The 144,179-nt window shown below is 37.1% G+C and overlaps 15 protein-coding genes and 5 pseudogenes across 19 annotated transcripts in view; 12 read left to right on the top strand and 8 right to left on the bottom strand.

Moving 5' to 3' along the window:
* The first annotated feature begins 5,306 nt into the window (after positions 1-5,306).
* Positions 5,307-21,713, top strand: LOC109084108 (olfactory receptor 52E8-like). Its single transcript, XM_042771360.1, has 2 exons — positions 5,307-6,061; positions 20,681-21,713. The coding sequence occupies exons 1-2, from the start codon at positions 5,801-5,803 to the stop codon at positions 21,686-21,688; spliced, it is 1,269 nt and encodes a 422-aa protein (XP_042627294.1). The 5' UTR covers positions 5,307-5,800; the 3' UTR covers positions 21,689-21,713.
* A 7,456-nt stretch (positions 21,714-29,169) lies between these two features.
* Positions 29,170-30,511, top strand: LOC109084109 (olfactory receptor 2A12-like). Its single transcript, XM_019098810.2, has one exon. The coding sequence runs from the start codon at positions 29,194-29,196 to the stop codon at positions 30,172-30,174; it is 981 nt and encodes a 326-aa protein (XP_018954355.2). The 5' UTR covers positions 29,170-29,193; the 3' UTR covers positions 30,175-30,511.
* A 1,650-nt stretch (positions 30,512-32,161) lies between these two features.
* Positions 32,162-33,130, bottom strand: LOC109084110 (olfactory receptor 142-like). Its single transcript, XM_042771704.1, has one exon. The coding sequence runs from the start codon at positions 33,122-33,124 to the stop codon at positions 32,162-32,164; it is 963 nt and encodes a 320-aa protein (XP_042627638.1). The 5' UTR covers positions 33,125-33,130.
* Positions 33,131-38,993: 5,863 nt separating this feature from the next.
* On the top strand, positions 38,994-41,969 carry LOC109084111 (olfactory receptor 1M1-like). Its single transcript, XM_019098812.2, has one exon. The coding sequence runs from the start codon at positions 40,367-40,369 to the stop codon at positions 41,342-41,344; it is 978 nt and encodes a 325-aa protein (XP_018954357.1). The 5' UTR covers positions 38,994-40,366; the 3' UTR covers positions 41,345-41,969.
* A 128-nt stretch (positions 41,970-42,097) lies between these two features.
* LOC109084112 lies at positions 42,098-44,938 on the top strand (annotated as a pseudogene).
* Positions 44,939-46,684: 1,746 nt separating this feature from the next.
* Positions 46,685-47,407, bottom strand: LOC109084113 (annotated as a pseudogene).
* A 3,803-nt stretch (positions 47,408-51,210) lies between these two features.
* LOC122147792 lies at positions 51,211-51,866 on the bottom strand (annotated as a pseudogene). Its single transcript, XR_006161841.1, has one exon. The product of XR_006161841.1 is annotated as an olfactory receptor 52K1-like (transcript).
* A 3,304-nt stretch (positions 51,867-55,170) lies between these two features.
* LOC109084114 lies at positions 55,171-55,821 on the bottom strand (annotated as a pseudogene).
* A 3,575-nt stretch (positions 55,822-59,396) lies between these two features.
* On the bottom strand, positions 59,397-60,945 carry LOC109084115 (olfactory receptor 52B4-like). Its single transcript, XM_042771861.1, has 2 exons — positions 60,835-60,945; positions 59,397-60,750 (listed from the first exon to the last, which is right to left on the bottom strand). The coding sequence occupies exon 2, from the start codon at positions 60,739-60,741 to the stop codon at positions 59,797-59,799; it is 945 nt and encodes a 314-aa protein (XP_042627795.1). The 5' UTR covers positions 60,742-60,750; positions 60,835-60,945; the 3' UTR covers positions 59,397-59,796.
* A 1,512-nt stretch (positions 60,946-62,457) lies between these two features.
* LOC122147791 lies at positions 62,458-63,339 on the top strand (annotated as a pseudogene).
* A 1,831-nt stretch (positions 63,340-65,170) lies between these two features.
* On the top strand, positions 65,171-66,112 carry LOC109084116 (olfactory receptor 52J3-like). The gene has a single exon (XM_019098816.1). The coding sequence runs from the start codon at positions 65,171-65,173 to the stop codon at positions 66,110-66,112; it is 942 nt and encodes a 313-aa protein (XP_018954361.1).
* Positions 66,113-75,440: 9,328 nt separating this feature from the next.
* LOC109102742 (olfactory receptor 52E8-like) lies at positions 75,441-76,566 on the bottom strand. The gene has a single exon (XM_042771860.1). The coding sequence runs from the start codon at positions 76,383-76,385 to the stop codon at positions 75,441-75,443; it is 945 nt and encodes a 314-aa protein (XP_042627794.1). The 5' UTR covers positions 76,386-76,566.
* A 2,833-nt stretch (positions 76,567-79,399) lies between these two features.
* Positions 79,400-80,358, top strand: LOC109102745 (olfactory receptor 52B2-like). The gene has a single exon (XM_019116108.2). It carries the CDS (start codon positions 79,417-79,419, stop codon positions 80,356-80,358), a length of 942 nt encoding a protein of 313 aa, XP_018971653.1. The 5' UTR covers positions 79,400-79,416.
* Positions 80,359-82,816: 2,458 nt separating this feature from the next.
* On the top strand, positions 82,817-83,755 carry LOC109102292 (olfactory receptor 52J3-like). The gene has a single exon (XM_019115631.1). The coding sequence runs from the start codon at positions 82,817-82,819 to the stop codon at positions 83,753-83,755; it is 939 nt and encodes a 312-aa protein (XP_018971176.1).
* A 2,828-nt stretch (positions 83,756-86,583) lies between these two features.
* Positions 86,584-88,004, bottom strand: LOC109102746 (putative gustatory receptor clone PTE01). The gene is made up of 2 exons (XM_019116109.1): positions 87,059-88,004; positions 86,584-86,594 (listed from the first exon to the last, which is right to left on the bottom strand). The coding sequence occupies exons 1-2, from the start codon at positions 88,002-88,004 to the stop codon at positions 86,584-86,586; spliced, it is 957 nt and encodes a 318-aa protein (XP_018971654.1).
* Positions 88,005-97,134: 9,130 nt separating this feature from the next.
* On the top strand, positions 97,135-99,423 carry LOC109050740 (ras-related protein ORAB-1-like). Its single transcript, XM_019068314.2, has 6 exons — positions 97,135-97,235; positions 97,443-97,515; positions 97,755-97,850; positions 98,733-98,828; positions 98,907-99,038; positions 99,135-99,423. The coding sequence occupies exons 1-6, from the start codon at positions 97,222-97,224 to the stop codon at positions 99,354-99,356; spliced, it is 633 nt and encodes a 210-aa protein (XP_018923859.1). The 5' UTR covers positions 97,135-97,221; the 3' UTR covers positions 99,357-99,423.
* A 697-nt stretch (positions 99,424-100,120) lies between these two features.
* On the bottom strand, positions 100,121-101,775 carry LOC109050738 (gap junction delta-2 protein-like). Its single transcript, XM_019068312.2, has one exon. The coding sequence runs from the start codon at positions 101,566-101,568 to the stop codon at positions 100,489-100,491; it is 1,080 nt and encodes a 359-aa protein (XP_018923857.1). The 5' UTR covers positions 101,569-101,775; the 3' UTR covers positions 100,121-100,488.
* Positions 101,776-103,847: 2,072 nt separating this feature from the next.
* Positions 103,848-115,469, top strand: LOC109103497 (vascular endothelial zinc finger 1-like). Of its 2 annotated transcripts, none has more exons than XM_042771358.1 (5): positions 103,848-104,044; positions 109,672-110,414; positions 111,241-111,310; positions 111,422-111,587; positions 112,555-115,469. In XM_042771358.1, the coding sequence occupies exons 1-5, from the start codon at positions 104,012-104,014 to the stop codon at positions 112,917-112,919; spliced, it is 1,377 nt and encodes a 458-aa protein (XP_042627292.1). In that variant the 5' UTR covers positions 103,848-104,011; the 3' UTR covers positions 112,920-115,469. The 2 variants fall into 2 exon arrangements, with proteins under 2 accessions (XP_042627292.1, XP_042627291.1); XM_042771357.1 differs by having other exon boundaries at positions 103,849-104,044; positions 109,669-110,414.
* A 1,227-nt stretch (positions 115,470-116,696) lies between these two features.
* LOC109103097 (CUE domain-containing protein 1-like) lies at positions 116,697-138,816 on the top strand. 3 transcript variants are annotated; one of them, XM_019116432.2, is made up of 11 exons: positions 116,697-116,949; positions 128,049-128,671; positions 130,199-130,326; positions 130,754-130,880; positions 132,930-133,140; positions 133,475-133,543; positions 135,030-135,119; positions 135,219-135,312; positions 135,651-135,709; positions 136,177-136,246; positions 136,793-138,816. In XM_019116432.2, coding segments are annotated over exons 2-11 (1,146 nt in total). In that variant the 5' UTR covers positions 116,697-116,949; positions 128,049-128,374; the 3' UTR covers positions 136,794-138,816. The 3 variants fall into 3 exon arrangements, with proteins under 3 accessions (XP_018971977.1, XP_018971975.1, XP_042627290.1); XM_019116430.2 differs by having other exon boundaries at positions 135,219-135,339; XM_042771356.1 differs by lacking the exon at positions 116,697-116,949 and adding an exon at positions 125,729-126,312 and having other exon boundaries at positions 135,219-135,339.
* A 2,326-nt stretch (positions 138,817-141,142) lies between these two features.
* wsb1 (WD repeat and SOCS box containing 1) overlaps positions 141,143-144,179 on the top strand; it is a 14,116-nt gene continuing 11,079 nt past the window's right edge. The window contains exons 1-2 of the mRNA XM_042771355.1: positions 141,143-141,531; positions 142,722-142,890. Of these exons, the coding sequence (XP_042627289.1) occupies positions 141,492-141,531; positions 142,722-142,890 (209 nt within the window). The 5' untranslated portion in view covers positions 141,143-141,491. The remainder of the gene's footprint in view (positions 141,532-142,721; positions 142,891-144,179) is intronic.

Raw genomic sequence — 144,179 nt, 5'->3', positions numbered from 1 at the left:
CAATACTAGATCGAACGGATAAGCCTCGCCGGCTGTAGAAAGGAAAAGTAAAGTTGTCTAGACGGGAGGCTCTCGCCGACGTCTGATGGGAGGAAAATACTCGCGCCATCAAACAGGTAAGCCTCTCCGAACGTAAGACAGAAAGATAAAGTTGACTGGGCCGGTATTTGGCCAGACGGTGAAGAGGTGTAGATTTTTTTTTTTTTTTTTTTACTTTAGCGTTGACCGATGAGGGTTTGGTGCGCTTGTTTAATGTGAAATTGGTTGGTTCTGATGTAGCTTTGGTATGCTTCTGATGGCCATCTTCCTAGCGTTTGGATCTGCTGTTTTGAGACCTTTTTGGGCTGCTGATGTTGCTGCCCCAATGCGAAAAGAGTGGCTAGAGAAATTCCCTGCTGGGATACCTGATAATTGCAGGACGGATTTTTGATGCTTTTGGAACCAGAAACGAGTGACAGGTTTTATGGAGTCGTCTAAAAATAGTGGTTCGTGGGGGAATTGAGTCTGAGAATTTCTAAGGCGGAGGTACTCGAAGATGGACTGGTATGGTTGGATTGGAGAAGAAAGCTTAAAGATGTAGATAAAATGACCTTTCTTGGCTTGGTCTGTTTTGCTTTGTTTGATTAGGAATGAGATTGTTTCCCTATCAAGTATGGTTAGGTCTGAGATGGTGGGGTTGATTTTTGGATCAAATTTAGAAGAGATGGTTAGTTCTGAGCATCTAAGAAAACCGAAAAAAGCTAGAATAAACATGGCGTCGAGAGTACGGGCTGTACTGAGCGGTTGGTAACGAGTGCGGAGCGTGTGAATACATTTTGTGAGGATGTCTAGTGTTATGGGTTGCCTGGAGTCAGGATGGGTGGGCTGGGATCGCTGGATTCCCTTAATCAGAAGGGAGGTTTGAGAATTATTAATTTCGGGTGAGGGAGCACCGAACATCAGTTTGTGAAAAAACTGGACACCGCTCAGATAACCTTTGATGGACCCGATCTGGAGACCTTTAACGCTGTTGAGATAGGATATGAATGAGGTGATGGTAAGTAGGGAAAAATCGGGGAACAGTATGTTGTATGATAGGTGGAATGCTCTAAAGCATCTCCACGCCGTCACGTATGACTGGAGGGTTCTAGGAGCAACTGCTTGGAGGATAGTGTCTAGTGATGCCTCGAGGAGGGGTTTAAATGGGTGGGTTACGGGAATATTAATTCTGAATAGTGAGGTACTGGAGTGGGGAACTGGTCCGCCTCTGGAACCAGCATCCTGAATTTCTGGAACAGAAAGCGAGACAGAGTCAGCAATTTGATTTTCTGAACCTGGAATATGTTTAGCAATCATTATGAATTGGTCGCATGCTGCTATCCACGTTAAGCATCTAAGGAGAGGCATGAGGTCAGGAGAATGAGTGCGGCCTTTGTTAATACACTGGACGGCTGCTTCGTTGTCGCAGTGTACTAAGATACTTTTAGAAGCCCATTCGTTTCCCCACAGAGAGGCTGCTACCACCAGGGGGTAGAGCTCAAAGAAGGCTGAGGACAGAGGGGAGCCCTGCAGCTGGGGGGGGCCATGGAGCCGCAAACCAACGACCTTGGTAAACCCTCCATAGCCAATTGAGGGGGCTGCGTCAGTAAATAATTGGATGTCGACGGGAGACGAAATTTGGTTGCTGTAAAAAATGGAAAGGCCATTCCACTGTTTAAGGAACATTATCCATAATTTAAGTTCGTTGCGGCATGCGTCAGATAGGGAAATGCGTTCCTCGAGCCTGTGTACGGATGACGTGAGTGAGAAAAGATGCTAGATGAAAGGGCGGCCCCGGGGAATGATGCGCATGGCGAAATTTAAGTGCCCGAGCTGAGAAAGGAGTTCGCGTTTAGAACAACTTGGGCTGTCGAGGAGGGTAGACGCGACAAGGATTATTCTATCGATCTTTTCCTTAGGCAGAGAAAGTTGAAATTTGACTGAGTCTAAGATGATACCTAGGAATTCGATGGATGTAGCGGGGCCCATTGTTTTTTCCTGAGCGATAGGGGTGCCAAGCTCGGAAAAACTTTTTGGACTGTGAGAATGTGGGCGGCTGGGATTGCGTTGGGAGGTGAGATGACCAGGAAGTCGTCTAAGAGGTGAATAAGGTGGGGAATTGCATAATTATTTGACAAAATCCAGCAAACAGCTTCTGACAGCGTGTCGAAGATTTTTGAGCTGCTTTTGCATCCGAAGGTTAACCGAACGGCGAAATAGAATTTCCCGAGCCATCGTATCCCAAATAAATGCTATGAATCTGGATGCATAGGCATAACTCTGAAATCTGAGGTGATGTCGACTTTTGCCAGCCAAGTGCTAAGAATTTCTGAAATCATCAAGAGTAATCGAGGTGATTAGGTTTCAAACAGCAAGTTATACGGAGCTGATGGAACGATTAGGAGTTTCTTACCCCCAATTTTTTTTTTTTTTAATGCAAAACTGAGAAGGCGGGGCATCGAAAGGGCTGATCGTTAATGGGTATGGACCGGTATGATAGCCTTAAACCAAAAATATCGCTGTTTTACAGTATATATACAGTTTTTTTTTTTTTCTCTCTCTTCTTTGATTTGTTTCCTAAAAAGGAGAAGGAAAAATAAATAAATGAAGACTGACATCTTTATTTAACCTAAATATGTAATTACAGTTAATTTTAGTTATATAATTCATGTACATATCATTTCATATCATTTAGTTATATAACAATAATCATACACATAATCTGATTTAATAACCCAATTTGAAGCAAAACCAGAATGTTCTCACAAGCTTTGTGAAATTATACCACGTAAACTTTTTATTAGACAATCAGCTCCCCTCAAAACACGTTCATATAAACACCCAAATCAGTATTGGGGATTTTCCTCCAATAGTTCGTGCATCATGAACAGTGAGTGATCTGCCTGCTACGGCAAGTCAAATTATTAATAATTTTTTTTTTATACATCAAGAGGGCTCAGATGAAAAATGGCAACTTTTCATGTCAACATTCAAGGATTTATGATTGCCGTAGCACCTCTGTTGTAAAGAATTGTTTAAAAATTCAAGATTAAGTGTATTTGAATTAGACATGGGAGCGGACACTGCAGCGGCAGTGGAGAAATATAGCTAAGAGGCTTCTGCGGGAGCAGACACTGCAGCGGCAGTGGAGAAATATAGATAGAGGCTTCTGCGGGAGCGGACAATGCAGCGGCAGTGGAGAAATATAGATAGAGGCTTCTGCGGGAGCGGACACTGCAGCGGCAGTGGGAGAAAAGAAAAATAGGGAAAAACTCCTGAGGGAGCGAGAACTGCAGCAGGTTTTTTTTTTTTTTAAGAACGTGCAACTTTAAGGTTATTAGGTTAAAAAAACACGTGCATTTCCTCTTAATCACGCGAAAAAAAAAAAAAGTATTGAAAAACTAGCCGATGCGCACGTTGGCTAGACTTGGAGAGAGGTGCCTAGTAATAGAGATCGCTAAGACATGTGACCAACTGGGCGGCAACGTCATCAGAACGCAAAGAATTATGGGTATGTTTGGCCAGTTTACCTGGGCTGGCATAGCAGGCTAGTGTTCTGGCATGAAAATAATGAAAAATTAGCGTGAAAAACAATATAATCGTACAAAATGCAGCAGACTAAAGAAAACATTGTCGGACCATACCGCCTAAAACTAAATCCTGATGCAAAGACGAGATATGACGAGAAAAAAAAAAAGGGAATCAAAGGACTTGATCCTTACGAGCAGAGCGACTGGTCAAGGGACGTCAAACTGTTGCCCAACTTCCAGCACCCATATATTTACAACTACATGATACTAAGTGTTAGTGCATACATATTTTTATAATGTAAATGTATTCATTTAAATGTATTAACATGTTAAATATGTAAAGAAACTGAAATTAAGTTGGATTGTTACTACTATTTAAGTTATGTACTTGTGTTTGCAACCAAAGAACACTGATTTTGCACAATTATTCCTTAATACAGATAAAGGAGGCAGAATTCCATTTAGTCTTTGTGTATTTTATTTACAGACATGGCTAAAAATCATTACATGTGAGAAGACACATTACAAAATCTTTTGGAAAACAATAAACATTTACATATTAGATGTGAGCATGGTATATAATTCTCCAAAAGGGCTTGAACCGGTCTGTGTTCGTAGCTTTGACCTCCGTATGGCCGAGGTACAGAGAAGGGGTCCAGTCAGGATCACACTCCAACATTTCATAGGCAGGTTTGCCTGCAAACACAGTCACCAAATAAATTGCTATGTAGCCTAGATGTACAACATTTAAAACTGATTAACGTTACGCTTTAGTACGTTGGTAACTTAAGCTCATCTTCTAGCCATTTCATGCTACTTAGCAGTTAACATTGGCCTAACGTCAAATCTAATGGTCTGGTTGAGTCAAACAAAACACACTGGTTATTTGCCCACAACATAACCTTTACAGAGTGTAATTGTAACTTACCGTTGTGAAAATGTTTTGAACACCATCGTGTGGAGTGTTATCGAAGGTAATCTTGGGCTCCTTACTGCTGCTAACGTTATCCATGCCATTCGTCAACTTTGTCACCTCTGAAACATGGCTTGTACTATTATTTTTCCACGCTGGAAAACGATAAAAGGATATTACGTTCTTAAGCTTTACGCCACTTCTATCGTGAGAACGACTATTCCAGTTTATAACAGCGTTCTTCCCTCCATGCATAGAAGTCTGGCGCGTTATGTTTGTGCCGCGGTTTCCCAAAATGCTTTGCGTTCACCACTGGGAATACGTCATGATGACGACACATTAGCAATCTCTATACTCGCGTCACATGTGAATTAGGTTGCGCTTGGTGATTGTTTCTTAGTGGTAAACCTTATTTTTAGCTGTACAAAACAGCTGGTTTAGCTGCTTGATATTGACGATTGATGTGTCCTATCATATTATTTTAATCTGTTATCTTAAGAACACTCTAGTTTGTACTGCAAACAGTTTTACTGTACGGTGTTAATCTCCTCGTTATTTTTAGCGGCTAATGAAATGGAAGTCTCACCCAGGCTCAGGCGTTGAGGAAAAAAGTGGATAATCGATAGTCGTTTAAGTACATAGCTGAAATCATTTTCTCGCAAATCAATCTTTTTCATCCGTTTATCTGAGTGAAGTGTAATTTAAAAAAACAGGAAAAAATACTCGCGAAATTAAGAAAATCTTAGAAATTTCTTTGTATTCTGCGCCGTTTGCGACGAGGCTGAAAATAATATAAAGATCCTTGTGTCACAACGTCTTTAGCAACCAACGAATGACACCTTTTAGCGACTTACCTAAAAATGTATTTGCAACACTTACTGTGCCGCTAGCGCGAGAGCTTGAGGCCCGGCTGCACGATGACGCTGCGGCCGGATGAGCCACGGTAAAAGGTTGAGTGGAAGCGGGAAGCCAGTGGGGCTTTGCTGCGGTAAGATCGGGGGCGCTGCCCAGGCTCGTTGGCAGCCAGCCGCTGCGAGCCCGCGCTTAAGGACACCCGTTTTTTATGTGCCGCGGGGCAATGGAGGTGTCGAGCGAGGCGAGTTCGGGGCCTTGCGAGTTTTGCCCGATATATTGGTCGCCCTGTTGTTGTGGATTTAGGAGTGAGGTTTGGCGGATTGCTGGGAGACTAATAACTTAAATCGTACGGATCCGCTTTGTTTACCTTCGCGAGGACGGAGCGTCGGAATTAATCGCCGTTTGCCTCGGGATTACGTGCGGTCCACTTCCGATTGGAGGAATTGTAGGCACAGCCTAAAGATAAAAGGACACCGGGGGGGAAATGGACGTGACGCCGGTAGATGCGAGGTTAAGCCTCGGCGTCGTGGGCAGCGTGTGCTGGTCGAGCAGAGCAGCGGCTGCAATAGAGCTCGGAGCTCGCGGCGGTGTCTGGCGGAGAAGAAGTGATTCTGGGCCCGGCAGATTGGCCAGAGAACTGAAACATCCCCAATATAGACCTCGTCTTCTAAATGAGAAACGCCGAGTCTGCCATATAATGGCAAAAGGTGCAAACCGAATGCTGATAAACCGTCAATGGACAGGGGTAAGTCAGCTGTATTTATACCCTAGTGTTGATTATCTTAAGTGAGCTCCACCTGTGCTAATTAGGCTAAGTATCTGACGTGCTACTCCCGAACCTTGTTAATGAAACATCATTTCTGTGGAAATTTGTAGAATGCTGGACAAAATTATTGTCGACTTTGTTTGGAATTTTAAAACTCACTTAATTAAAAAAAGTGTTATGTTAGCTGATCGGGCTATGGGGGGTTTGAGTTAGTGGATTTTTCTACTCTTAATAATTTGTTTAAAGTTAAATGGATAAAAACATTTTTAAACAACCCCACATCCTACTGGAATTTTATTCCAAATCATATATTTAATTCTGCTGGAGGTTTATATTTTCTATTACATTGCAACTTTGACATCTCTAAAATACCTTTATCTTGTTTTCATAAACAGGCTTTAATAAGTTGGTCACTTATATATAATTATATTTTTGTCTCCACATAGCTACTTTATTTGGAATAATAAAAATATTAGATATAAAAATAAATCTCTTTTTTTTTCACAATTGGTTTGATAAAAATATATTTTTAGTCAGTCAACTTTTAGATGATCGTGGTGTTCTTTTTACTTATGAACAATTTATGCAAGAATTCTCTTTTCCAGTCCCTCCAAGAGAATATGCTATTGTGTTTGGTGCAATTCCTGATTGTATTATACCTTTAGTAAAGTCTGGCCCTAAAGGTTCGTTAGACTCTCCTCTTTTTGACAACACTAACTTATTTGTTGACCAAAGTCTTCTCAATACCATGTCAAACAAAGACATTCGTTCAATTATTAATAGATCTCAGATTTCTTTACCTGCTTGAGTGAGTTTTTGAAATAACATATTTAGTGATATAGAATGGGAAGAGTTTTGGCTTCTTTGACAAAAACTCTTATCTAATAAAGTTGTTGAAGTCTCTATTAAAATTATCGATAATTGTTATCCAATAAATTATAAGCTTGCTAATTTTAACAACAGTATTTCACCCAATTGCTCCTTTTGCCTTCAGTATGAAGAAACGATCAATCACTTGTTTTGGGACTGTACTTACTGTAAAGTCTTCTGGATAGATTTTTTTCAACTTTGTTAAAAAATATTTATATCCAAACTTTTGTATAACCCCAAAAATTGGTTATTCTTTGAATTTAGACCCTTCTCACTGTAAATTTATTATTAATTTATTGCTTTATCGTGCTAAATTTTACATTCGTAAGTGTAAATTTTCAAAGAAAACTCCCTACTTTTTTATTTTCAGGAAAGATTTTGATGTTTATGTAAACTATTTAAGAAACTCTAATAATTCTATTGCATGTAAGACTCTTTCATGGTGTAAGTCTTATAAGCTAACAAAGTTTGCTTTTGGAGTATTGTTTGTACTCTTACTTTGTATCTCTTACTTTGTATCTTTTGTTCTTACTTTGTCTTTGTAATTTTATTTGTTGTTCTTCTATTGCATAATAATAATAAAAAAAATAAATAAAATAAAAATAAAAAACAGGTACTGTACCCAGTGGAAAACCCTCCAAAAGTGAACTGTACCAAAGTGTACCTTGCTGTACAATGCAGTGGGAAACCGCCATTAGAAAGGTTACCCCTAAATAAATGAGATAATAACAAAAATTAAGATTTAATATGTGACCTTCTTTCTCAGTAAACAGGATTACCTTAAGCATCGATAAATTCATACCTTAGTCCATGTTTAGATTTTATTCTTTATTATACAGCAAATACAGAAATAACAATAAGTTGAGACATCGCAACAGAGAGAAAATAAAAAGAACCTTATGAGCAGATCTCAAGCATACTTTTGTGAAAATGGATCCTTGGTTTGCATTATTTGAATTATATGAACATGATATGAACAAACATGACAGTTAACAGCATTTGGGTGTATGAAACCTTAGGGTAACATGAAATATGTCAGCATAATACTGACTGCTCACAAAAAAATAATTCAAATATCTTGTACAATTGTCTGTCTATTTTATTGCTTTATCTTCGGGTCAGTAATTAAGAACACAGTACATACACACTCTCAAAATCAGATAGATTCAATCATAAATAAATAAACTTCAAATCACTGCTGTTCACCAACATACATTATGTCTCAAACGCTAGTTCATGTTAATTGTGTATCAGAGTAAATTTAACTATTTTCTGCTCATACACTTTTATTTTCCACATAATGAATTTAAAAATATTTATGGGAAAAAAAATATATATTTAATTTTTTTATTGTTGGTTTTTTTGTTGATAATGGTGGAAGAAATTATTTAATTGTTGTAGTTTTTTTGAAATGTTCTTTCTAATTGGCACAATTCTGTTTTTAAGCACTTTTCGAATTAAGACTCTGATTTCAGCTGTGTTTAAAACATAAATAATGGGATTTAACATTGGCGGAAGAGTAAATGAAAGAGATACACTGATGATTCTGGCATTGGGAGTGAGAGAAGTAATTGCTGAAGCAATAAAAAGGCATATTACAGGAAGAAAGAATATTCCGACCAACAAAAGGTGGGAAACACAGGTCTTCAGTGCTTTTAAACGTGCTTCCCAAGTTGTAATTTTACTTAAGGCAAAAAAAATGCCCATATATGACATGACTATAATGCAGAATGGTGCTATAAGGAGCAAAGCAGCAGTGAGGTTTGCTAAAAATACATTAATGCTATTGTTGTTGCATGCCAACCTCATCACTGGTCCATAGTCACAAAAAAAATTATGTACCACATTAGATTTACAGATTGAAAGTCTGGTCATCAAAGATACTGTCAGGGCCACAAGAGAAGTGTTAAATGCCCATACTACTAAAAACACTAAAGACATGACAGTATTATTTAGTATTGCATGATATCTCAATGGCAGGCAAATTGCAATGAAGCGATCAAGTGCAAGAACAACAAGAGTGACACTTTGCAAAGTAATAAAGAAGTTCACAAAAAACATGTTTGCCAAACAAGCATTGTAGGAGATGTACTGTGAGTCAGAAAAAAAAAGTTTTCATCATGTTAGGAATCACTGCATTAGTTTCACCAATATCAGCCAAGGCCAAATTAAATACACCAATGTACTTTGGACTGTGCAGGCTTTATTTCAAGAGCAATAATGAGAAGCACTATAGAGTTCCCAATCACAGCAATAAAATATGTGATAAATAAAAAGATATAGTAATAACTGCTGTACGGTATACCTGAAAGTCCAATAATAAAAAAGTATTCAGGGCGAACAATGGACATATTCTGAACAAAACTTGCATTTAAAGTACTCATGGCAGATTTGTGTTTGATGTTTTAAAAAAATCTGAAAATAGACCATGAAGACTTAAAGTTTAGGCAAGTCACAAAAATGTCATCTTACTCTTCTAACAACTATTTTCAAATGCTGAAATGATACCTTTATGTAAAGTTTCTGCATAATATTTTAATCACAAACCTGTATACATAAAGTTTTAGAGCCAGAGCAAACGATGACTGTCAGTGTCTGAACACTTGTGAGCTGCTTCGAATATTACACCACTGAAAATGCTTATCCTTATTCTCTTATGTTGCAAAGATCATTGGGCATTTGCGTCATTGAATCCAAATATATCTTCTGATTCATCTCTTGAGAGCCTTCAGACAAATGATGTAATACTACTTTGCTTATGTAAATGTTCTGGCCACTGCTTTAGCTTTAAAGGTAGACTTAATTGTGTCCTTTTCTCCCCAAAATTATGCCTCTTTGTGAATGTCAAGGTATATTTAGATGATTACTTCATATTTAGAAGTTAAGACAAAATCATAAATTCTACTAATTATCCACTAAATAATATCATCTGATGGGCATTATTAGTTTTCAGCACTATCTCCCTGTGATTTCACATCTGATATTGCTGTTATGACAAAGATTGGCTTCAGATACTTCACTCATATTACTTGATCATTATTCCCTCCCTATTTAGATGATGACCATCTTATGATATTCTGCATTCTGTCTCAGTGCATAACTAACACGATAGTTGTGTCCCAGTTCAGGATCTGCATCCTTTGATCCTTCCGAGGCCGAATGCATCACAGGAGTACAACCCCTTCAGAGAATGCAGAGCCTGAATTGGGACACAGCTACTGAAGCATTTCTACATCAAAAATGAAGCTAATAGTGATCAGTCTATTCAAGATCAGCATGAGTCTATTAATAATTTGATTTCTACATTTTCGCAAAAACTCACATTATAATCAATGACACAGTTCCTGTTGCATGCACACTCTCTTAAGTAGCCAAGATCGCTAGTGTGGGTATTTGAACAGGCCCACTCCATTCTCATTAGATTGCATTAAAAATGCAAAAAGAATATACATAACGGTTTTATGTAAAGAAATACAAAGTAATTGTGTAGATACAATAATATTGTACACACTTGGATTGAAAGTTATAATGTACATTGTTTAGTCAAGCCCCCGGACCACATAAACTGGAGCAAACGCAATTGAATATGTTCAGGTATGCGTCTCATTATTCTATTCAAAATATCGATAACCACTCATTGATTTTGCACTCCAGAGAAAATTTTAGAAATTACTGTCATTGTAACAGAATTTTATTATAATCATAAACAGTGGTCAAATATCAAAGCTGTCCAGTCCAATGATACACAGTTCCCTATCTGTCGGTCACTACGAGTTATGTCGAACGACATATGGGGTCTCATTTGGGAGGCCAATCATCTCTGAGTTTAAGAGAAAATGCCATTGAAAATTGGCTAGTGGATTTTACATACCTGAGCCACTCCCCGTGCCTACGGGTATAAATAGGTGACAGGTGCATCCACTCATTCAGATTTTTGCTTGGGAGCCGAGTAGTTGATGAGATATAGTCACTACAAAGCCATTCATCTTTGTGTTTCTGGAGAGCTGTTCCTGGTCAGCGTGACGGCACAGTACAGCGGTATCCCAGCAGCGGTGAGTCCCCTGGGCGCTTCGGCTAAAAGAGCAGTTTCTAAAAGAGCAAATCACGGACGATTCGCGTCTTTTTCAAGATGCCGTTTCGTCCGTGTCCTTCTGGATGCGGTCGTTTCCTGTCTGCGGTTGATGGTCACGAGTGCTGTCTGCAGTGTCTGGGCATCCAACATGCTGAGGCAGCGCTCGTGGATGACTCATGCGTCTATTGTGGACGTATGAGCATGGCATCGCTGTGATCGGTACTCTCACTCCTCAAGGGGAGTGCAGCAGACCCCTCTGTCGCCACCCGTCCTGGTTTCTCTGGCTCGAGCAGGGGACCGCCGGCTGGCACTCTGGGAGATCTGAGGGTGACAGTGAGAGCTTCTCCACCGGGCCACGCCCCACGGACCTCCCACTCCTCCCGCAGTGCATGTCCCGTGCAGCTGCCAATTCATTCTGCTGGGCCGTTTCACGGCGGCCCCAGCGTGTCTTTCGATGTGCCGCCCGAGGATCAGATGTCGATTGCTGCATCGGGGGATGGGCTATCAGCCTCTGAGGATGAGGATTCGGTGGGGCTGCCCCCCTCGGGTGTTGTCGCTGCTGCCGAATCTGACTTTGAGTTGTCGGCCATGCTTGCCCGGGCAGCCGTGAGCATCAGGCTGGAGGTGACCACACAGCGCTCGCGGCTGGATGATTGGTTTCTCGGCGCGGAGCGCAGCTCACAACCTTCTTTTTGTTCTGCCGCTGGTCCAACGAGCAATTTCCCTTTTCTCCGAGTTGCAAGGCTCGTGGGTCGACAATGAGCAGCGCACTGCCTCCTCATTCTCACCCACGATGCCCCCTTTCGCCAGTGGTCAAGAGGTCGCGGTTCGGAGAGTCAATGCCTCTCCACGCGTCTCTGGCCAGTTTCTCTGGGAACACGGGGAGTTTTGCTGTGATGACTCAGAACGCGACGCCTTCTGGGCCATCTGACACAACTCCCCATTGCTGCACCACAGCTGGTATGTCGGCTGTCCCTTTGGTGCCACTTGTATAGAGTTTAGGAGCGTGGCTTGCGCTGCCCAACCCATCACGCTGGCTTATTTGGATGGTCCAACTCAGTTACGCGATTCAGTTCGCCCGGTGACCTCCCAAGTTCAATGGCGTTCTTGAGACTTTGGTGGCAGTCCAGGACGCCTCTGTCTTGTGCGAGGAGATTGCTGTCCTGCTGGCGAAGAATGCAGTCAAGCCGGTCCCTCCAGCCGAGATGAGGAGTGGGTTTTTCAACCCTTACTTCATCGTACCCAAGAAAAGCGGTGGCCTTCAACCTATCCTGGATCTGTAAGTCTTGAATCGGGCCCAAGCTCCCGTTCAAGACGTTGACGTAAAGCGTATTATCAAATGCGTCCAAGCCCAGGATTGGTTTTCAGCGATCAACCTGAAGGACGCGTACTTTCATATCTCGATCCTCCCTCGCAACAAACCGTTTCTGCGGTTTGCGTTCGAGAGTCGGGCATGGCAGTACAAAGTTCTCCCCTTTGGGCTCTCCCTGTCCCCCCGTGTCTTCACGAAGGTTGCGGAGGGCGCCCTTGCCCCACTCTGGGAAGTGGGCATCAGGATCCTCAACTCAATCTCGATGACTGGCTCATCATGGCCCGGTCCCGAGAGGAGTTGTGCAATCACAGGGACCTAGTGCTTCAGCACCTCAGTCAGTTGGGGCTTCAGGTCAACTGAGAGAAGAGCAAGCTCTCCCCTGTGCAGAGAATCTCTTATCTCGGTATGGAGTTAGACTCGGTGAGACACTGACACTGTGCAAGGTCAGGGAGGATGAGAAACAGGTCCTGTTGGTTGCGCCTTACTGGCCCACCCGGACCTGGTTTTCGGAACTCCTGCTCCTTGTGACAGCCCCTCCCTGGCGCATCCAACCTGAGGAGGGACCTCCTCTCTCAGGGGCTGGACACCATATGGCACCCGCGTCAAGATCTTTGGAACCTCCACGTGTGGCTTCTGGACGGGACGCGGCAGACCTAAGTGATCTGCCACTGGCGGTGATAGACACTATCACTCAGGCTAGAGCCCCCTCCACGAGGCAGGCCTATGCTTTGAAGTGGAGTCTGTTCACGAATTGGTGTTCTTCTCATCGAGAAGACCCTCGGAGATGCTCGGTTGGAGTCGTGCTTTCTTTCCTGCAAGAAAGGTTGGAGTGTAGGCTGTTGCCCTCCACCTTGAAAGTGTATGTGGCTGCCATTGCAGCCAATCACGATGCAGTGGACGGCCAGTCCCTGGGGAAGCATGATTTGATCGTCTTGTTTCTGAGGGGTGCCAGAAGGTTAAATCCTCCTAGGACACCCCTGATACCCTCCTGGGACCTCTCTATTGTTCTGGCTGGACATCAAAGGGGTCCCTTTGAGCCGCTGGATTCAGTCGAGCTCAAGTTCCTGTCTTTCAAGACAGCGCTCCTGGTCGCGCTCACTTCCATCAAGAGGGGCGGGGACCTCCGAGCATTTTCAGTAAGTGAAGAGTGCCTTGTGTTTGGGCTGGCCTACTCTCACGTTGTCTTGAGACCCCGGCCTGGATACGTGCCCAAGGTTCCTATCACTCCCTTCTGAGACCAGGTGGTGAACCTGCAAGCACTGCCCCTGGAGGAGGCAGATCCAGCCTTGACGTTGATGTGTCCCGTAAGAGCACTTTGCATAAACGTGGACCGCACCCAGAGTTTCAGAAGCTCTGAGCAGCTTCTGGTCTGCTTTGGAGGTCAGCAGAAAAGGAAGGCTGTCTCCAAGCAGAGGTTGGCCCACTGGGTAGTGGATGCCATCGCCTTGGCGTACCATTCCCAAGGCGAGCCGTGCCCCCTGGGGGTGAGGGCTCACTCACCATGGAGTGTGGCCTCCTCCCATGCGCTGGTGCACGGCGCCTCTCTGGCAGACATCTGTTGAGCTGCGGGCTGGGCAACACCTAACACCTTCGCGAGGTTTTACAACCTTTGTGTAGAGCCAGTTTCTTCACGTGTGTTGAGTAACATGTAATTGGTGGGAAGGACTGGCTCGGTGTCATGCTTGCTGCGCCATTCCCCCTAACACAGGGATGCGAGCGCCTTTCTTCTCCCAGTAGAGTTCCCGGTCAGCCCTTGTACTGGGCTAGGTGTCCATATGGCTTGATTCCCTACAGGTAATCCCATATGTGTATTCTTCCATGGTAAGGTTTCCCTCTTGGTAAACTCTAGGTAGGACCTGCCTCAGAGACCCATTCCATATCTAGTACTGCCCCCTGGGTCAGTCCATATCAATATCTCCACATGTCACCTCCCTATGGGTAGGATGTGGTCTCCGTAGCGACCTTTTCCTAAGGCTTGTTTCCCCATTGTTCTGCCAAGCACAAATAGGAAAGATTTGAAGCAATCTTTCACTGAAGGTTGAAATCCCTTCCAAAAACTTTTTGTGGATGGAACAGCAGCATGGCCTTCTCCAGCAGCGATGTAATCACCCTTTTGGCCCCCTTTTGGTACCAAGGTCAGTGGATTTGCGCTGGGGCTTAGGTTACGACCTTAAGCATAGCTTTTGTGACACGCCGCAGCTTGTCGACAATTGCAGCGACACAGGGTTGTGACGGTGTTCAGGTTGTGGCGTTTTCCATGGGACCCCATATGTCGTTCGACATAACTCGTAGTGACCGACAGATAGGGAACATCTCGGTTACGTACATAACCCTCATTCCCTGATGGAGGGAACGGAGACGTTATGTCCCCATGCCACAACCTTGATCCATTCGCTGTTGCTGGGACACATTCTCGGCTCCTCTGCGTAAAACCTGAATGAGTGGATGCACATGTTGCCTATTTATACCCGTAGGCACGGGGAGTGGCTCAGGTATGTAAAATCCACTAGCCAATTTTCATTGGCGTTTTCTCTTAAACTCAGAGATTTGGCATCCCAAGTGAGACCCCATATGTCGTTCGACATAACATCTCCATTCCCTCCATCAGGGAATGAGGGTTACGTACGTAACCAAGACGTTTCTCAAAATCAAATAAGAATTCATAATTATTTATAAATCTTATATTAAAGTGGTCATATGATGCGATTTCAAGTTTTCCTTTGTCTTTGGAGTGTTACTAAAGACTAAAGTCTCAAACCCAAAAAGATATTCTTTATAAAAGTTAAAGGGGTCCTATTATGCTCTTTTACAAGGTCTTGATTTAGTTTTGGGGGTGTACTAGAACAGGCTCTCATACTAGGTTTTTCGAAAAACACATTATTTTTCACTTATTTTATATTATTACAACACCTCTCTCCCCTGTCTGGCATGAATGGCTAGAATAGTTCCTGTATCAAACGAAGGCCCGCCTTCTGAAATATGAAATGCGCTGTGATTGGTTAGCTGGGCCAGTCTGTGTTGTGATTGACAGCACTTCGGTGCCTGGTCGGGAAATGTAATGCCCCTTACCATAGGGCCTGCTGTGAGCTTCAGTGTAAATATTGCATCAAAATCTAAAGAATTTGAGCACAATTTAAACCCAGATGATTGTAACCACTCTAAGCTCGTCTGCCTTGGGAAGGCTAGCATGTCTCTGACACAGTGATAACACTGTGAAAAAAAGTTTTTGAAAAGTGATTTCTGTTAAATAAAATATCTCCTTTTGAACTGGACTTTGAGCTTTGTAACTTTGCAGATCTTTTTTCATGCTCAAACAGCTACATTACAGACTAACTAAAGCTGAAAAAGCATAATAGCACCTCTTTAAGACTCGTCCATGCCCTCCTAAAATGCCTCGTTTAACCCTCTGGAGTCTAAGGGTATTTTTGGGGCCTGGAGAAGTTTTGTCATGCCCTGACATTTGTGCTTTTTTCAGTTTCTTATAAATATCTAAATGGCTAAAGTCTAATGTCACTGTAATCAGCACAAACTAGGCTATAATAATATGTGAGCAGCATGTATGTACATGATTGTGTTTTTGAGAAAAAAAAAAATGTTATGCGTGGTTAGTTAAAAACTAAAAATGTTAAATTACTTGAATAAGGCAATAAAACACATACAGAAAATTGGTTCCCAGGAATTTTGAGAACTGGAGCTTGTAGCCTAGAATTTTTTTTCCTAAATGATGTGAAAATCATCTTGTTTACTCACTTACAGAAAACAAAATATTGATTTAAATTTTCTAAGAGACTTTTTGTTGGTAAAAGTCATATGCGAGTAGGCGTCAACTATCATGAATTCACACCTGAGAAGACAAAGACCTGCATAATGAGCTGCATAATGAGCCATTCAGTCAGCTGTGTCACTGAGAGGGGGATGGGTTACAAGAAAGAATGTGAGGACAAAATAAATGTATATAATTTTATGTTTGTAGTTTATTTAGAATATATTTAATTATCCCACAACATAATTTAATAGTCACTTGTGAGTGCAGTTAAACAGTTTATTAGGAAAAATCAAAGCTGACTTTCAAACTGAATTTTTTGGATCATTACTCCAGTCACACAATCCTTCAGAAATCCTTTTAACAATCTTATTTTCTACAAAAAAACATTTATTGTTATTATTATCATCATCATTATTATTATTATTATTATTATTATTATTATTATTAATGTTGAAAAGAGCTGAGAATTTTTTTTTTAGGTTTTTTAGGGGGGATAAATTGAAAGAACAGCAATGATTGTTACATTTGTTACAGTTACATTTATTGTTACATTTATATTATTTACATCAAGCTTTTGAATGGTATAGTAGTGTATATTGTTATTGAAACTTCATAATATTTCACTTGATTATACATTTAGTCAGGAATTATAGTTTGGAAAAAGTCTTTGGAAAAAGTCTAACTAGTAAAATGTTTACACGTTATGTGAAAACTAGTACAAGTATATAAATAAATACAAACAGACTTACTCATGTTTATGATCTCTGCTGAAAAAAGTGCTTCATTCTTTTTTATGAGGAAATCCAAATCTCAAATCCTCAACCACATCACATCTTTTTGGGGTGAATTATGTCTTATTCCTCTCATCGCGAAGCAAACAGTAAAATAAAAAAAAAACTTGAAGAACAATCTCGCTGCGTTGTCTTCTGTTGTGTGGGCGTATTCAAAAGTCGCGCGCTTCAGTGAAACATTTGAATCTCAAAAGCGCGCTCGGCGCGGGGGCGGGGTCGCATTAGAAGATAATGAAGGGAGACGTGAAAAACGGACATCGCGTTGTTTTCATATGGATTACTTTATCACAGAATATTTGTTTTCAGCAGCACTTGTTTAGTTTAAAAGTAGACATGTCAGGCTTTTTATAGATATCTCTCTCATGTCTCTTCGTTGAGTATTCACTGAGTTACAGTTCATTTTAATGACGCATTTGTAACTGAAGATCAGCGCAGACAAAGGCTGCAGAAGCACTCCTTGTTTGTTATATTTATTTTATAAGTGCACAAAGTTTTGTTGTTATTATGTCTGTATACAAAAAAAGTAGACCCTTTACAGATTCGATTGATGTATTGCTCTTATCTGTACGATCAAAACTGAAAGTGTAATTTAAGTTCTTTTCGGGGCTATCAGGAGAAAATACCCCAAAACGCGTATACACGTTAATCGACTCCAGAGGGTTAAAAATGCCCCCACATGTTTACGTCACGATGTGGGAAGATTTGCATTACACCGTCCAAATGTTCTCGTAAAGAAGGCGTAACTTTATTGTAGCTGCCACCGCCGCAGTCATGTTGTGAAGACAAAAATACTTTGTTTGGCCTTCCAAAAGAGGACACGACTAGAAATCAGTGGTTAAGTTGTATTTACAACACTGTTCCAGAACCGTTCAACCCAAATATTCAGATGTGTGCAGCACGTTTTTTGGAGGACTGTTTCCTGATCCTGGGAGAGTAGACTACAATGCTGTCTGTTCTGACTCACAGTCTGTAAGTATGTTTACATATTTAAAGAATTTGCCACTGATAATTCAAACACGAGTTTTGAGCAGTGTAGGGTAGCGCTTGTTGTTTGTCATTTCTCCGATCACAAATCCAGATAGGATTTTATGTTTGGCGCAATGCGATGCGATGCAAAGCAACGTGTAAAAAGACAGTATAAGTCATTATAATCAGTAATTATGTCCCCACTGGATGCAACAAATGCCTCATTTGTAATGGGTTTTATTGGTTTTGTCTTGGTGCTCCCGGGAGACAGCATCATGTATGGTAAGGGGCGTATCATTTCCGTCACACACTTGAGGTATTTGGCCAATCACAACACACTGGATAGCTGGCCAACCAGAGCACCTCGCTTTTCAAAACGATATGCTTTGTAAAAATCGACGCGTTTCAGAAATGAGGGGCATAGAGGAGAAACAATAATGTACATTATGTGGAAAATAATGTGTTTTTTGAAACTTAAATCGCATAAAAACATTTCATTACCCCAAGTGCACAAAATAATGTTCTTTTTAGCAACATCATATGACCCCTTTAACAGCTGCTAGAAATAGCTTTACAGGTTTCATAGCCTATATAGGCCCACTGTGTTTCACCAAAACATTTGTTACAAAAAACTAAAAATGACTGTAGATGTGTATTATAATTTTTATTAAAGTATGTTACAAAAATGACATTTTGATGATCTATTTATAAAGAAAAAATAATTCCAGGACAGCTTTAAGAGATTAAATCTTTCAGGCCAAATTGAATGAAATGAGAATAAGTGGTGATAAAACCAGAGGAATTCAACACCAATGCATGTGCACACCCTCACATCTTTGTATGCATTAGTGCTGACTTCCTCTAGTTTTATTGTGCAACTATTACACCAAAAGACATAACAAGTGAAGAAAATACAAAGTGTTAATAAAGTAGTTTTTAATGACACAGAGCAATTGCCCTTCTAAACAAAACTTTTTAATGATGTTTTGATCTACACTACTCAAGGTGATGGGAGACAGGATTTTCCCAGGTGTCAGAGCTGTTTGTACATGGTCTTTTGTGCATCAACACATACAGTAATTAGTCATCTGTTATGAGTGCTGCTCATCAACAGCTTAAGTTTGACAAAACAGAGTTATTCTGAGACATAAACACTCTTAATCTTTCAATCAAAGATTATGCACACTTGCTGAAAGTTTCACAACAAAAACAGAAACTTTTTTGTACAGTAGTGGAGAATGTATCATTCATTAATGATTTAATCCTTTTTGATAGTAAAGGTCAGCACCAACATACTGCAATACATATGAATATGCGTTATGTAATTATATTTTACTACAAAAAATGCCTTTCCTTGGTCAATTAATTAAAATCAAATGAATGTTTCATTATATTACATATCTCAGGAAACAATTATTACAGTCTAGAGGGAATAATTAAGAACTATTATGTTGTGTTGTGTTGTAGCAGTGTGCAAACGATTAGATGTATTAATTCCATTATTAAGAACTATTATGCCATTAAAATCAGAACTTTATATAATACATTAAAGTTTAAGCAGAAAGAGTTTAAATTTTATCCACTGATACATGAGCTTTATATGTCACACAGTGCAGACTGAGAAACACACAACGACATGATGAATGCGGTCTGAGAAAAACACAAACAGTGCGGTCTGAGAAACACACAACGAAGATGAATGCAAACAGTCTTTAGTATAAACCACACAGAAGGTAGGCAATAACACACACAAATTATATTTGAGCTTGATGAGGGACAGACAGGTGAGGAGGATATACTAATAATGACATAACGAAGACAGGAACATAACCAAATATGGGCAGAAGGAACTAACTAATAAAAGAGAGACAGAAACATGAGGGATGAAAACACAACAAAACATCCAAAGGGTTGTGACAATGAGATGGTGTAAGAGTATTTCATTCTAAATTATTTCAAAGGTTTGTTATAATTATAATCTGTTAGTAGGATTGGATTCTAAATTATTTTAATAATATTATTTAAGGATGGGATATGTATGATATACTTTTTGTTTAAGCATCAGAATTTAAATTTACTGTATATCCATTGATTATTGAGATGTTTTTTGTATTTGTTTGTGTGAATTATCTGTGTGTTTGCATTTGTGTGAATAACTGCATTAATTCATTCAGTTAATGTCCCCTGGATTGTAACAGTATCCTCAGATACTATTAGAACAGTACAGTAATTAATATTAATTGTTTTTAAGTGCCTCCTAAAAGGCTGAGTATTATTTGGTCATATCTAATAATATTTTGGATTTGAACAAGACTAGTTCATTTAGATTGTACTACATGAAGAACATTGTTTTTATTTTTATCTTTTACCTGACAAAACATGTTTTACGGTGGTCCCTTAATGTTCAAGGTTTAATGTTCCTTTCTACTAAAGTGGATATATTAAAATTTTTGACTAATCAAATTGAAATAAGGCAGATGTCCAGAGGAAGACTCAGTACCAGCTGGCCCTCTGAGCTAATTGTCCAGATAATTGTTTATAACATGCAAGTGTTACATCATTGTTTTGTCAGATTGATCTCAGGAGATTTCTGAGAAAATATATATTTGAATTGAATGACATGGATAGCAGTAGGATAATAGGTCTTTATATTTACAGAGTAATTCAAATTTGGTAACAGACAAAAAAGTCAAAGTCATTATTTACTCTGGCTTTGTAGGTTTATTAAATGTTATGAATTTTCATTAATAGACAATGCTGTGTATTCCTTGAATTTATACAAATGCATTTATTATGTCTTTGTGGTAATTTCTGTTTTCAGCTTGGAGAAAACACCAATCACAAAGCTGCGATGAGTTCTGTAAGCGAAAGTTTTTCTGAGAATAACTCCATTGTTCATCCTGAATATTTTTTCATCACTGGACTTTCAGGTATACCATACAGCACTTATTACTATATTTTCTTATTTTTCCTTTATATTATTGCTGTAATTGGGAACTCTGTAGTGCTCTTTATTATAGCTGTTGACCAAAACCTGCACAGTCCAAAGTACTTTGGTATGTTTTACTTGGCCCTGGCTGACTTTGGTGAAACTAATGCACTGATTCCAAACATCATGAAAATTTTTGTTTTTGATTCACAGTACATCTCCTTCAATGCTTGTTTGGCCAACATGTTTTTTGTTCACTTCTTTAGTACTATGCAGAGCGTCACTCTTGTTGTTCTGGCATATGATCGCTTCATTGCAATTTGTTTCCCATTAAGATATCATGCCATAGTAAATAATACTGTTATGTCTTTAGTGTTTTTAGTATTATGGACATTTAACGGTTGTCTGGTTGCCCTTGTGGTGTCTTTGATCAAACGACTTTCATTCTGTAAAACCAATATGATACCAAGTTATTATTGTGATCATGGACCAGTGTTTAGGTTGGCATGTAATGATGTTAGCATTAATGTTTTCATGGCAAAACTCTGCACAGCTTTATACTTTGTAGCACCATTTCTCATTATAGTCCTGTCATATCTGGGTATTTTTCTTTCCTTAAGTAAAATAACAACTTGGGAAGGACGTTTTAAAGCTCTGAAGACCTGTGTTTATCACCTGTTGTTAGTGGGATCCTTTTTTCTACCCATAATCTGCATATACATGGTTGCATTTGTGATTTATCTCACACCCAATGCCAGAATCATCAGCACATCACTGGCATATTCTGTTCCACCAATGCTAAATCCTATTATTTATGTTTTAAATACAGCTGAAATCAAAGAGTTAATTCGAAAATACCTTAAAAAGAGATCAACACAAATTGAGAGTGTTTCAAACTAACTACATTGATTCTATCTGTTTTCTTAATTATTTAATTAAATTATGTAAAATAAATTTGTAGTAAAATACATTCTCAAAAATCCTTTTAAGAGATTTAGGAATAGATTAATTAAATATACTGGGTTATATACAGTAAGTTTTCTGTTCAGCTGTGCATAAGCATAAGGAGAGACAAGCAGTGATATGCTTTTTTTATTATTGAATATATTTTTTGTTTAGATGTAGACCCACCCAAGTTAGACCTATCTATGTTATGTAACCGACTTATGACCAGTCTTACAGAATAAAATAAATAAATGACTAATTTGGAAGACTAGTCTAAGCCTTTTATGCAACCAGCCACAAACAAATCACCAAGATAAAACTGTTTAACGACCCAAAGGAATTTCCCTTGCATTTTATTCACTAGTGAACAAAATGGATGTAATGCCCATAAAAAGGACTTTGCTCTATCAATTCATAGATAAATGTTTCTATGAATGAACTTATTGTTGATATTGTATTATTACTGTTTTGTAAATTAACTTTTGTATTACGATAGAATTATTAGATAATATAGACTTATTGTTATCATGTTTCAAGTCCAAATAATCCTTGTTTGAGTCCATAAACAGTGGTGTATATCAGTTCCTCATAACATGCATTGTGAGATTTTATGTTTTATTAATTTAAGGATAAAAGGCCACAAAACTGGCAGTTTTGATCATGATCATGCAACTCTGATCATGCAAATTAATCAGCTTCCAAATTAAGAAACCTTTTCCCGTTTGAAATTACATCTTTGGCATTGATCAGAACTTGAGAGGAGACCAGGGCCGGAGTGGGACTCATTTTCAGCCCAAGAGTTTCATGCATTAGACTGGCCCTCTTTAGTTCATGGCTGACTATATAAAAATAATGTAATTAAAACCTCATACGTCTGTGATAGTGCACTGTATTCTACAGGCCTTGTAATTCATTGTATTAAAAATATAATGGGTCACTAGTAACACTTGGGCATAGAAAGTTGTTATATTGTAACTAATGTGATGATGTTTGCTTATTCACACACTGTGGTACAACAGCTTAACAGTCACTGTTGTGCACATTGATCATAAACACAGCTAAAAGCTTCCCTACCAGTGGCCATCCTTAATTAAAATTAACATAGGGCACAGTTTTATCATATGCATAATGTTTCAATACAAGCATATCATTCAAATGGAATTTATGCAATTTTTCAAACTTAACCCACAAGGGAAAATCAATCCATGGCAACAGTTTTAAAGTAAACCGATTCCAATGGGGAAAAAAGCAGACTTGACCCTGCATCCAACGCGAGCTGCAGGAGTCAGATTTGATGAAAAAGATGACATGTACAGGGAAAAAGAGGACGTATTGTCACCCTAGCTCACATGTCTCTTACAACTGTTTTTGTTTGTTTGTTTTTTTTGAGCATGTTACTATTGTTGGGGGAGTTATGTCATCATTAGCCTTGTGGGGATGCAAGAAAATAATAAATAAAAAGAGTGGTGCTGCTGTGAGTGCAGGCAGCCTAGGGACAGGATCCATATTTCAACCCAGTGGCATGACACAGACAAAAAAAAACAGACCGGCCCACCAGTAATGCTCCCGGTGCTCCCAATTAGCCAATCCGGGCCTGCTCCAAACCCCGAGCGGAGAAATGTGTTAGCAAGAAGTGGAGACATCCGGTCAGACCACAACACCGCAATCTTGCACCTTCAACTGGCTGTAGCAAACACTATTCACAAGCTATGTATTTCAGTGTTCTGATAAGTAGATGATTGAAGAAAATGCCTATTATTAAGTTAAAGCATATTTTATTAAAAAAGCTTACCTGTTCAACATTAAATATAAAATAACAGGTAATGTTTAGATTTATATTAAGCAAACGGCAAACTTGTTTAAAATCAAAATACCATTTCACAATACCATTTTTTTAATGCAAACGAGAAACAAGAAGGTTGTACACAACCTTACTAAAAAAGAAAGCATGCAAATATTGCGGTTGCTGCAGTTCCTCTGCAGTTGGCTCGTCAATATGAAAGTATCTTTGAGGGGAACTGACTGTCTTCAGAAAGTTCAGAAGGCATTTTCTTTTCATCTTGCATCTGTATAATCAAAGACTATAGAATACCCAAACCGTGTCACTCGTATAGACCAATGTTTTTTGTGGGCAGAGCCTATCTAATGGCAGAAAATTACATGTTTAAAATAGCGGCCTATGGAATATGTCACGATTGCTACAGAGAGGAGCAAGGAACGTGGAGATGAGGGATAATCATAAATAACATGTGGAGCTATGTGGAGACACACATAGCACATCAAGACTTTTAACACTGGAAAAAGGAACATAGGAACACTTTAAATACAGGACTAAACTACAGTAGATAATTAACGAGACACATCTGAACCAAATGAGACAATCACACATGGGAGAAACTGGGTCACAGGGAGCACGTGGGGAGAAAAACACACACAGGCAGTCCATGGGCGTGACAGAAGCCATGGAATAAAAAAGGTAATTCTGAGTTTTTATTTCAAAATTCTGACTTTTTTTCAGGCAATTTCGAGATTATATTTCACAATTCTGATTTATAAAAATATATATAAAAAATAAAAATCAGCTCATCATTCTTTCTTTTCTCCTTGGCTCAGAATCATAAGTTTATAATCCCACACTTCTGGCTTTTTTTCCCTCAGAATGGACAAACTCGCAATTGTTGAGTTAAATCGAGTTATAAAGTTTGAACTAGGAGATATAAACAGCATGTGTGAGAAAAAAGTCAGAATTGTGAGATAAAATAGGTAAATGTTATGTAAAATGTTATAGGTATCTCATGCTATAACTGTAGGGTTAAATTGGTCTATAGTTTTGAATGGGGAAAAATGCAACACTCAGTATGGCTGCTCTATTGAAGAAAGCACCACCTTCAGAGTAAAAGTGCCAATCGCTATAGAGTGGTGGAACTATGATGTCACTATGTAGGCAAAAACCTGGAAGCGAGTTAGCATTTAAGCACTTCCGGTTCCATTGTCCCAGACTCAATGGGTTTTTTGAATGGGAGTTTGGTTAAATCCCCTAAAATAAGGTCCGTGGGTCACACAAGCTCAAGATACTTTCAAGTTTTATTCTGCGACATAAAACATACCAGTTCCATCCAACTCTTAATTTTTTAAAACAGTTAAGTTTTTTAAAAAGACGGTTGCTAACCAGTTGCTAAATTGAACTACAGTGCTGTCAGAGACATTAAACACACCGAACAGTTTATCAATTTACTGTATTTTTCAGTTGTAGTATAATTTATAGTACAATTAATAGTTTCCCACATTTTATATTGTTGTTTGACAATGTTTTTTTGCTTTGTGCCGAAATGCAACACAAGTCTTCAGATGGATGCTCGTTTTATCGCTTTCCTACTGAGGCAGATCTGAATGTGCACCATATACAGGTCCTTCTCAAAAAATTAGCATAGTTCATTATTTTCCATAATGTAATGATAAAAATTAAACTTTCATATATTTTAGATTCATTGCACACCAACTGAAATATTTCAGGTCTTTTATTGTTTTAATACTGATGATTTTGGCATACAGCTCATGAAAACCCAAAATTCCTATCTAAAAAAATTAGCATATCATGAAAAGGTTCTCTAAACCGAGCTATTAACCTAATCATCTGAATCAACTAATTAACTCTAAACACCTGCAAAAGATTCCTGAGGCTTTTTAAAAACTCCCAGCCTGGTTCATTACTCAAAACCGCAATCATGGGTAAGACTGCCGACCTGACTGCTGCCCAGAAGGCCATCATTGACACCCTCAAGCGAGAGGGTAAGACACAGAAAGAAATTTCTGAACGAATAGGCTGTTCCCAGAGTGCTGTATCAAGGCACCTCAGTGGGAAGTCTGTGGGAATGAAAAAAGTGTGGCAAAAAAACGCTGCACAACGAGAAGAGGTGACCTGACCCTGAGGAAGATTGTGGAGAAGGACCGATTCCAGACCTTGGGGGACCTGCGGAAGCAGTGGACTGAGTCTGGAGTAGAAACATCCAGAGCCACCGTGCACAGGCGTGTGCTTTTGAACCAGAAACAGCGGCAGAAGCGCCTGACCTGGGCTACAGAGAAGCAGCACTGGACTGTTGCTCAGTGGTCCAAAGTACTTTTTTCGGATGAAAGCAAATTTTGCATGTCATTCGGAAATCAAGGTGCCAGAGTCTGGAGGAAGACTGGGGAGAAGGAAATGCCAAAATGCCTGAAGTCCAGTGTCAAGTACCCACAGTCAGTGATGGTCTGGGGTGCCATGTCAGCTGCTGGTGTTGGTCCACTGTGTTTTATCAAGGGCAGGGTCAATGCAGCTAGCTATCAGGAGATTTTGGAGCACTTCATGCTTCCATCTGCTGAAAAGCTTTATGGAGATGAAGATTTCGTTTTTTCAGCACGACCTGGCACCTGCTCACAGTGCCAAAACCACTGGTAAATGGTTTACTGACCATGGTATTACTGTGCTCAATTGGCCTGCCAACTCTCCTGACCTGAACCCCATAGAGAATCTGTGGGATATTGTGAAGAGAAAGTTGAGAGACGCAAAACCCAACGCTTAAGGCTGCTATCGAAGCATCCTGGGCCTCCATAACACCTCAGCAGTGCCACAGGCTGATTGCCTCCATGCCACGCCGCGTTGAAGCAGTCATTTCTGCAAAAGGATTCCCGACCAAGTATTGAGTGCATAACTGAACATAATTATTTGAAGGTTGACTTTTTTTTGTATTAAAAACACTTTTCTTTTATTGGTCCGGATGAAATATGCTAATTTTTTGAGATAGGAATTTTGGGTTTTCATGAGCTGTATGCCAAAATCATCAGTATTACAACAATAACAGACCTGAAATATTTCAGTTGGTGTGCAATGAATCTAAAATATATGAAAGTTTAATTTTTATCATTACATTATGGAAAATAATGAACTTTTTCACAATATGCCAATTTTTTGAGAAGGACCTGTAAGGTAAACTTAGTCACAGTGAAAGTGAAACTTTAACGATGCATAGTGCTTAAAGTCATGTTAAAATTAAATGTTTACGGCCACATGAAGATGTTAAAAAGCAGAAAGACTAATTTTTTAGAAGCTGAATAGCTGAAATGTGGTACTTTATTCACTAAAATAAGTGTAATCATACCATATCCAAAATCTCGCTCACTCTGCTGTTATTTAATAGAATAAATGCACTAGAATTTTATTGAATAGTACATGGAGATACGTTTTTAATTAAAATATTCATATTAATCAAGGATTTATTGAATTGTAATGCACCTTGTTTCGAAATACGTGTTTTCATATGTCCTTTAGTTCTGATTATTTAATTTATTAACTATACGATTTTTTTACAAGGTCTCATTTCCATTTTGGTTTGGCTCTAGTTTTGTATTTATTCCAGTTTATATGAAAAGGTTCATGTAGCGTGGGTTAAAATTTATCCACAGGAGTAAATCCTTTACATTAAACATGTTAAAAATAAGTTAAAAAAAGTAGTGGGAAGCATGGTAGTGAGCCAAGGCAAAACAAACTGAAAAGGCAGAATATTTTATCAAGCAATTTGTGAAAAATTATTACTGTGTTTACTTATTTCATGATACTATATAAAGTTTCATCTTTCAATGTTAGTAGTGGGTAAATTCAAATATATATTTTGTTGTTGTTTTGATGCAAAACCATCTGAAGAAACAGTTGACATTCTAAATAAAATAAGGTTATTTCAATATTTTCATGTTTGAACTTGTAATCAAGGTGTCCATTTTTACATGTGCGATTTTATCCTCCTTCTCTCTCGTCTTGTTGTCTGGACTCTGTTTGTAGCTCGCCTGGATTATCGTCTTTCTGTTGGAATACCTGTTTGCCTTGCCCTGTTGGATATTGTTCGCTGGAGACTTATCACATCTGTCCTTGGATTACTCTTTTGTCTCGCCTGTGCCATACCTGTTTGCTGGTGTTTTGACCCTGGCAGTTTCTGAACATTTCTGTTAACAAAGCTTTGGAAATGGATCCGCACATTTACTCTGTTGACTCCGTAATTCTTTTCTATACCCACTGTATGCTAGTTATTTTTTCATTCTTGAAATTCAAAGGCCTATAGCTTTAACTCCAGTGTAATAATAAAAAGTACTTAGTTGTTTAGAATTAAAACAATAACAATGAAATGTACTTAAATGTTTAAAATTAAGACAAAGTGAGAAAATAGAGTTTATTTCCAAAGTCAATTAATTTACATTTCACATTTTCACCTCAACCTCTCATATGCATAAATGCTGTTCACTCTTGACAGCTAGACAATGTTGCATTACAGTTATTAGTATCACATAATAGACTAAAATAATGTTCATCTTTGAATTACTGTAACACAAAGAGCAGTTGTTGTGGAGATTGTTTGCTGACCAATAAAAAATAAAAAAAGATAAGACAACTCAATAAAATGGTGTGTGAATGCTCTACATTGTGTGGCAAAATGGTAGAGTATATCAATTATACCGTATGAACAGCATATAGCTTGTTTGTCCACAGCTGTAAAGCAGAATCACTAAATTAATATAGATCATAATGTAGATCATAAGAAAAAGCACAACCTAAGTGTCAACAAATCAGAACATCAGAATATAACAATACGCTTGGTAGAATTAACACATATTCCAATGTACATTGTAAAGTTTAGCTCCAACAGACATGCCTGTTTTATAGTGATCCTAATGAGCTTGATTAGCTGCTTCAGGTATACTTAATGAGGACGAGAGCTAAGCTTTTATGGAGGGCCCTTCAGGAGCAGGATTGGACATTTTTGGTTGTCTTTTTTGGGGATGGTTTTTAAGCTTTTGTGGATATCTATTAAGGAGTTGTATATTTTTTTTTATAACAAAAATATTTTATGATCTTCCATTTTATTTATTTAATGCTTCCTGTGGGAAGTTCCTAAGAGTCGGAACCATAATGAGTTGAGTTCGCCGGCAGGAATTATTTTGTTGTGCACAAATGAGCATCGAACCCCCAACACAGTTGTTGAGAGAATTGCTTGCAGCACCAGTAAATGCAGAGCACGAATTCTGAGTAAACACGACGTCAAAAACATTAATCCAAACTATTGTGGCAAAAACATTTGCAGCATATATTACATGACTGTCATCTGAAGGCTCTCAAGAGATCAATCAGAAGATATATTTGGATTCAGTGACGCAAATATCCAGTGATCTTTGCGGCATGAATGGATAAGGATAATGCATTTGTAGTGGAGAAATTTTATTCAAAGCAGCTCATAAGCGTTCAGACAGTCACTGTCCTTGCTTTCTCAGACTCTAAAGCTTTATATATTATGCTAAGTTACGTGAAGGTATATTTTCAGAATTTTAAATTGTAGTGATATTTAAAATGACAGTTTTGTAAATTTCCTAGATTTTGCTTATGTTTTTGTGGTCATTTCTATTTTCAGCTTGCTCAAAACACCAAATGCAATGCTGCCATGAGTTCTTTAAATGCAAGCTTTTCCCAGAATATCTCCATTATTCATCCTAAATACTTTTTCATTGTTGGACTTTCAGGAATACCGTACAGCAGTTATTACTATATATTCTTATTTATGATTTATTTTATTACTGTAATTGGGAACTCTATAGTGCTTCTCATAATTGCTCTTGAACGAAGCCTGCACAGTCCAAAGTACATTGGTGTGTTTAATTTGGCCTTGGCTGATATTGGAGAAACTAATGCACTGATTCCTAACATGATGAAGAATTTTCTGTTTGACTCACAGTATATCTCCTACAATGCTTGTTTGGCAAACATGTTTTTTGTGTTCCTCTTCAGTTCTATACAAAGTGTCACTCTTGTTGTTCTGGCATATGATCGCTTCATTGCTATTTGCCTGCCATTAAGATATCATGCTCTTGTAAACAATACCAGTATTGTTTTAGTTTTCTCAGCAGTTTGGGCATTTAATTCTTCTGTTGTGGGCTTGATGGTGTCTTTGATTACCCGACTTTCATTATGTGAATCTAATGTGATACAGAGTTATTTTTGTGATCACGGACCAGTGTTTAGGTTGGCATGTAATGACAACAGCATTAATAAGATCATTGCATTTCTTGTCTCAGCTTTATACCTTGTAGGACCATTGATCATTATATTCCTTTCATATATGGGAATTTTTCTTGCTTTAATCAAAATTACAACTTGGCAAGGACGTTTAAAAGCTCTAAAGACCTGTTTCTCTCACCTGTTTTTAGTAGGGATATATTTCCTGCCAATGTGCTGCTCATACGTTGCTGCATTATTGGATTCTCTCACACCCAATGCAAGGATCATCAGCACCTCTCTGGCTTATGCTATTCCACCGATGCTAAATCCTATCATTTATGTTTTAAAGACGGCTGAAATCAAAGACATCATTCAAAAAGTGCTTCAAAACAAATCTGCACCAATTAGAGAGAACATTTCTAAATGACTGAAATGTCTATTTATTTATATTTAATGATTGGGAATTATATTACTGGTCACACTTTATTTTAAGGTCCAATGCTTGCTATTAACAAACCATTAACTGTGACTTTTGCCTCAATAAACTCTGTTTATAGTGAGAATTGGTCTTACCAAAGTCTTACCAAATTACCCATATAAAGTCTACATACTCAGGCCTCACAGAGTTATTTCTTTTGCTAAACATTATAAGAGATTTTGAAGAATGTAGGTAACAGTTGCTGGTCCCCATAAGTCTTTATGAATTAAAGTAAAAATAATGTCAGTGAACAATCTTTTAATGAATGCATAATTTGAAAAATTAACATCTGAAAGCATTTCTATATATGTATTAAAATATATGCAAAACTATACAGTTATAATCTAACATTTATTCATTAATCTTGTGTTGTTAAGACAAAAACAAACAGGAAAAAAGCAGTTTGACTTTTTGTGAACAGTTGTTACTATGTTGACCTTACTAACTGTGTTCATTTTATTGAGTCTTCTATAAATGTAGGCCTATTTTGCTATATCAAGTTTTCAGCTATATCAAGTAAGACATGACTAAATAATATACTGTATGTATAATGTATTCCTGTTTGAATTTGTAGCCCATTTTGACATGAGACTGTTGGTCTGAGATCTGCTGATGTTGCTCTTGTTTCTCTACATTTATTATTTTGCTGTTTTTATGAATAAAGTAATGAATAAAGAAAATGAACATTAACCCATATACACACAAATTTATGTGTGGATGTTTCAGTTTATTGTTTCACCCTTTTCAAAGGCTTATAGGTTGTGTTCAAAGGTTTATATGTAATATAATATTAAGAATTAAAACGAAATTGAGATAAACTGTTTTCAAAGTATTTATAAGTAACACTTCATGAGACAATGCCACGCGCTTATAAAATCTTAGCGGCATAAATGGTCTTTTTCTGTCATCTAGTGGTTAATTCAAGCAAGTGTATGTTTTTTAATTGTGTGTAAAACCCAGAGATCAAACGCTGGACAATGCAATTCAAGTAAAGTAACTTCATATTGTTTTCCTCTTTCACTTTGGATTCCAAATGTCCATTCTGACACACGTGTTGGTGTAACTGCTCTTTGTTTATTTATTTATTTATTGCCTAGGCATGAATCTAATTATTGACCAGGACGAAATAGAGATAAACTGTTTTCAAAGTATTTATAAGTAACACTTCATGAGACAATGCCACACGCTTATAAAATCTCAGAGGCATAAATGGCCTTTTTCTGCCATCTAGTGGTTAATTCAAGCAAGTGTATGTTTTTTAATCGTATGCAAAACCCAGAGATCAAACGTTGGACAGTGTAATTCATAAACGTAACATATTATTTTCCTCTTTCACTTTGGATTTCAAATGTCCATACTGACACACGTGTTGGTGTAACTGCTCTTTATTTTTTTTTTTTTTTTTTTTTTGACTAAGCATGAATCTAATTATTGACCAGGATGGCCTAATATCTGCTTATAAGTTATTTAGTGTCACAGATAAACTGTGACACTAAATAAATGTAGCCTATGTAAAGCAAAGTACATGTTGTTTCCTTAAAATACACTGGATTCATGACTGAACATTATTGTATTTTTATGCAGCAAAATAAAAAGAAGTTTCAGCTTTCATATAACTCTTTTATTTTGCACATAGCTATGAACCATATTTTTAGACATTTAGATATCATAGGCATCTACATTTACTGAAAATATATAAATATGTTTATTTTATATAAGACCTCACAAATATTTGTATGACACTCAGTTTTCTATGTACAAAAATAGACTTCTTCACAAATACATAATTTAAAAATAAATGAGCATTTAAAATAGCAAACCATTTAATTAAAAAATAAATATTTCTATTCCCTTTTGCTCATGTGAATTTCAGAAAATATAAATAGTAGGCCAATATAAATAAAATATTATAAGACTACAGACAAAAAAGGTACAGTCAAGTCTTCCCTGATTTAATGTCAATTTTTTTCCATTGAATTTTTCTTATGAAAACCTTCTTTACCTCATCTGTTCTCAAACAATAAATGAGGGGGTTGATCATGGGTGGTAAAAGGCTATACATCATAATAATGACTAATCGCAAATCAGTACTGAATTTTATATTAATATTGCTTGACAAATAATTAAAACATCTGGGTAGGAAAAAAAGGGCAATTATGATGAGCTGAGGACTACAGGTGGAGAAAGTCTTCATCCTTCCTTGAGCGCTCGATATACGCAGAACTGCCACAATGATAGCACAGTAAGAGAAAACAATTACAGCAAGAGACCCCAGCAGTACTATCATAGCATGAATGAATGCTGGATAACTATATTCTTCTCTGTCAGTGCATGCCAATGTTGTGATGGCAATATGATCACAGTAACAGTGCACAATGGTATTGCTCGCACAGTAAGGAAGAGGATAAGCTCGAATGATCATCATCAAGGGGCCTATCAAACCCAACAACCAAGAACCCAGGATCAGAATGAATACATTTCTGTTTGTCATGAGACTATGATACTGAAGTGGGAAACAGATTGCTGCATAGCGATCTATAGCCATTACTGCCAACAATCGTGCAGTGACTGAGCCAAAATAATGCACAAAAAACATCTGAAGAAAGCAGCCCATGAATGAAATGGTTCCATCTTGGAACCAGTACCTGCTGATTATCTTTGGTAATGTTGTGGTGCTGAATAGTACATCACACACAACTAGATTTATAATGCAATAATAAACAGGTTTCTGAAGGCTCCTACTCATTACAAACAATGCCAAAAATACAGCATTTCCCACCAATGTAAACACATACACAAAAAATAGAAGTGATGATACAAGGCCATAGTAATGAGGCTGAAGTCCAGGAAAGCCGACTATCACAAAATCCTTTATAAAGCTGATGTTTCCCACTGACATGATGAGTTAAAGTCCTTAGAACAGTTTTAGAGTTCTGAATGTACAAGATTCACAATTAACATGACACAGTTTAAATAATAATAAAAAAAATAAAAATAAAAAAAGCAGGCAAGTTTGATAGTGTAATCAACAAAAGATGTTTTGTTAGAGAATTATGGAATCAGCCTGTAATCAGCTGGTTAAAAACTTTGAGAAGGCACACATTACATACCTCTTTCATGAGGTATCATGAAATGCATTCTGCTTCAATCACAGATACTGTATATGCGGGGTTAACAGACAAATTGTTATAAATATATAGAAGGGAATGACGTAATGAACTAAGACAGTGATTGTTTTCCTCTCCTGGCCCTCATGGGATAGTAAATTGTCCATCTAATGTACGTTACAGAATCTTGGCAAAAGTAGTAGTTCATCCGGGTACTTTTCGTCTACTGTTTTTCAAATATTTTGAATTTAAACAGTCTATTCTATATACTGTTTTTCACATACAGTAGGGAAATATTACATTTTGGATGCAGCCGTGCATTTGTTGCTGCTATGAAGCAATTTGCCAATTTCATGGAATTTCGTGGGAAAAAGGAGCCATTGACCTTTTTACTGTCACACCCCTGGACTGTCTGTGTGTATGTTTTCCTCCCCATGTGCTCTCAGTGACCCAGTTTCTGTCTCTTGTTGATTGTGTGATTTGAGGGAGTCAATCATCTGGTGTCTGGAGAGCGTCTACCCCTGATCCAGAACACAGCCAGACCCAGAGCCCACCCCACCATCACCCCGCAGCACGGAGCATAAGCCTGAGCCCACCAATGATGGAGAGCCAAAGCCTGCCGCAACCGACAAGCCATCACCAGAGAGAGTGACAGAGCTGAGGATCACCTCGGAGCCAGAGCCTCAATCAGACCAGGTGGGAGTGCCCACTACAGTGCTCGCCAGAAGCACTATGGACAGCGAGAGCGCTGAGGGAAGCTCCACCCACTGCACCATGGCTGAGGGTGAGCCGAGCTCAGAGGACTGTTTTTGGGATATATATGCAGACATGCCCCCTCTTCTCCCACCTTCGTCTGAACTCTCTGTCTGCCCTGAACTGTCTGCCTGCCCTGAAACGACCCCAGAGGTCATCCCCCTGTCCGCCATGCTCCCAGTGTTGGGAGTGGCATTGTGGTGTGTGTGGCCAGCACACACCGTTCCTGAGCCCCCTGAGCATCCAGAACTCCCGCCCAGCCTCCCTGTCCCACCACCTCTGCACCAGTCCTTACCATTGCCACAGCGGTCTCCTGGCAGCCCCTGTGCTCACCCTCAGCCACACCGCAGGTTTGCCAGTCTCTATCGGCATCGGGATCCTCCAGCCTCTGAGTCCCGTACTCTACCTCGGCCCTTTGACCCAGCGGCTCCACCATGGCTCCTAGCTCCCTCCTCTCCACCGTGGCCCGTCAGTCCACCTGCTCTGCCAGGCTCCCTCTTCCCTCCAGCTCCGCCTTGGTCTGTTGTCAACCATCCACCACCTTCGGGACTCCAATCCTCTGACTGCACCTCGTCCATCTGTCCCTCTGGCTCTCTCATGCTTCTCCTTACCTCCGGCTCTACCTTTGTCTTCTGTCACTCTGGCTCCACCACAGCCTTCCGGATCCCCGTCTCCGCCTCGGTCGCCGGAGCCATCTGCTCCCCCTTGGCCCTCCAAATCCTCAGCGTCACCCTGGCTCTTCGGCTCTCCATCTCCAGCTCGGGCTCCACTACCACCTGCTCCCCCGCCCGACAGTCATCCCCCTGGAGTCATCAGCCCTTCTTCCACCATAGCTCCTCCCTCCGTTGGCTACACCGTGGGTCACCTTCATGGCTGTAGCCTGGGTCTCGCCTGGCTCCGCCTTCTCCAAGTCCCTCCTGTCTCCTCCCTGACTCCGTCCTCCATCTGGTCCGCCCTGGCTCCGCCTGTCTTCTCCCTGGCTCCTCCCTCCATCGGTTCCACCCTGGACTCTGTTTGCAATCCTCCTCCCGGGTGCCCGTCCTCCACCCAAATCTCCTCCTGAGTTCCCCCCGGTCCCTCCCTTTGTTGTTCCTGTGGCGCGAGGACGCGCCGTCTGGGAGGGGGGCGAACTGTCACACCTCTGGACTGTCTGTGTGTATGTTTTCCTTCCTATGTGCTCTCAGTGGCCCAGTTTCTGTCTCTCGTTGATTTGGTTCAGGTGTGTCTTTACAATTACCTTCGTTACCCCATGCATTTAAGTCCCAGACTGTGCTGTCTGTCTTGGTCGGGTCTTAAGCATTCTACACACTGCACGATTTTAGCAATCCTATAAGATCATCACTGGTCACACTGCGACATGGATCTAATAAACATGGGTATGACATGCATGTACACTGTATGATGATGACACCTATTGACTCATAGGCTACGACACACGTTTCTATAGAAAAATAAAACATGCGCTAGTGGTAAACAAAAAGAGCATAATGAATCACATTTTGACAGTTGTAGTTTTTATGCGTGCTGAAAAAAAGTGGGAGAAATAAGAGCTTGAGGTAAGGAGTTTTATGTTTTATCACCATGTCGCGTTGATTTCATGTCGCAGTTGTACTGGTTGGTCAGTAAACGTGGGTCGTAACTGCAAACTTACTGTGCGATGAACATGCTGAATTTCTGACACTGCCAGAAAATTATCCTAGACTATCTTTGGTCGCAAAACTGTGACAGCGGCCATCTTTGAACCTCTCTCACTGTATGACATAGGACCACCAATTAAGAGCCACGATCACAGAAATCGCCACCATTGTTTCACGAAGCCAATCTTTCGTCTGGGACAGCCTAAAATCATGCAGTGTGTCTCGGGCTTTAATGTTATGTAAGTGTGTCTTCAGCCATTCCTAGTGTGGATTACCCCTTGTTCTAGATTTCACTAAAGCCTGTCACTTTGATCCATGTCTCTGCGTCCGTTTCTCTGACACAGTCATGACAATTACAGTCACCATCAGAATGATTCTTGAAAGTGATATTTCAAGGTTAAAAAAATACATTTATACAGGTATATTAGTACCAAATGGTAAATATTAGTACATTTTGAAGGGGTACTGCCCAGTGACAGTTTTTGTACAATTTTTTAAACATTTATTATACTTAGAATTATTAATAGTAGTAGTAGTAGTTGTAGAAGTAGTATTGATCATTGGTTATGGACTGAAAATGTATAAATTATCTTTTAAATATTAATTAATTTAGCACTTGGTGCTGATGGGAATGTTTTTAATGAGATTTTGTATAAAATTTTAACTGTAGTCTTAATCTAATGGCACACATACTCTCATGTCCAGTAGGTACACACGTATTGAACATGAACCTCCTGGGAACTTTGACATTCAGGAGGTCAAAGTTCAGCTTGAGTGTCCTTCAAATAATATGAAAGCATAAAAAGGCCATCAGATGAATCGTTTACATTATCTTCAGTTTATCTTTTGAAATACAAACAGACATTGTATCATAAAAACCTAATGATGGGTGCCATTTCCCCATAGTCTTCATTTGCAGCTTGTTTTTTCTATAGTCGTAATGAGGGCATACCTTTGTGAATGTTCCGTCGTAAGCAAACATACGTTAGCAAACAATAGTCTCTAAGGTGGCATAGTTTGTTAACAAAGCCTCTGTTGACATAATCAAGTAGCTATACTACATGACAATGTATGTAGGCCTACACAGAGAAACGATTTTACACAAACAAAAACTTCTGTTCTTACTGAAAATAGTTCCCCTATAAACACTCAAAACTGCAAAATCCTTGTGATTTAGAAAAAAATTATTAATATCAGAATTTAAAATGTTAAATGTAGTGATTTTAAAAAATTGAGCAACTTAACAAATGGCTCTTCTATAGAATGTATTATTAGTTTGTTTGTTTTTTTGTAAATTATCATTATAACTATACTTTTTTGATGCAACAACTAATCAATGAAATATATATTAAACCTTTGTCAGTGATAAAAAACAATATGGTGCAAAAGAACATCTATGTATAGTAATGTGTAATGTTTTATTATTTTAAAATAAAATTAATCAGTAAACAAATCAGTGTCTGATTAAAAAAAAATGGTATTTATATCACTAAGTGATTTCTCAGCTGAGAATGAAGGTCATTGTAAAATTAATATTTAATTAGCTCACATAATATCTAAGGATATTTTGCACTCCAGAGAGATTATTATAATGGCCATCCGGGACGAATAGCGATAATAGCAATAACACACACACACAGTCACAGACATACGCAGAATCCAGCCTTGATCCAACCCAATTGAGGTTTTTATTATGTTAGGTTAAAGTAAGCTTTTTCACATAATTTGCTTAAAAAAAAATTTCATCAAAAACTTCCCATGAAACCAGTATTTTCGCAAAAATAACTGAATATGAATTTAGGTAAAGATTTTTATCCATCAATTTTTTTTTCTTGTTTTACATTTTTGCAATTGTAATTTAAGAAAAGGAGGACAAAGCATATATTGCATCACTGTATTCATGCTCTCATGAGATGTGCCAGCAGATATAAATTGGAATACACTGACATACTGAAGAAGGACAAGCAACATAGCGGAATTTAAAGCAGTGCAGGCTTGTTTCTGCCATACACATCTTAGCTTTTTGCTGAAAGTGTATTTGTATTTCTATGATTCATTAGGATCTGTCATTCAGAAGCATGGCTTTTCCTATCACTGCTACGCTGATGACACTCAACTCTACTTCTCATTCCAACCAGATGACCCGACGGTAGCTGCTCGCATTTCAGCTTGTCTGAGTGACATTTCTAGCTCGATGAATGACCATCACCTTCAGCTCAACCTTACTAAGACTGAACTGCGTGGTGGTTCCAGCTACCCATCGTTTCATCACAACTTCTCTATACAGCTGGGTTCGTCAACCATAACTCCTTCCAGGACAGCCAGAAACCTAGGAGTTGTGATGGATCATCAGTTAAGCTTCACAGACCATATTGCTACAACGACCCGCTCCTGTAGATTTGCCTTATACAACATTAGGAAGATTAGACCCTTCCTGTCAGAGCAATCCCACCCAACTTCTTGTCCAAGCTCTTGTTCTCTCCAGACTGGACTATTGCAATGCTCTCCTGGCGGGCCTTCCTGCATGTACTATCAAGCCTCTACAACTGATCCAGAATGCAGCAGCGAGGGTTGTCTTCAATGAGCCGAAAACAGCCCATGTTACTCCTCTCCTCATCAGGTTACACTGGCTACCAGTAAAACCGCTCGCATCAAATTCAATGGTACTTATGCTTGCCTACAAAACGACCACTGGCACGGCGCCAACTTACCTAAACTCACTAGTTCAATCTTATGCACCCTCCAGAAGTTTGCGCTCTGCAAGTGAACGACGCCTTGTGTGTTGCCATCCCAAAGAGGTTCAAAATCACTCTCAACGGACTTTTTCCCTGGACTGCTCCCAGCTGGTGGAATGACCTCCCGATCTCAATTCGAACAGCTGAGTCTTTACTCATTTTCAAAAAACATCTAAAGACTCATCTTTTTCGCCTGCACTTAACCAACTATACTAGTTACTTACCTTTTTTTCTTTTCTATCATATTCCCAAAAAAAAAAAAAAAAAAAAAAAAACAAAAAACCCCTGGCTACGTGTTCTGTACTAGACTAACTGAGACTTGTCATAGCACTTGTATACCGTTGTTGTTCTCGTTGATCTGATTGTTTCTACTGTTCTCATTTGTAAGTCGCTTTGGATAAAAGCGTCTGCTAAATGATTAAATGTAAATGTAAATGTCATATATTTCACAGAGAAAAACTGAATTTGCAAGTATGTATGTAGGCTACCTACTATTAAAATAATAAAAAGTATTAAAAATGACAAAAAAGGAAGAGAGACAGTAGAATTTAAATACAGTTTTCTCTCTATTAAATTATCAGCAAAAATATAATTTCATATTAAATGTAACACATGTTTTATTTGTTTTTGTTTGTGGTTTCCCCCCGCACTGACCCCGTTGTGCTCTATGTAAAGGCCCCGCCCTCTTCTCTGTGTCACAATGAGAAGTCACGCCCAATGTGCTAATCACGCACAACGCTTTAAGTCCGAGTGTACATCAGAGCAGATGTCATAACCGCAGATTTTCTTTTTAAATGTAGGCCTAATTTGCGTACAAAATAGTGTACTTTATGTCTGTTTCTTAGATATTATGACAGGGCGCATAATAATCGGGGGAAAAAACATCCTTCTGCTCAGCGAAGCGGCCTCTACTCTAAACGTAGCTGGAGCATAAACGTTTCGTGCGTGCTAGTACAGAAGAGACATGATCAATAGAATTGTCTTTTCCGACTGCTATTGATTTTTTTTTTATTGACTGAGGACAGTGACTTTACCTGCTGTCTTTCTTTGCGTGGAGTCTTACATAGGCTAATGAAAGCTCAGCATTGGCTAATCATATTTTACATAGGTTCGAACCTATGTCTGACGACAGTTTTAGCCTTTAAACTATCCCTGAGTTTGGACCGTCAAAGCAGGAGGCAAAGAGGAGCAGGGCAGGGTTGCATCAGCCATTTTAAGGTTGTACGCGTTCAAATCCGTAAAAAATAAATAGCCTACTTATTAATTTTTCCTGACGTTTTTTTTTTCTCATACATAAATATGTAAACCCTAAAAATTCAGGAACTACGCTATATTTTAACTTAATGGCAACGAATAAATGATTGAAGCATTTTAGCACATTGGAAAATAAAATTTAGTCGTTTATTTTATGTAACGTTAATATTTTTATGTATAGAAACTGTCAAAATGAGCATGCATATAAATGCACTGATTAGATCGGTGTCGGGCTGACTACTAGCTGTAATGTTCATGTTAAAATAGGCCTATAAGTGACAATAAATTTCAACTCATGTCATTCAATCGGATTTCCCTTTTATTTCAACTGTTAGTCGACTCGTATTACGAAGCTTCCGTAAAATGTTCAGTTTGTACAGAGGGTTTAGTTTAACTTTTTATTGATGCAAGTTAACACTCAAAAACTTACTAGGCTAACTTAACTTAGTGGCCACGCTACAGCTAAAATAAATGGCTTCAGTGCAAACATAACGGAGTTTATAGTAACTTGTACTGAAAAGGGTAACGTCTTTTTTACGTTCACGTTGTTTACGTGAAATAGTTTAGATATTTGTGTAATTGTGTTAAATAATTCCACACTCTTAGCCTATTATTTCTGATTTCAGCTAGACAAAACACCAAAGAAAAATCTACAATGTACATCTTAAATGTCAGTTTTTCCCAAAATATCTCTGTTGTGCATCCTCAATACTTTTTCATCAGTGGACTTTCAGGTATACCATACAGCAGCTATTACTATATTTTCCTGTTTTTCATTTATATTGTTGCTGTGATTGGGAACTCTATAGTCCTTCTCATTATAGCTGTTGACCAGAGTCTGCACAGTCCAAAGTACATTGGTGTGTTTAATTTGGCCTTGGCTGATATTGGTGAAACTAATGCACTGATTCCTAACATGATGAAGACTTTTCTTTTTGAGTCACAGTACATCTCCTACAATGCTTGTTTGGCAAATATGTTTTTTGTTTACTTCTTTAATACAATACAGTGTGTCAGCCTTGTTGTCTTGGCATTTGATCGCTTTGTTGCTATTTGCTTGCCACTAAGATATCACACCATTGTAAATAATGCTGTCATGTGTTCTGTTTTCTCAATAATGTGGATGCTTAGCACTTTTCTTGTGGGCTTGACAGTATCTTTGGTCACCCGACTTTCATTCTGCAAGTCCAATGAGATACAGAGTTATTTTTGTGACCATGGACCAGTGTATAGAATGGCATGTAATGACAACAGCGTGAATTCGTTTATGGCGAAACTGATCACAGCTGTCTACTTTGCTGCTCCGCTGATAATATTCCTGTCTTACCTTTGCATTTTTTTCTCTTTAAGTAAGATTACAACATGGGAGGGGCGTATTAAGGCCCTGAAGACTTGTGTTTCTCATCTGTTGTTAGTTGGAGTGTGTTTCCTCCCCATAATCTGCACATATATCGCTGCAATCATGCTTTCTCTGTCTCCCAATGTGAGAATCATTAGCACATCCCTGGCATATGCTGTTCCACCAATGCTAAATCCTATGATATATGTCTTAAACACGGCTGAAGTTAAGAACTTCATCCAAACAGTGATTAAAAAAAAGTCTACATCCATTGACCAGGGTATTTCAGACTGATTGCAAAGTGTTTATTCATTCCTCTTCTCAAAGAAGTTGTTAATTTTATGTATTCATTGCACATTTAATGTGCACTTAATCTTGCGAAATACAGCTGAACTTTATTAAAGAGAAAAATAATGACTGGGCTTGTATACGGTCTTTGTCATTTTATGGCTTGTACTGCCATCACTAGATGCTGAGTATGATTAACATATATTTTGTTGTTTCTCATGGGTATGTGAGCTATTGCTGTCAGTTCTGTATTTTTCTGGCACGCTGAAACAAATGAATAACCTACAAATTAAATATTATGTGTATTTAAAGAGCTTTATAACATAAGCTGCTACTCTTAATTTTTCCTAGTCTTCTGTTAGGAATAATCAGGCCTTCATTTTTTAAACTGATTGTCATTCATCCATTCGTCTGCAAAACTGAGAAGTATGGGAAATTTATACGCATCTATTATAGCATCTTGTTGATTTCTTTGCATTTCAGTATTAATTGTAACACAAATTTAGCTTTAAATTTATTTTTGTCTATTTGTGAACCTGCAATCATAATCCCATTTAGTTAGGACTATTTGTGAATTTTATTCAGATCTAAAATATTATCTAAAATAATATATAATTGTTCACTAATAGTCCTTTTGTATGGTAGCACTACTTTTTGTTTTCGTTTTCTTCTTTAGATTAAACATGTCTGCTTCTAATTTGTAAATACCTTTTGTTAAAATGTATTCAGTATATGCGAATGCAATAAAGGTTTTAAACATTCTTTTAAGTTAATGAAAATTGTCATATACTGTTAAAATAAATAAATACATTAATAAATACCGGTACTTTTCTGCTAGGATATTTCCATTAACCATAAAACACAATGCAATGAAGTGCAAAACTCAAAATAGAGGTAAAACACCTGAAATAAATGCAGAAAATTCTTTCTGTGATTTTTACAGTTTACATAGGCTAAATATATATGAATTCTGCAAAACTATCCTAAACCTTTAGATTAAAAGGTTTTTAACCCCATAAAGACTGACATAAAATAATGAAATAATAGTCAGAATTTTTTTATTTATTTTATTATTATTATTATTTTATGGACCAGCATATTGAAATAAATAAATATTCCATATGTCTTTTATTGAGAATCACATTTGATACATCAGGCATTAAGGCTCATACAGTATGTTATAGAAGAATATGGAGCTCTTACTTAAGGAGGGGGAAAAAACACCTCAGTTTTATTCAGAGGCCAAAACTGAGCTGCAGATGCTGATATTTATATGACCAGAAAGTAACTTAAAATTCTGATAGCTTGTAAGGTAAATCAGTGAGATCTTCATAAAAGTAGAAGACTGCTTACATTCAAGATAAGTAAATATCAATGAGCACTCTTTATCTCCTAGTAATATTTACGTGCATAGTAAAACATAATGCAATGCGACACAATGATGATTAAGTTGATTGTTGATTGATGATTGATAAGATATACATCCCTCAAAAGCCTGGTGTATCATATTTGAAACTCATATTTTAACATCTATATTTAATCAAGAAAACAAGTTGTTTCACTCTAGTAATGTTAATCTTAGTAAAGAAGTCACAGCAAAGTTCAACAAAGATTTGATTGTGTTGATAATTTCAGTTTAACAAAGTTCAGTTCAACAAAGATGTTAATCCATTGCATGATGAAATAGTCCCACTGGAACAAAAGGTCAAATGAACGTGGACCTGAGGTCTGGAGATTCTCTTAATAAATTCTCCATGGAGATTTTTTTAGAGGTCTCAAGGTCAATTCCCTAAGCATAATTCAAGCTAATTATTTAAAACAATTATGCACATTTCCCATGCTTGTTTTTGAGAGTGCCTTTTAAGTAAACAACAGTCTTATACTTTTAGACAGTATTAATGAAAATGTTAACTATGAAATAATTTGGAGGGTCGCTGCTTGGAATGGGTTTTATGTGGTAATTTAATAATGTAACAAATTAAAAAAAAAGTTTAGTTTAGTATTTAAGTATTTAGTATCTTTAGTATTTATTAGTAGAGTACTTAATATATTTCCCTCTGTTCATTATTATTGTAAACAACACTGAATCTTTAGTTGTAATCATACATGCTGTTATATAGTGAATTGCAGGAATGAGTAAATAGCACAGTCTGCTAATCAAGGAAGTACCTTGCCACAATAACACACACTAATGAGTTTTTGTTTCCCCAAAGTCTTCATTTACCTGTTTCTTTCTTCTTGATGAGCTGGAACTCTTTTGTGGATGAAGCCCTAAATTAACACAACCCTTTAGTATTCTCCAGGGACAGGGCAAATCATTACAGTATTGAACTTTGAACTTTTTGACAGTTTTCACACACAAACATATATAATTTAATCTATTGAGTTTCTATTAGATGAAAAAATGCCAAACATACATGGGGCCATGCCAACCTATATATAGAGAGGCATTTATATACCCATACAGATCTGTCCAATGAATGGACAAGCAAGCCAAGTGACAGACTGAGAAGAAAAGCAAATCTGCAGAGAAAACATTGTGATTGAAAAAAACTGATGGCGGACATTATTTATTAGATGCCACATAATCAATTCAAGGGAATATGCTACAGAATGATTGATTTATATGATTATTTGGTTGGTTGCTAACGTTATTATTATTATTATTATTATAAGGATTATTTTGCTACAAAGGACCATGTGCTCTCAAAATGTTTCAGCAAAAAAAAAACATTTCTGAATTTGTGATTTCAGGATTTGACTGTAGAGCACAAACTGCCCATTGGAGTTGTTTTGCTGGTGGTATAGCCTACAGTATATGTTTGAGATGCTTGCTAACACTGCAAATATATGTTTTGTTGCCACAGACAAGTGTTTGCTCCAACCCATGTACATTTTCCTTTGCAACTTGGCTTTATTGGACATATTGTACAGCAGCAGTGCCTGTCTAATCTGCTTCCTTTTCATTGGTTATAAAGCCATATCTTATATCCCTTGTGTTCTTCAGATGTATGCATTTGCCTGTCCTATATACAAATAGTGATTGCTGTTCTTCTGAGAATGACCTCAAAGGCAGACAAGAAGAAAATGTTTCATATATTCTTTTCTCACTTAATAGTTTGTTTTTAAGCTCAGGTGTTCGTATGAATAGTCTTACCCGGAATGGTGTAGTTTTAATATTAGGAACTTAATGGACTATTGGTAGGGGCCAACTTTGGCCCTTCTCTAGTAAATCCTTTTATATACTGTTTCATAACCAAATAAATCAGAAAAAAATACTTAGAATTGTGTCAAAAGTTGCACCTGAATAAAGTCTTGATGAAGCACAGACAGTGTGTGACCAGTGGATTTGTTTCTAGGTCTTTCTTACTGTATTTTAAAACATGCATACAATCATTCAAAAGTTTAAACGATTTTAAAATGTTTTTGAAAGAACTATGTAATGCTCACAAAATGCCTATTAGATATTTAATCAAAAATACAATAAAAAATAATACTACTGTGAAATGTTATTACAGTTTAATAAATGTTTTCTATTTTAATATAATTTAAAATGTAATTTCTTCCTGTGATGTAAAAGTCATCTTTGGTGCCATGTGAACCTTTAGAAATCATTCTGATATGCTGATTTGGTACTCAAGAAATATTGCTTATCATTATAAATGTTGAAAACAGTGGTGCTGCTTAATATGTTTGTGAAAACCATGATACATTTCTCAGGATTCTTGATGAATAGAAAGTTCAAAAGGGCAGCATTTATTTAAAATAGAAATCATTGTTAACATTATAAATGTCTTTACTGTCACTTTTGATCAGTTTAATGCATCCCTGCTGAATAAAACTATTAATTACTTTAAAAAGCAAAATAAATAAATAAATCTTACTTGACCCCAAATTTTTTAATTGTAGTGTATATTCACAGTATTGGAATAAATCAAGGATCATTAGGTAAAAAAACAACATCACTAATAAAGTCAGCAAATGATAGTCTCACAACAGTACCCACATAGTTTATTCAAACTACAATGCATGCTGGGAGCTTTGCAAACCCTTGACAATTCAAAACATTCTCTAATATGAAACTGATTGATTAGACAACCCTTTGTATGCTATTTAGAACAACATTTGGGAGAATATTGTTGATATAACACATTTGGTTTTGTTTTGTTTTTCCCTGTTGTACATTTTTTAAGTAGTGATTGTGTAAATAGTTGGTGTTTATAAGAAACTTCCTATCTTAATTCTTGACTTAAGATTTAAACGGTTCTATTTCCTAAATGAAATTGCCATTGTTACTAAACAGATAGAATAGGATTCTGAGTTAGGATGTTTATGTAATACAACCTATATCACTCTTTAGACCCCTTATTGTTGTTGTGTAGTGCATATCTAAGAGCACATACAAAAGGGAGGAGGCACACTATTACAATTCTTGGAGTGTCTCTAATAACTCAAATAATATAACATTGTAATAAAGCTTTATATTGGAGTTATGAAAGACTCACTCATCAGTTGATTTACACAGAAACATTTTTTTCAAAGGGCATTTATGCATTTCATAATCTTCAAAGTGCAAATGGTCAACTGCAGTGCATTGTTTCTGGTCTTTTCTGCCATCTAGTGGGTAAATGAGAGAATGAAGCTTCATGATTTTACACTGAAATACCCAATGACATACACAGGCAAATATCCTTGACTGTGTTTTATATTAGATATGTTCATATGAATTATTTTGACTTCTAGTGTTCTTAAGTGTGAAACAGCTCCGAAGATAATTTCTCTTGATTCCCCCATGAATGCTAATATAATCACTATCAAATAAGATATATTTTTAAAATGCATTAAAGGTATATTTGATGATTGTATGAGAAGTGCTTTTAGTATGTTTGTGTTTTATTCTATGTTTTATTCATTTTAAAGTCAATCAGGCTCTCAAATTTACAATTTTTTTATGGACACTGGAACCTACTACATTATGAAACAGTATTTTGTTTACCTAATTATTAATTTAGCTAACACATTAGCTTCACATGTGTTTGTGAATGACTGGATAAAACATCTAAATATGTGATATTTACAAATACTACAGCACTAGAAATAAGTGAATAAAAATCCTGGACTAGAGACAAATAAAATTAAATTAACCAAACAATATTTCTGTCATTTATTTTCTTTTTTGCACTGAAAGATGCAAGATGCACAGAACTCATCATGAATACAATGAAATAATAATACATAATGCACTGGGTCAAACATTGGGTCTGAGACAAATTCAGGACATGTTAAACATAATTGACAAGTTTACAAATTACAAGTACTTTGAAAGGAATAAAATTGTTATCAATGTTAACCATTGGCCCCGTTTTTAATGATTTGTTGTGCCACTTTTGGCTTTCCCAGAAGTTTGACTCTGAGTTCATCAGTCTTTAAGCTGTAGATTATGGGGTTCAGCATTGGAGGAAGGGTAACCGAAACCGTCAGAATTGCTGTGAAAAGATCCACATTCTGAACCAGTCGCAGGTTCCCTAGTATATATGCTAGAATGACAGGCATATAATAGAGCAGGACCAGCAGCAGGTGAGTGAGACAAGTGTGGAAGGCCTTCCAACGCTGTGATATGGATGCAATCCGTGTCACAGCAACCACTACAATCACATAGGTGAAAATAATAAAAGTCAAAGGGCCCAGTAAAGCAGTCAGAGTCTTAGCTGTAGCCAGTTGTCGGTTGTAAGAAATGTCTGTACAAGCCAATTTGTAGACCGGGCCATGTTCACAACAGCAGCTCTGCACCTCTCTGGAGCTACAGTAAGGGAGTCTGGCTGCAAAAATGACTGGGAAAATCTCCAGCAAAATAACCAGAGACCAAATCCCTGCTATTATGAGCAGCATCCTAAGGTTGGTGTTTATTGTAGAGTAACGCAGAGGCCAGCAGATCGCAATCAGACGGTCATACGCCAAAAGAGCAAGAGAGAAAGATTCCATGTCACCAAAAAAATGCATGAAGAACATTTGGGAAAAACATGCTCCAAATGAAACATAATTCTGATTGAATGCAAAAACAGGCACCATCTGAGGAATAATAACACTATTCATTGAGATGTCAACAATGGCTAGATTACATACAGCAAGATACTTGGGATTCTGTAAGCTGGAGTTCATTAGGACGACAGCCAGGAGAACAAGGTTTCCCAGCAAGGTGATGATGTAGATGATCGCTAAGGCCAAAATGAGGTAGTTTTTGTTTTCCAAATTGCGGAAGGCAGTTAAATAAAAACCTTTATTGAAAGAATTTGTTCCATTGCTGAAAGCAACTGAAAAATTCATTTGAACTCTGGCAAATCTGAAACAAATATACAATTAATACATTTTCAGCTTTTACAAATTCAGTTTAAGACAGGAAAAAAACATAAAGATATTTTCTACAATTAACATTAACAAAAACAGAAGAGGAAATGTGTGAATTAGCACTGAAGCAGCAGATTATATTGGTCCATTTCATTTTTTATAAAATCAGCCTCGTATTACCTTCAATCGTAAAACTAAAAACAAGCACTGCAACAGAAAAACAGTGAAAATAAAACAAACAACAATTGGAAATTAAACAGTTACAAATAATACCCACCAACTGCTCTGTAAATCTTGCTTTGGATTGAAATCCTGCAGTGTTACAGGAAAAAGGGATTTATAAAGGACTCTTAAACTAATGACCAGGGTCTAATGGGTTTAATTATCCACAGTGTACAAACAAAGAAATAATTACCTTAACTGAGGTCTTGTTGTTTAGCAAAAATGTTTCTCATGAGTATTTAATTACTGGTGTAATTATGTCCATAAAGCTGTTGATGTATGTAGGTATGAAAGTGGTTTCACACTTTTGGCCCACAGAGGCAAACAAGGTTAAAAAAAAAAAAAAAAAATTGTAACAAAGGCAAGATGTTATCATTGGCGAATTAAAATTAAATGTCTCATTAATCTAATCTCTCATTAGCCTCTATACTGTGGTAGAGGTATATCTATAGTATATCTATAGAAAAGTAAAAATAATGAGGGCATGGAAAAAAGTGACCTAATGTGACTTTGTTGAAATATGTATGTTTTGTGTTATCTATGAATAATATTTTCCAATTAACATCTCCACTAACAATGTCAGCAAATGGCAAAGCGATAAACCTATAACTTAAACATTATGTATTCATGCTGTGAAGTCACAAACCCATAAAATGGCAATATTGCTTAACAGAATTTTCACGAGGATGTGAGGAATACAGTGGGCATAGGAAAGAATCAGCCCCCTTTAAAATATATATTTACTCAGTGCAACTTATAACATCCAAATGAAAGATATAACACCAACATGTCAGAAAAAAATAAATAAAATTAAATAAAATTAAAAATAGAATCACTGAGTTGGAAGTAAAAAGAAAATTGACTTGTAAACTAAATTAGGTGTAGCTAATCACATTCTCCGTGGTACAAAGCCATTTGACTTTCAGCTGTGGTCTTATTTTTATTTTTTTAGGTCAACATGAAAAGAGCTTTCCTGGAGCATTTCAGTCCTTGGCAGATGCAACTGAAGCAAACAATCAATTATAGTTGGCAAGGCACTGTCAAAAGATCTCCGGGATAAAGTTCTGGATAGACACAAGTCAGGAGATGGATACAAAAAAATTAAAAGGCTTTATTAATGTCTAGAATCACAGTGAAGTCTATTATTAAGAAGTGGAAGGTATTTGGTACAACACAGACCCTCCCTGATCAGGACATCACTTCAAACTGGATGAAAGAGCCAGGGGGAAACTGGTCAGAGAGGCGAGCAAGAGGCCTACAGCAACTCTGAAACAGCTGCAGGAATTTATGACAAAGGGTGGCCACTGTGTGCATGTGACAACAATATCACAAATTCTCCACAAATGTGGTTTGTATGGGAGGGTTCCAAGAAAAAAAGCCATTCCTCAAGAAAGGCCACATGCAGTCACAGCTGAGCTTTGCCAAAACACACCTTGATGATTCTGAGGCAAACGAGACTAAAACTGAATTAATTAGCCTCAACACCAAACGATATGTCTGAAAAAATGGATGGGGCAAAATACAATCAAATTCTTGAGGAAAATCTGCTGCCCTCTGCCAGAAAGTTGTCAATGGGAAGAAGGTTTACCTTCCAACATCACAATGAAACAAAGCACACAGAAAATCTGAGCACACAGTGGTTGAAGGAGAAAAGGGTGAATGTCCTTGCATGGCCTAGTCAGAGATTAGACTACACTGAAAATCTGTGGAATGACTGGAAGACTGCAGTCCACAAACAGTCACCATCAAATTTAACTGAACTTGAGCAGTTCTGCAAAGAAGAGTGGGCAAATATTGCAAAGTCTAAATGTGCAAAATTAGTAGAGAGAGAGACTTTTGTATCATCTCGTTTGGATTACTGCAATGCATTGTATCTGGGTGTGAGTCAGGCTTCTCTCTCTTGCCTGCAGCTTTGTTCCAAAATTCAGCTGCTTCTAACAGGTACTAAAAAGAGAGAGGATCTGTGCTAATTAGACAAAACTTAATACCTGTACAATTTAGAATTCAATACAAAGTGCTGCTCAAGTTTTTAAAGCTTTGCATGGTTCAGCACCTGGGTACATTTCTGATTTAATTTGTCTGTATCAATCTAACAGGTCTCTGTGGTCCGATGATCAGTTAAACCTTATAGTTCCTCGATCTCGCTTAAAATGCAAAGGTGATTGGGCTTTCTCTGCAGCTCCCAATTTCTGATTTAATTTGTCTGTATTTCTGTTAATAATGCACTCCTACATTTAGTGCTTTTCAAAGTGCTCTAAAAACTCACGTTTTACTTAGCATTTGGAAATGTTTTGTAAATGTTTGCTGTTGTGTGCTATGTTTTTTGTTTTTGTTTGTTTGTTTGTTTTTTAGTGGTTTCTGTCTCTGATTTTATGCTTCTTTATATTTAATTTTTATGTACAGCACTTTGGTTCCACTTTGTGGTGTTGAAAGTGCTTTATAAATAAAATTGAGTTCAGTTCAGTTGAGAATTCTATCAACTGCAGTGAAAGAGTGTTTCTTGTCTTTCTCTGCCATCTAGTGGGAAAGCGTTGCATCCACATATTTTTTTAATAAAATATGCAATAAACTTATTCTTAATTTTAAGTGTATCTTATATTTATTGTTGTTTCTTTATTAATATTGCTGACTGTTCTGTTCTTTACTGCTAATTTTATTCAGAATCCCCTCCAAAAATGCAGACAATAAAAGAACCATATATTTTTCAGATTTTTAAAAAATGTATTATAAAATAAAAATCATATTTGATTACTGTATATAAGTGCTTTTAATGTGCTGCTTGTTGCTGTATTTATCTCACTATAGTCACTGTCTCATAACTGTTTTCTAAGGACAGTGGGTCTTACAGTGACCTCTGAATTTTATGAAATTATGAAGCACTAATTATTTTGATTCCCTTTAATCACTTGTGAATAGCTGAATCAAAAAAAAATTGATAATTACAAATGCAAATGGGCTTGAATTGAGTGAATATGAAAAAGACGCTTTATGCTTTGTTGAGAAAACACTGCCGTTGCTCATCTGCTGGACTGCATGAATTCTGTGTAACGTATGGCTAAAACTTCAATGGTATTAATCAGTGCAAACTAAACTTTTTTATTATCTGATCTTTTTTGCAAGTAAACATACCATGAATACAAAGCAAAAATCTTATACAATGCAAACATTGGGTTTTACACAAATCCATAGCATTTAAAAGATATATCTCTGTAAATGATCATATTTTATAAAGTGCATTTTTTTTGCTAAACATGGATTATAATGTGATATATTAAAGAAGTATATCTCCTACTATGGGGAAAAGACAAAGATCTTGTTAACCATTGGCCTCATTTTTAATGATCTGTTGTGCCACTTTTGGCTTTCCGAGAAGCTTGACTATCTTGTCTCTGAGTTCATCAGTCTTTAAGCTGTAGATGATGGGGTTCAGCATTGGGGGGATGGTAACAGAAACGGTCAGAACTGCTGTGTAAAGGTCAAAATTCTGAATTAAACGCAGATTCCCTAGTACATATGCCAGCATGACAGGCATATAATAGAGCAGGACCAGCAGCAGGTGAGTGAGACAGGTGTGGAAGGCCTTCCAACGCTGTGATATGGATGCAATCCGTGTCACAGCAACCACTACAATCGCATAGGTGAAAATAATAAAAGTCAAAGGGCCTAGTAAAGCAGTCAGAGTCTTAGCTGTACCCAGTTGTCGGTTGAAAGAAGTGTCCGTACAAGCCAACTTATAGACTGGACTGTGTTCACAACAGCAGCTCTGTACCTCTCTGGAGCTACAGTAAGGGAGTCTGGCTGCAAAAATGACTGGGAAAATCTCCAGCAGAACAACCAGAGACCAAATCCCTGCTATTATGAGCAGCATCCTCAGGTTGGTGTTTATTGTAGAGTAACGCAGAGGCCAGCAGATCGCAATCAGACGGTCATACGCCAAAAGAGCAAGAGAGAAAGATTCCATGTCACCAAAAAAATGCATGAAGAACATTTGAGAATTTGGAACAGAAAAACATGCTCCAAATGAAACATAATTCTGATTAAATGCAAAAACAGGCACCATTTGAGGAATAATAACACTATTCACTGAAATGTCAACAATGGCTAGATTACATACAGCAAGATACTTGGGATTCTGTAAGCTGGAGTTCATTAGGACGACAGCCAGGAGAACAAGGTTACCCAGCAAGGTGATGATGTAGATGATCGCTAAGGCCAAAATGAGGTAGTTTTTGTTTTCCAAATTGCGGAAGGCGGTTAAATAAAAACCTTTATTGAAAGAATTTGTTCCATTGCTGAAAATTTAAAACTGAAAAATTCATTTGAACCCCAAATCTGAAACAAAAAGAAGAAGAAAAAAAGTAGGATTATTACACAAGTAAAAGTTTCCAGCCATAAATGATTCAGTTTCAGGTAAAATGATTGGAAAAGACACTTTGAAGAGCCAATGACTTTCATTAACAAAGTATGAGCGGATTTAGGAACTGAGCTAACATTGAAATCTTATTATATTTTTCCATCTCATTGGTATAGAATCCATCTTTACAGATTGTAACAGAAAATAGTGACAAAACCATTAGTGTAAGTGTTCCACTGCAAATAGAAGTTAACAGAATTTTCACGAGATGTGAGAATACAGTGGGCATAGAAAGAATCAGCCCCCTTTAAAATATTATTTACTCATTGTTGCCAAACATAACATCCAAAGGAAAGATATAACCCACATGTCAGAAATAAAATAAATACAATAAATAAAATTACAAAATCACTGAGTTGGAAGTAAAAAAAAGAAATTGACTTGTAACCTAATTAGGTGTAAGCTAATCACATTCTCAGTGGTACAAAGCCATTTGACTTTCAGGCTGTGGTCTTATTGTATAATTTTTTTATCTCAACAATGAAAAGAGCTTTCCTGGAGCGTTTCAGTCCTTGGCAGTTGCAACTGAAGCAAACAATACAATTATAGTTTGCAAGGCACTGTCAAAAGATCCTCCGGGGATTAAGTTGTGGAATAGACACAATCAGAGATGGATACAAAAAAAAAATTAAAAGGCTTTATTAATGTCTAGAACCACAGTGAAGTCTATTATTAAGAAGTTGGAAGGTATTTGGTACAACACAGACCCTCCCTGATCAGGACATCACTTCAAACTGGATGAAAGAGCCTAGGGCCAGGGGAAACTGGTCAGAGAGGCGAGCAAGAGGCCTACAGCAACTCTGAAACAGCTGCAGGGAATTTATGACAAAGGGTGGCGCACTGTGTGCATGTGACAACAATATCACAAATTCTCCACAAATGTGGTTTGTATGGGAGGGTTCCAAGAAAAAAAGCCATTCCTCAAGAAAGGCCACATGCAGTCACAGCTGAGCTTTGCCCAACAACACACCTTGATGATTCTGAGGCAAACGAGGACTAAAACTGAATTAACTTAGCCTCAACACCAAAGCGATATGTTCTGAAAAAAAATGGATGGGGCAAAAATACAATCAAATTCTTGAGGAAAATCTGCTGCCCTCTGCCAGAAAGTTGTCATTGGGAAGAAGGGTTTACCTTCCAACATCACAATGAAACAAAGCACACAGAAAAATCTGAGCACACAGTGGTTGAAGGAGAAAAGGGTGAATGTCCTTGCATGGCCTAGTCAGAGATTAGACTACACTGAAAATCTGTGGAATGACTGGAAGACTGCAGTCCACAAACAGTCACCATCAAATTTAATTGAACTTGAGCAGTTTCTGCAAAGAAGAGTGGGCAAATATTGCAAAGTCTAAATGTGCAAAATTAGTAGAGAGAGAGACTTTTGTATCATCTCGTTTGGATTACTGCAATGCATTGTATCTGGGTGTGAGTCAGGCTTCTCTCTCTTGCCTGCAGCTTGTTCAAAATTCAGCTGCTTCTAACAGGTACTAAAAAGAGAGAGGATCTGTGCTAATTAGACAAAACTTAATACCTGTACAATTTAGAATTCAATACAAAGTGCTGCTCAAGTTTTTAAAGCTTTGCATGGTTCAGCACCTGGGTACATTTCTGATTTAATTTGTCTGTATCAATCTAACAGGTCTCTGTGGTCCGATGATCAGTTAAACCTTATAGTTCCTCGATCTCGCTTAAAATGCAAAGGTGATTGGGCTTTCTCTGCAGCTCCCAGGCTTTGGAATGACCTTCCATTGTCTGTTTAATCATCTCCTACATTTAGTGCTTTTCAAAGTGCTCTAAAAACTCACGTTTTACTTAGCATTTGGAAATGTTTTTGTAAATGTTTTGCTGCCCAGGCTTTGTGTGCTATGTTTTTTGTTTGTTTGTTTGTTTGTCCAGGCTTTCTCTGTTTTTTGCTTCTTTATATTTAATTTTTATGTACAGCACTTTGGTTCCACTTTGGTGGTTTGTTGAAAGGTGCTTTATAAATAAAAATGAGTTGAGTTCAGTTGAGAAATTCTATCAACTGCAGTGAAAGAGTGTTTCTTGTCTTTCTCTGCCATCTAGTTGGGAAAGCGTTGCATCCACAATATTTTTTTAATAAAATATGCAATAAACTTATTCTTAATTTTAAGTGTATCTTATATTTATTGTTGTTTCTTTATTAATATTGCTGACCACTCGTGTTCTTTACTGCTAATTTTATTCAGAATCCCCTCCAAAAATGCAGACAATAAAAGAACCATATATTTTTCAGATTTTTTAAAAATGTATTATAGAATAAAAATCATATTTGATTACTGTATATAAGTGCTTTTAATGTGCTGCTTGTTGCTGTATTTATCTCACTATAGTCACTGTCTCATAACTGTTTTCTAAGGACAGTGGGTCTTACAGTGACCCTCTGAAATTTTATGAAATTATGAAGCACTAATTATTTTGATTCCCTTTAATCACTTGTGAATAGCTGAATCAAAAAAAATTGATAATTACAAATGCAAATGGGCTTGAATTGAGTGAATATGAAAAAGACGCTTTATGCTTGAGAAACACTGCCGTGCTCATCTGCTGGACTGCATGAATTCTGTGTAACGTATGGCTAAACTTCAATGGTATTAATCAGTGCAAACTAAACTTTTATTATCTGATCTTTTTTGCAAGTAACATACCATGAATACAAAGCAAAAATCTTATACAATGCAAACATTGGGTTTTACACAAATCCATAGCATTTAAAAGATATATCTCTGTAAATGATCATATTTTATAAGTGCATTTTGCTAAACATGGATTATAATGTGATATATTAAAGAAGTATATCTCCTACTATGGGGAAAAGACAAAGATCTTGTTAACCATTGGCCTCATTTTTAATGATCTGTTGTGCCACTTTTGGCTTTCCGAGAAGCTTGACTATCTTGTCTCTGAGTTCATCAGTCTTTAAGCTGTAGATGATGGGGTTCAGCATTGGGGGGATGGTAACAGAAACGGTCAGAAACTGCTGTGTAAAGGTCAAAATTCTGAATTAAACGCATGATTCCCTAGTACATATGCCAGCATGACAGGCATATAATAGAGCAGGACCAGCAGCAGGTGAGTGAGACAGGTGTGGAAGGCCTTCCAACGGTGTGATATGGATGCAATCCGTGTCACAGCAACCACTACAATCACATAGGTGAAAATAATAAAAGTCAAAGGGGCCTAGTAAAGCAGTCAGAGTCTTAGCTGTACCCAGTTGTTGTCAGGTTGAAAGAAGTGGTCCGTACAAGCCACTTATAGACTGGACTGTGTTCACAACAGCAGCCTGTACCTCTCTGGAGCTACAGTAAGGGAGTCTGGCTGCAAAAATGACTGGGAAAATCTCCAGCAGAACAACCAGAGACCAAATCCCTGCTATTATGAGCAGCATCCTCAGGTTGGTGTTTATTGTAGAGTAACGCAGAGGCCAGCAGATCGCAATCAGACGGTCATACGCCAAAAGAGCAAGAGAGAAAGATTCCATGTCACCAAAAAAATGCATGAAGAACATTTGAGAAAAACATGCTCCAAATGAAACATAATTCTGATTAAATGCAAAAACAGGCACCATTTGAGGAATAATAACACTATTCACTGAAAATGTCAACAATGGCTAGATTACATACAGCAAGATACTTGGGATTCTGTAAGCTGGAGTTCATTAGGACGACAGCCAGGAGAACAAAGGTTACCCAGCAAGGTGATGATGTAGATGATTGCTAAGGCCAAAATGAGGTAGTTTTTGTTTTCCAAATTGCGGAAGGCGGTTAAATAAAAACCCTTATTGAAAGAATTTGTTCCATTGCTGAAAACAACTGAAAAATTCATTTGAACCCCAAATCTGAAACAAAAAGAAGAAGAAAAAAAAGTAGGATTATTACACAAGTAAAAGTTTCCAGCCATAAAAGATTCAGTTTCAGGTAAAATGTTTGGAAAAGACACTTTGAAGAGCCAATGACTTTCATTAACAAAGTATGAGCGGATTTAGGAACTGAGCTAACATTGAAATCTTATTATATTTTTCCATCTCATTGGTATAGAATCAATCTTACATTGTAACAGAAAATAGTGACAAAACCATTAGAAGTGTTCACTGCAAATAGAAGTTAAGTGAACAAACAAATAAAATACCTACTGATTTCTCTTGAAATCTTGCTTTGGATTGAAATCAGGCCGTGTGAAAGGAAAACTGATTTTTAAAGGGCTTCTAAACTGATGACCAGGGTCTAATGGGTCTAATTAACCACTGTTGTGCAAACAAAAATATAATTACCTTGATTGAAGTCTTGTTATTTAACAAAAAAAGTTTCTCATGAGTATTTAATTAGTTTAATTATGTCCAAATAAAGCTTTTGTTGGTCTGTACACTTTTGACCCACAGAGGCATACAAATTCAAAACAAAAATGTTTTGCTCTGTCCTGTTAATGTGCAGGATTAGCAGTGTATGCAAAAGGCTATTGGCGCCTGTAACATACTTTTAATTTTTTAAATATTCAAAGGAAGTAAAAATAAATGTTCTACATACTATATTTGCATGAGTCCACTGCAGATAATTTGACATTGTAAGGTACAAAAAGGCCTTATGTCACCAAAAATTGTGGAAAAGTAATTTTTAAATAAAAATAAAATGTCAAATATGCCCCAGTTACGGTTATGTTGTCTCATGTCAAATTATGACCAGAAAAACATCTACACAAATCCACAAAACCAGTTTTATACATAAAAACTCCATAACCTGCTATAGACCTAAAGCTTTAGTTTATATAAAGATCATAATTAAAACAGACATTTGTAAAGCTATTTCAGATTTAACAATAATATAAAAGTATTCTATCCTCATATTGTAACTTTATGAAACTTTTGATTGATCATGCATATCCCTAGGAGACTCATTATCTTGTTTTGACAAACCTACTGTGATTCCCTGTAGAGACACCAGAAACAAACATGACTAATTTAAACTAAGTACATTAATTAAACTAATGACTAATTATGGTTGCTACAGTATACAAAAGGTTGACATGCAAGACTAACAACTAATGGGTCTCCAGGTAATAAGATGAGCTCATGATGACAGTTTTTTGACAGCCAATGATAGAAGAGTCTGCTGTGACATGACACTGTTTGATATAATATATTCTGACATGTTAGAAAAGCTCACCAACCTCTTGGAACATTGCATGCAAATGTCCCTAACAGCTGTTTGATCCATGTGTATATACTGTGGACTCTAAAAAAGCCAAAATAACAATAATTAGATGTATATCTAATAATCATTCAATACATTTAAAAATTGTATGACCGTGATTTCAATACAATAATATCTTTGTGCACATTAGGCCTATATTGTAAAGCAGGTCAGTATTACTGTCAATACTATCATATGCTTTGGTACACATACATCCACAATTCTGTTTATGATAAAAACAGATGAACTGAAAGTCAAATTCAAAACCCTCATGTAATAAATGTGCTTCATGCATATCACTTAAAAACATGTATAGGACTTTTATTTTTTCACTGCATTTAATGAGTTCAACACATTCACCCTGAATGATTACAGTATGATTAAAACAAAACCATTACAGACAAGTTTTACAATGACAAGCACAGACCTTGTTTTAAAGTTAAAAAATAATGTAGTTTTAATATACTTTTCAGATTGCACTTAACCTGCTACACTCTCAGGGAAAAAAAAGTACAAATCTGCCATTGGGGTGGTACCCTTTCAAAATGTACTAATATGTACACTTCTATGTTGTATTTTATATGTGTTTATATGTATTAGTACTTTAAAGTACTAATATGTATATTTAAGGTACTAATATGTATCATTTAGGGTTAAATAAGGTACAGATTAATATGTATCATTTAGGGTTTTTTTATGTATCATGTAGGGTTAAATAAGGTACAGATATGTACAAGAGCTTTGTTTCTTTTTTTCTGAGTGTGGACCACTTTAACTGTGTACATAACATAACTGGCTAAAGTGTCCTCTGATAGTGAAAATATATTTCACATATTGTATTGTACTTTATTCCCTTATTATTCACAGAAAATACAAATAAATTAAGGCCAGGAAACATAAAATGTGGCATGGTGGCTGAGTTAACAGCACTGTTGCATCACACCAAGAATGTCCCTGATAAAATGATAAAATCTTACGCCATCAATTAATCAATCAATCAATCAGTCAGTCAGTCTTTAGTTCTATACGTATATATAATAAATAGGTTCATCACAAAACCCATAAATAAATAGTAATAATAATTTCCTTACTTTCTTCACATCTTACATAAAGATGTGATTTCAGGAACACTTTTCAGAAGATTATAGCAGTAAACAATTCTGTCTTGTAAAATAATTTTTATAGGTTTTAAGAAAAATAATAATGATAAACAATGCCTGTGAGTATTTTATTGAGGAGAACACTACCCATAATATCATACATGCTGTTACATTACGTTTAAATCTAGGGATAAAAAAAAAAAAAAAAAACGTTTTTTATTAATAAATATTTTTTGGCATACATGTGTATTCTGAGATGTATACAAGCTTGTGTTCATTATTCATCTTTAAAAAAATGCAATATTCTTTTTATATTGCCACTGGTAACATTGCAAAAATTGGTTTAGGTTTCCATCTTGTGGTTATGATTTAGAATAGCATACAGGCCTTCCTTTAATTTGAAGAAAATTAACTCCAGCAGAAAAAAATATGTCAGGATATGTGACAATCTGTTAAATTAGTAGTCTGTGGTTCTAAAGTTAAGAAATCATATTAACAAAATAAATGTTTATGGTTTTCCCACAGTTGTAGTGTTTCTTTCATTGCAGGGGAGAGATCATATTAAAATGCTTGTCAAAAATTCTTCTAACATGAACAGGTCTTTAATTAAACCAAATCAGGTTTTTAATAAATGAATCATAGGTCAGCAAGATAAAAATAAAAACAGTTCAAATTAAAATTCACTGACACTGAGAAAAGACAGTAGTCAACAAGAGAATAAAAAATATAAAGTAGGCCTATAATAATACACTGTAAGAAAAAGAACTAGCAGCTCATTACCGGGACATTATGCATTCATTTTAAAGACATTTTCTTTAACTCTACAACACAACACATTCAAAATACAGGTTAAAAAAGAAAAGTACATACAGAAAAATCCCTCAAATTAATACAGTACAATCATTTTTATGTGTAGATACAACAACCCATAATAGATATAATAGACTCTGGACTGGCTTATGTAAATGAATAGAGAAATAAGCATACTGCTGTTACTACTGAAATGGCTTATAAATTAAATGTGTGTGTCTGTGTGTGTGTGTGTTAGAGAGAGAAAGATTTGACAGAAAGATAGATTAATATGTCACACATTGATGCATATATCTGATAAACTTTGCAAAGCAAATTTTGTAGAAACGATATTTAGAATGACACCTCAGTGTTATTTGTTCATGATGTGAAAACTTTTCGCTGGAAAAATTTAATCCCTTTGACTCTGATTTCTTTAGTTCTTAATCCATATATAATAGGATTCATCGTTGGTGGTAATATCATAGCACCAACTGCAATGAATTTTCTTAAGTGAGGAGAAATATCTTTTATCCTGTATGATATAATGGTGAAAAGACCCAAACACTCAAACAAGACAAAGATAATTAAATGTGTGCCACACGTCTGCAGAGCTTTACTCCTCGTGTCAGAGCTTTTGTTGTGGAAACAGGCTATGAGGATCCGTAGGTATGTGTACAAAATCAGACCTACTGTTAAGACCTGACAGAGAGCTGTTATCAGAAGTCCGTAAATGTTATTAATGGTCATGTCTGCGCAGACAAGTTGAAGCAAGGAAGGGTTGTCACAGTACGGATGGGTAAGGTAAGACCTACAGCGAGGCAAACGCAGGAGGAGGATGAAAAGGATGGCCATCAGTGTCAAATTAGAGAGCCAAACCAGCGAGATGATCTTTGTGAGGTGCAGTTTGCTCATAATGGTAGTGTATCTCATTGGCTGGCAGATGGCGACATATCTGTCATATGCCATGGCAGTCAAGATGAAGACCGTTGCTACAGCATATACATGTATGAAGAACGCTTGAGTGATACAGATGGAGAACGGAATGGTCTTGGTGTCAAACAGGAGCTCCCGCATGATGTGAGGGAACAGGCATGTAGAACCTATTAGGTCATTAATGGGCAAATTTAACAGGAGAATATACATTGGTTCATGAAGACCCTTATTGGTTATGACAGTGAACAGGAGAAAGGAGTTGCAGAACAATATGATTATGTAATTTAGGGCAGCAAAGACAAACGCAACAAAAGCCTTTTCAGGTGACAGATCGAAGCCCTGAAGAGACAGATCGGATGAAACATTGTCGATATTGCCAGCTGAAGACATGATATTGTCCTAAACAAAGTAGAAAAGAGCAAATATAACATACAGCTCGATTAAGTATACTCGGTGTTATTGTGAAACATTTAAAATACTTACAACAATCCTTTGCTGCTCTGCATAAGGTACGGTGACAGTTATTTGCTTTCGGCAACATGACGGTTATTTAATGTCTGATTGATTGATCGAGCAGTCATGCAGCAACCTGTCCTAACTTGTGCGCACACTTACATCTTGGGTCTTTTATGCTGTCTTTGAGTTATTAGTCTGTGTGGATTATAAATCTCAAGAGGGGAAAATCCACTATGATGATGTAATTGTCAAGATCAACAAATCATTTTTGTAATCAGTTCAGTCAATGGAAGAGCAACATTTCTGGTGAAATACAACATGAAAGGTATCATATCCATTTCTACTAGATAGCAAGAATAGCTGGAGATATTTGATGTTGCTTTTACAGGTGCATTTAGTAGTTTGGTGCTAATTTAAATTAAGAAATGAACTGCCTGTACTCCAAATAGTTTTCTATTAAAAAACTATTTTAATGGACCCTTTTCACATTTTTGGGGTTCTCATAAACGGAAGACGTCATAGTTTGGTAAACTTCTATAGGTGAATGGAAACTACAACAAATAAATTTTTTTGCATTGCCATTTGCACACCAAAAGAAAAAATGCACAAAAGCATTTTATTGAGTTTGCAAAAGAAGAAAAAATATTGAGAATAAGATATTATGTTGGACAGAAGAGACAAAGATGTAAAATGTGCCATCACTCACTCAGCCATTGTATTAAAATCACTTAAACAGCAGAGTTTACTACCATAGTTCCCTTTCAATATCAGTCCCTCAACATTGCGTCATTATGACGCTATGGGGAAACAGCTTTCGCTCCTAAAATATTGAAGCCTGATTGGCATAATGACATTGTATTGCAACATCCAGAGAGACAGGAGCATGGCACTTGGTGCCATTTTCTCTAAACCTTTCTCTTTCACCTTGCAGGATACTCAAGCCTCAAGTCATCGCAGATATGTGGATTATTCTTTGCCAAGATTATTCTTGTGCATTCCAGTGAAACTGAAGATGGCTGATTTCTTTCAGCGTTGGAAGGACTTGGCTATCCTCACTATGAACTGATGAACTTCAGGACCCTTTGCCTCCGTTTTCACCAGGGACATTCGCTGCCCCATCCAATGGAGCCCGAGGCCTACAGGGTATCATTGGTGTGTCAAAAATGAAGAGGATGACTGTATTCCTGCCTGGATGACACCCCCTTAGAAGCAGTGCTGCATGAGTCTGTCTACCCTCATTTAGCAGTGACCTTAAGGACTCCATTACGTCCTCCATACTCAAATATTACAGATGCTACATGACCTTGTCACCATCATTTTCACATCCCCTGGTCCATCCCACTGCAAACTGATGGTCGGCCAGTTGGCAGGAACGATCTGGGTATCAATTTTTATGTAGCGTAAGAAGGCTAAATCCTACAATCTTCACTTGGGATTTGGTTTTAGGTTTGAAAGCACTCTCTTTCAAGACAGCGCTCTTGCTTGAACATGTCAGTTAAGCGAGAGAGTGAATACATGCTCTTTCAGTCAGTGAGTCCTGCATGGATTTTGGGTTTGAGAGTCACATGTACTTCAGCTAGGTCCACTACAGCGCTTCTCATTACAAGACAGTGACAGCATGCGAATCCATTTACTCTGAGCTCTGTAGTGATGGTGTTCATCTGGGTCCAGTGGTCATCTTGGTTGGGTGCTAGTGTGGGTAACACATGAGGCATGTGTAGCAGAGGAACTGCTGCATTGGTTGACTTTCGAATGCAGTAATTCCCCCGTGAGGGATGTTGTGACTAGAGCTATTAGTCCCGCTGTGTGGGCTTCATTCATTCCATTCCCCAAATGGATCTGTCCTCTCACTGGTCCTGACTTTGTACTCTTTGGAACTGACTGAGACGAGCATTTACCCTGCATTCATATTTTGATTAACATCATACTTGTTCATCTTACTGTGCAGTCTCACAATTGCTGCCACCATTTGCTTAAGCGGGAATCTTCACAAATTAATATACAGTACATACTGTTGCTTAGCCTGCCTATCAATGACACAAGGGGTGCTACAAGCATTTTTCATCAGCTGCTGTATAGTATATGATCTCAGGACACATCAATATCCTATCCTGCATGTTTATTGTACAGGTATATTGCATCTGCTCCTAGCTAAGATATGGTGCCATATGAATAACAATAACTTGAAAATCATAAGTGGGATGTGGCTTTTTAATTACAAGATTTCCCAGATGCACATGACAGATCTCATCTGCTATTATCCAGCTATAATGAAACTTGTCATGTCATGTGTCAAGACACAAGAGTGATCAGTATCTATGGATTGTATACCCTGATTTTGTACAACATGCTTTTGCTTTCGGATGTGGAATTTACATACATATATTAATCATGTGTATTACTAATAAGCAGTCTGATGAAAAGAATAAGGCACTTCAGACATGTGGTATTCATTTGGTCGTCTTCCTGTTCTTGGAGTTCAACACTCTTTTTCCACTAGTTGCACATTGATCTAAAAGTGTTCCAGCTTAAAGGTGTAGTTCACCCAAAAATGAAAATTAGCTCAAAAATTACTCACCCTCAAGTCATCCTAGGTGTATATGACTTACTTCTTTCAAACGAATCCAGTCAGAGTTATATTAAAAATTGTCTTTGATCTTTCAAGCTGTTTAATGGCACTCAACGGGTGTTGCAGTGCATTAGTCCAAAAGAAGTTAAGTAAAAAAGCGCCCATCTTTAATAAAAAGTGTCTCACACAGCTCTGGGAGGTGAACAAAGTCCTCCTGTAGCGAATTAATGCGTTTTTGTAAGAAAAATAACCATATTTAAAATGTAATAATCACTTTAATCTAGCTTGTGCTCACTGTTGTACACGGAAGCAGCTCCGGGCGGATGACATATGAGGTTGGCTTTGCGCATGCGCCACTCAGAAGTGATGAACGCGGAAGTGCAGGGGAGAGATCAAAATGAAACAACAGTCATGAATTAGAAGTACAAAATGAGGATTTGTAAAGAAGAATGTCAGAGGATTTCGCTATAAGCCAAGAGGAGACTGGTTTTCCTTTGCTAAAGGAAACTTTTTTTATATAAAAAAAATTTAAAAATTAAATTAAAAAATTAAAAAAATCCTATGAAGGGCCTTAATTTGAAAAGGAAGGTAATTTCCAAAGACTTCAATGAAAACAGAAAAATAATTTGTTCACAAATAACAATGTTTGAAATAAACATTGTCATACTAATTCTCATACTGATCTTCATTCACAAACAATTTCAAACAATTTGTGTATTTATGTGTGCAGAAAATGTTTGCAAATTGGATGTGAGGCCTGGCTAGTAATTTGCAAAAACACAGCCAAACAGTGTCAAACATGGGATTTCCTTACATCCTCTTGCGCATGCTCATTTTCTCCCAAGACCATGTACTCATCTGAGATCTAGATCAACAAGATCTTTGAGCAAAGTAAAGTGTGTCATTCTCATAACCAGTAAACACTGTAATTAAAGTAAATCTACTCTTTCATGGCATTGACTATTTATTATTAAAGGAATAGTTCACTCTGTCAAAATCTCCCATCACAATTTCAAGTCACAATCCTTGATCGCCAGTCCAGTCACCATAGAACTACATTTCCCATCATCCCTCCTTTCTGGTCTAAACTGGTATTTTCGGCAGGGATTGTGATAACATAAATAGTCTTTATACTCTCAAGGCAAAGCAACTCAAAAGTATAATTTCCCATGTGAAAAGAGTATGTCATTTGCTATATTCAAGATTTGAATGTAATGTGCACAGGATACATAACGCCACCCATTCCCATGGTTAAACCAAAGTAAAAAAAAAAAGAGTTTTCCACCCAGCATGGTCCATGAGTATAAATCAGATGATTACAGATGACCACAACACAGCACTTTTCAGCTGCAGTGAAGGATGATCACTTAAGGTGGCTAAATATTAAAATGTACAGCTTTTGTCTTAGCCATATGAGATTAGAATGTTGCAGTTATGAGACATTAAAATGGATGTAAATTTAAATATTATTCAAATGTAGCTACTTCAAAGTAATTTAGATCATTAACCTGCTAACATGCAATGTCTGTCTTGTATATTCTGTTATGCAATTGTTTTTTGTTTATTTGTATTTGAAGACTTAATGATTTAACATGCTTTTGATAGAATTATTGCTTTTTTCCCCCAGGTTGTAAGAACAATGATTCTGGATCTGTCAGAATAAAAGGATGATGTATGTCCATTTTGGAAAGCAACAAAACTCTGAAAGTTCTAATGAGATTTAAATAATGTAAACAATCATTTTTAGCTTTTCTATACTGGTTTTTATGTTTTAAGGTCATAAGTGCATTCAGCATGTATCCAAATAGATCTGTCCTCTCAGTGATGCTGACTTTGCACTCTTTGGAACTGCCTCAATCAAGCATTTACCCTGCATTCATATTTGGAATAGCCACATACTTGACTATCTTATTCTGCAATCTCACAATTGTAGTCACCATTTGTGAAAACAGGAATCTTCATAAACCAATGTACATACTGTTGCTTAACCTGCCCATCAATGATGCAATGGGTGCTACAAGCCTTTTTCCTCAGCTGCTGTATAGTATATGGTCTCAGGATAGATCAATATCCTATCCTGCATGTTTGTTTCAAGGCTTTATTGTACATCTGTATGGTGGTGCATCTCATATCATTCTTACCGCTATGGCCTTTGATAGGTATATCGCTATCTGCTTCCCGCTGAGATATGGAGCCATAATGACTACTAGTAACTTAGTAAGAATCATAACTGTGATGTGGCTCATTCATTTTATTATTATATTTGTACTTTTCTGTCTTCTAATGCCATACAAGGTTTGCCAGGCATACATGGCAGAGCTTATCTGCTATAACCCATCTTTAATGAAAATCATGTGTGAAGACACAACAGTAAATAATATCTATGGATTGTTTATTTTATCTTTATACCACTGTATTTCACTTTCTGCTGTAGCATTCACATACATTCATATATTAATCACTTGTGTTACCAATAAGCATTCAGATGCAAAGATTAAGGCACTTCAGACATGTGGCACTCATTTAGTGGTCTTTCTGTTCTTGGAGTTCAACACTTTTTTCCCTCTTATTGCACATCGGTCTGAAAATGTTCCAGCTCACCTACGCAGGGTGTTTTCTACATCTATTCTTGTATTTCCTCCCATTGTGAATCCACTTATTTATGGGTTCAAAACGAAGGAAATTAGACAAAAAATTGTCAGCTATTTTAAAAGAAAGAAAAACAGTGTGCAATAAACCGTAAAATGAAGCTTATGTAAGAAATTACTTAAAATTACTCTATAATTGCTCTATAATTATGTGTATCTCACATTTGATGAAATATATATATTACATTTGTATCTGACTTTTTTCATCTTTCACAAGTGCTTCAGATACAAGTTGTTGTTGACGGTTTCCATATTATTCACTTTATTTTTCTCTAATAACCTACAAGGAAGAAAAAAGTGCTTCTTTGACGTTTTTTAATCTTTGAAATGTACTTAAAGGAGACATATTATGCCCCTTTTTACAATATGTAATATAAGTCTCTGGTGTCCCCAGAATGTGTCTGTAAAGTTTCAGCTCAAAATACTCCACGGATCATTTATTATATCATTTTGAAAATGCCTATTTTGAGTGGAAGCAGAAACATGCTGTTTTTCGGGCCTGTGTCTTTAATTGCAAATGATCTGCTGCTCCCTGCCCCTTTTTCCAGAATAGAGCTGCCTCATTACAGCTCTGACCTGCTAAAAACATCTGTTTTGGTTCTGATTATCATGTTTATCGTGCTGAAATCATGCATTTAAACTTCTGATATATTGTTATCTGAGAGCACACAGACAGAAAACGGCTGTCACAGCATGTGAGTACTAAACTAAGTTCTCTTTCACACAGAAGTTTAAGTTAAAAACACACGAGTAACAAAAGTTGGTTATGTCTGTGAAGGTAAACTGCTGGGGAATAAATCGCATGTTTATTTTAGATCTGTTTGGCAGCAGCAATATACAGTAAATAAATCAATAAATCCACTGCTCTATTGTCCCCTCTGAGGCTGGGACTCTAAATAGTGTTCTGTTCTTGTCTGTGCAGCCAAAGGCAGAACAGTAGTATGTTTTGCTCAAACTTTCACAATGGCATTAGAGCTAGTACACCATTGTTGCTTGCAAAATCAAAATGACGGTACCGTAGGTATAAATTAACAGATAAATGGGTGGTAATATTATAATGAGATCCCTTTGCCACGTCACCAAGGGAGCGAAATCTGACACGCTCGTTTTCTCAGAAGCTTGCAGAAAAAGGCTTACCAAAAATAATTTGTTAATAAATGTATTAATGAGTAATGAAGGTTCGGTGCAACTGAACTATCAATGAATTATAAATTATTTTAATGTGCCATGCAACCAACCCTAAAACCATTGTGGCAACCATCCTCACTCACATCCATTAAGCGAATAATATTATCCAGACGGCATAATTTATCACAGGCCAAATGATATATAAAAATATAATTACTTGACAAAATCAAAGTATAGACTATTTTTTGCCAATATCTATGATCAGAATTAGTGTGTTCTGCATTTGTAATCAATCAACAGCAAAGGGGAGCCCTGATATTAAATCCAGATAGTGTAGTTATGACATCCACCAGCAGGGCTCTCATTTGATGATATGAATGCAATGTGCACATGCTACATAATAGCACCCATTCCCATGACTAACCCAATGCAAACGGGAGTTTTTCCACTCAAATCTATTAGTATAAATCATTAGCCTACAGGCGACATTTAGAGGTGCAGAAAGATGATCACTTAAGGCGACTAAATATTACTTGTGCTGCTTTTAAGGCAGTTTGTCTGAGCAGTCTTGTGAATATGTAACTTGATTTGCATACTATTATGAGATGACAGTTTGTGCAGATAGGCCATTATTATAAATTTTCTATTTCTATTAGTCGCTTTAATTGATTCTCAAGATGGCGGCGCATCCACACGCAGCGGCTTCTTTCGCTCCCGTCAGAACAGTGTTTTCTTGTTTTTTGTTTTGTGAGTCGCAGTGTTTTTGTACATCTTCATCACGTCTACCTGTCTTTAAGCTTGCATACAGTCGTGAGTTTCTGCTCGATGTCGGCAGAACCAATTTTTTGTTGTTTAAATTCCGCGCACGCCGAAGAGCTGCAGGATCTCGGTCTGCTCCGGAGGCCTTCACCATCACCGACCCCCACTGCTGCGTCTCGTCCACAGCGGAGGTGCCACAAGCGGCATGAGAGGAAGCAGAAGAGGGGTAAGCGTGGAGGTATCCAGGCAAGGCTAACGGCTAACCCAAACAAGCCAGCTATCCCCACCATCGTACTGGCTAACATACGCTCTTTTGACAATAAACTGGACTACATCCGATTACTACGCTCAACTCAGAGAACTGTAAGAGACTGTTGTGTTTTTGTGTTTATGGAAACATAGCTCAGCCACAGCGTTCCAGACTGTACAGTTCAGCTCAACCAGCTGACATGCTATCGAGCGAACAGAGTCCTCATCGCAGAAGGTAAAGCATGCGGTGGCGGGCTTTGTGTTTACATCAATGATGTGTGGTGCCGCAATGCTGTTGTGGTCTGCAAACACTGCTCACCCTAGGTGGAGTTTATGATTATTAAGTGCCGGCCGTTCTATCTACCGAGGGAATATACAGCCATACTGCTCATTTCTGTTTACATTCATCAGTGAGCAGCAGACAGCCCACCCTGATGCTTTTCTCATCTTGGCTAAGAAATTTCAACCACGCAGACTTAAAGAGTGTGTTCCCAAAAATACACCAACACATTAACTTTCCAACACGAGGTAAAAACAGTTTGGATTTTGTTTACAACATCCAGAAAGGAGCTTACAAAGCCCTCCCCCTCCCCCACCTTGGTGCCTCAGACCACATCACTGTCATGCTAATGCCTGCATACAGACCACTCGTTAAAGTCGCCAAACCAGTTCACAAACAGATGCAAGTGTGGCCTGAAGGGTCATCAGAGGCTCTTTAAGACTGTTTTGACACCACTGACTGGAATATGTTTAAGCAAGTTGCCACATACAACACAGACCTCCAAGAGTACTCAGAGACTGTCACTACCTACATCACCAAGTGTATTGATGATGTAACAGTTGTAAAGATCACAAAGGTCCAGGCCAACCAGAAGCCGTGGATGACAGGGGAGGTCTACAGACTCCTAAAGAGGCAGAACACTGCCTTTAGAGCTGGAGATGAGGGGGGCCTGAGGACAGCCAGAGCCAACCTATCCCGTGGCATCAGAGAGTACTCCAGCAGGATAGCCCATCGATTCAGCGACAGCAGAGACACTCGGAACCTGTGGCAGGGGATACAGACCATTACGGACTACAAGCCCCCACCACGGACCTGTGACAGCACCATCACCCTGTTGAATGAGCTGAACACCTGCTTTGCTCGCTTTGAGGCACAAAACAGCACCACTGCACAGAAGACTCCACCTCCTCCCAGCGACCAGATGATGATGCTGTCCCCCGACAGAGTGAGGAGATCCTTCAGCAGGATCAACTTACGCAAAGCTCTGGGTCCTGACAACATTCCTGTGTACTGAGAGACTGTGCAGTGGAACTCACTGATGTCTTCACAGACATTTTCAACATCTTGCTTAGTCAAGCTGTTGTTCCCACATGCTTCAAAGCTACCACCATCCTTCCAGTCCCGAAGAAGCCATCTCCATCCTGCTTCAATGACTACCGTCCAGTTGCACTTACCCCTATTCTCATGAAGTGCTTTGAACAGCCCCCCCCCCCGCTTCCTGGACCCCTTCCAGTTTGCATATCGGTCCAACCACTCGACCGATGATGCCATCGCCACTACCCTCCACTCAGCACTAACACACCTAGAGAAAAAAGTCTCATACGTCAGAATGCTGTTCATAGACTTCAATTCAGCATTCAACACAATCATCCCTCAACAGCTTATTAACAAACTGGTCCAGCTGGGGCTCAAAACTTCGCTGTGCAACTGGCTGTTAGACTTTCTGACTGGAAGACCTCAGGCAGTACGGGTCAGCAGCAACAGATCCAGCACCATCACACTTAACACTGGGGCCCCCCAAGGATGTGTACTAAGCCCCCTCCTCTTCACTCTGCTGACCCACGATTGCACACCTTCACACAACTCCAACCTCTTTATTAAGTGTGCAGATGACACAACTGTGGTGGGTCTCATTAGCTACAGAGATGAGACAAACTACAGGAGCGAGGTGAGCCGCCTGGCCGGGTGGTGCAGTGACAACTATCTCTCTCTGAACGTGGAGAAGACGAAGGAGATTGTTGTTGACTTCAGGAGAGTGCACTCAGCATGCTCCTCTGACCATCAATGTTGCGACTGTGGAGAGAGTGAGCAGCACCAAGTTCCTGGGTGTGCACATCACAGAGGACCTCTCCTGGACTGACAACACCGCAGCACCGGCCAAGAAAGCACAGCAGCGTCTCTACTTCCGTTGCAAACTGAGAAGAGCCAGAGCCCCGGCCCCCACCATGTGCACCTTCTACAGACGCACCATCGAGAGCATCCTGACTAGCTGCATCACTGTGTGGTATGGTGCCTGCCGGAAGACTCTTCCATGCATAGTGAGAGCAACTGTTCCACAGTGAAGATCCCTTAGCCCTTGCCATTCTCAAGAATGACACTAGCTCTTTATACTACACTGTTAAATTCCAATTCCAAAATCCAATTTTAAGATGCACATAATGGATCAAATTCTGATGATAATGATGAAGCTGAAGTTGAATTTACTTCAAGAAGATCTTGCTGAATGCTTTGATGTGTCCCAGAGTGTAGTAAGCCGAATTATCTCCTACGGGATTGATACAACGCACATGAGAGTCTACAGTCCAAGGCATTTTATATGAAATTTAGAATGGTGTAGTAATTTTGGATATATTGTGTAGTTGTTTGGAATTATTCAGTGTTACCATTAAATATACTGTCTTTACACAAATATTTTTTAAATGTCTTATATTACTTCTTTCTCCTTATATATGCACACACAAACACCCAATTAAAATGTCAAGGTGCAGTGCTAGGTAAATAATGGTCAATTTGTCTTTTTAATTCATAGAACAACTGGAAAACATTCTGAATAGGACTGTAAAATGATTAATTGCATCCAAAATAAAAAGTTATATATAAAAATATATAAAAAGTACACGCATATATTTTAGTTACAACTTTTATTTTAGATGCAATTCTGCATTGCCTAATTCTGCACTATATAGTAATCAGTTTACGGATAAGGACAAAAAAAAAATTACTACTTTAAAACAATAAGTGATTTCACAGATGAAAGAGAAAAAAGGAGACATTAATCATTTACCAGTTACCTAAATCCTCAATGCAATAACACAACTACAGGGATTCACGTCTGCTTTTAAAAACACAAATTCGCTTTCTGTTTTATGTACCAACACTCGGCTGACTTTTCTGCTGTGTAGGTAACGTTACTGATATGCCTCAGTGCTTTTTATATTCCACATCGAATACCCGTCTACTCCAAAATGAAATATTTAAAAAGTTATGGCAGGCCACTTCTTCATTTCATCCTCCCACTGAGTCATACACCGCAGTTGTGGTAAATATTTACCATCACGGCATTTAATAGTGTTCTGTGTGTGCCCCCACCATATCGCTCCTTACCTACCAGCTAGTGAAACGGAAGTTTAACACATTATAAGGAAGTATGTCATCTTACCTACTTCCGCGTTGCAAAATAAGGTGGATAGAGTAGTTGTGATGAAACGATGGGTTAGCTGGAACCACAAGCAGTTCTGTCTTAGTAAGGTTGAGCTGAAGGTGATGGTCCTTCATCCAGCTAGAAATGTCTCTCAGACAGGCTGCAATGCGATCAGCTACCGTCGGATCATCTGGTTGGAATGAGAAGTAGAGTTGAGTGTCATCAGCATAGCAGTGATAAGAAAAGCCATGCTTCTGAATGACAGTTCCTAATGACGTCATGTAGATGGAGAAGAGAAGTGGTCCAAGCACTGAGCCTTGAGGAACATCAGTAGCAAGAAGTTGTGACTTAGAAACCTCACCCCTCCAAGACACCCTGAAGGAACTACCTGAGAGGTAGGACTTAAACCACAGGAGTGCAGTTCCAGAGATGCCCATCTTTCTGAGGGTGGACAGGAGAATCTGGTGGTTAACTGTGTCAAAAGCAGCAGACAGCTCCATCAAGATGAGTTCTGAGGATTTGGAAGCTGCTCTTGCCAGTCGCAGGGCTTCAGTAACCGAGATCAGGTCAGTCTCAGTTGAGTGGCCGCTTTTGAAGCCAGATTGGTTGCTGTTCAGGAGTTAGTTCTGTACAAGAAACATAGATTTGCAATGAATGGAAGAAGGGATACCAGTCTTCTGTAGTTTTATTGTGATTGTTTTATTGATGGTTTGTTTATTAGTGGGTTTGCTTGAGCGTGCTTGATTGATTTGTGTGGTGTATGTGAGTGAGTAGAGGTGTTGATAATGTGAGTAAGTGAAGGTATGACTGAAGAAGAAATGGCCTGAAGGAGGTGAGTGGGGATAGGATCAAGTGGACAAGTAGTAGGATGACTGTAAAGGATAAGTTTGGAAACGTCCGTCTCTGAGAGTGGAGAAAAGTAGGAGAGAGAGGGTGTATTAGTTGTTATGAAGTTATCATCAGTTTGCGGTGTGGAGAATTGGTCACTGTTGTTTCTTGTCTTATTTGTGAAGAAAACTGCAAAGTCATCAGCTGTAAGAGTCGATGAAGGAGGAGGTGGAGGAGGACAAAGAAGAGAAGAGAAAGTTTTGAAAAGTGTGCGAGAGTCAGAACAGTTGTTAATTTTGTTGTAGTAGTATGTTGTTATAGCAGTGAAGAAATTTGCAGAGAAGAAAGAGAGGAGTGACTGATACACACTGAGGTCGGTAGAGTTTCTTGATTTGTGCCATTTCCTCTCTGCCGCCCTGAGTTTAGAGCGATGTTCACGGAGAACATCGGACAGCCAGGGAGCAGATGGGGCGGTACGTGCTGGTCTGGAGAGGTTAGCGTGGAGCAAAGAGTGTCAGTAGCTCTGTTCGTGTCCAGTGCTGAAGAGAGTGAAGGAAGTGAGGATGAAACCTTAGAGGATAGGCGAGAGGGAGAGAGTGCACATAGTTTGCGTCGGTGACCTGCGGAGGAGTGTGTGCTGTGTCAGGAGTAAGTGTGAGGTTAGATGTGATGAGGAAGTGGTCTGAGGTGTGCAGTGGAGTAACTTAAGTGTTGTCCTTGGAGCAACAGCATGTGTAGAGGTCCAGTTGGTTGCCTGATTTGTGAGTAGCTGTAGTAGACGCTCACTTAAGATCAAATGAGATCGTTTGAGATTTTTATGAATAAATAAATTTTTTTGGCCATAAATGTGACCATGCTTGTATTCTGAGATGTGCAGATTTGTTCAATAGTTTGCAAGGTCTTCTTAGGTAAATGGAAACACTACTTGAAGAGGTTGTTCCACATTATTAAGCAAGTCACAGTTCTCATGAAATATGGTGAGGAAGAAATATCTTTCTGAAGAAAAGTATGAAAAAAGGCAATATCTTGCAAAAGGCATCAAAACAAACAATATTTCATAAAAACCAAATATAAATGATTGAACTGTCAAAAGATTAGCGAGAGACTGAGAGCACAGAAGATCTTGGTCAGATAAAGATTTATTAAGGAAAGTTTCTGTCAAAAAAATGAACTGTATTGTAATACCAGCTGTAAAAAAGCCACTGCTGAGCAGCAGACAGGTGTTTGAAGCTACTGGAGTCTCAAGATCCTCTCCATGTAGACTGACAGTTGTGTGTAAAGCTGCGTTTCAGACACTGCTAACCAAACCTCACAAAGAGAAACCTGCACAGTGGCTGTAGAAACACATTTTCAAACTGTTTATCACATTGTCATTTATGCAGCATGGGATAGTTTGTTATCCTGCATGAAAATCCTTTTATTTCCAAAAGCACAATTCTTCATTTTATACCACAGCAGAAAATGGTCAGTTATGAATACCACATATCTTGCAGAAGTCATTTTGACACCCTAAAATGACCTTACATCTCACTTTCCAATATTCCAACCCAAATCATCACCCACCGCCTCCTTGATGATGTTGCAGTCTCATTGGAATAGGATGGCCATTCATCAACTATCAGAAATCCATTTATCTGAACCATCCATTGTACTTTAGCATTCGTAAGTGAATAAAACTATTTAAAAACAAGTCTTCATGTGTTTCTACAGCCACTGTGCAGGTTTCTCTTTGTGAGGTTTGTTTAGCAGTGTCTGAAACGCAGCTTTACACACAACTGTCAGTCTGCATGGAGAGGGTCATGAGACTCCAGTAGCTTCAAACACCTGTCTGCTGCTCAGCAGTGGCTTTTTTACAGCTGGTTTTACAATACAGTTCATTTGTTTGACAGAAACTTTCCTTAATAAATCTTTATCTGACCAAGATCTTCTGTGCCCTAAGTCACTCACAAATCTTTTGACAGTTCAATAAACTCTATTTGCTTTTCACAAAATATTGTTTGTTTTGCTGCCTTTTGCAAGACTTGCATTTTTTCATACTTTTCATCTTCAGAAAGATCTTTCTTGCTCACCATAGTTCATGAGAACTGTGACTTGCTTAATAATTTGGAACAACCTCTTCAAGTAGTGTTTCCATTTACCTAAGAAGATCTGGCAATCTATTGAACAAACCTTTCTGAGATTGATACGTTATCTAAAAAGATGTGAAAAACCACATAAAAAAAAATCTGACTCTTTATTGTACCAAAATCCTATTGATATATCACTTGCATAATAATTTGGAACGCAGTGTATATGTCAGGATATGTGACAATCTGCTAACTTAGTAGTCTGTGGTTCTAATGTTAAGAAATCATATTAACCAAAGAAATTTTTATGGTTTTCCCACAATTATAGTGTTTATTTCAGTGCGGGGGAGAGATCTCTTAAAATGCTTGTCAAAAATTATTCTAACATGAACAGGTCTTTAATTAAACCAAATCAGGTTTTCAATAGATGAATCATAGGTCAGCAAAATAAAAATAAAAACTGTTCAAATTAAAATTCACTGACACTGAGAAAAGACAGTAGTCAACAAGAGAATAAAAAATATAAAGTAGGCCTATAATAATACACTGTAAGAAAAAGAACTAGCAGCTCATTACCGGGACATTATGCATTCATTTTACAGACATTTTCTTTAACTCTGCAAGACAACACATTCAAAATACAGGTTAAAAAAGAAAAGGACATGCAGAAAATTCCCTCAAATTAATACAGTACAATCTTTTTTATGTGTAGATACAACAACCTATTATAGATATAATAGACTCTGGACTGGCTTATGTAAATGAATAGAAAAATAAGCATACTGCTGTTACTACTTAAATGGCTTATAAATTAAATGTGTGTGTCTGTGTGTGTGTGTGTGTTAGAGAGAGAAAGATTTGACAGAAAGATATATTAATGTCACATTAATGCATACAGCAGATAAACTTTGCAAGGCAAATTTTGTAGAAACAATATTTAGCATGACACCTCAGTGTTATTTGTTCATGATGTGAAAACTTTTCGCTGGAAAAATTTGATCCCTTTGACTCTGATTTCTTTAGTTCTTAATCCATATATAATAGGATTCATTGTTGGTGGTAATATCATAGCACCAACCGCAATGAATTTTCTTAAGTGAGGAGAAATATTTTTTATCCTGTATGAGATGATGGTGAAAAGACCCAAACACTCAAACAAGATAAAGACAACAAGATGTGTGCCACAAGTCTGCAGAGCTTTACTCCTCGTGTCAGAGCTTTTGTTGTGGAAACAGGCTATGAGGATCCGTAGGTATGTGTACAAAATCAGACCTACTGTTAAGACCTGACAGAGAGCTGTTATCAGAAGTCCATAAAGATTATTAATGGTCATGTCTGCGCAGACAAGTTGAAGCAGGGAAGGGTTGTCACAGTACAGATGGGTAAGGTAAGACCTACAGCGAGGCAAACGCAGGAGGAGGATGAAAAGGATGGCAATCAGTGTCAAATTAGAGAGCCAAACCAGCGAGATGATCTTTGTGAGGTGAAGTTTGCTCATAATGGTAGTGTATCTCATTGGTTGGCAGATGGCGACATATCTGTCATATGCCATGGCAGTTAAGATGAAGACCGCTGATAAGGCATATACATGTATGAAGAACGCTTGAGTGATACAGATGGAGAACGGAATGGTCTTGGTGTCAAACAGGAGCTCCCGCATCATGTGAGGGAACAGGCATGTAGAACCTATTAGGTCATTAATGGACAAATTTAACAGGAGAATATACATTGGTCCATGAAGACCCTTATTGGTTATGACAGTGAACAGGAGGAAGGAGTTGCAGAACAATATGATTATGTAATTTAGGGCAGCAAAGACAAATGCAACAAAAGCCTTTTCAGGTGACAGATCGAAGCCCTGAAGAGACAGATCGGATGAAACATTGTAGATATTGCCAGCTGAAGACATGATATTGTCCTAAACAAAGTAGAAAAGCGCAAATATAACATAGCTCGATTAAGTTTACTCTGTGTAATTGTGAAACATTTAAAATACTTACAACAATCCTTTGCTGCTCTGCATAAGGTACGGTGACAGTTATTTGCTTTCGGCAACATGACGGTTATTTAATGTCTGATTGATTGATCGAGCAGTCATGCAGCAACCTGTCCTAACTTGTGCGCACACTTACATCTTGGGTCTTTTATGCTGTCTTTGAGTTATTAGTCTGTGTGGATTATAAATCTCAAGAGGAGAAAATCCACTATGATGATGTAATTGTCAAGATCAACAAATCATTTTTGTAATCAGTTCAGTCAATGGAAGAGCAACATTTCTGGTGAAATACAACATGAAAGGTATCATATCCATTTCTACTAGATAGCAAGAATACCTGGAGATATTTGATGTTGCTTTTACAGGTGCATTTAGTAGTTTGGTGCTAATTTAAATTAAGAAATGAACTGCCTGTACTCCAAATAGTTTTCTATAAAAAAAGGATTTTAATGGATCCTTTTCACATTTTTGGGGTTCTCATAAACGGAAGACGTCGTTTGCTCAGCAAAAAAAAAAAATGCACAAAAGCATTCCGATGAGTTTGCAAAAGAAGAAAAAAATATTGAGAATAAGATATTGATTATGTTGGACAGAAGAGACAAAGATGTAAAATGTGCCATCACTCACTCAGCCATTGTATTAAAATCACTTAAACAGCAGCAGTTACTACCGTAGTTCCCTTTCAATATCAGTCTCTCAACATTGCGTCATTATGACGCTATGGGAAAACAGCTTTCGCTCCTAAAATACTGAAGCCTGATTGGCATAATGACATTGTATTGCAACATCCAGAGAGACAGGAGCATGGCACTTGGTGCCATTTTCTCTAAACCTTTCTCTTTCACCTTGCAGGATACTCAAGCCTCAAGTCATTGCAGATATGTGGATTATTCTTTGCCAAGATTATTCTTGTGCATTCCAGTGAAACTGAAGATGGCTGATGAGAATGGCAATTTATTTCAGCATTGGAAGGACTTGGCTATCCTCAGTGTGAACTGATGAACTTCAGGACCCTTTGCCTCTGTTTTCACCAGGGACATTTGCTGCCCCATCCAATGGAGCCCGAGGCCTACAGGCTATCATTGGTGTGTCAAAAATGAATATGATTACCAACTGTATTCCTGCCTGGATGACACCCCCTTAGAAGCTGCGCTGCATGAGTCAGTCTACCTTCAATCAGCAGTGACCTTAAGGACTCCATTACGCCCTTCATACTCAAAGATGCAAAGATTCTGCAAAGATGTGTTTTTGTAAGAAAAATAATCATATTTAAAACGTAATAATCACTTTAAAAAGCTTGCACTCACTGTTGTATACGGAAGCAGCTCCGGGCTTTTTCTTACAAAAACACATTAATTCACTACAGGAGGACTTTGTTCACCTCCCGGGGCTGTGTGAGACACTTTTTATTGAGGATGGGCGCTTTTTATTTAACTTCTTTTGGACTAATGCACTGCAACACCCGTTGAGTGCCATTAAACAGTTTGAAAGATCAAAGACCATTTTCAATATAACTCCAACTGGATTCATCTGAAAGAAGAAAGTCATATACACTTAGGATGACTTGAGTGTGAGAAATTTATGGGCTAATTTTATACTAACCCTTTAAATACACAGGATGTTTTCCATAAGAGTTTTTTTTTTTTTTTTTTTTTTTTTTTTTGGATATGTCAGAATGAAAGGATTATATATGTCCATTTTGGAAAGCAACAAAACTTCAAAACTCTATTAAGATTTAAATGATTTAGCTTTAAAAAAAAATCCTATGAAGGGCCTAAATTTGAAAAGGAATGAAATTTCCATTCCATTGAAATAAACATTCTCATACTAATTCTCATACTGATCTTCATTCACAAACAATTTCAAACAATTTGTGTAGTTATGTGTGCAAAAAAAAGTTTGCAAATTGGATGTGAGGCCTGGCTAGTAATTTGCATAAACACAGTGTGCATACATGGGATTTCCTTACATCCTCTTGCGCATGCTCATTTTCTCTCTAGACCATGTACTCATCTGAGAGCTAGATCAACAAGATCTTTGAGCAAAGTAAAGTGTGTCATTCTCATAACAAGTAAACACTGTAATTAATGTAAATCTACTCTTTCATGGCATTGACTATTTAATATTAAAGGAATAGTTCACTCTGTCACAATCTCCCGCCACAATTTCCAGTCACAATCCTCAATCACCATTCCAGTCACCACAGAACTACATTTCCCATCATCCCTCCTTTCTGGTCTAAACTGGTATTTTCGGCAGGGATTGTGATAACATAAATAGTCTTTATACTCTCAAGGCAAAGCTACTCAAAAGTATAATTTCCCATGTGAAAAGAGTGTCATTTGCTATATTCAAGATTTGAATGTAATGTGCACATGATACATAACGCCACCCATTCCCATGGTTAAACCAAAGTAAACAAAGAGTTTTCCACCCAGCACGGTCCATGAGTATAAATCAGATGATTACAGATGACCACAACACAGCACTTTTCAGCTGCAGTGAAGGATGATCACTTAAGGTGGCTAAATATTAAATGTACAGCTTTTGTCTTAGCCATATGAGATTAGAATGTTACAGTTATTAGACATTAAAATGGATGTAAATTTAAATATTATTCAAATGTAGCTACTTCAAAGTAATTTAGATCATTAATCTGCTAACATGCAACGTCTGTTTTGTATATTCTGTTATGCGATTGTTTTTTGTTTTGTTTTTTTATTTGAAGACATAAGGATTTAACATGCTTTTGATAGAATTATTGTTTTTTTCCCACAGGGTGTAAGAACAATGATTCTGGATATATCAGAATAAAAGGATGATGTATGTCCATTTTGGAAGCAACAAAACTCTCAAAGTTCTAATGAGATTTAAATAATGTAAACAATCATTATTAGCTTGTCTATACTGGTTTTTATGTTTCAAGGTCATAAGTGCATTCAGCATGTATCCAAATAGATCTGTCCTCTCAGTGATGCTGACTTTGCACTCTTTGGAACTGCCTCAGTCAAGCATTTACCCTGCATTCATATTTGGAATAGCAACATACTTGACTATATTACTCTGCAATCTCACAATTGTTGTCACCATTTGTGAAAACAGGAATCTTCACAAACCAATGTACATACTGTTGCTTAACCTGCCTATCAATGACGCAATGGGTGCAACAAGCTTTTTTCCTCAGCTGCTGTATAGTATATGGTCTCAGGACAGATCAGTATCATATCCTGCATGTTTGTTTCAAGGCTTTATTATACATCTGTATGGAGGTGCATCTCATATCATTCTTACCGCTATGGCCTTTGACAGGTATATCGCTATCTGCTTCCCGCTGAGATATGGAGCCATTATGACTACTAGTAACTTAGTAAGAATCATAACTGTGATGTGGCTCATTAATTTTATTATTATATTTGTACTTTTCTGTCTTCTAATGCCATACAAGATTTGCCAGACATACATGGCAGATCTTGTCTGCTATAACCCATCTTTAATGAAAATCATGTGTGAAGACACAACAGTGAACAATATCTATGGATTGTTTATTTTATGTTCATACCACTGTATTTCGCTTTCTGTTGTAGCATTCACATACATTCATATATTAATTACTTGTGTTACCAATAAGCAGTCAGATGCAAAGATTAAGGCACTTCAGACATGTGGCACTCATTTAGTGGTCTTCCTGTTCTTGGAGTTCAACACCTTTTTCCCTCTTATTGCACATCGGTCTGAAAATGTTCCAGCTCACCTACGCAGGGTGTTTTCTATATCTGTTCTTGTATTTCCTCCCATTGTGAATCCACTTATTTATGGGTTCAAAACCAAGGAAATTAGACAGAAAATTGTCAGCTATTTTAAAAGAAAGAAAAACAGTGTGCAATAAACCGCAAAATTAAGCTTATGTTAGAAATTACATAAAATTACTCTGTAATTGCTCTATAATTATGTGTATCTCACATTTGATTAAATATATATATTACATTTGTATCTGACTTTTTTCATCTTTCACAAGTGCTTCAGATACAAGTTGTTGTTGATAGTTTCCATATATTATTCATTTTAATTTTCTCTAATAACCTACAAGGAAGAAAAAATGCTTCTTTGGCATGTTTTTTAATCTTTGAAATGCACTAAAGACACCAGTCCTTGACTGAGTAATAATGTTCGGTTCAACTGAACTATCAATGAATTATAAATTATTTTTATGTGCCATGCAACCAACCCTAAAACCATTGTGTCAACCATCCTCACTCACATCCAGTAAGTGAATAATATTATCCAGATGGCATAATTTATCACAGGCCATATGTTATATCAAAATATAATTACTTGACAAAATCAAAGTATAGACTATTTTTGCCAATATCTATGATCAGAATTAGTGTGTTCTGCATTTGTAATCAATCAACAGCAAAGGGGAGCCCTGATAATAAATCCAGATATTGTAGTTATGACATCCACCAGCAGGGCTCTCATTTGATGATATGAATGCAATGTGCACATGCTACATAATAGCACCCATTCCCATGACTAACCCAATGCAAACAGGAGTTTTTCAACCCAAATCCAGTAGTATAAATCATTAGCCTACAGGTGACATTTAGCAGTGCAGAAAGATGATCACTTAAGGCGACTAAATATTACTTGTGCTGCTTTTAAGGCAGTTTTTCTGAGCAGTCTTGTGAATATGTAACTTGATTTGCATACTATTATGAGATGACAGTTTGTGCAGATAGGCCATTATTACAAATCTCAACAACTGCATATTGGCTTAAGCACTCCTAATGAGAACTAAAAATTATAATTTAACATATACAGTAATATGCCTTGTTAATCTTCCGCTATGTGAACTTTACAAGGAAATTCTGCTTTTCATTTTATTTAATGAAGTGTAATTTTATCTATTGATTTCTGTTAATTGTCTTTTGCTGGATATGGCAAAATGAAAGAATGACAAAGATCCATTCTGAAAACCAACATAACTTTAGATTACCATTTATTACTGTTCATTTTTGCTGACAAGCACTATTCATGAAATTGAAGTGACATGACATGTGGCCAAGTATGGTGTCCCATACTCTAAATTTGTCTTCTGCATTTATCCCAAAGTGCGCACACACAGAGAGCAGTGAGTAGTGAAACACCACCAGAGCAGTAGGCAGCCATTTTTGCTGCAGCGCCCAGGGAGCAGTTCGGGGTTTGGTGCCTTACTCAAGGGCACCTCAGTCATATTGAGGGTGGAAGAAAGCACTGGTCATTCATTCCCCCTACCTACAATTTTTGTTGGTTCTAAGACTCAAACCCACACCTTCAGGTTACAAGTCTGACTATATAACCATTAGGCCATGACTGCCGCTTCTGTAAACAGCATGTATCCAAATGGATCTGCACTTTTACACATTGCCCTAAACTCCGTGCATGGGAGGGTGAAAGGGGAAAACATGACATCCAAATTGTAAAACAACAACCCCAAAACATACACGTTCAGTATGTATCAATTATTGATATGATGAGGAAATGGCATTAAGAAAAACCTCATTATACCAATTTAGGAAAGTACTGCACTTGATTATTGATTAGACATAATCAAATATAGTAATCCTTAAAAAATCTATTTAGAAAAACTTTCAAATGTGTTCTTTGCTGTCACACACAGTGCAGTTGCCGTACATTCCAGAAACCACATTCACAACAAGATCATCTGCTGCTGTTTTATCAGCCAACGAGGTTAACTGATATTTTATTTGTCAACAACCCAGGTATAATGTGATATTTCAGTATTTTTAGCAATTTTGAATGACAAAGCAGAAAGATGCTCTTTAAACCAGATGGTGTAGTTATGACATCTACCAGCAGGGCTGTTCACATGCTGCAAAACAACTCCTGTTCCCATGACTAATCCAACGCAAACGGGAGTTTCTCCACCAAACTTCATGAGTATAAATCATTAACCCACATGTGACATTCAACAGTGCTGAAGGATGATCACTTAAGGTGACATTATGCATGACAGTTTGTGCAAATAGACCACATTATTTCAAATCTCAACAACTGTATTGATTTTAAGCAAATGAGGACGAACAATTGTTTAAATTATACAATGAAAGATGTGCCTGCTGTTGTTGAATGTTTATTCCTTTTTTAGGTTGTAGCCTAAGTAAGATGATGCTGGATATGGTAAAATGAAAGGATGAAATAGATAAATGTTGGACACCAACTTCCCATAAGTTCTGGCAAGATTTTAATTTCTTATATTTGATAATTATTATTTATTTATATTGATAGCTTTCCCACTTGTTTATGCTGGTTTGTGTAGGCTGTTCATAGTAAGAACTTTCATCATGTATCCAAATGGATCTGTCCTCTCACTGGTCCTGACTTTGCACTCTTTGGAACTGACTGAGACGAGCATTTACCCTGCATTCATATTTGGATTAATAACATACTTGTTCATCTTACTCTGCAACCTAACAATTATTATTACAATTTGCTTGAACAGAAATCTTCACAAACCAATGTACATACTGTTACTTAACCTTCCAATCAATGACGCAATGGGTGCTACAAGCCTTTTTCCTCAGCTGATGTATAGTATATGGTCTCAGGACAGATCAATATCCTATCCTGCATGTTTGCTTCAAGGCTTTTTTGTACACCTGAATGGTGGAGCATCTTATCTTATTCTTACCGCTATGGCTTATGACAGGTATATCGCTATCTGCTGCCCGCTGAGATATGGAGCCATTATGACTACCAATAACTTGGTGAAAATCATAACTGGAATGTGGCTTTTTAATTTAACTCTAATAATAGTAGTTTTCTCTCTTCTAATACCTTACAGGATTTGTCAGACACACATGACAGATCTAGTCTGCTATAAGACAGCATTAATGAAACTCTTATGTGACGGCACAGAGGTGAACAACATATTTGGGTTGAGTTGCATAATTTTTTACCACGGCCTTTCACTTTCTGTTGTAACATTTACATACATTCATATATTAATCACTTGTGTTACTAATAAGCAGTCTGATGCAAAGATTAAGGCACTTCAGACATGTGGCACTCATTTGGTCGTCTTCCTGTTGTTAGAGTTTAATACTCTTTTTCCTCTTCTTTCACATCGATCTGAGTTTGTTCCTGCTTTCCTACGCAGGGTGTTTTCTATTTCCAACTTTATCTTTCCTCCTCTTGTGAATCCACTTGTGTATGGTTTTAAAACTAAAGAGATCAGACAGAAAATTTACACCTGTTTCAAAAGCAAGATAAGAAGTATCTGATGTAAACAGCTCCTTGTGTGTAACTTTTCTGTTACAGTTATGTCAAGCTAAATCTGTTTATCATCTATAAAGTGTCCAAAAATAGGCATATTCATGAGAAAAAAGTGAGTAGTATTTGGCTGGTCATGTCATGACAGGCCTTAAGTAAAATAAAAGCTTTTTCAACCATACTGATATAACAGCAGTGTTTATGTGAGAGTATAATATTTATGTATTTATTTATTTTTAATATGTGTTTTACGTGTGCAATTTACTTGTGTAAATCTTTTATGGAGTGGCAAAAATGTATTTAATTTTTTTTTTAGTAATGCTATTTTCTACTATTCATATCAGTAATAGCAACGTATCGTAATATAAAAGAATTCTCTTCAGGAATAAAGGTTAACAAAGCCGCAGATGTTTCAGATATATTTCAAGCTTTTTTGCATTAACAATATTTTATTTTATATTGCAGTCCGAACTCAAATAATAATGAATAGTTTGTATGTGTTGCTATATTTTGATCATTTTAAAACCTGTATTATGCAAATGTTGGACTATGTTTTGATTCAGTTTCACTGCTTATCATTGTGTGTCTTTCAAGTCCAGATCTTGCCATTGCTTTTTATTCTCTTTAATTGGTTTTCTCAGTTTAGTGGAAACAAGAGACACTGTACAACATCAATAGTCTTTGTGGAGAAATAATATTTTTGTTCATATAGGGTTAGGGTTCATTTTTGCTATTTGTTAATGTCATTCTCTTTATTTCATGCCACCACCAACCCCCCCACCAAAAAAGGTTTGTTTCATTCTCTCACCATGGCTATTGATTGTAATTTTATATTAACTGCAGATCCAATGACTGTTAGTTGAGGATATAGAATAAGAAGCACTCTATTCATTCAGTGACAATACATACAAATCCTCAGATCTGCTATATATCCCACTATAATTCTTTTATGTTTTGCTCATTTATACACACATGAAAAGTACATTATAAACAGATAATACATTTATTTTAATATGTTTTTAATGCCTTCACCACAATTACAAAGAAATTGTTTACACCAAAAAAGATGATGTAATAAAATCATAATTTGAAATTATTTATGATACAGTTAATGTTCATTAACTTTACTTTTTTTTTTTTTTGGATTGATAATTAGTCTCAATTTAACTAGAATGGAATGTACAGTTAAAATCGTGTCTATTTAAATACATCACCAAGAAACTTTTTATTTTTATTTTCAATTATTACATGCAATAATTATTTTTATTTTCTGCTGTTTTTAACAGCAGATGTATTTTTACCTGGGCTAACTTTGTGCCTTTTCCAAACCAAAAAGAAAGCTATAATATATTTATTTTTCATTCCATATATGACTGGATTGACAGTCGGAAGGACTGTCAATCAAACCACAAATCCTCTGTGCACTGGAAGAAATGCTGGGGATCCGATATGATAATATAGCAACAGTTTGTCACTATTTCAAAGAGGGAAAATATAGCGATCTGGGCTATAAATGTATGTAGAGCTTCAACTTTTGAATCAGCATGTGTTTGTTTCATACATGTGATGAGAATCTGCATATAAGAGTACAGCTGGACAGAGATACTGCTCAGCTTCATAAATGCTGTTATAAATAAACCATATATATTGTTCACAGTCAGTGTTGGGGAAAGTTACTTTTAAAAGTAATGGATTACAATATTGCGTTACTCCCTAAAAAAGTAACTAATAACATGTACAGTATTAATGGTACAGTAGAACCCAGGAGCAAGTTTAACACACTTCAACAATAAAAAAAGAAGCACAAATGTTTATCTAGAGTAATTTTTGCTTATTACTTTGGTTGAATTGAATTATCGAAGGTCAGCAGCAAAGACATTGCTTAATAAAATGGGATTAAATACATAAACTATATTTGTGTTATTTAGCATTTAATTATTGCAGATTTGCATCATATTCTGAGTTGCATTTCACAGTTTTTATTAATTTTGAAGAATACTGAATGTGTTTTTTTTGCGAGTGAGATAAATTAATGCATGTTCACATTTATTCTACAACTACAGAAACATCTTACTCCCGATTTCTCTCAACATGGTGACAGGAGAGCTGTCAATCAATGAATGGGAAAAAAAGTAACTGGAGTTACTTATTTGAAAAAGTAATTTAGATATTGTCTTGTAAATTAAAAAGTAATGCAATACTTTACTAGTTACTTGAAGAAAGTAATCTGATTATGTAACTCACGTTACTTGTAATGCCTTACCCCCCAACACTGTTCACAGTGAAACGCCTTCCACATGAAAGCAATTCTTTGTTTTTATTGATATCAGTAATAGCAACTTATAGTAATATAAAATAATTCCCTTCAGGAATAATAAAGCCAGATGTTTCAGATATATTCAAGCTTTTTGCATTAACAATATTTTATTTTATATTGCATTCAGAACTCCAATTTAAATGAATAATTTGTATTTGGCGCAATAATTTGATCATATTAAAACCTGTATTATGCAAATGTTGAACTATGGTTTGATTCATTTTCACTGCTTATCTTTGTGTGTCTGTTAGCATTATACAAATCCAAATCTTGCCTTTGCTTTTTATTCTCTTTAATTGGTTTTCTCAGTTTAGTGGAAACAAAATACACTTGTACAACAACATCAATAGTCTTTGTGGAGAAATAATATTTTTATTCATAGTAGTTAGGGTTAGGGTTCATTTTCATTATTTGTTCATGTCATTTTTCTTTATTTCATGACCAAAAAAATAAAAAATAAATAAAAAAAGGTTTGTTTCATTCTCGAACCATGCCTATTGACTGTAATTTAATATTAACTGCCTATCCGATGACTGTTAGTTGAGGATATAGAATCAGTAGCACTCTATTCATTCAGTGACAATATACAAATCCTCAGATCTGGTATATATCCAACAATTATTAATTTATTTTATTTTTGCTCATTAATACACACATGAAAAAGCATAGGAATAAGTACATTATACACAGATAATACATTTATTTAAATATGTTTTTAATGCCTTCACAACAATTACAAAGAAAATATTAACACCAAAAGATGATGTAGTAAAATCATATTTTGAAATTATTTTATGATACAGTTGTTTATTAAATGTTCATTAACCTTTCTTTATCATCATTGATAATTAGTCTCAGTTTAACAAAACTGAAATGTACAGTTAAAACTGTGTCTATTTACATCCAGAATACAACACCAAGAAACTTTTTTTTTTTTTTATTACATGCAATAATTATTATTATTTTCTGCTGTTTTTAACAGCAGATGTATTTTTACCTGGGCTAACTTTGTGCCTTTTCCAAACCAAAAAGAAAGCTATTCTAATATCTTTAGTTTTCATTCCATATATGACTGGATTGACAGTCGGAAGGACTGTGTAAATCATCAAACCACAAATCCTCTGTGCATTGGAAGAAATGCTGGGGATCCGATATGATAATATAGCAACAGTTGTCACTATTTCAAAGAGGAAAAATGTAGCGATCTGGGCTATACATGTATTTAGAGCCTTAACTTTTGAATCAGCATGTGTTTGTTTCATACATGTGATGAGAATCTGCGTATAAGAGTACAGCTGGACAGAGATACTGCTCAGCTGCATAAATGCTGTTATAAATAAACCATAAATATTGTTCACAGTAAAATCCCTTTCACATGAAAGCAAAAGCAAAGATGGGTTGTCACAGTACACATTGGTAATAAAAGACTTGCATTTTTCCGTTCTAGGATGAAGAGAAAACAACACTAGTATTAAGGCAAAGTCAAGGCCCCATGCCAGCACTATGATTCCACCTATTTTGCAAGGAGTCATGATAGAATTATATCTGAGTGGGTTGCATATTGCTATATACCGATCTACCGACATGGCTGCCAGTAGAAAAGGTATTGCACCTCCATACAAATGTACCAGAAAAGCCTGAAGAACACATGTAGGGTAATAAACATCATTTGTTTCTGTTAAAATGTCCACAAGAATCTTGGGCAGAGCGGAAGTGATTCCAATTAAATCAGTTAGAGGGAGGCTGAAGAGGATGTAGAACATTGGCTTGTGAAGGGTTCTCTGAGTGATTATCAGTCCAAGAATGGCTCCGTTACAGAGCACAGAGAACACATAGATCAGAACTCCAGCCAAGAACACAGGATACATTGCTTTTGGATGGATATCAAATTTAGCAATTTTAAGGTTGAATGTGAAAGTGGGATTTGAAAGATTACCAGCCATTAAAAACCTTGATGAAAAAAAATAAAAAAAAAATTTTACCCTTAAACAATTTTACGTAAACAGTCATGTATCAAGTTTTGTAAATATGACTGCATGCTTCACCGTGCAGATTAAGTCACAATAAGTCTTACCTTAGTTCACTTACTGATTTTAAGTTGTATGACCAGAATATACTAGCTATATGCACCACTGTAGGCTATGGTGCAGCATCTCCTTTTATGCAGAAAAAACATAGTCGTGGGACTTGAAGTCCAGTTGGTGGTCTTATGACACCAGATGATGCAATGTCTGTGTCTAAATGAACACGAGATGTTCACTGCATTTTAACAGATGTCAGCTGAATTTGCCATTTTAGAATAGTGGAGCTTAAACAACCATGAAACCCTAAAACACATTTTTGGAGATGTTAACAAATATATGTTGCACATTATTCAAATTAATGATAGGCCTACCACACATTATTTTAAACACTAAAGGCTGGAATACACTACATAATATTTACTCAGATTTTTGGAGTAGATTCTAGCTGCTAAAGTCTGCAGTCAGAGTTGAACAGTATTTCACAGAAAATCACATAATGTATGATGGGTGTAGATTATTTAATTTTTTTAGCTTCAGACTTAGATTTCAACCCAGCCATTGGAGATCAAACATGTTTGATATTTTGAGCCAGTTTTGAACACATTTTCGTTTGTCACACATCTCCTAGCAACAAGGTGCATATTTCTACATAAGTTTGTGATCAGAATGACTTAAAAGTCTGGTAATGTGTGATCAGCCATTAGTGCATGATTTTTTTGCTGTAACTGTTTACAAAGTCAAGTGTATGGTGCCAAGTCTTTTAAACATCTGTTCATTCATGTAGCATATTCCAGGCTTAAAGGGGGAAAGTTTTTTTTAGCCATTTCCTTCCAGTTTAAAAATCAAAACTAAAGGAGTGTCACAAAATGTCAGCGTTTGAATATTTTTCATGGACATATATCTTTTACTTTAATGCTAGTAGATTAGACATAGGCCCTGGATATTCTTCTCCAAATATATTTATGCAAACAATAACAGCCATGCAGTGGCAAACAATGGTGATGACACTATGGATTAATCAGATAAAAGGTTAGACAACAATGAAAACCACAAAATTCAAAGATAAATAGACAAAAGAAGCTGTATTCTCCCTAGTAGGGTTAGCAAAATTAAAATGTAATAAAAATGTTTTTGATTGACTGTGTTGTAGGTCTGTTGTGTTTGTACATTTCATTATAATGCAGAAAATGTCTCAGGTTAAGTATGTAATCATGGTTCCTCGAAGGAATGAGACGCTGTGTCGGAAACGCTTCGAGGAACGCCCTCAGCGTGAACCGCTCTGAATCACGTGTGTAATCAGTCCAATGGATGGTCGAGACGTCATAGGTGGGTGATGTCAGAGACCAGGAAGCTTAAAAGCATATGCGGCGAAGCCAGCATTAGCCTCAAGTGGATGAACCAAGTGCTGGCAGAGATGCCGGAAGTGTGGCACTGCGACGCAGCGTCTCGTTCCTTCGAGGAACCATGGTTACATACGTAACCTGAGACGTTCCTCTTCAGGAACTCGAGCTGCGTCGGAAACGCTTCGGGGAACGAGAATGCCCACGCCACCAGACTTACAAATCTCTGCCTAGTGTGGGAAAATGCACAGCTAAAGCAAGAGAAGGAGCCAGGAGCCTGACAGTAATCGGGGACAACCCGTCCAAAGGCCAAACTTCAGAGGAGTGAGTCTTGACCCCCAAGAGAGGGGAGATCAGAGGATTCGAGGCTTTAGGATAGCATCCTGATCCACCGCTTAGCATAAGCTTCTTCTGGCCGGAGGCCTTAGCCTCAGTGCACCGCAGAGGAAACGAGGGTGTCTGCCCACTGACTGGCCACTGAGAGGGGCGCGGTAGGCCACAATGGCCGCCAGGTAGACCTTCAGGGTAGAGTGGGTCAACCCTGTGGAGAGAAGGGCCTGCAGGAACGCCAGAACTGTACCAACCGGGCAGTTAACTGGGTCGAGCTGGCGGTCTCCACACCAAGAAGTGAAAGCTTCTACTTCAAGGCATACAGTTTTTTCATTGAGGGAGCTCTGGATTGGAGAATGGTCTCAACAACCTCGGTTGAGAGACCGGAAGCTATGAGTTGTGCCTCCTCAGAGACCACACCTACAGCCTCCAAACTCCATGTGATAGGAGATCTCTCCTGATGGGAACCTCCCATTGAGTGCCGTCAAAGAGAGAAATCAGGCCCAAGACCTGGCCCGGCCAGAACGCGGCTACTAACATCTTCCGGACTCCGTCCCGGCGCACTCTCTCCAGAACTCCCAGGAGCAGAGCAATTGAGGGAAAAGCATACAGAGGAAGCCTGGGCCACATCTGTACCAAGGCATCCAGCCCAGTAGAGCTAGATGAGTCAGAGAGAGAACCAGAGGGGACAGTGCAATGTCTCGCGAGTCGCAAACAGGTCCACTTGAGCCTGCCCAAAAACTCTCCAAATGACTGCTTCACCACCTCGGTGTGAAGCCACCATTCCCCGGGCCTCGGCCCCTGCCTCAACAGGATGACTGCTCCCAAATTGAGATGCCCAGGAATGTGAACTGCTCTAAGCAAGAGGAGTTCGTCCTGGGACCATACAAGGATCTGGTACGCTAGTTTGTACAAATGGCGTGAGCGCAGACACCTTGGTGGTTGATGTAAGAGACCACCGCTGTGTTGTCGGTGCGCACCAACACATGGTGACCTCTTAGGTCCGGGAGAATATATATAGTGCTTGAAGCACGGAAGGGGTCTGGGGGAATTTTTTTTGTGCTTGTAGGATGGCGAGCATATTGATGTATTTTGTGTTCGAAGCACGGCCAGCATCTCCAGCACATTCACTCTTATCTTGACTGGTAGACTTTTGCCCCAAGAGGCAAACCTCAGGAACTTCCGATGAGGAAGGATGGAGAAAAGTACATCTTTTAGATCGATAGTGACACACCAGTCCTCGGGACTTGGTCTGTGCAAAGCATGCTGAACTTCAGTCCCCATTGACTGAGTTAGTTAACAAACTGCCAAAAAATTCGCAGATCTACAAAACAGGACGCAACACATCATCCTTCCTCGGAACAGTGAAGTACCGGCTTTGTAGGACCCGGACTCTGCAACGCGAATTTTTCAACGCGAGGAGATGGCCTCTGTCCTCAGAGAGTTTCTACTTCTATTAACCATTAACCAGAGCCTGCTTGGGGCCCACCAGGGTGGGAAAGTCCCCAATGCACTTGAGGCGGAGGAGAACCGAACTGGATTCTTTATTGTCTGTGGCATACAGTGTGCATGTCCCACTGAGACCACATTCTGGCAGTAGTTTTCACGCTGCCAAATAGTCATTACTAGGGGAATCACCCCCCTAGAGCCAGCATCTCCTGATCTCTGGTGTCATCAGAGCAGTTCAGCTCGGTAGCATTATGCCTGAAGCGAACCGCGCACCGGCAGGAGACGTGGCCATGCGAACTAGCTGCTCTGGAAACTTCCCAGGAGGTCGCGAGCCTCTTGGCACCACTACATTTCCAGGCGGTAACTGAGAGAAGCGCTTGCTGGAGACAACTTCCCAGGAGGCCCTGGAACACCGGCAGGGTGTGCTGATCGATCTCCTGAGGTGCACTGAGAGGAGACCGGACATTGGCAGTGTTTATGCCCCAAGAGGTACATCGCTCTTCCCCAGAGGGGCCTGCCCTCCGAGGTCCTGAACCACAGCATCAGGACTCTCATACGCAGAACCGCTTTCCGCTAGAAGCCTTCGGCCTGTAGACACTGCAGAGTACAAGTGACACCCCCAGCACGAGGGGCTGGAACACAGTCGCCGGATCTGGTGGTTAAGGAAGAAGATAGGGACTTGCCTGTCTACATTCCTTCCACTGGGTCCGAAAGCGAAACCTGCGAGCACAACCACCTCTCCGCCTCAGCGAAAGCGGGGCTGGCACCGCGAGAAACGCCAGTGGAGGGTGAAGGCTCGCGTTTTGTGTGTGAGCGTCTAAATCTTCTGAGGGAGAGAGGTAAACATGTGTTCTCACTCGAGAAATTATATCCCAATCCCAATTATATGTGCTCTTGCGGGTTTCGCTTTCGGATCCGGTGGAAGGAATGTAGACGGGCAAGTCCCTGTCTTCTTCCATAACCACCAGATCCGGCGACTTTGTTCCAGCCCCTCGCACTGGGGGTGTATATATATATATACTTTTTTATATATAGATATATATATAGATATATAGATATATATATAGATATATATATATATAGATATATTAATATATAGTATTTCCTTCATTAACCACTTATTTCATTCAGATTCTTTAAACATGTTCCTTTTGACCTGATCAAAATCCGTTGGATATTAACACACACGCTTTTCAGAAATTCTGAAAATGTTATAGTAATTGTGCACACAAAACACACACAAGGATATCAACAAATCAAAACAAACAGTTTATAGCAATGTATCTTCAGTGATAATTCATGTTTTATACCTGAGGTCTCTGAGACTCTCTAAAAGAGTAATACATTGTTCATGGCCGTATCAACATGAAAAATTAACTGTATTCTAAGTGAACTAAATAATTTTTAAAGTGCAGTTTCTTGTGCTTAAAAATGATTAAAATGGCTGTATTCTTATTTATTTTTTTCTGTTACACTTATAATTAATCATAACACTACTGTTTAAAGGGTTTGTGGAATCTCTTGGCAAAGACAGTGACAAAAATATTTTTTTACAAATATTTAATGTTTTTAGAGATTTTTGTGCGTATGATTTTTAGTAGATAATTTTGTAATTCCTGACTGTTTAATCCATAAACTATTGGATTCAGAAGTGGAGACACTAGAAAAATGAGCATTCTTGTAATCTTTTGCAGATTTGTGTTGACATTTGAGAACCTGTGTGACAGGATGATGAAATTTTCAACAACCTCATACATTATGAAAATGACCAGTTGGGCAATGCAGGTGTTGATGGCCTTGCACATTACATTTGACCTACTCGTGACCAAGCAGGAAATCAAAATCTTCACATAGGAAAATACACTGAACAAAATTATAAACGCACACAAAAGTGTACACAAAAGGCCTGTTTCTCTCAAATATTGTTCACAAATCTGTCTAAATCTGTGTGAGCACTTCTCCTTTGCCGAGATAACCATCCACCTCACAGGTGTGGCATATCAAGATGCTGATTAGACAGCATGATTATTGTACAGGTGTGCCTTAGGCTGGCCACAATAAAAGGCCACTCTAAATTGTTTTACTGTACTGGGGGTCCGGGGGGTCCGAAAACCTGTCAGTATCTGGTGTGACCAACATTTGCCTCATGCAGTGCAAAACATCTCCTTCGCATAGAGTTGATCAGGTTGTTTATTGTGGCCTGTGGAATGTTGGTCCACTCCTCTTCAATGGCTGTGTAAAGTTGCTGAATATTGGCAGGAACTGGAACACGCTGTCGTTTATGCTGATCCAGAGCATCCCAAACATGCTCAATGAGTGACATGTCCGGTGAGTATGCTGGCCATGCAAGAACTGGGATGTTTTCAGCTTTCAGGAATTGTGTACAGATCCTTGCAACATGGGGCCGTGCATTTTCATGCTGCAACATGAGGTGATGGTCGTGGATGAATGGCACAACAATGGGCCTCAGGATCTCATCACGGTATCTCTGTGCATTCAAGATGCCATCAATAAAATGCACCTGTGTTCGTTGTCCATAACATACGCCTGCCCATACCATAACCCCACCGCCACCATAGGCCACTTATGTCCTTATATTAATAAAAGAATAGAAAAGATTTACATATTTATAAGGTATCTACAGTTGTGGTCAAATTGATTTGACAAAATGCAAATGCAAAATGCATATTATTTTTTAATTAGTACTGACCTAAATAAGATACTTCACATAGAAGAAGTTTACATATAGTCCACAAGAGAAAATAATTGCTGAATGTATAAAAATTACCCTGTTAAAAAGTTTACATACACTTGATTTTTAATACTGTGTTGTTAGCTTTACCTGGATGATCCACAGCTGTTTTGTTTTTTGTTTCGCTTTGTTTTGTTTTTTGTTTTGTATTTCCAATAATGACTGTATGAATTTGTGAACATCTTTTCACAATGAGGACAACTGACAGACTTGCATAAAACTATTACAAAAAGTTCAAATCCTCACTGATGCTTCAGAAAGAAACATTATGCATTAAGAGCCTGGAGGTGAAAATTTTTGAATATGAAGATCAGGGTAAATTTAACTTATTTTGTCTTCTGGGAAACATGTAAGTATCTTCTGTAGCTTCTGAAGGGCAGTAAATGAAAAATATTATATTTCTATTTATCATACAGTCATTTCTGAAAAGGGTTCAAATACGCAAAAGATGCTGGAAAACCAAAGAATTTGTGGGAAGTTTTCTGAAGAATAACAGGCAGTTTAACTGTTCAGGATGAACAAGGGACTCATGAACAGCTATCACAAAATAAAACAGCCGTGGATCATCCAAGAATCAAGTGCATGTAAACTTTTGAACGGGGTCATTTTTATAAATTCAACTATTATTTTCTCTTGTGGACTATATGTAAACATCTTTTATGTGAAATATCTTATTCAGGTCAGTACTAAATAAAAATAACATGCATTTTGTATGATCCCTCTTATATTGGTAAAATTATTAACATTTTGTAAATACAGATAAAAAATGTTAACCACAGCTGTACTTTTAATTCAATCAGTACATTATATTTAAGGCTCCTGCAAATATGAATAATATCAAATACTTACCCGGGCGTATATTTACTGGGTCTTTTTGACTTTTTTTTTTAAACGAACGCCAGACCATTTCATCACCTTAAAATGTCTCATTGATGAGACCTGTGGGAGAATCTATTAATGGCCTCTAGTTTTGTTTTGTCATTCATAATTAATCCTTTGATAATAAACCTCTCTTGTTTCAAGAAAATGCACCAGTTATCCAACACCCTAACTGCAAAAACACTGTTGCTAATAAAACCTTGGGGATTTGTGTCAAAGAGCCTTATACTTGCATGTTCTCAAGTGTTCTTCTTAACTGAGACTTTCTTACCAAGGGAACAGTTTTTACAATTTTGCTTTTATTAAATATTTCTATCATGAACTATGACATAGATTGTCAGATCACAGGCTTCAGTTAACAAATGTCACTGAAGTATATCAGTTACATATCTATAATTCAGCATCATTGCCCCGTTTTACTGCACATTGTGGAAGTTTCCTTTCTATAACAGTCTGATTCCCCTTATATGATTCTTAGAACATTAGCACAGAGTTCCCTGACCTTGATTTGGGAGTGTCAAATTAGTTAGACACAAAATGTGGCATAATGAGAACCACAGGTCCATAGGAATCCAGAATTCTTTAGATTTATGTCAAGGTACACCATGAAAACACTGACCCTACTGGGACTAAAGATCAGAGGGGATACATATTAATTAAGTCTGTGAAACATTGGTCAGGGGAAAGCTGCTGTAATTTGATTAAGACTGTAGAGACCAAGGGCCTGAATTAAGTGAATTAAGCCTCAGGTCACTTTAAATGTTGTAGAGTTACTGGTAGCATATCCCAGGTTGCCCCTACTGGTAAAATCTGTAACTACACCTACACATCTGAACCCAAAAAGCATCTTTTTACATTGACACTAATTAAAAATAGCCATGTACTTTGATAATTTTTTTTTTTTTTTTTTTTTTTTTTTTTATGTTTCATTCGTCACTGATTTTTGGAGTGGTTTCTTAGTAACATTGTAAAACAAACGTTTATATGTTTTTCCTGTTTGCTGCAAGGAGTCATACAGAGTGATCAGTCACATGATTGGCTCAAAAGATGAAGTAAAAATGGGAGCATTCTAGATATTTACCAGGCCATGTCTGCAACTGAGTTAAATAGGAATGCAAACAAATTGCCCTGTCAAAGTACATTAGACCTCTATGAGAGGAACTAATTGTTTCTCAATGTTGAAAGTCATGTGCATTTGTAAATGCTGTATGTAGACCTGTAAGCAGCCTTATTTTATGGAATTTCTGAAAAGAAAGAAACAAAGAAAAAACATTCAGATAATTTCAAGCATTGTATCATTGTATCACTCTGTTGCATTATTTTCAGTAGGCCTTTTGAGTGTATTAGAGTCCAGGGAACACATTAATTGGCCCTCTTGGATCTCTTGGCCTGCATTGTTTTGTTATTTCCGTATCTGTTTGCAGCAATATTATTGCCATAACTGTTCCATATGACTGTATGACATTTCTAAAAGACAAAATTGTAATGTAAAAACAAAAGTATAAAAATAAAATTATATTTAATTTAAAAAATAGCAACAACACTGACAGGCCTGAAAATGTGTGCCTGGTTCAAATTATTCAAACATTCAAAGTCTAAAAACAATTCAAAATGTTAAGCATGACAGTCATAAAGGGTGAAGCATGAAATATATTTAAAAAGTACATTAGATTGTACATTATTTAATTATTTGTGGTGATGTTTTCAATAATTGTCAAACCTCTAATCTTCAGACATATGTTCTCAAACAAAACATGCCTTTTTATTTCAGATAATTATTTTGACAAAATCTATATTAAAAGAATATATACAGTATTATACAATTTTATAACCATTTTGTTATGCAATAATATTGTGGAATGTATTATCTTTCATTGACTAATACTCAACTATGAGGTGAGTGGATTCTCTCATTCTTCTGCGTCCTCTAGCGGCAGTGGTTTGCTATTACACGTTCACTGTTCACTGGGTTCAGTTTTTTCTTGCCTGTTAATATGAATTTCATGAGCTTTATGACTTTGTTTGTTTTGTTTTTGCTTTTTTAGTCATTAACTTGTACTGACACTACAATAACATCATGTTGGGTGGTTGGTACAGTTACATAATTCATGGACAACTTCATGTCTTCAGAAATTAGCAGAAACCAACATATGCTTTTCTATTATTTGCCTTGCATATCACGCTTGTTGTCACTACTACAGGCCTGCAACTTTAAGAAACAGGTAATCACCACTTTGTAACTTGATCATGGCTTGAATAAATGATGGAGCAGTATCTGAGTTCACTGGTTGTGGCTGTTTGCATTTCCAAGGACACAAACCAGCCGAATCAAGATAATCAAGCTGAAACACGTTTACACAGCATCCTGCTATCAATAACCCTAAGGATGAATCCTGAGTAGTAAGTAGTAAGATTGTTTGTCTACATTATTGTGGTGCTAGTTTTTTGTTATTAACGGTTGACAGACTTTCTTCAATTACAGTGAATAGAGGAGGCCTCTAATTTGTGCCATTGATATTAGTATAACCAATTTTGCCAAGTAAATAAGATGCATGGACACCAGTTCAGTAACATAAAATGTTAATGATATTATAATGTTTTTCTCAGTGACTACCTGTTCAAGTTGCTGCTGATTGGGGACTCTGGTGTGGGAAAGTCATGTTTACTTCTACGGTTTGCTGTAAGCTAAATATTTACCAGTCATCTTCTGTTCACAGGTTCTTCAGTGAATCATCTGAAGTAGTTAAACTTTCTATTTCCTCACTATCGTGATGTTTAAAATCTGTGTGCTGGTGGTTGTTGTTGTTTTTTTATCAAAGTAAAACTTTTTTAAAGAATCTGCTATGGAAGAAGTGTCGACCATTATAGATTTTAAAATGAGCTGATAATTCTGTTGTTGACACACAATTATTCCAACAGGATAACACTTATACAGAGAGCTATATCAGCACTATTGGAGTAGATTTTAAAATCAGAACTATCGAAATGGAGGGGAAGACTGTTAAATTGCAGATTGTGAGTATAGATATTACAGACATTTATATTCATTCATTTTCAGACTTAACTAGTTGGTTTGTGTCTGGCTGTGTCTGAGTTGCTTTTTTTCTCTTATCTAATTATTACATCTGTTTTAAACAAACAAAACTTTTAAAATCAAATTGTGTGTCAAAGTAACAAAAACTGATACTTTGCTGATTAACTTACTAACCATTCACTTAAGAGTTGGCCATAAATACTTTGATGAAGAATGATATAATCTTCTTAATCTTTTTTGCTAACAGATGAAGCAAGGAATCATTGTGCAGAGTAGATGGGCTTTTTATTAATAAAAGTAAAAAAAAAAATTTAAAAAAAAAAACACACAAAAACTACTCCGTAGGGGAAAACAGGCAGGCCAGGGCACAGCAAGGTGAGGCAGAATCAGGGAGGGCAGGACAAGATGGGAACCAACAATGGAGCATTAGACAATGAACTGGCACCGGACTGCAAACACATTGAGAAATAAATAGGGAGCAAACAAGGCAGGTAACAAAAGAGGACAGGTGGGGCAAATGAACAAATAATCAGATAACAAGAATGGCGGGGTCAAGATATGACAATAGATATGACAGCACATGGCACACAGAAACAAACAAAACACAAGCTATGTGCTCAAACAAAACAAAAACACAACAAGACAGAACATGGAGCGTGAGTGTCTGAACTCCGACACAAAACCAAAACTGAACAAGACATGAGTCCCGGCATCTGCACACCACACTCCAACATGAAACAAGAAAACAGGGCACGCAGATGAGAGAGCAAATGGCTCCAGCAAACTCGCAGCTGCGCACTCCTATAAAAACAAGACATGACAGGAGTTTTTTGTAAAATGTTTAATGTGTTTCTTTGTCCTGGTGGGATACAGCAGGGCAAGAACGATTTCGAACAATAACATCCAGCTATTATCGAGGGGCACATGGGATTATAATTGTTTATGATGTCACTGAGCAGGTAATCCTTTTAAATATTACAGAATGTTATAACATTTTGAGTACAGAGAATGTTAAACAAAGTACTTTGATTTAACAGGAGTCTTTCAACAATGTGAAGCAATGGTTAGAAGAAATTGATCGCTACGCATGTGAAAATGTCTCCAAGTTGCTAGTGGGTAATAAAAGTGATCTTGCCTCAAAAAAGGTGGTAGACTTTACCACAGCAAAGGTAAGCCCTCTGCTTATGCAAACTTGTTGTAAAGTCTGTTCTACGGGAATGGCTTATCTAAGCTAATATTTTAAATTAAATTTGTTCTGTTTTCAGGAATTTGCTGAGTCACTCAAAATCCAATTTCTGGAGACAAGTGCCAAGAATGCAAACAACGTAGAGAAGGCATTTTTAACAATGGCCTCTGAAATTCAGAAGGGGATCGGGACGGACAGCTTTCATTGTGAAACTGTTAAAATGGGATCCAAAATAAACAGTGCCCCACTATGGCCTGGTGGAGAGAAGTCAGTAGCTGAGGAGGTCAGCTCTTGTTGTTAGTGTTCGGTATCTTTTAAATTCAGGATAATATAAAACAATATTTTTGTTTATCATTTTATGTGTTTTTCCCCCCTTTCCCACCTTCTTTTTCATTCTAAATGTAAAATAAGCCATTGACTCCATGTCAAGCATATTTTTCCATGTTCTAATGCTAATGAAGATGGTACATCCCTTTGGAAATGTTTCTGTAAATCATTTTCTGGTCAAGCATCCATTGTTCTATGTTAAGTGCTCTTTCTCTACAAAACCAGTAAGCACACACAACCATTCAGGTTGTTCATTTTTTTTAATGTTATTAAAAGAAGTCACATTTACACTGCATTTATTTTATCAAAAATATAGTAAAAACAGTAATACTGTTAAATATTATTACAATTTCAGCAGCCATTACTCCAGTATTCAGTGTCACATGATCTTTCAGAAATCATTCTATTATGCTGATTTGCTGCTTAAGAACCATTTATGACTATTATCAATGTTGAAAACGGTTTATTTTGTGGAAACCAAGATTTTTTTTCAGGATACATTGAATACATTTTAACTTTTGCACGGTAGTGTATATATTTCTGATACTACATGCCCTATTTTTAAGAGAAGAGAAGATCCGATTAAATATATTTATATTTTCAATTTCTCAAAAAATAAAAATCTATACATTGAAACTTTTTTGAGTGTCAAACAATCTCTCACTGTGCAGTGCATATACAGAAGTATTAGCACTGCATATGAATCTAAATGAACACTTGGATCAAACTAATGTGCAAGTATTACATGCACAGATAAAGCACTGGCCCAAGAGTTGTTGTGCATGATACTAAATCATATGTCAAAAAATAAAAATGGTCATTATCTCATGGATCTCATTAGTAAAATAATAGTCAAGTAATAATACAATTAAGGAGATGTAATATACATTTATAATTTGATGGTCATATCCCAACACAGTTGAATATATAATATTCATTTTTATGCCAATTTAAAATTTGTGAAAGGTGCATATCTTGATTTACAATCAAAGCTCTAAAAGGGTGAATCTTTTTAGCTCAAGCATTGCAAGCATTTGAATCAAACACAAAATGGCATTGAACATTACAACGTGACAAAACATGAAAATAAAAACCATCAATACACATTACAACCAGGACTTTTTGCCAGTAAATCTAGCCATGTTGGCCAGTTTCAGCCTCATATGTTCCCTCTCCTCTGGGTTCCTCTTTGAGGTGCACTCAAGAGTAGAGTCAGTCTCTAAGGAGATGGCTGGGCCATGTGAAAGCAAAGCCGTCCCCGTCTTTTCCTCAGACAGGGTGGTTGTGGGGGGCTGCAGAATCAGCCTGCTCCGTACTGAGTGTCTGAGGCGTAGCAGCAAAGGGTTGCGTTGAGAGTACAGCTCCCTCTCTGGCCTAAAGCACAGGAAGCAGGCAGCACACAGCAAGCGGAAAATGTAGATCCAACCGAGGTAGTGAAGCTCCACAATGTTCAAGAGAAAACAACCCAGGCTGATACTAAACATAAAATTGAGGAAAATGGTCTTTTCAGTGGCTCGCGACACAAAACAGTCAGTCCGTGTCGGACAAGGGTACGTTTCACATCTGAACAAATGAGGCACCTCAAATCCAAACAAGTAGTACTGACCGACAAGGAACGTGATCTCTAGGATGGAGCGGATCAGGACGTGAACAATATAGATGAGGAGAATTTGACTGGACAGTGTGGTTGGATCCTTGCCAACCTCACCGTTATCATCCTGGAGGAGATTTTGCTCCACGCTTTCCTCATCCTGACCACCCCATTCTTCTCCCTGGGGTCCATATCCCATTCTGACATTGTCCCCTTCTAGCTGCCTAGAAAAGTCTCCCACAGGGTGCTTGGCCTCTGCCTGGACCCTCTCTGTCTCCAGCTTCTCATCTTTGGTGATTTTGTGCAGCACATAGATGATGTAGAAGATGGAAGGTGTTGAGACCAGCACAATCTGGAAGACCCAGAAGCGCAAGTGTGAGACGGGGGCGAAAGTGTCGTAGCAGACATTGTTGCAGCCCGGCTGCAGCGTATTGCAAGTGAACTTGGACTGCTCATCGCTGTACACAGCGTCTCCAACCAGGGTCACCAGCAGGATGCGAAAGATCAGGAGCACCGTCAGCCAGATCTTACCGATGACCGTCGAATGATTCTGAACCTCTGTTAGAAAGCGGCCCAGAATTGACCAGTCCCCCATTTTTTAATCTGAAGAAAACAAGGAAATAGTGGAAAGGCAAAGATATTTTGTTATGTTGTCATCTAATATATTGCATAAAATTTTTTTACATCACTACATCACCAATGGCTCCTCTGCAATGAATGGGTGCCATCAGAATGAAATTTCAAATGGCTGATATCACAATAACATACAACACGACTACAGTCCATCAATTAATAACTTGTGAAGTGAAAAGCTGTGTGTTTGTAAGAAACAAATCCATCATTGAGGCATTTTAACTTTCAACTGTAATTAAACTGTAATTTCACCAAATCTGTTCGGGTGAAGAAAGTCATCTACATCTTGGATGTCCTGAGGGTGAGTAAATTTTCAGCAAAATTTAAATTTTCATGTGAATTATTCCTTTAAGAGAGTTAAATAATCTACTGTTTAGACAAATTAAAAACAGTATTTTAGAAAATTTCAATTTGTGATACCAATATGTTGTTTTATGTGCATTTAAGTTCTTAATCATTCATTTTCCATGTTTTAAATGTATTTAAGGTTTATAATTGCTTGATTACTTGTGTAATCTACATAGAGGTGAATTTAGGTAAATTGGAACACTTTTTGCCATTGAGTTTACTGAGGAAAATGGCCCAATTAACCTGAATTATATCCTCTTTACAGTCATTTAATTTGGTTGCAGTAAAATGGCTCACTAATTCAAAATTCATATAAAAAATAGACAAGGAAAAAAAACTTACCTTTGGATAATTTGTGTACAAAAATGACAAAATGTGCAAAAAATACAATTTGCATTGCTACATTTGAAAAAAGGTCTGTTTGTCACCAGGAAAAGACCTCAGTGAGTAAGCCGGGGGAAATGGGCTGACCATAGGCATCTATCCAAACCCTCATTGTACTGTATTCAGACAAAGAGTCCCAATGTACAATGTCACAAAGGTTTAAAAATACAATGGGATGCACCATCTCTGAATGTCCCTGAACAGTCAAATTGTTCAAAAGAACCTGCTGGAATGGGGAAACAATGCTAATTCATGAGAGATTCATACATACACCACAATATGGAAATAAACAGCATTTAATCTACTGACCCATTACACTCATCCTTTTCTAATTGCTTTATGTTCAAGTAACTCGTGCTTCCTAATGTTGAAATGTATTATAAACACACAACACATTACGTCACCCTTTTGGTCAAAAAAGGCAAAACCAACAGCCTTTTAAAATAATAATAACTCGATTTGATCATGAAGATCTTATTTAGAGCGTTTGAGAAAATGTAAACTCTGTGAACTCTTTTGAATTAAGGATATAAATATGCGTTACAGTAAAGTTTTCAAGTGCAATACTGTACAGCACTTCAAAATCATGGTAAGAAAACAGCTGTCAAGTTGATAACTTTAAAGTTATAGTTGCATCTGCTGTGCTAGAGAATCAACATTTTTATGTGAAATTAAGCTAAATAAAAACTGCAAGCAAATAAAAGACAGATGCATTTTACAGTTAACATTTTGCACATCGGCAGTGATTTCACTACCTCACCATCTGCCCCCGACACATAATATCCAGAGACAAACATAATTCTCAATGCCTCAACATCTGTCTTGGTTACTCCATTTACATAATCTTAAAATATTTTCATTTGGTCCTTTCACTTCATGCACACCAAAACTGTAAGTCTGTTTACTTTATTATTTGTTGTACTTGTGCATTCGTATTATAATATAGTCCTATATATATTATCCTATATATATATATATATATATATATATATATATATGTGTGTGTGTGTGTGTGTGTGTGGTGTTTGTGTATGTGTGTTGTGTGTGTGTGTGTGTGTGTGTGTGTGTGTGTGTGTATATATATATATACATATATATGCTATTGCATTAAGATAATAGCCTATATATATATATATATATATATATATATATATATATATATATATAGGCTATGCTATTATCTTAATGCAATGGCTTTAACTTAATGCAAGATCACTGACAGCTAGGTAAGTAAATAATAAATAAATAAGTAAATAATAGGCCTATTGACGTTTTTAAAATAAATGCGTAATGTTTTTACATTTTTCAGTAATTTTACTTTAAGTCAGTTGTTTATATATAGGCTAGCACCTAAAATATGCATATTCATTTAATAATTATCTGGTTATTTATTTCAACGTCGTTGACATTCAGTTTCGTTTTGTCGCGTTAAAAGTCGTTTAATTATATAATGCATAAATGTTTGATTAAAAAAAAAAGATCGTTGCTCTAAAGTGTGTTTGTGAGTGCAGCGCTGTGATGGAGTGAGCTGGCAGAATCTCAGCAGCAGCGGCGCGTATATCAGATGAAATGGTTTGGCTCTCGGGGTTACAGGAAGTTGTAACAGCTGCCATGTTTAGCTGCTTTGTTGTAGATTTCTTGTAGGTTTCCTGCAGATTTTTTTAAGTGTTGCAATGGAGCAGAGCTGGAGTTCATTTTTATTTCAGGTAAGCCAGCTGTTCGAAATAAATCCCAGCCGCGCGGAAAAAATAGAAAATCGATCGGGACTCTTAAAAACAGCTCGAGGCGCGGAGATTTGAGCTTTATAAGCGGGATTTTAAGGCAGTAAAAACAATGGTAGCTAAGCTAGCTCACATTAGCCGCTAATGCTGCATCTCTCCCAGACTTCCAGCTGTGAACTATGAGGGAGACGTAAGGGATTTCTTTCCCTCTTTTTCCCCTTCTCCTTCTCCTTCACACTCTTTTTACGTGCTTTTTGCCTTTTTTATCTTAAGTTAAACACTTTTAGCTGACAGCTTATTCCTTAGTTTTGTAAACTCATTGATTTTGTTCTGACACAATTTGGATGTTTTGACCAGACGCAACGTCCATGTCTGCGTGTGTAATAATAGAATACGGTGTTTATATGCATTTTTGGCACATTTTTTTATACTTATTTTTTTTCTTTCCCAATCGATCTCCATGGTTATCCTTAATTCCTTGTAACGTTATTTATGTTTATTCGCTGTTAACGCAGCTATCTTGACTACTTTTATTGGAGGGAACATGGGGATAATGGCTGTGTTTCAAGATCTTCTCAGTTGCCTACGTTACCTAGACATCATAATCCAATAGAACGTTCATATGATGACAAAAATACGGTATATGTTCTTCTCGGAATTTAGAACACTTCTATGCTACCACAAAATTCGCTATTATGGTGCCCCAAAATCTCACAGTCGTTATGAATAGTCGTTGTTCGATTAAGTTTGAAAACACTTCTTATATTTTCAATTATTTTTTCTCTCCAACCTAAAAAAAAATTTACGTTTTGAAATTAAACTGCGCTATTTAGTCAGCCCATGATCATGCTGCTGAAATCCATAAGCTTATGCATGTAATTATTTATGTTGTTAAAGCATGCATTGCATTGGTATGTAAGTGAGGTGCAAATGTTGCTCTGCATGTTTACGCAGAAATAGCAATGCTTAGGTTATGGCTGTTATTGACAGCATGCAACTCTTTTTACCATTTATCTGATATGACCTTAACATAAACTTAACATAAAAGTAACAAATATTGCGAATTCCTGTGATGTCCCTCTGAAGTCATTTGCTGAAGGAATCAATGCGATTTCGTATAGATCAACCACTTATTTGTTACATATTGATATGATATTGATGATGATTGTTTTTGTTTATGTGTTTGATAACTGATATGTGGAATCAATTTTTATACATTTTTGTATTTCTGGTTTTTGACAAATGATCAGACTACAAGGTATTGTTTATGCAAAGTTGTTTTGCAGTCTTATTTCTCACTTAGAATCAATACATTAAATAAGTTAGGCTACTTTACCTGTGAAAACTGTTGTTTGCTGTTGAATGCATTGGAATTACTAGGTGCTATTCTTTAGAGATCCACTGAATGATGCAATTTATCAGTGGAACCAATGGTAACATTTCTGCATTTGGCAGATGCTTTTATCCAGAGCTACTTTGCATATTTTTTTCAGTTCTTGCTTTCCATGGGTATTAAATCCATAACCACTGTGTTGCTAGCACTATACTCTACTGTTTAAGCTACAGGAAAGCTAAAGAATAAGTAGAAAAGTATAAATATTGGTTGTATTAAGTTCAGCTTAGTCCAATTATTACGAGTATAAGAAAGTAGTGACTCAAAGCTTTTTCTATTAACTTTCCCCTTGGGAGAGAAAACATTTAAAACTTCTATGGCTCGAGGCCTTGTTCCAGAAAAGTTTCCCAAAATGCATTTACTTAGAAATAGAAGCAGAAGCAGACAATGTCCAAAAATGTCGTTGTGAGTTAAAGTTAGAAAGGCTTATATCTTCTTCGGTGTGTGCTTCCTCCTCATCAACATCCTCCTAACAATCATTTTAATTGAACATGTACTGAAACAATTTTGAAATCAGCTCCAACATAAGATTTAGCATTTTTAGTTATCATAGATTTATTGTTAGACACTATCTGAAACTTCCTTGACCACATTATGCATATTTGTCTACAGAAGGATTCTCAGAAGTTTCTGTACACTGCTCACTTCCTCCAACATCTTGCATGCACCAGTTATAATCCATATTTGATTTTCAGTAAGCTTTACCACAACATGCTGATCTGGATATTGTCAGTAATGGATCAGAATTCACTTACCATTTGAGAGAGAAACACAATGTTTCTTAAAATATTCCTCAAAGTTCTTCCAAAATGCCTTATAACGCCCAAATATTGTTGTGTTTATGAAATCTTTACACCTTAATAAACTTTGGTAAGTTTTAAAAGCACAAGACCATTGGTTTAGTTTACAGACCTTTTAAAACTTGTGTAAAAAGTGCTTATTAATTCGTTCTGCTTGATTGCACCCATGTGATAAAGCATCTAATGAGACGACGGTCTAGCGCGTCACTCCTCATTGTTCTGCAGGCGTCAGAGGTTATTCATGAGCAAGGCATTGTCCGGCTCCCAACAGGCAGCTCCTAATCTGTCTGCAGCAAACAAGAATCTGATTCACTGGCTTCTGTCTTTAGAGGAAAGGGATTCTTCTCGCTCTTTTTCTTTCCTTCATTTTTTTGACAGGTTACATAAGCAGATAAGTTGGTTTTGATGCCACAGATATTTAATTTTGGCATTGTTAAGAATTTTTTTGTTCTATTTCGCCTACTGCTGTAATAGGCTTAAACTGATTTAACCATGCATCTGCCATCTTCACCAATCACGGTTAAAGTTTTGAGGCTTATGCAGCAGATCAGAGTGTGACAGTTTTTTTTAGATATGAATATCAAATTAATTTTCCACATTATGGCTGTGCAAACAATGCAGATTAACCTGTATACCAATACCATCATTCAAATATATGCTCACAATAGCAGCATATTTTAAATGCAACAAGTTTGCTTCAGATTTCATTTTGCATTTAGTCCCACTTGTCACATTTAGGTCTGCGTACAGTGTTTTTGTGATTGTATGTGCGATGCTCAACCTTTAGCCTGTATTATTTCTGTCGGAGTGACATCAGTCTTCAATGCAGATTTGTATCAAAATCATCCAAGCTGCGTGAAGAGCAGCCCACTGTCACTGTTTTAACACTTGATGCTTGGCAAACTTGAATGCGTCCAAATACAAATATACTCACAGAACAACTGCTAATTGCACATTTTGTAGCGTGAGGTCACCTAATCAAGCTCACAAAGACCTCCTACAGGGCTTTTAAAAAAAGTGAAGTGACGTGACATACAGCTAAGTATGGTGACGCATACTTAGGATTCGTGCTCTGCATTTAACCCATCCAAAGTGCACACACACAGCCGTGAACACACACACCCGGAGCAGTGGGCAGCCATTTATGCTGCGGTGCCTTGCTCAAGGGCACCTCAGTCATGGTATTGAGGGTGGAGGTACATTCACTCCTGCCACCAACAATTCTTGCCGATCCGAGACTCGAACTCGCAACCTTTGGATTACGAATCCAAATCACTAACCATTAGGCTACGACTTCCCCGGTCACTTTAGGTGATAACGCAAACTGAACATCTCCATTCTTACACACTTTTTGGTGAATGTTAGGCCTGTGAGCTTTAACGTGGCATAGCGTTTTCCAGGCCGTCATTGGACACAGGTCTCTCGTTACTGTAGGCTTTACTATATTTCCTCAGTTGTACAATTGTGTTGTTGAATGCCCACCCCCACCAACTGGATGCCGTGACCAATGGGACAATGCAGGCAGCTGCAGAACGGGAGCCTAATAGTCATGTAGACTTTCAGCTGCTCTTGTTTTAGGCCATGCATTAAGGTTTGTGCCCCCCTCCCCAAAACCAACGACCCCTCTGGCTGAAGTTTTTTTCTTCTTTTTTTTTTTTTCGATTAGACAAAATTTTTCTGTTCACATTTTCAGAATTTTTTTATTCAAAAGCAGAAGTAATTTTCTGTAATCCAATTCGTTGTTTGTTCTTTAATTCATAATGATGTTATGTTGTGGTTTTGTGTAATTTTCAAAATTTATTTAAGCATATGGCCAACACTAAAAAACAAAAAACACTAAAAAGGTTTTCCTCTCCTGTTCGATTGTGGTATTTAATAGTTTATCCGGCTGAAATTATTATTCTCGTCATTTTCGGGCTCTTGTGTCATTTTAAACCAATTTTGTCACAAGATTTTGTCTTTCTTTTGTGGAGCACAATGAAATTGAATGGAAAGAAAAGCTGTCGTAATCCAAAACTGAATTACTGTAATAATACTGTATTAGTTGCATTGCACTATATTCCATGTTTTTTATTTTTTGTTTTAAGGATTTTTTTTTTAGGATGTAAAGTAGCTTTTTGTCATAAACAGATGGTTTTCCCCTCCACAGTAGCTTTCAAATGTCATTTGCACTTCCACATTTTCAAACATGAACCAATAACATAAAGATTGACATCTTGTTTTCCCATGTTTGAATATGCAAATGAGATTTAAGAACTGCAAGAATTTATGGAATGCATTAGATATTTTTCAGCGCTTTGTCATTTTTGGTGCTTGGCAACACACTTTTTAACCATGTGAACATTCTGCCTTCATGCTCCTTTAACCATGTAGTCTCACCATGTGTGTTTTGCATATGACATGATGTAAGTTTAGTAGAACGTCCTGAGCCTGTGCGGCCAGTCACATGAGGAACTGCTTTCATTATAGGCTCAGATCATTTTACATGCAGTAGATTTATGTTTGCAAGCTGTAGAAAGCTGTCAATTTCTTATGCAAAAGCACTGAAGTCTCTGATATGATGCACACGTCTGCACACGTGCATCTTGCCCTGACGTGATCTAAGGATTCCTGTTAGTCACACTGGGATTAGGGTTGCCAAGAATTATGTCTTTTTTTTTTATGCATCTGCTTTTCCTCCTCTTAAAGTGTGTTGCTTTTTATGGACCGTTTTTGGCATGTTCTCGTACATCTGAATGCATTATAATCGACATTCCTTCTCATTTTCTCACTTTCCCTCACTATCTTTCTCACTCTCTCTAATATCTCATTAGTCATCCTGCAGTTTGCTGAACAGCTGACTGTCCCCCTGCTAGGTCCCAGTCAGGGCTTCTCTTGTTTTCCAAGTTGCACAGATGCCCTGGAAATGAGTCAGTTTCTATTTTTGCTAAACATTTAACACTGTCTCTCAGCTGAGGTCGTGTCTACCTCATACTGGCCAATAGATACACTGGCCTATAATGTCACAGTCAGGCTTTTCACACAGCTTTTTTATGAGTATTTCCTTTAAGAAATAAATGAATACATTTATTCAGCAAGGATGCATTAAATTGATCAAAATTGACAGGAAAGACATTTCTACTGTTACACAGGAATTCTATTTCCAAATAAAGACTGTTTTCAACTTTCTATTCAACAGTTAATGATTTCTGAAGGATCATGTGACACTGAAGACTGGAGTAATGGCTGATGAAAATTCAGCTTTGCATCACAAAAATAAATTAAATTTTAAAATATATTAAAGCAGAAAACGTTTAAATATTTTACAATATTACTGTATTTTGGATCAAATAAAAAACTTACCAACCATTTGTTTTAGGTCTAAAAGCTTCAAAGAGATGTTCAACATGCTAAGAAGTCTTCTCTTTCTATTCCAGCAGGCCAATGAAGCCCTCCACCACCAGCATCAGAACAGCCTTCTGCCGCTGCTCAACTCTGAGCCGCAGGATCAAAAGCCTGTTCTTCCTATCCTGCTCGATCAGAAACCCCCGGTCAGTTCAGCTGACCTCCTCAAAGACAACATGGGCGGCGGGACGGGTGGAGGGGGAGGAGGTGGTGGTGGCGGCGGCGGTCAGGTGGTAATAAAGAAGGAGCCCAAGTCAAAGACGCCCTTCATATGCGGCTACTGTAACAAGGCCTTTCGAGACAGTTACCACCTCCGGCGACATGAGTCCTGTCACACGGGCATTAAGATGGTGTCACGGCCCAAAAAGACAACCACAGCGCCCACCATGGTGCCTCTCATTTCTACTGGGCCACGTGACAACAACGGCAACCCCTCCTATGTCTCAACGATGGCGGGCATCCTCACCACAGCCACCACCTCCGCGTCCACGGCCGCAGGCATAATGTCGGTCCTGCCTCAGCAGCAGCCAGCCATGCCCAAGAAACCCCCCAAACCCGTGAAGAAGAACCACGGCTGTGAGATGTGTGGCAAGGCCTTCCGTGACGTCTACCACCTCAATCGCCACAAGCTCTCGCACTCAGACGAGAAGCCCTTCGAGTGCCCCATCTGTCACCAGCGCTTCAAAAGGAAGGACCGCATGACCTACCATGTGCGGTCGCATGACGGTGGCGTGCACAAGCCGTATATCTGCTCCGTTTGTGGGAAAGGCTTCTCTAGGTAGTTTCAGCAAGTCACTACTGACTTCAGTGAAACATGTCTCATGGTTGATTTTAGGAACAAATCTTTATGTCTTGAATGTCTTGCATGTCAGATCACCTTTGTTTATATTGTGCTTTATACAATACATATCATTTCAAAGCAGCTTCACAGCATTAACAGGAAAAGAACAGAATCAATGATGCAAACTTCTTTAAAATTCTTTATTACAATTCCAAATTCAGCTGTAAAGTATCTCTGCATAAGACATTAGTGTCTTAATGTGCAATATTTGTCCATTGGTTATTTATCCTGAAAATGTTTCATTTTCATTTGACAAGCCTTCACAAGCTTTCATGCTTGCAGTTGCCAGATGACCAAATTTTAACTCCCCTCAATCCCCCAATCTGCCCATTTGATTAATCTTCCCAACCTGGCAACCATGTACTGTCTCTGCTTTGATAAAAAAGTGCATCTGAAAGCACAGCAGTTTCAGTGATTTCCTCCACGATATTTTGCTCAAATGAAAGTACGAAACAGCCTGAAAGCTTCTTCTTGTACCTGTTTTCGTAATGTAAACACTTAATTTATTTGAGAAATGTAATTCATCAGGAAACTAGATAAGGTAAAATATGCTACTTGAGTTGTTCTCTTGATTTGTGCTTATGTGAAATTGCAGTAATTCTAATATAATGTAAAAAGAAATGTCTAAAATGACAATAATCATGATTACTTGTGATTATCAGTTTAACCATTATCATGCAGTTCAGATCAGTTCAAGTTTTGTTCTTATCCATGACGTCTTTTTTTATTTATTTTTTATTGAATGTGATTTCCTCTCCAATAGGCCGGATCATCTTAGCTGTCATGTCAAGCATGTACACTCCACAGAACGACCCTTTAAATGCCAAGTAACGGTAAGACTGCACATGCCCCTCGCTCTCCTGCATTCTCAAAGTTACTTCATGTGTGCTTCATTGGTTTATCGCACTCCATCCACATACTGATTTGTTTTTCTGTCACTGCAGGCCTGCACATCTGCCTTCGCCACCAAAGACCGCCTGCGTTCACACATGATACGGCATGAAGGCAAGGTCACCTGCAACATTTGCGGGAAGATGCTGAGTGCCGCCTACATCACCAGCCATCTCAAGACCCACGGCCAGGCTGGCTTCACCTCCCCCTGTAACAAAGGTATGCCAATTCTTCAACAATTTTCAGATGTCTTCTGGGTTGACTTTCACACTGAGAGAGGTGCCACTGGTTTCTCTTGAACCTGGCACATACGTTAGTGCCTCCTGATTGTTTGCCACCTGTGTGATTTGATGTTGCCAATACAAAATGAAATCGTCCTTTTTGTTCACTTTTCATAATATTCAGTGCTAAAGATTATTTTCCCCAACCTGGCCTTTTAAAGTCCACAAATGTCAGCTGTCTAGTGTAAATGTTAGATATTTAAATATGTAGAGGTTAGGTTAAAATAAGAGATATTCAGCCTCAACTGTAAGGATTTTTCTTCAGTTCTGATGTTTACTTTTTAGTAGTCCCACAACATTATGTATTTTAATACTACTACAATTAATTTACTAGAAATATTTATATTTTTCATAAAATGTTACTTGTTACATTACAAATATTTTTTTTAATTAAACATTTATCTTTTAGAAAAAAATTCTTTAACAATGTATTTTTTTCATTACTAGAAATATATATATATATATATATATATATATATATATATATATATATATATATATATATATATATATATATATATATTATATATTATTATTTTTTTTTTTATTTTTTTTTTAAATGTTAGATGTTTGCCAAAAAGTCCACAATTTTATTTATAAAGAAAATGTAAACATTTTTCTTTAGAAACATTTGTCTTTATCAATGTATTATATTTACTAGAAGTGTTTATTTAAAAAAAATTAATGTGGAAAACATCGCAGTAAACTAAATGTACAAGTAGATGTATAAGATCAATAAATGTAAAATATTCATTGGCAATACAGCTACTAGCCCTGAAACTCTCACACTGACCATAGACCATCTTTATAAACAAACCCTGCTTTTTCTGTTTTGCCCACAGTGTAACCCTAGAAATCACTCCAATGTTTTATTCATTCTTTCCTTTTTCACTTTTTATGGTCAGACTCTAACAACGTGTGCAACTCTGCCTCAGCCACATCAGTCACTTCTTCAACCGCGTCCAACACTACAGCCATGAACCGCGGCACCATCAGCAATGTCGTCACCATCGCCGCTCAGATGAACATCACCACCAACACGGTCAACATCACCTCCCCCGTCAGCCTTCAGCACCCGGTCACCATCACTGCTCCCGTCAACATCACTTCAGTCAACATCCCAGCCACGGCGCCCATGAACATCGCCCATCCCGTCGCCATCACCTCACCCATGTCAATGAACATCACCGGTCCCCTCAACATTGCAATGAGGCCGATGGAGAGCATGTCTTTCCTCTCGCAGGTCCTGCCTTCCAGCCCACCCTGGTAGAACCCAACGTCCCACCCGCCTTCTCCTAGTAAACCTCATGTCTCCCATTATAGTCTTCCTCTCCAGCTGTGAGGGGAAAAAGAGCCTGGAGGAATGGCGAGTATAGGAAAATGACAGTCCGCAGCTGCAAGCAATCATGCGGATGTTAGCTGGCACTTTGCGTCTCCTTCGTTCGGCTGAGAGATAAGCAGATTGTCTAGAGTTTAGTGACGGACAGAAAAAATAGTTATTGCATGGAGTGGAAGACTGACATGATGTATGTTTGGTGATTTCACTTTTCTAGTGCCAGAAAATCCTTGCCAGGCGGCTGTTTGAAGCAGAGCGCGTCGCCGCTTCATTGTTAGTTTTAACAGTTTAAGGACTTCTGCAAATATTACTGTGAGGATTTTATTTTTGTTACATTAGCTTGCTTATCAGTATTTCATAGTTTTATGCATTTTAATGAGTCACATACAACAAAAGGGACAGTGGCTTCCATTAGTGGAAGATGAGAGCATTTTTTTAAGACAATGCTCTACAAATGAGAAAAAAACTTAGAATACGTTTTTAAAAGGCCTTGTTTCATTGTAAGCCTTTTAATCTTTAGCTGTGTTTTTATTTTTATTATTATTATAATTATTATTCTTAATAGGTATTCTTTGGAGTTGGTCATTCCTGATTGTAGAATAATTACGTTCTGTTTCAATAGCTCGGATATTTTTCTGCTTAATGGGGTTGAACATTTACAGTTACAATCTTGCACTGGACACATATCTCTTTGGTGATTATTCTGACGGCAGTATTATTTTAGATCAAATATTTTGAGTGTTCGTATAGATGCCTGGTCACCAAGTGGCCAACTTCATCACTGAAAGGTCCATTTTTATTATTAAGAGCATTTAGTTTTGTAACCGTGACGTCTCTGCTCTTCCTTTCTGAAGAACGAGGGCTGGTTTTCCATAGGACCTTTTGCTCAGGAAATTTACTGAGGGTGTCCCAACTTGCTCTGCTCCTGTAACAGACAGAATCGCACCTCTCTTCCAATTAACACACTAAACATAGTTCCCTTTATTGGCGAAAACTGAGATGTACCTCAGAGGTCAAGGTGCCGTATACTCTTCAGCCGTTGATGCGATTGTCCGTCACAGGAGCAGAAAGTTAACCTCTATTGCTTGTTCGTTTACCCCAGTCACAGTAAAAACCAAAACTGCCTTCAAAAAATTTTCAGGGTTTGTCGTCTTGTTCAGAGTAACCCTGTTTAAAAATAACAGAATCGGCTTTTGCAGATTTCCCCAAACTAGTTTTCCTCTTTGATTTACCTCTCTGTGTTGGATATATAAAAGCAATATACCTTTCTCAGTCCTCCTTTTGACCGAGCCGGACAGGTGTCAAGTCCATTTTATGTTTTGATATGGGGACACCGATGCAAGGTTTGTAGTCACACGTGGCCCTCTAAACCAGGGTTGCCTGCGATTGTGTGATGTGAATGAGTCTCAAACAAAGAGTAAAACCAGCTGAATGTGATTGTACTTTAAATGATGTCATAGCTACCATCGCCTGGGCGTAAATCGCCGGAAAAGGTTTAGTTTGTGTTAACTCGCACCCCCAGTGTTTCCCAACCAGCGTTGACCTGGTAGCCAAGCATTTGTGGTCTTAAGTTTGTATTACATGGACTTACATGTAGAGATGTGAAAGCTAAAAGCGCTCTGGCCTATTTTAAATTTTTGTTTTGTTTTTAAATGTTGCCTTCGGTAGAGGCGGATTATTGCGACTTAGAACTGGAATTCGAGGAATGTGACTGAAAACACTACAACAACAACAAAAAACCAAACGAAAGGGGTTTTAATTGTGCTTGTGATTTAAATGTTTGTCCTTCCACAATGGCGTCACTTCCGTGCCTGAACTGCATGTCTGAAAATGCCACCGTGAAACACATCAGTCTGCTCTCTGATGAGACGAGCAGTGCTCAGCGATGCAAACTGTCTGGGCGGCCAACTGCAGTTTAACTGTTTACCAAATGTGTGTGGAGATTTAGAATCTATTTTGCATATGAAATATCAAGTTGCCATGTTTGAGGAATTATGAATTTGTTATTTTTTTTATATCTTATAAAGTATTGCTCATGAAGTTACTCCTTATGCATCAGTATCTTTTAAAGAACATTAATGGTGGAAAAACAAGAAAAGACTTTGTGTTCGGTTTTGGATTGGAGAGTTTCAAATGAGTCCAGTCCTTTCATGTCCTTTGGATGAAATTGGCAAACCCATGTGAAGGCCAATGAATGTATATCTTTGTAAAAACATTTAGCTCAGAGAACGTGGTAGTTATGATAGACACATGCAAGGAAAAACACAAGTAAAATAACCTTTTATAAGACTTTTTGTATTAGAACATTAACATTGGTAATTTTGTATATATATGAAGACTAGGCTTTTTTTGGTTAGCAAAAAGGTGAAAACATTCCTACTTTTTTTTTTAAATGTATGTATGTCAAGAATAATTATGTAAACCCATTGCGCAATGTTTTATGTGCCTTTTATTTGGGTTGTCTAAATAAAAGAAAACTGTCAAGTATAATTTGCCTCATTTTCTCTGTGCTTTTTAGGGAATTTTGCTTTTGTCAGTTGATAAATTTCAAATAATTGCTGCTCTTTTAGACTTTCTATTCATCAAAGAAATGTTTCCAGCATTGATAGTAATAATAAATGTTTCTTGAGTACCTAATCAGCATATTAGTATGATTTCTGAAGGATCATGTGACACTGAAGACTGGAGTAATTTCAAAAACATTAAATGTTAATGAAAATGAATACATTAGGCATCTGATTATAAGCAATAATTGATGGGGATATGAGCTTCCGTGTGTCTTGTATATCTCACGTGAATGTCATACAGATTTAAATCCATCATCTCATTTGGTATTTTTAGATGTCACTTTACAGAATGACAAAATATAATTCTCATATCTTGTCTGCTATTGCCATGAGCAAAATTCTGATAAAAGCTATTATTAGATTTTATTCTTCTTGATACATATCAATCTTAAACAATTATGATAAACATAAATTAAACAAAGAATTGTGTTAGGGGAAAATCTACAATTAAATGCTCTATGTCCTTTGTTGTCTGCAATGTTTTAAAGAATTATAATGCAGATAATCACTTATTTATAAATACAGGTTAAGCACAACATTTAGAACATTTTAAGTATAGTTATTGTTTGGAAATTATATGCATTTGAAAACTGAACACCTAAGTACAATAGAAACACTTAAAAACATTTATAAGACAATGTAATATTGAATTTTTGAATTACTTGACATTTAACAAAATATATTCATTAAGAAATTTAGGCAATACATGCTTTCATAATATGTACAGGTAATTAATTTGTAGATTTAAAGGGACCAAAAATGTAAATTCTGTCATCATTTACTCACCCTCATAGTGTTCCAACCCTGTATGAGTTTCTTTCTTCTGCTGAACACAAAAGGAGATATTTTGAAGACTGTGTTCAACAGAAGTAGAAACGTTATACAGGTTTGGAACAACATGAGGGTGAGTAAATTATTTAAATGAATTACACGTAAACTGTCACGTATACTTATTCAGTCTTATTTTATTCATCCGTATTTTTTTCTTTAGAAACACATAATTATATTCATTTTAATTTTCTCAACATTCCTCAGCCGCCTTGACGCCTTACATTCAGACTCCGCGCGTGTAATTCCGCTCTCTTTCCACTAGGCGGCGGTGTGGCTCTTTGTTCCCTCCCGCACAGATTCTGGCTGTGACAGATTTTTCCCACCTCTTTGATTCATCCCAACACACAACAAAACACTGCTAGTTCCCTTTCTGTGGGATTTCAGACGCTGCGGCATGAACGCGCCGACCGGGACTGAATCTGTGTCGATAGAGATGATGCATGCCGACGTGTATAGTTTTTTAAAGCCAACGAAAATGCGCAAATAGTGTTTATTTTTAAGATAAAAGAGGAAGACGGGACGGATTGGGAACGTGCGCTGAGGCATTCTGCTCCTGGTCACCTAGAGTAAGTAAGCTGTGTTTTGGTTTGTTTTTTTTTTACACTGAAACCTTTAACTCAACGGATTGCACATTATGTTAGCGTTATATGACAGGTATGTAACGTTAGTTACTAACTTACACTGATAAAATCGCTATGCCGCTGTTTTACACGTCTTTGTTTAGAGTAAGGCTGTTGTTGAGGAGTGTGTCGTGAACTGCTGCGGCCTTCCGTCTTATTTACACTTAAATGGTATGAGTTTATATATGTGAAAGGTAATTATGCTGTAATCCTGTGAGAATAAAGACTGTGAAGTCCACATCTTGGATCTGAGAAGCGCTGTCCTTCTGTCATTAATCTGGTTGGTTGTGTCTAAGAGCTAGTTCGGGACATTTTTGGGCATCATAGACCCGAGCGAATGGAATTTGTTTTTCAATGGTCTTCATTGGCACGTTTGATAGCTTTGTTGGATTTGTTAATGAATCGTTACTTTAAGGTAGGATCTTTTCATCTTTTCAGTGAATCGGTTGCGAACCTGTTCGAAAAACTGGTCTGAACGATTCACTCACGAATCGGTTCCAGCGGTTCTCAACTCCGTGTCACTGCGAATCGGACAACAGGCCAAGTCATTGAACCCAACACCTTTTTTTACGGACTTGTTCATTTTTGACTTATATTAAAATGCCCAAACTCGCAAGAAATGCATTTCATTCTATTAAAACAAGCGAAATATGTCCTTAGAGATATGTAAATAAGTTTTCGCAGTGTTTAAGGCAGACTCGCGGTATATTTAATTGTAAATGTATATATGTTCATTGAATCATATCTAAAACGAACGGAATATGGACACACGCATTTACAATAACTTATTTATTTATAATACAGAATGATAATATTAAACAATAATTATTAATAACATGACAATGAACCGCTGAATCATTTTTTTTAACCAGTTCATTGGAACAAGCTCGAAAGAACCGATTCACGGAAATCAGGTTGTCTGGGCTAAATTTGCATAAGCTTCATAGGCCTCTCAGTCTGTAGACACATAGTGGTTCAGTGAACACAACAGATTTTAATTGCAAATTTTTTACTCATTACACTTTTGACAGCTTCCTTACAACTTTACACTAAGGAAGCAGTTTTAGCCCATTTAATAAAATCCCAGATGTACATTCTTTGCTGAGGCTGACATGTTCCAACCACCAAAATAACCATTTTGTTTGAGGCCTTCAGTCTTTCCCCTTAGATTTCAGATCTGTCAAACCGGAGGCCAATTCCAGTGTGTGAAAACTACACATGTTCATGTAGTACAAGGCATAGTATTCAAGGAGTTATAGTATTGTTTGTTGTTGTTTTTTGTTGTTGTTTTGCTTTGCTTTTGCACAGTTGGAATTTGATTTTTAATCAGCCAATCTAATCTTTTCTTGTTATTTTCTAAAGTATAGTTTGTGCTTATGTATCTTGCAAGGAAACCTTACCGTCACATTTTAAGACACAAAACACATGTGTTTGGCTTGTGAAGCACATTTCTGAGTTCAAAGATCTAGATGTCACGCTGGCATATTCCTGGTTCTGGAGGTGGTGAAGGTCTGTCTGTCGGACAGCTGGTGCCACTCCTCCCCCCTTAACAGAGTCTTGATTTGCATATGGCCACTGACCCTGTTTTTGCCCTTCTTGAGTATGCTGGAGGGGATGATAGACTATTTGTATCCACTTACACCTCCCATTTTGTATGGCATTATCCCGTTGAAAGCTTTTAAGATGCCTCTTGATCCTCCCCAGGACCTCAGGGGTGATGAGCTGGATGTAGATCAACCCTTCCTTATTGGTGATGTCAATGCTCAGGTTGCCGACATGTGTTAAATGGCTACATTGTATATTAATGAGTTTTTTGTTAGCATGTGAATAGATTGCAGTTAGAGATTTTGGTCAGATTTTTGTGACTAAAGTGCAGGCAGAGCAGCCAGTATTGCTTTGGGATGTTGCGTATATTCCGAGAGATTAATTCCTGACTGTGTTTAGTCCCAAAAATAGCTCATCGCTGTCTAATGTGTTTAAGCTTCTGTATTTTTGAAATATGACCCCAGAGCAACAAACTGGGCCGGTATGAGATTTTGACGGTATGATAACCTTAAGCAAAAATATCACGGTTTCACGCTTTTATTTGAAATAGAAATCTTTTATAAAATAGAATGTCTTTACTGTCACTTTTAATCAGTTTAATGCATCCTTGCTTTAAAATCGAACTTGTTTAGACAGGCTGAACTTTTATAGACCTGTCACATTTTTGCATTTACAATATGTTTATGTATTTGAGTGGATAGCGGAAGTGTAGCTAAAAAGTGCTACTGTACTTTCAGAGGCTGTTCCTAGCAAATGTTTTCTGTTTTGGGTGACCAGGGGACAGTGGCAGACTTTTGTTCCTTCTGTGGCAGATGGCCCAGAAAAGGTCTGTTAAGATCATCACTATTGTTATTGGGTTTATGGCGTTGAGCCTCAACAGATGCACTCGGGGGGTGGGGGCCACACTCTGAAGACCATCCTGCAGTGGGACAGTGGACATGCTGGGGGTGTCATAGTCAAGTCAGCCGTTTTCTTTCCACCTCCCTGTTTCCGAAACCCCAGTTCCCTTGTGTTGACTATGACTTTGGAACCAGGTCAGAGGAAAGGAGAAAGAAAAAGGAGGGGAGGGGGATTGTCAAGCCCTTACACTATTTGGTTCAGTGCCTGCCTGACTGATTCAAGCTCATTCCGCTGACCTAGTGTCACAAATGCCAGTGCTTTTCCACCGAAATACTGTGGATATTAGCTCCACATACAAGCCTTTTCGAGTTGTGCTTCCAGAATGAATGCAGAAACAGCCATGTATCAAATCGCAAACTGTGATTTCACCAACGAATGGCTCTGTGGCATCAATCCAGTCAGTGATGCATTCAGATAGACGCACATCCCATTAGAGATTGCAGTGAGCTACTCCCTTTCAACCATGAATTATTATACTTTGCAGACTTCACACTTCCTTCATTCAGAAACACATACGAACACAATCAGCCAGACGTCACAGACGGTGTAATTGATTGTGTCTCTGTCTAAGGTCTGTTTTGCAATTAGTTGTGCTCTTGTCCGTCTGCCAAGGTGTTAGAGCTGACTGGCTCACTTGAGAGCACGTGGAGGCTTTCCAGTTTCTCCCCCTGTGGGTCCGTTCTGTGCATTTGCAGGCCATATTTTTGCTTCTGACTGCTCCATTTGCCTTTTTTAAATTCAAAATATAATCACAAGACCTTATTGTTCTTGTCTATTTGTTAACTTCATTTTTGTCTGTTTATGCCAGATTGATTTTGCACCCAACAGAGCAAGCGTTGTCTCGTTTGACAGATTGAAGCCGGGTAGCGTCGAAGGAACATAACGGGCTGATATTTGAGCATCCAGATTTAGCATTCTTTTGATCATGGCACACACTGCTTGGAAGAGATCTTCTTTCAACAAACCCATGTTTTATTTCCTTCCTCTCTTCACTCTTGGTGAAAGAGTGTTTCTCTCACTTCTGTTTTTTTTCCCCCTGATTTGCTAGCCTGTTTGTTATCTTTTTTTAGCTTGTGCTGATTTTGCCAAATAGTTTCCCATCTAAAAAGTGGCTTAGTCTCTTTGAATGCCTTTGGGTTCTTCTGCATTTTTTGAACGATTTTAAACTCTACTCTCCCACTTCCATATTGAGGCACTTTGAGGTTACTAGAGCTGTTAAATATTGATCACAGCGCACACTTGAGGAATCATTACATGAAAGTTTGCATGCCAATAAGACGTTTTATTCTCCTTTGAAGTCCTTCAGCCTTACAGTGTTTGGCGGTCTGTCAGATTTACGGTTATTAATGCAAAGTGAAACCTGTTTCTGAAAAAATAGCTTCTTGATAACGCCATGGAGAAGGCCTGTGAAAACACAACCTGCAGGCTTTAATTGGCCTTTATCAGCTGTCAAAACAAGTTGAGTGCAACAAGTTCCGTGCTCACAATCAGGAGGGCTGGAGACACTGTGACAGGGCCATGGTGCACTTATGTGGGTCAACACCCAAAATATCTCATTGTTTCCTTGACTTATAATTTCCTTAGAATGTACCTGTTTTATACATGGATAATTTCTACTCTGTAAGTAGCATTACAAATTTTGGCAAATTCTACATTTAGTTACTTTATATAAAAAAAGAATTCCAATGTGAAATTCTTGTATTATTATTATTATTATTTTTACATTTATTTTTTGATTCTCACTTAATTATTAATTAGTTAGCCATCTGTATCCCTGTTTTTAACTTTAATTATTTTCTGACCCACATGTCATCTGCAGAAAGCTCCAGATTTGTACTTTGGCTAATTTGATGATTTTCAGCTACAAGTAACATAAGTTATTCATTTTTATGATGAAATTATGGTTGTTTCTAAATATTTTTTTAACAAATTAAAAAAAAAGGTTTTAAACCATTGTTATATTTAACCATGGTATTGAGGCTATGCATGATTGTACCTTTTACATATCAATAAATTTGTTTATTTGTATCCCAACTCAAATTCCATGCTTTGTTGTCGAACTGTTATTATAATGAGGCAAAATGCTTCATATTATTAGTAAATGCTTATTTGTGAAATGCATGTTTTGTTTTTTGTTTTTAGTTTTTTTTAGATTTGTAATTTATTTTTTTTTTTTTTTTTTTTTTTTTTAATCCTCCCATATATTAGTCTGGGTGCCTGTACTATGTATAAATCCATTCCATTGAATTGTGCAGATTTTGAAGATTCTTAAAAATTATCTTAAACTGCCATTGATGTTACATCAAGCATGAATTGTGAGAGCAAGCACTGTTTGGTTTTTACAAGTACAGGGTATCAGTTTAATTCTTTCTTATTCCCATCAAGATCTGCCCACTTTAATCCATCTCTGTCTAAAACAATAAGACTGAACAGAGCTGAATAATGCATGTGGACATCTCACATCCATGTATTCTCAGAGCTAGAGGTTTGTGATATATCATTACGGGTAGTTGCATGTTCCCAGGGGCAGGCTTTAAGTAAACATTGGTGATAGTGATGTCACAAACCCAGGAAGAAGCTTGTTGTAGTCCCTACCAGCCTTTTTTTGTAGTCCTTAAACAGCAATTTCTTTAAAAATAAAATATCTCCCTTTGCATTTAACTATGAGTTTCATAACTTTGCAGATGTTGTTTATGCTGTAACAGCAACATTACACACTAACTAAAGTTAAAAAACTCAAATCATAATCGAACCACCCCCTTAACTCAGTGGTAGAGTTACGTTTAAGAGACACTGTTACAAAAATACATTATTTTCCAATGCTTTAAAGCCTTGCCGGTTAAAAATTTAATTTGCATGCTGTTCTGAAATGCGCTTTTCTGAATGTGTGCACCTGAAGCGTGTGCACACTAAACAGCCTGTCAAACAGTGCCTGATTACTGGACTCAGTTTTCTGAAGTGTCTGAAACACTAATACTGTCAAGACTGAAGAACTTTAATACAGTTGCTTTAATGAGAATCGATCTATAATTTATACAGTGAAGGGTATATACTATATAGTGTTTTATTTTTTATTTGTTCATTCAATTTCTTGAATGATACTCCTAAGTACACCTTCTGTACCTGAAAAACAAAGCAGTTTGTTTTATTTGCATATTATGTGTATTTGTAATGTGTATCTTTGTTCTTATTTATTAATAACAAAGATAAAAAAAAATAATGACAATGATTTATATTTTTGTTCACTTTGGCCTACATCTCTGCCATTCTTTTTTTATTTTATATTTTGTTACCTTGTAAGGCTTTGTTTTTAAAATAGGGAAATTAGTTTGGCTGTGATGCTCAGACAACTTGGAAAATAGTAAAACCGACATGACAAAGAATTGTGATAAAATTGTGAATCAAGATTTACCTGAGAAAAAGTGATACAATATTTTTGCCATATCACCCACCCCTACTCAGAGCAGGTGATGCTGTTCAGGCTTTTCTAAATGGAGTTTTTAAAGCACTGCATCATCTGTATGTTCACTGGCCTGTGGACATATGCATTTCTTTTCCCATAATTCACATCATGTGTTGGTTCTGAAAACCTTCTGCACACCATGTGAGTTATTGACTAACCTGGATGAGTTTGTTTGGTTCAGGAGTTCATGACTGCTGCGATTGGCAGTTGTTTTCTTATTCTGTGTCATGGGCATCCATACTAGCTTCCTTGTCAGATCCAGTTCCTTTATCTATCAGATTATATCTGGGACTTGCTTGTTATATTGAATTTGTGATGTATTCAATATTAGATTGCTGCAGAAACTAAATTAAGCATTATGTATATTGTGTAGGTTTTTTTAAAGCTTTTTTTTGGGGAGGGGGGGGGGCTGTTTTTAAGGCTTGTTTTCAGGGAACATGATAAATAACATCTTTGCTTTAAACTTCAGTATGAAAAATGCCAGTATAGTTTTGAAGTTGTTTAAACAACAATATATAGTGTGTATATACTACCATTCAAAGGTTTGGGGTCAGTAGATTTTCTTTCTTTCTTTATTTTATTTAGTGTTTTGAAAGAAAATAATGCTTTTATTTAGCATGGTTGGAATAAATTGATCAAAAGTGACAATAAATATTCTTTAAATGTTACAAAATATTTATATTTTAAATAAATGCTGTTCTTTTCATCAAAAAGTAACGCAACTGTTTTCTGTTTACTGTTTTCAGCATGTGGAATTATTATTCTTATATATATATTATATATATATATATATATATATATATATATATAATATATATATATATATATATATATATATATATATATATATATATATAACCACTGTTTTATTCAGCTATATGACAGCTGTTAAAGCATTGGATTGTGGTCAAACGATTTTCCTAGATGTTTTTTAGGTTATATATTACCTAGTAAGAATAAGCAGCCAAACTGCCCAAAGTCCCACTACCTTTGTTTGTTTGTAAAACATCCCACTAGCCATAATTCCTAGGCAGGTAATAGAACAGATTTATGAAGCACATTTAGCATGAATAGTTTACATCTGCTCAGAATATTTTTTTTTGTCATTACAGTGGAGTGAGTGAGTTGATTTTCCGGAGGAGTAAAATCGAGTTCTGGCTCCCATTATAGAAGGTTCTCGGATACAGATCATAGTCAAGTGAAAAATAGCTCTGTGGAATGTACGGCCTTGGCTTTGTGCAGTCTGTGGCAACTCTGAGCGCACACATATACGTGCACTGTAGCTCATCTCTGCTGTGTTCATCTTTAGTTCAAAGCTCTTTGATATGGGGTGTTAGTGATGGGTCAGACGGGTACTTCACAAAAGGAAGTGAGAGTCTCAAGCAGGAACAGTAAGTGGAAAGTGTTATGATAAGCTCATTTACTTCAGCTCTTTGTACCTGTCTGCATCAAACTCCAGATGTTTATGTCCCTGCATTCAGTGTGAACAAAATAGAAAATCTTTCACAATACAGATTTGTTGACATTCATGTTACATTATAGAATATATTCTCTGCACTAAACGTGCTTCAAGTTTCTGGGACTTCTAAAGGCTTTGTTCTGGAGCATACTGTTCCTCATTTCCTGTCTCCTGGGATCCCTGATGGGAATTCCATACTGAAATACTCCACCAGACAACAAACAGCTTCGAACTAAATATAGTATTGCATTTGAGGAGGAACTATGTGTTTTATAGACCATGGAATTCATCTTAAAGGGAATGTTTTTTATTATTAATTCTATTTAATTATTGTAATTTTAATGCTTAATTTTAAAACTCACTGTTTTTAATAGTTAAATACCCTACAGTTTTAAAGTTTGGGGTTGGTAAGATTTTTTTATTTTATTTATATTTTGAAATGTAATTTATTCCAGTGTCACATGATCTTCCAGAAAGCATTCTAATATTCTGATTTGGTGCTCAAGAAACATTTTGTGAAAACCGGGATGCATTTTTTTTTTCTTTTCAGAATTGTTTGATGAATAGAAAGTTCAAAAGAACAGAATGTATTTACATTTACATTTATTAATTTGGCAGACGCTTTTATCCAAAGGGATGAGGAATACAGTAAGTGATTTATCATAAGATGGCGATAAACACAAGAAGTGTCCATTATACAAGGTTTCAGTCATCGTTCAAAATGGTAAAAAGATAAGAGAACAGAAAAAGTGAAGGCATGGTTTTTTTTATTATTATTATTATTATTATTATGAGGAAGCAGTTAGATGTTCACGAAATGATTCATTTTCAGTTGTTTCTTGAAGACTGTGAATATAATTTTTTTTTGTAGCAATGTCTTAACTGTCACTTTTGATCAATTTAATGCATGCTTGCTGAATAAAAGTATTAATTTCTTAAAAAAAAAAAAAAGGCTGGCACCAACCTTTTGAACGGAAGCATATGCAAGAAAGAAAATAACAATGCAAATAGTACGATGACATCATCACTGTTGGTTACATTTTAAATGCTGTTGCTGGTAAAACTTTAAAAAATTCTTTTTAACCCTAATTCTTTTATAAAGAAAACTTATAAAATTTATAATCAGAAAATTGTTTGTATGTTCAGTGGTTCAGGCAGAATTTATTTTAGAAGACTAATTTTAGGGAAACCCCAAATTAGCATGTTTTAAGGAATATCAACACAGCATTCCCTGAAAATACTATAATAAACTCTTAAACTTATCCTATACCAAGGATTTTCCAGAAATCACAGTTCTCCTCAGCTTATTTTTCTGAGTTGCCATTACTCCTAGCCAAATAGGTCATACTCTTAGAAAGCCACTCTTGTTTCGGTGACCTTTCTTGTTGTGCGTCGTCAAGGCATCGCAGCGTCTAACCCGAATGACTAAGCAGATGCAAAATAGGAGCTTGGTTCAGTAGGGAACTTAAACAATATCTTTTCACTCAGAACACAATACTCAAGTCCATGAGAGGAATTTTTCCTCAAGCATTAAACAGTGCATCCCTGCAGGCGTGTATGCGCTTTCATATCAGTGCATGGCGAAGCATCCTGTTTACATCACAAAATGTCTCCATGCCAACGAGAGGCTGGTGAGGGGTGCTGGGTCCTGGCAGTGCCATGTGGGCTTGGCTCGGGTATTGTTTCACCGAAGCAGGGATTTCTCTGCCCTGTACTGAGAGGGGAAAGAAAAGGAGGGTGGAAATGAGACCGCTAAGGAGGCAGACATATGAGATCCCAGAACATCACAGCAAAGTTGCAGCCGTGCTCTGCAGACTCATTTTTAGCATTCCTGTTTCACATCATAACCGAAAGCAGATATATGGAAAACTTTGGACCACTAGATTTGTAGAGGACTGAGGCCTGAGGATGGTCAGGATTTGCATTACATAGTCCAAAAAAGGTAAATGAATGCATTTGCATTTTAAAATAAGATTTGCTATTTGACAATAATTGATATTTCTTTAAAAAAAAATTAATAAAATTTAAACCTCGGGAAAAAAAAAAGTTTTTGGATGACGAAAATTTTTAAATGTGTAATACTACAATAATTGAAATTATTTTATACATCAAAATAAAATAATATTAAAATATATTTTTTAAATATATTTTATTAAATTTAATCAATAAATATAAAATCTCTGTCTATCTGTGTGTGTGTGCGTATGCATACTATATCATTTTTATTATTTTTTTTTATTTTACTTTACACTGAAATTATAACTTTTTATTTATTCAACTATGGCATTCTGTGCTCAGAAAAACTATATAATATATAATTGACCATTGGCCTTGGCAACCAGTTTTCAACAGAACTATTTTAGTTTCTTGTCTCCATGGTCACTTTGATCTCATATAATGAAATATTTTCAATACAAGTCAATATTTCATGTCCATTTATTTGTTTGTTAGGTAGTTCCATAGTGAGAAGGATAATGAAAAGTCAGTGCAATATTATCACTTACATACATACAGGACAAGAAACAATATAACTGACTGATTCATGAAATAAGAAATTGTAAAGTTGTAAAGGCAATTTACATACACAGTATCTTCTTAGCTTTTCTACTTTTGTAATTGGTTAAAATGAGAGTTTATTCTATCAAAGGTTTCAAAATCAAAGGTTTTGTGGTCAAAGACATCCCACAGCTATTTTCTTCTGTCTAACCATCTAGTCCAGAGGTTTCTAAACTCTGTCCTGGAGGGCCGGTGTCCTGCAGAGTTTAGCTCCAACCCTAATCTAGCACACCTGAACCAGTTAAACAAGGTCTTACTAGGTATACTTAAAACTTCCAGGCAGGTGTGTTGAGGCAAGTTGGAGCTAAACTCTCCAGGACATCGGCCCTCCAGGACAGAGTTTGGTGACCCCTGATATTGGGTGGAGACCATTCCACTAGTTACGGTTGCTCAGTTACACTTGGTTTAACTCGCTTAACTCACTAGTTATAGTTGTTTTCATAGACACTGACTAGTGCTAATCCGACCTGGCCTTACTATGTTTTGGGGTGAGTTCAGCATGACTTTTTCTTAAGCTTATGTGTCTATCCAAGCTATCTCTTACTGGCAAGATGTAATTTCTCTTATGTTCCCTCGCTGCAGCTCCTCCAAGCTAGTGCCGTTACTGGAGCTGAACTGATGTTATGTATAATAACATATGCCCTATGGGGGCAGTCTGGAAGAGTTCGGCCACTGAAAATGGTGGCAGGGCAAGTACAAATCAGCCTGAGTGGTCTATCACAAAATTGTTCCTTAATCTTGACTTTAGTATAATGATGCCTTTCCATATGTAGTATTTGGATACCCTTTCTGTCATCCAGCTCCTGGATTTCTCTATTTATTTTCTAACCTAGAATTCAACTCCACTTGCTATCTTTTGGTTTTTTTGCTTCCTCCTCTTTCATCTGCTTATTTCTCCCTGTGTCATTATATCTGCGGATGTCATTATATCCGTCTCTTAGGGACACTGTAGATGACTTTGTAGCAACGTGTGTGGACTAAATACAGGCTGGGTAGTCTTCAGAACGGGCCAATGAGAAGCGCGAGTTCAGACCATTAAACGGTTGATGTTAGGCAGTCAAATGTTTTTATAATGAACTCTATGATTTCGAACCCTGTCTTTTTATTTGTTTTTGTTTTCAGTTTGAGCAGAGCTAATGGGGAGATCGCACAGTCGGACACAAAGCTAGAGAGCTCAGGAACAGACCGTCTACTTCCCTCGTGTCGGTGACTCCGTACTGTCGTGTTGGATGCAGCTTAACAAGCAGAAGAAGAGAAAGAAAGGATTTCTCTCGCTCCAGTGGACTAGATTGTATTCAGAATGATGAAAAAGTGAACTTGAATAGTTCCAGAAACCAAAGAATCAAGTGAGGAGGACAGGTATATTTTGTGGGAGACTTCAGGTGGAAGTAGGCGCCAACGTTTCCTGCGTCGCATCGTTGGTTGAGTAAGAAAACAGGTCCTGTAGGATGACCAGCCTTTTCCGACGCAGCAGCAGTAATGGAGGGTCTCGGGGCGGCGGGGACTCGGCTACAGGTGAGCTCAACAACTCCAGGCCCAACCGGCAAGTTCGACGGCTGGAGTTCAACCAGGCCATGGAGGACTTTAAAACCATGTTCCCTACCATGGACTATGAGGTGATCGAGTGCGTACTGCGCTCCAATAATGGGGCTGTGGATGCCACCATCGACCAACTCCTGCAGATGAGCATTGACGGACAAGGCTCAGATGACAGTTCGGATTCAGATGACAGCATCCCACCAGAGGTCAGTGTCTTTTAAAGTACCTGTTGTAACACTTATTGCCCATATTATCACATTTCTACAAAAGGGACATTTATTTATTAATTTATTTATATATATATATATATATATATATATATATATATATATATATATATATATATATATATATATATATATATTATAAAATTGTCCAAATGGCTTATGCTTAATATTAGTGTTTATTATACAAGTCATTTGAAGTCATACAATAGTTTTTGCATCAGAAACAGACTCAAATTGAAGCTGTTTTGTTGCAATCTTTCACACCTTATTTTAAGTGGGGTGTAGTAATCAATAAGTTCTTACCCACAATCCTCTTACTCCGGACTGCTCTGATAAGAAAGTGTGTCAGTAATGGCCCCCCTGAGATGGATCTGAGACACATTACAGTCTATCTGTCTGTGTCTCTGTAAGTGTCTGCTTCAGTGGAGATGCTCTGCCATTAGACTTTGATGCGATCATAAGTGAAGCATAAACTGCAGTGCATTTTGTTTATACATTCTGCCGTGATTCTCTGCTTTTAAGGACATTCCCCATTGGTGTATTTTTTTTATTTTTTTTCTCTTGCATTATTTATAATATTATGTTTAGATGGGGATGTGTTGAAACATTATGTATTGTACTGGATATGCTACAAGTATGAAAATCACAGCAAACATTGCCCAAAAGTACAAAAAAATTTTTTTTAAAAATTGATAGCTGATACTGATGCCAGTCTAATATATAGCCTACATTTAATTTAATTTAGTAATTGAATTTTTAATTTAATATTCTGTTTAATTGAATTTAATGTAGTTTTAATTCAAATATTAACCAGTTGATTAAATCAATGGCTTTTAAAGACATTACAATTTTAGTTATATTTTTCATTTCAATATCAACTTGAATATCTTAAACAATATATACACGTGCTCTACTACATGTAGTTTGTTTGAAAATCACAGCAAACATTAACCAATTGAAAACAATAGTACAACTGTTATTTTATTTATGATTAAACAATTAAATTTAAAGAATGGCTTTTTTCATTTAACTTATTTAATTTGAATTTTTTTATTTTAGTATCAGCTTGGATATGTTGACTGTGCTATATATTCTGTTTATATGAAAATGAGAGCAAACATTGATCTGTGATACAATGAAAAAATAGTATTTTATTTGTATTCATTACATTGTGTACAGAAAATCCATAATTTAGAATTGTCATGATACCAGAATTTCACTAGCTAATGCTTATAGCAGTAATTTAATTAAATTCAATTTATTTATGAACTAATTAAATTAAAGTGATAGGTTTCAAGCAAAGATTAGTCTAGTTTTATTTAATTATCAACTTACCAAAGAATCTGTTTTTTTTATGTTCCTTCTACCATTAACAGTTTTATTAGCTGGCCACTATTAAATATGTGAATGGATCTGTGCAGTAGAAATATAATTTGGTATTTTTTTTCGCGCTGAAAGTTTCATGTTGCTGCTACCTGCATTTGTTTTCTCGTGTGCTTTTACCAGATTCTTGAGCGGACCCTCGAGCCAGACAGCTCAGACGAAGAGCCGCCCCCTGTCTACTCCCCTCCAACATATGACATGCACATATATGACAGGAAATACCCGGATGCTCCTCCTGTTCCTCCACCCAGGTTATAAAAAGCACTTTGATGTCCTTGACTTATCTTTCTTTCTACTTATCACAAAAAAAGGAGTTTGACAGCAATTTAAAATGAATTACTGAAACTTTAGTATAATTACATGAAACATAATGGGGTCATCATGGGTCTCAAGATCATTTTAGTCACATTGTGCTATTTAAATGATGCCCCCTGGTGTTCATTAACCTAACTGCAATTCTTGTTGATCCTTGTGAGTGTGGTTTAATATACAATGTGCATGTTATTCCATTTATAGTATGGATAGTAATACCCATGAATTCACAAACATTAAAAAGGTTAGACACATCTGTAATGTAATTATGTGTAATCTGTAATTGTATTATGATATATCTCTGATGTGAGTATTGAGTTGGCATTGAAACAAGTGTCAGTGACACTGGGCTCTGTTATCTTTCAGATTTGAGGCCCAACCTCCTCCTGGACAACGACAAGTGCAAGGTTACAAAAACTGGAACCCACCGTTACTTGGCAGTCTGCCTGATGACTTCCTGCGAATCTTGCCCCAACAGTTGGACAGTATTCAGGTGAACATTTATCATGTACTGCAGAAATGGCTAAATTCAGTAAGATTGTGATTTTTTTTTCATTTATTTTTAAGTTAAGTAATATTTTGAGAAATTATTTAGAAATTAATACTTTTATTCAGCAAGGATGCATTAAATTGATCGAAAGTTACAGTGTTACAGAATATTTCCATTTTAAAATGAATTATTTTGAACTGTCTATCAGAGAGTTCAATCCTGAAAAAAAACAAATATATCACTCTTCCCAAAAATTATTAAGCAGCAACTTTTTTCTGCATAATAGTAAGTGATTTCTGAAGAATCATGTGACACTGAAGACTGGAGTAAAATTGGACTTCATCAAAGGAATAAAATACTTTAAAATAGAAAGCAGTTATTTTAAATTGTAATAATATTTAACAATATTACTTGTTTAAGGGTTAAAAGGGGTCTGTACTTTATCTATCTCAAACTCTCCACGTCCACGTAGCCTCTGGGCTTGAAAAAAAAACTAGTTCATGCTTGAATTTTGGCCTTGATTTTGCTTTAGCTCTTTTTTCTTTTTCAATGATATTAAAGAACCGTTAATAGCTCAATGAGTTCCAGGGGTTTTATCATTAAAACAAGCTAATGCAATACTGGAGTGCAGCAGGGAGGCCATTGTGCAGTTGCTTTTAAGCTCTTATTTCAAATCATGCTTCCTGAATGCCTAAATGAACTATAATGGCATCCTTGTTCTATTGTACATATACTAGGGGTGCTCCGATTTATCGGATTTTGGGTTGATTTGACTATAATGGTGTGTTTTTGTAAATCTCAGTCCAGAGTGGGTAAAACAATTATAATGCTGAAGCTTAAGTACAATACCTATTTCTGTATAAAATCACTTACAAAGTAATTTGAATACTTTCTGTGAGATGTCATTTCACAAACAGCATGAGTGAATCACCACACGCTCTCTCTTTACCTCTCAAAATGTGCAAATGGCTTCAAATCACCACATCGCGTCTGCACTATAAGTGAGCTGCATGCTACACAGTTGACACAGGAAATGTCACTTGCACAATCAAGGCAGTGTCGCATCGTCACTAAAGTTTATCATTTGCATTTCTTTTTAAGTCTAGCCAGTGTTTAAACCATTCAGCACTCACACGATCTCCTAGAGACAGTGAGGTCATATACACTCAAAGCGCACACACATAAGGCCGCCTCACATACAGCTCACAAAATCAGGCTTGTACTGAGTGTAAGCTATTGGCAACAATTTCCTCATTGTACAGACAAAAATACACTGCATGATCAAACATTTAGCTGAGATAATTATATATTTTTGAAAAATGTCAAAAATATATTGTATCGGTGATCGTATCGGCAAATACTGCTCTTCCTGTGATCGACGATCGGTGATCGGCTCCAAAAATCCTAAACATATACAGTCATCCTGAATATACTGATTGTATTTGGTATTTGAAGAAACATGACATTAATCATGTATGGATCATATTTTATCTAAAAATTAAATGGCCATAAAAAAAATATATAAAACAAAGCCTGTTTTAAGCATATTTCCATCCCATTAACATAGTGTGAACAGTTTTCTTTTACATTACCATATTGGGAAAAAAATATTAAATTACTATTCCATAGCATGTAGTATTCATCAAAATCATATAAAATTATTAATAAAATTATCAGAAAAATGGTAATGCAGATTTTGTTGGAAAATATGCTTTATTTCATGATGATAATTTAAACAAGACAAAAAGAAATCTGCTATAAGCAAAATAATTTTTCTTTGGATTTGGAGTTTAAATATTCTTTAAATATTCATTCAGATATTAATATAAAATAATTAAAATGTAGATATTAAAATATTTTGTGTATGACGGGATGAAACTTTTTTTTTTTTTTTTTAAACCAAAATTAACCTCGTGGCAGTAGACAATTTTCTGAAATGTTTTACTGGGTTTTTTTTATGAAATTCTGACTATGAGGAACTGTGCTACAAAAAAGTTTGCTTTAAAAACTAGTCTAATTTTACATATCCCTCTACCCTTCAATATTCTGCAGGGCTCTCAGAGTAGCATGTCCAAACCCTCCTCCTCAGTACCCCAGAAGGTCCCTACTGTGGCAGCCGACGCGGGAACAGGCAGCACTTCAGAGCAGGAACGCAAACTGAAGCAATATTTGGAGGATGAGCGTATTGCACTCTTCCTGCAGAACGAGGAGTTCATGAAGGAGCTGCAAAGGAACCGAGAGTTCCTCATTGCGTTGGAAAGAGGTACGAAGACGCTCGCCCACATGCTAAACGGAACAATAAGCAGTTTCTGACATACTCCACTTCCCCTCCTTTCACAGTTCCACCTACACAAATACTGAAGAGTCAATTCTTATGCTAATTTACACAACCCGGCTGTGAACGCTGACTGTTTCAGTTTCTCTCCAAGGCCATTAACACTGTCTATTTCTCACAGCGAGATTTTGTTATGCTCTGTCATGCACATTTCGTGCTTTTACACTTGAACAGTCCTCACTGGATGATCTCATATCCTCACTGAATGCCAAATGTCAAAGACATGGTTTTCCTTCCATAATACCTGCTTTCTGTGTTGTAGATCGATTGAAATACGAGTCAAAGAAATCCAAATCCAGTCATTCATCAGCTAGCATGGAGAACTCCACAGGTAGATACATCACCTGAATGGTGTGTTTGCGTGTCTGTGTGCATATGCATAATTTTCTTGTTTCAAAACCCCCAGTCCTCAATATTTAAACCCTATAAAGCCTGACAAATGAAATGATAATCAGAAATGTCTCATTTTTAAAATGAAAGTTTATGATGATATTAGCTTGTAATGTAAATTAAAGGGTTAGTTCAGCCAAAAATGAAAATTATGTCATTAATGACTCACCCTCATGTCGTTCCAAACCCGTAAGACCTCCGTTCATCTTCGGAACCCAGTTAAAGATATTTTAGATTTAGTCCGAGAGCTTTCTGTCCCTCCATTGAAAATATATGTACGGTATACTGTCCACGTCCAGAAAGGTAATAAAAACATTATCAAAGTAGTCCATGTGACATCAGAGGGTCCGTTAGAATTTATTGAAGCATTGAAAATACATTTTGCTCCAAAAATAACAAAAATTACGACTTTATTTATCATTTTCTTCTCTTCCGGGTCTGTTGTGAGCGCGTTCACAACACTGCAGTGACGCTGCTGACGTATGACGCTGCTGACGTGTTTTCTTTGTTATTGGGCGCACCAGAAAACACGTCAGCAGCGTCGTATGTCAACAGTCACAGCAGTCACGCTCATATTATTGAACATGATATTTGATTTTTTTGTAATTATATAAGATGATTTTTGTGAGTTGTAATTATGTATGTTCTTATAATGTATTTTTTATTTTATTTGATCCTCATATTTTAACATATGGATAATCAAACCTAAGATGCACCAGTGTTTTTTTTTTTTTTTATATTACTAACAAAGTAAATTATTTTTATGTTTACTTTATAAATATCAGTAAATATTATACAGCAAACAAACATGCATACCAGGACCTGAAGGGGAACTTCAGGGCCTTTTAATTGCTAAAAAAAACTGTAATATCAATCAGATGACAAAAGGCATGTAGTAGATTGTGTAAAACCTGTTTAAAATGTATTAAATTAACCTGTGACCCATTTCGCAACATTTGTGCTATAGCAGCGGTTCTCAATTCCAGTCCTCATGCCCCCCAGTTCTACATATTTTGCATGTCTCTTTTTGTTAACACACCTGATTCAGATAATCAGCTCGTTAGAAGTGAGCTCCATGCATTGCTCCCTACTCCCTGAGGAGGGGAAATCTGTTGAAGTTTACTTCACTTCAGAATATTCATTCACGGATTTGCGCTGCACAAGGTCTTCACACACGGCCAAGTGTGACATCATCTCGCACACTTCAATGCACTTTGAAAGGAACATTTACATTCACTTGGAACTGGAATCATTGCGGAATATCCTGTGATGTACACTTCGCAGGGCACTTACATTCGAATAGAACAAACGTCTGAAGCGATAAGAGAAACATACAAAATGTGCAGAGCGGGGGGTGCGAGGACTGGAATTGAGAACCGCTGTGCTATAGACATCAAGATGCTTTTCTTTTTTCCCTTGAATCACAGGTGACCACTATGCTTCCAGATCAGTAGAGGCCTGTACAGCAGTCTCAGATGACGCTCTGTTTAGAGACAAGCTTAAGCACATGGGGAAATGTAAGGGACTTGCCTAAAACACCCCAGTTCACTGTAAGATAATTGTGTATTTAGGATTTTACAGGACATTAAAGATTTCTGGTGCAATCTCATCTACAGCAACCAGGAAAAAGCTGTTTGAAATTGCCAGAGGGTTCTCAGAGAAGACAAAGCGGAGAAAGTCTAAAAGAAGAACATTGCTACGGCATCATTCATATCCTTCAAAATGTTCCAGAACCATGTTAGCTGAATTTAATACAGCATGAGTTTACTAAATAAAATGCTATGAGAAATCGGAATATTTTTAGAGCAAGCATGAAATAGAAATTAAGACACAGATGGGGAAGCTAAAGGAATGTTAAATATTTCGAGATATAGCGTTAGTTGTGATGCTGTGTTTTTACTGTTAAACTCAGTGGCTCTCCTGTTTTGTGTTCAGAAGGCTGTGAATTCCCCAGCAAATGTTATTTATGGTTCTTGGCACAGTAACTTCGGATCAGGTCAGATGAATAAATTTAGTGTCGACTGTTTACTTTGACTGCTCTTTCTCAGATTGGGCACAGCCAACTCCACTGCCAACCTCCTTGACGATGTGGAAGGAAACCCATGTGGTAAGAGACTTTCTCTCCAATGTTCCAAGCCATTTTTTCTTTACACATCCTAGTAATTGAAAGTATCTTTGCTTGGGTAGAGCTCATTGCTGAGATTGTTTCATGGTGTCAGCAATAAACTTTACAAAGATAGAGTGGGCTGTCAAATTGATTAATCAAATTGATTAATTTTTCTTTACACATATATATATATATATATATATATATATATATATATATATATATATATATATATATATATATATATATATATATATATATATATTATATATATTATTTTATTTTTTTTAAATGACAAAAAAAAAATATATAATTTATTTAATTTTATTTATTTATTTATTTTATTATAATATTTATTTAGCAGCCTTTTATTATTGAATAAGGCCATATTATGAATTCAGTTAATTGTGCACCACTACTTTGGAGTAAATACCTGCTTAATTTTGGATATCGGTGTGTCTTTCTAGATGAAGATCCTCAGCTTAGACGATTGACTGCACAGGAAGAGGAGGAGCCACATAAGGAACCACTATCATGGTGAGTGTCTCATGCAGCGAGTTGAACCACTTTCCTATTGTATCCTTTTGTGTTTTCTAAACCTACTAGAGGGGCTTTTAAAATCAATAATACTGATTGATCTCATTCATGTTCGTTCTCACTTCATCCACTAGTATAATGGACCCTTTTCACATTTCTGGGGTGCTCAGAAGCAAAAGTCGTCATAGTTGCATAAACTTCTTTATTGGTGAACAAACACTTATGTAATTTTTTACATTTTCATTTGTTCCAATAGCAAAGGAAAATCCACATTAGCGTTTCTATGACTATGAGGAAAAAATAGAAAGATTACATTGGTCAGAAAAGAGAAATATCACTCACTCAGCTGTTCATTAGAAACACTCATGCAGCAGTAGTAACCAGTTTTCTTTAATTTAATGCCAAGGTAATAAAATACAAAGTATAGTTTTTTTATTAAAATATAGAAAAACTGTGGTGTCATCACAGACTGTGAAAATGGTCCATAGTCCTATAACTGACGTGATATATCTAGTAGTAACAAACCTCTTGCTAATTTCATTCCAGATCCCTCTGTGCTCTTGGGAAATTAGGGTTTCCATGGTGACCTCAGAATGACCCATGGCTGATAGCTCCTTATCTCGGTGGCTCTGGTGTTTAGCTCGGTGCCAGTCAATCGCAGACTCCAGAGGAACAGCCCACCCCAGACCAGCCGAGGCAGGATTGTGTATGATCATTTGTAGCAGCCTTTTGCGAGCATAAGATTATTGTTACCTATATTTGATTACTATTATAATTATTGTATTGTAACTGTTTGTTAATATTTGGTTTCATATGTAAAAATCAATAAGTATAGTACTGATTTCCAGCTATGTATTTTTTTCTTTTTATCCGTAATCATTTAAAAAGAAAATTCCCTTTATGTTTGTTTAAAAATATATATAATTTACCTGAGGAATTTTATTTCCCCACTTATGTTTGATTTAACTTGACACCATTTGAAAAGAGACAAATGATTTGTTTATTACTGTCCACAATTAATGGTCAGTCATTTCAGCACATTAGTACATCTCATTTCTTATTTTTAATGGACTTTCAGAGTCTAATCTGCACATTAAACATCAAAGGCATTTCCTCTAAGAATGTACCCAGATTGTCATATTCATTACTAACTCAGAAACCTTTCTTTATCAAATGCTATTAAGAAATCATTATTCAGGTGTTTATTTAGTCTGGTGTGAATATTATTATTATTTTATTATTATTTTTTTTTTTAGGGTGCTGAACAGTCCAGTTCCATACTACTTTTTCATACAGTTAAAACAAAACCAAAAGTTCATTCAGATGAGATGCCCTCCTTTAATATTAAGGCAATGCACACTTTCTATGTAACACATCTTCCATGCCAAAATTAGATTTCAGTCATTTTTACACAAAAAAGAAAGGCAAATCGAGTTTGCCTGCTTCTCGTGTTTGCACTGCCATATCAGTTTTATAAAATATTTAAATACCTTTTTTTTTTCTTTTTTTTTTTTATCTGTTTCTTGGTGAAAAGTGATTAGATTGATTGAGTCAGTAAAGTTGTCATCTAGACATGTTTTGTTTGTTTTGTTTTTTTTATCTTCGCAAAGAACAGAACGGGCATAGAACAGTTTGAATCATGCTGTTCTTGAACCTACCAAAACGCTGCTGTGTGCTTTGCTTTTTTTGCAAATCAGACTGATTGATTTACCCTAACGCTGTGCTTCCAAGTAGGTCACGTGACTATGTCATAAGGTCAGAGGTCTAATAATGATCCACCAATAAGAATGTGCCATTATGTTTCTTTTAGTGTTGTGCATCCCAGTATTGATTCAGTGTGAAGTAGCCCTTTGGAGGACACTGTGTGAGATTGATGTTTGTTTTGTTTGCATTTTATTGTCCAACAGTTAAATCTGTCAGTTTGAAACCATCTAGTCACAGTATTATGTGTGTCTAGGCTTTTTGGATTCCACCATGTTACTGATACACTACGAGCTCAAAAAAACAAGTCTGTAATCTGTTTTGAAAATGATATGAATTGAAAGAACAAAGATTTTGTAAGAGCAAAACCTTGTTTTGAGAAGAAATGACGCATACAGCACAGGACCCACGTTTCCAGCATGTACCGTTGTCATCTGTGATTCACGGGCACGCCTGTGTGAGATTTTCCCTTCCATCCTGCTTATTAACATATTTTATCCTCTCAGGGAACTTGCTTTCATTTCACTTTCTGCTAAAAGCACAATTCAAAACTGAAAATTTGTTAGTGAGTGGCTTCTTTTATAGGCAAGGTAGCACCATCTGTTTACCTGAAAACACTTCAAGATACCTTTTTCCATCTTTGGTTTTTGTATGGGACAGATAGGGTTGAAATCATTGGCAGATGTGTTCAGAGAGTGTTGTGTGTGAGCCACAAGAGTTTGAGTGGCTCTTAACAATTAGTGGAATGTACTGTTTATACTGTATTTGAAGGAAGCAAGTTTACATGCAAATTGACGATTTTTTTTATATATGAAATATTTAGCCATTATTTCTGTCCCCTTACTTTCTTCTAAAAAATGATTCTCAAACTAATTAAGCTGACTCTTTGTCTACTTGTCCAAAATCAATATGATTGTTCCACATCACATCACTATTTCAAGTTCTTTCCTTACAATGCAGACGTTTATTAGCTATTACTAGTTTATTATTGGAATAAATAATGCATTTGTTGTACTCTGGCTAACCATGTCATTCTCTGATTAGTTATAATTTGTAATTAAATTAGTTATCGATATCTTATAACAATATATATTAATTTATAATATCTAAGCACCAAATCTGCTTATTAGATTTTTTTCTAAAGGATATTTGCTGCTGAAAATTCAGCTTTGCCATCACAGGAATAAACTATTTAAACAGTTATTTTGAACTGTAATAATATTTCACAATATTTTTTTTTATCAAATGAGTATACGTGTGTGTGTGTGTGTGTGTGTGTGTGTGTGTGTGTGTGTGTGTGTGTGTGTGTGTGTGCGTGTGTGTGTGTGTCAAATGCCATTTTATCATATTTGTGGTTTCTTGGCATTAAAATGTTTGAAAACCACTGTTCTATATAAATGCAACCAGTAGATGGCAGCACAAGTCTCTATATTGGGTGAGTTTTCCCTATGGTTTTTCATCATTGATGCATTTTTTTTTTTTTTTTTGGTTTACATAAATTTGCATTTGTCTATTAAATCATTTCCCTTTTTTGGTTCATTACACAGTTCATTGACCTTCCCTTGATCAACTATCTTTGAACTGATATTCCCTGGAATTACTAGGAAACCGGGCACAAAGCCCTATTCAACGACTCCACGGTCACATCACTTATCAGCCAAAGACAAAATAAAAACATTTCACTTTAAAGCATCAAGTGAGCCACTGAGAAAAAAAACACGCTCCTGTATCTAACATGCTTATCTTTATGACACACTTAGTTGACCCTGAAGAATTTTTCTCCTTAACACAAAGTGATCTCTTAATAAACATGCATTTCTCTTGACCCAGAAACACTATTCCAGAGCTCTTTTTCAATCATCATTTTGCATTCTAACTTTTTAGTAGGAAAAAAAAAATCAAATAGCTGAAACCACATATAAAGCACAAGGAGAACAGACAGACAGAACTGTAAGATCGCATTCATCATACATTATCAGTTTTATCTGAACTCTGCTAACAGAATGTTCTGGCACTTGTATGTTTTATCGTTGATATAAATTAAACCATAACATCCATTAGCAGAAGAAAAAAATATTTTAAAGTACTAAGCATTGTATAACTGGAAAAAAGGCACTCGAGGCTGTGCTATTTGTGAATATAGTCTGTCTATTATGTATCTGTAATCTGTTATGAAAATGATATGAATTGAAAGAACAAAGATTTTGTAAGAGCAAAACCTAGTTGAGAGAAATGACGCATACAGCACAGGGCATACGTCCCCCCCAACCCCATTCCTTGTTACTGAACAGAATACCAATCATTCTTCAGAACCATTCCAAAAGATTTGCTGTGTGCTTTTGGGTCTTTTTTCGCAGCAGGTTTGACAGGAACCACCTGCTTTTGTCTCCATCTTTTGCCTTTGGTAGCAACTCTTATTAATTTTTCTGCCAGAGGTTTTTCATGCTTCTTTTGCTTTTATCTTTGAATTTTTTGATAATTTTTTTTTTATTTTTTTTAAATCACCCATTTAGTTTGAAAGGGTCATCACAGTTGTAGAAAAGTATTAACTTTCTCCAGGTTTACCACTTTTCGTTGTCGTCATGTCAGTATGAATTAACAATTTTGCATTTTTATAATATAATAAGATAATGTACATGTATAAATGTATTATAATAAAAACAGTCCTATTTATCTGCAACTAATAAAATTAACATAGACATGTTCTCATAACATATATTCTGAATAACAGTTATTAAAATAACCCTGAATACATATACATTTTCATTTTTACTTTACAGAGACTCTTCATGGGGAGTTTCTGAACTACAAATCGTTGATATTTAACATTGCAACAAAACTTTCTTTGTTCTCTAAGTGCTTCAGCGGGATTTATCACGACATGAACCATTAACAGGCACAACAGACCAAAAATAAAACGAAATCATTTTTACATTAAATTCCTGACACCTTTCAAGCAATTCCTTTACCGATTTAGTGATTTTAATGCTCTTTTAGAGAGAAGCATTTAAATTACAGCACTGGATTAATTTAGCGCTTCTTCGTCTCGCTCCTTTTCAGCACGTTCCATTCATATTCTCGAGTAGACAGCCAATCAGAGGCCACGAGTAAACGGATTTCCGCGAATCAGAAATCGATGATCCTCCGTCGCCATGGCAACCGTTCTGACGTCGCTAGAGTATCCCGCCCATCAGTGTGTGTGTTCGAATCATTAGGAGGCACGCAGCCATTACAATACGCTACATTCAAACCGAGCGCAACGCTGTTTAAGAAGCTAGACTATTACTGGCTCAGTTTCTTTCTTTAAATATCAATTTAATATACTCATTTTGCACTTTAAAGATAATACTTTCGGCTAACAGTCGTATATGTAACTATAGTCAGGCGTTGCGTCGACGTGAGACGCTCCGCATTCCCAGGCATTTGACTCACCGGAGACACGCGCCATAACATACAGCCTTTTCCGTTTGTTCGGCGCATTCATCTCAACGCCTGTATTTCGTTACCAAGAAGATTCAGATTTAAGAGACTCGCTTCGATTTAGATGGCAAGCTTCCCAGATTTTGTCAACGAAAATGAAATAGGTGAGTTTCACCTTTTCTCGTAACTGTTTTCAATGCGGACAGGGTCTTGTTGTTTAACCGTTAACGTTAGTTCCTTTTTTAACGTGTGTGTTGTCCTGTATAATTAGTGTTTACATTTGTGTAGCTATGAATAAGCGACTGAAGTTACTCATAAATCCAGTGTTTGTGTGGTTTCTCTATATCAGCCATATTAAGACACAATTGTCGCTAAGACGCAGATTGAACCCAAACAACTGCGAACGACCGTTAAAATATTGACAGTTATTTGAATATTTCATAGTTCTTGTTAGTTCTTTAATTATCACACCCTCCCCCACCCGCAGCAGCGGTTTCTCCAGCCCCCTGTGAGTGACTCACCATGTCAGCTACACGTTGCGCAGTTATGCTTTGTGTTAATTATATCAACTTTAACAATTTTTTTTTTTGTTTACAAAATTGTAATGTCCAGGACGTGTTCATATAGTGACTATTATCTATTCAGTTACGAGATATTACCTGCTACTAGTCTGTATCCTCTTAGTATCTATTCCATTGTTTCTGGTAACGAATTAGTGGGGTTTCTTTTTGTCACTCAATTCTACATACATATAATTTTTACTATAAAGTGTTACACATTCCAATTGTTACATATTCACTATACTAGTAATGAATGGTTACTAGTGAGATTTAACTTACTATTTACCATAAAAAGTGCTAGAAAAACAAAATAGATTATCCACAACATAAAAGTTGTATTTGTCTAAAAAAGTATAATTAGAAATAAATTAATTTAAAAGATGGTTCACCCCCAAAATAACATTGTCATCATTTGCATTGACTTTCTTTTCTCAGTGGAACATAAAAGAAGATATTTTGAGAAATGTCTGAGGTATTTTTGTCCATACTATGGTAGTCAATTTTCTTTAAAAAATAAATTGTGTTCGGCAAGGAAAACAGTCTTGCAGGTTTGGAACAACATGTTGGCGAGTAAAACGATCATCATTTTTGGCTGAATTATCCATTTTCGTTTTTTATCAAACAGGTTTTTAATTTGCGAAAGTAGATGGACATACAGTTACAGTAATTTAACTTAATGAAGGCTATAAAGTCATACATGCACGTTTGCTGTTAAACAGTTACAAAAAGTGGTTTGCCAACTAGTTTGGTTTTATAAAATTTAAGGCTTAAACATGTGCTTTCTGTTGCAACAGGTAAAGCTAAGTTCATCGGGGAACTCATACCTCCTGTTGCTCCCTTTGACCAGAAGTCTGGACGGGAGACTTGGACTGTAGCTTTTGCACCTGATGGTTCTTACTTTGCTTGGTCTCAAGGGCATCGAATCGTGAGACTTGTACCATGGAAAAAATGCATAGCCAGCTTGTGAGTATACACAGTGATGTCGTTGTTTCTCACTATGGTGAATTGTTACAATACAGCTTGTGTGTTGATGGACTGACAAAGGCAGTCTGCGCGTGTGCTGGTTGTCTAGTGTGGCCCTCTGGGCTTTCACATGGTGGCTGCGCCACAGTGGTGCCCAGTGTTTGGGATTGTCTAGCGTTCAGAGGCATTGCATAGACCACCAGTTATCCTCTCACCTTACCCTGTGTGGATAGAGAGACCGGCATTGAGCATGCAGCCCTGCCAACCAGCTATTGTCAAGTACTGAATGCAAAGTCCTCTTTATGAGGTTCACATCATTGCCCTTTGGCTCCATGCCTCCAACTGAGCAACTTTTTGGGCTGTTTGTTTACTCTCCTCTTTGCCCATGTTAAATACAGTAGGTCTTGTACGTTTCTGCAAGAGTGGGGGACAAATTGATCAACCCAACAACTTTGGCAGTCATTATATTAAATGTGTTTCTGGCTTCTTGTAAAAAGTAATTATCTTGTGGTTTTGGTGCATGCTTATTCTTTCTAAAAAAAAAATACCAGACATATCATTGCAACATAAACCATGCAGACAACTTTAAAACAAGTAAAACTTTAACAGAAGTTACGATAGTTGGAACAAACAGTTTCTCTATGTGTCCATAAAAGAGAACCATGGTATTGTAAAACTATTTTCAGTCATTCTACGTTGAAGTGTAGTAACTTTATTAGTAGGTGTACACACAAAGGACATCAATTGGCAGTTAAATCTATGTTTAGATTCAGAATTATTATCAAACTAAAATAATTCTGAAATAATTGGAAAAAATAAATTTGCATTACCTTGACCAGAGATGTTCTAGTTAACTAAGAACATAAAAAAGTTTTTTTTTTAGAATTGATGTAGGGCTGCAAGATTGACAAAAATCATAATTATCGACTATTCCCTTGAAATTGAAATCACTATTATTAATTACGATTATCGCAATTTACATTGAATGATGTTTATACTGTTGTTTTATGCAACTGCATGCTGTATTTTTATAAGAAAATAAACAAGCTGAAAACACTAACTGAAAAACGTTAGTGCTTTTCTATAGAATTAAGCTTCAAATGTCAACTATACATCAGATTGGTATCTTCTTTAAATTATAAAAAAGTAAAAATATGAATGGTATTATAATGTTATACTAAAATTAAAATAATGGTGAAAACCCTTAAGATAACATGTAGAAAGAAAAAAAAAACGCATCTTAAGCATGCAGAATAACATAAGTGGACTTTGAACGATTAATTGCCGCT

The sequence above is a fragment of the Cyprinus carpio genome, chromosome A15 (assembly GCF_018340385.1).
Source record: "Cyprinus carpio isolate SPL01 chromosome A15, ASM1834038v1, whole genome shotgun sequence".
Taxonomy (NCBI): domain Eukaryota; kingdom Metazoa; phylum Chordata; class Actinopteri; order Cypriniformes; family Cyprinidae; genus Cyprinus; species Cyprinus carpio.
Note: the sequence above shows the minus strand (reverse complement) of the source record. Positions and strands in the feature narration are given on the sequence as shown.

Coding starts and splice junctions, on each gene's coding strand:
- LOC109084108 (XM_042771360.1), top strand. CDS start 5,801: ATGGACGTGACGCCGGTAGATGCGAGGTTAAGCCTCGGCGTCGTGGGC. Junction 6,062..20,680: donor TAAACCGTCAATGGACAGGG/GTAAGTCAGCTG, acceptor TTCTGTTTTCAG/CTTGGAGAAAACACCAATCA.
- LOC109084109 (XM_019098810.2), top strand. CDS start 29,194: ATGAGTTCTTTAAATGCAAGCTTTTCCCAGAATATCTCCATTATTCAT.
- LOC109084110 (XM_042771704.1), bottom strand. CDS start 33,124: ATGTCAGTGGGAAACATCAGCTTTATAAAGGATTTTGTGATAGTCGGC.
- LOC109084111 (XM_019098812.2), top strand. CDS start 40,367: ATGTACATCTTAAATGTCAGTTTTTCCCAAAATATCTCTGTTGTGCAT.
- LOC109084115 (XM_042771861.1), bottom strand. CDS start 60,741: ATGTCTTCAGCTGGCAATATCGACAATGTTTCATCCGATCTGTCTCTT.
- LOC109084116 (XM_019098816.1), top strand. CDS start 65,171: ATGTATCCAAATAGATCTGTCCTCTCAGTGATGCTGACTTTGCACTCT.
- LOC109102742 (XM_042771860.1), bottom strand. CDS start 76,385: ATGTCTTCAGCTGGCAATATCTACAATGTTTCATCCGATCTGTCTCTT.
- LOC109102745 (XM_019116108.2), top strand. CDS start 79,417: ATGTATCCAAATAGATCTGTCCTCTCAGTGATGCTGACTTTGCACTCT.
- LOC109102292 (XM_019115631.1), top strand. CDS start 82,817: ATGTATCCAAATGGATCTGTCCTCTCACTGGTCCTGACTTTGCACTCT.
- LOC109102746 (XM_019116109.1), bottom strand. CDS start 88,004: ATGGCTGGTAATCTTTCAAATCCCACTTTCACATTCAACCTTAAAATT.
- LOC109050740 (XM_019068314.2), top strand. Junction 97,516..97,754: donor GTTTACTTCTACGGTTTGCT/GTAAGCTAAATA, acceptor TTATTCCAACAG/GATAACACTTATACAGAGAG. Junction 99,039..99,134: donor TAGACTTTACCACAGCAAAG/GTAAGCCCTCTG, acceptor TTCTGTTTTCAG/GAATTTGCTGAGTCACTCAA.
- LOC109050738 (XM_019068312.2), bottom strand. CDS start 101,568: ATGGGGGACTGGTCAATTCTGGGCCGCTTTCTAACAGAGGTTCAGAAT.
- LOC109103497 (XM_042771357.1), top strand. CDS start 104,012: ATGGAGCAGAGCTGGAGTTCATTTTTATTTCAG. Junction 104,045..109,668: donor GGAGTTCATTTTTATTTCAG/GTAAGCCAGCTG, acceptor TTTCTATTCCAG/CAGGCCAATGAAGCCCTCCA. Junction 110,415..111,240: donor TGTGGGAAAGGCTTCTCTAG/GTAGTTTCAGCA, acceptor CCTCTCCAATAG/GCCGGATCATCTTAGCTGTC.
- LOC109103097 (XM_019116430.2), top strand. CDS start 128,375: ATGACCAGCCTTTTCCGACGCAGCAGCAGTAATGGAGGGTCTCGGGGC. Junction 128,672..130,198: donor ATGACAGCATCCCACCAGAG/GTCAGTGTCTTT, acceptor TGCTTTTACCAG/ATTCTTGAGCGGACCCTCGA. Junction 135,120..135,218: donor GCTTAAGCACATGGGGAAAT/GTAAGGGACTTG, acceptor TCTCATCTACAG/CAACCAGGAAAAAGCTGTTT.